Source organism: Phasianus colchicus, chromosome 13 (genome assembly GCF_987193195.1).
Source record: "Phasianus colchicus chromosome 13, bPhaCol1.hap1.1, whole genome shotgun sequence".
NCBI classification, from domain to species: domain Eukaryota; kingdom Metazoa; phylum Chordata; class Aves; order Galliformes; family Phasianidae; genus Phasianus; species Phasianus colchicus.
Genome location: NC_143448.1, coordinates 678,494 through 816,117, shown reverse-complemented (window position 1 = coordinate 816,117; position 137,624 = coordinate 678,494). Strand labels below are relative to the sequence as shown.

Below are 137,624 nucleotides of genomic sequence, written 5' to 3'. Positions count from 1 at the left end.
CTGTAGATGTCTTGAAGATTCGAGGAATCTTGCTAGGTCTGCCTGCGCTGTAATGAGCCCCACAGCGCATTGGGTGTCGTGTCCATGAACTTCAAGTTCTGAGGGGAGGCTGATGGAACCACACGAGAAAGTGAACTCAGAAGGAAATGTTGTAGTTGTCTTGAGTATTAACTGGTCCCCAGCAGTACCAACAAAATCTCCTCATGGACTTGTTAGAGCAGATAGTTGGAGGCCATGATTGCAGTTAAGAGGGAAGCACTGGGCAGGTATGCGATGCTGAATAAACTCCTTGGTTTGTTTGATGAAGCAGAAAGGCCAAGCCCTGGCCTGCAGACCCAGGGAAAGGAGATCCATCCCTTACACGTGTCCCAGAGTTCTCCCATTTTCAGTGGGATGTGGGGTATGCAGTGTTTTGTCAAGGAGAATGATATGACATCTGCTGGTGTTTCTGCAGGGCTGCATAAAGGCAAAGAGGTCTCAGTGTAGCGAGGACGGCATGCCTCCACGCAGACACAACTGCCACAACCAAGGGGACAAAGACCTCAGTTCTCCTTCCACCTTCCAGCCCTGCCAGCTCCCTCAGCCATCCCCACCTTGGGCTGTCCTACACTGCCACACGCCTGCAGGCTCCAGGCGCCCACTTCCCAGCCTTGCTCTCATGCCAGCAGATCTGTATCTCCTCAAAGCCTTTTTCCTTCTTTTCTCCCAAGTAACTACGTGCCTCAGATGTTGAAGGCTCTTCCAGCCCTACTGGATATTCCTGGATCTTCAAAGGACTCCAGGGTAGTTGAAATATCATTGTTTTCCAGCCTTGGCTTTCTGTGTGCATCAGTCTCAGTTGTCATTACGTTGCACTACACAGGTGTTTCAAGTGTGAGAAAGGCCTGTTGCGTGCAAGAAATCACTGGTGATTAAACTTCAAACTTGGAAAGTTTGAGGCCCAAAAGAAGCAACATCACATCACCTTAATACCTCATCTGCTTGGTGCTAACTCTCACACAGATGAGCAATTGATGGCTTCAGGAACTTCAGTAGCCTTTTCAGAGATAACAGTAACATCAAATCATTGAGGTTGCAAGAGATTTTTGGAGTCTGTAGATCAAGCACACGCTCCTGCCAGGGAGAACAGTGAGTTCCCACCAACTTCTTAAGGACCTGTCCAATTGTGATCTGAAAATGTTTTCTTGGGACTTTTTTTAAGATATCAAGATTGCTGGGAATCTCTGAGGAAACCAAGAGTGCCTTTTGTTTCCAGGTACTGACAGAGGCAGGATTTATAGAATCATATAATCGTTAAGGTTGGAAAAGACCACTAAGATCGTCTAGTCCATCCGTCAGTCCGCCCCTACCATGTCCATTGACCTCAGTGTCACATCTCCAGTCCTTGATCTCTTCCAGGGATGGTGACTCCACCACCAACCCGGGCAGCTGTGCCACTGCCTCACTGCTCTTCCGGAGAAGAAATGTTTCTTAATACCCAACCTGAATCTCCCCTGGTGCAACTTAACGCCATTACCTGTTATCCTATCACTGTTACCTGGGAGCAGAGGCCAGCTCCCACCTCACCACAACCTCCTTTCACAGACTGTAGAGAACGATGTGGTCTCTCCTGAACTCCACCAGACTGAACCATCCCAGTTCCTTCAGCCACCACCCATAAGATTCTCCACAGTTTAGTAGTCCTTCTCTGGACAACTAAGTTCTTGCTGGACTTTTGCCTTTTGAATTTTCTCTCTGCGTATCCTAGCAACATCCTTGTACTCTCCTTGAGTTGCCTGGCCCTTTTTCCAAAGTTGGTAAGCTCACTTTTTTCCTGGAGTCTCAGCAAAACTCCCTTGTTCAACCAATCAGTCTCCTTTCCTGTCATCTTATGGCACACAGGGATAAGCTGTTCCTTACCTTTAAGACTTCCTTCTTGAGGAGGAACCAACCTCTCTGGACCCCTCCACCATTCAGGACTGAATCCCAGGGCACCCTCCCTACCGGTCTCCTGAACAGGTCAAAGTCTGCTCTTAGGAAGTCCAAGGTAGCAGTTTTGCTGACCCCCCCTCCTGAGCTCACCAAGAATAGAGAACTCCACCATTTCATAGCTGCTCTTCCTTAGACAGTTTCCAATCACCACGTTTCCTTTTCTATTTGTGAACATCAGATCTAGTGAGGCGCTTCCCCTGGTAGGCTCTCTTACCAGCTGTGTCACCTTCCATGCACTCCAGGAACCCCCAAGACTGTTTACTCTCTGCTGTATGATATTTCCAGCAACTTCTGGTAAGTTGAAGTCTCTCACAGGAACAAGGGCTAGCAATTGCGTGACTCTGGCCAGCTGCTTGTAGAACACTTCATCTGCCTCTTCATCCTGGTTGGGCAGTCTATAACAGACTTCCACCAAAACGTTCACCTTGTTGGCCCTCCCCTGATCATTATCCGTAAGGGATATCATTCCCAGCCCCAAACTCCATGACATCGAAATACCCCCTGACATAAAGAGCCATGCCATCACCCTTTCTTCCTCACCTATCTCTTCTGAAGAGCTTGTAGCCATCCACTGCAGCTCTCCAGTGGTGGGACTGATCCCGCCACGCTGCAGTGATGGTGACTGTGTCACAGTTCTCCTGTCCCATCACATCTTCCAGCGCCTCCCGCCTGCTGCCTGTGCTGCCTGCATTGATGTAGATGCTCTTCAGTCAGGCTATTGGTCTCCCTAACTCTGGCATGCTCCCCTAGGCTCATATCTAGCAAATCTGTCTTTGTCTCCTTTCTCCTTCCCCTTCAAACTTAGTTTAAAACCCTCTCAGTGAGTCCTGCCAACTGCAGGGCTAGAATCCCTTTTCCTCTTTGACATAGGAAAACTGAAGCTTTTCTGGTCCTTCGACTGTTGCCCTCTAGATCTCATCTACGTAGGCACCAATGATAGAGACAAACTGGGGAAGTGCTGAGCACTATTATGTGATCCTGGAGGCAGTGATCAAGGGCACGGGTGACTCAGGTTGTCATCTTTTTTTCCTGTGCTTGTGAGGAGGACTGGGTCAACAAGCAGTTGCACAGCTGGTACCACCAAAAAAGTTTTAATTTCAATTTCCTCAAGACACTCTCTGAGGATCAGCCACTGCTTGGAAGAGAAAAAATATTCCCCAAATTATCCCAAAGTACGACAAAGTAGAGTCATATTATCTTTACTGTCAGACCAGAGAGCCTGTTAACACTAATACTGGAATGTGGGAAGAGAGAGGGGAATAAGAAAGAATGACATGAGGATGGGGTAGGCAAGCAAACATTTATACACACAAGAGGAACACTGCAATCCACAAAGCAGCACTGTGCAAGTCAATCCAAGTCTTTGCACACTGTTGTGGAATTGCTCGTGGGAGAGGAGTATGGTGAAAGCTCTCATACTCTCTCAGGGACATCAGCACTGTTGGGCATTTCTCTTACATGCCTGTACACTCATGCAGATAGCAGGGGGAGCAAACAGCAGGAAATGGAAACCTATATGCAGTTCGTGAGATTGTGATCTCGTAGAAATAAAGGGCACAGGGAGATAGCTCACAGAGCTGCAATGCTGTGATGGATGCATGAATAGAAGCTCCCCAGGAAGAAGAAAACCGTCTTGGGAGCTCCTGAAAGGCAACAGTGAAGCACAAATTGTCAAGAAAATGGGGAGACTGATGATAACTTCCCAAGCATGCAGAGATAGGTTTGGGATAGCCAAAGCCCATTTTGAATTTAGTTAGCCAAGAGACCTGAAAGGAAAATAAAAGGCTTCTACAAGTACATAAAAAGCAAAAGATTAGGGAAAATGGAATCCCACTGGTAGGCAGATTGGGAGCCCTGGTGACAAAGCATACGAGATACAAATTGAGAGATACATATACATTGCCTTCCTCACCTCTGTATTCATTCAAATACAGAAAGTTCTGTATTCGGTGGTGCCTCCAACAGTGAACCCCCCTCATCTACAGCATAAGGAACCAGAGCTCACGCATGCATTGAGGAAAATGGCGCCACAGTTTTTAGCAGCACTGAACTTATGAGTCATCTCTCTCTACAAATAACTCACAGTCTGTTCTATGACCTCTGCTTTACGTTCCTTCCTGCACATCATTTAGTTATATGCGGGAATTTATTTATTTATCTTCATTACTTATTTATCTACATTAGTAGTCATTTTTTGCTCTTATTTTTGTTTTTAGTAGTTATCAAGCTTCTACACAAATGTTTGGATTCCTTCTACTGAGATATTACCCTGCTTGGCTTCTCTTGGAGACCAAATAAAATGTGGGCCAGAGCTGACTCTCTCCCAGTCTCTGCGTCCTGTCTCTGTATCTGCAGGCAAATGAATGTCTGCAGTCACCATGGAGGCAGCGGGCATGCAGCAGGGCACAGGGAAGGGAAGCTGGAGGGGCATTCCTGCCATCCTTGGGCATCCTGGACACATCTGGTGCCTTTGGAAGCGCTCCATTGTCATTGCAAGCATTTTGCAGACCCACGCACTTCCACAGAGGGGGTTTAGCAACACTCATTCCTATCTGTCTGGGTCTGCTTCCCCCCCTGATGAGTGCGGCCAGCACAGAGCTGCCCAGCAATGGCTGAACGTGGGGACTGACGGGAGCTGATGTGGGTATGACGTTTCCCTGCAGAGGCAATCACGACCAAGAGGGCTCTTGGCCTTGCTGCTTTGCTCAGCCTCTGTCTTGAGCACATATCCTTCAGACAGTGTCCCACCCTGTGTGCTGGCCATTACACCAAAAACAACTCTTGAACAAGCTATGCGTGCTGAGGGACAGCTGGAGCACCACATTCTGGTTGTGACAACGAGCAGAATGAGAGAATGAGGCTGCAGCCTCAATGAGCCCACAGCAGGAGGGATCAGGCAGGGGAGATCCAAACCCTGCAGATCACTCCATGCCAACGGGGCTCTGGAGTAGGGTGTCTCAGGGCAGAGATCCAGCCCAGCTTCCTGTTGCATGAACAAAAAGGAGAAATTTCCCAAGGAAACCACCACCATCACTGAAACTCATGCTAGGGGTTCCCAGCAGCAAGCTCTCACCTTGGTCTGCTGTGGGCTGATGGCTGCAATGGCACTGCTCCAAGCTGCAGCCAGGCTCAGTGCCTGCACGGGGGAATGGGCAGCCTGGCCTGGTCCCTCTCCCAGCCCTGAGCCATCAGAGCCTGGAGCAGGGCTGTCTGCAAGCATGGGGCTGGGTAGGGGCTGGCTGGTGTGGGAGCCTGCTGGGCAGGCAGCTGCCTTCAGTTTTACAGCTTTTTTCACATGCTGTTATATGGTATGGACTATCTCTTAGGCCAAGTTAGGTCAGATGTCCTGGTTCTGTGCCCTTCCAGCTCCTTGAGCCCCTCAAGTCTCTTGCTCATTAGCAGGACAGTATGAGAAGCTAAGAAACAGAAATATCCTTGGCTCAGTACCGCACTGCTCAGCAACTACTAAAACATCACTGTATTGACAACGCTGTTTTTCTCCTAAAATCAAAACATAGCATCACGCCAGACATTTTGAAGGAAAACAACTCTGTTCCAGTTGAAACTTAGACAGTATCCACCTCTTATTCCATATCATTTACATCACCTCAGGCCCCACAATTTCCCATACATCCTAACAAATTACCATCACCTATCTTCTTCATGTATACACACAGATATCATTCCTGTGGCCTACAGGCCATCCCTGTAAATTGCCCATGGAGTTAATTTAGCCCGTGACTCTGGGCTCCATTTGCAATAACAGTCCTACAGAGCAGTAGGAATGATTCGGCGTGAATCGAGATACAAGCCACTTACGAAGACAGGAATGAAGAAAAGTAAGAAAATAGCAACGATAACTGCAGATAAATGTGAGATACACAGATACGCACTACGCACTGACCGAGGCCTGGCTAATTCCCCAGGCAGAGGTATGGACTAACGCTGGTTCCGCCCCATGTTGAGGCAGTGGCTCTTTCCCCACTGAGCAGCCTGGCCCAGCCCCAGGTTAGCACCTATTGCTCAGCTACAACCACAGCATCAGGGTGCTATTAATTGTGTCTCAACCGGAGCCAGGAAAAGGGAGCCCAGCATTGAAACTCTCTTCTTCTGGCTTCCCAATGGGCTGTATGCCAGGCTCCCCACTGAAGGCCTCCAGCAACTTTCCGAGCCCAGAGCTCTTGCCTCCTGGAGAGGGAACTGAAGGTCATTTTGGAGGAGCTGAAGGCTGGGTTGATGGTGGGTGATCACAGTGGATCTGTTTGATAGTTGTTCCCGTGGCCATGAGGCTGGCGGAACCCCATTCCTGGCTCTTCCCCTGATCAGGGGAAGCATGGCACACTGTGTAAACTGCCGGGGGTTTGACAGAGCTGCCGCTCCGGAGCTGTGATCTCATCCCATGGCAGACCAGCAGCTTTTCTCTTCTCAGACCTGTTGCCCTTCAACAGATCCCAGAAGGTGACAGTGCGTCAGTGTGTTGTGGGGAGCATTGCCAGCCTGAGCAAGGCTCTTGTCCCCACTCCTCTGGTGGAAGTAAGCAGCCAGGTGGGCAGGCAACCTCTAACCCCCACCCCTTGACTTTTCCTGATGTCCCAGAATAGCTCTGGGCTCCTTGCAAGAGGAGGACTCGTGGGACCTGTCACCTCCCAAAGCGCCCTACCCTAGTGGACAACCAGGTCTGGTTCATGCTGGGACACCTCCGTGCTGCATCCTGTGCTGGAGCTGTGTGGCAGAGTAGCCATAAGGGCGGCCCGTGAGCATGGGAAGAGCCCAGGGGCCTGGGAATGCAAAGTGGTCAGCAGTGGGTACCTGTGGGAAGGCCACAACTTCTGTGTAGCTGAGGCTTCTCAGCAATCTGAGCACATCTCCTCATTCTTCCCCCAGCCAGGGCTCTGCAAACCAAAGCAGCTATCTACCATGCTGTGATGTTCCATGAAACAAGTGTAGCTCTCAGCCAGAGACGGAAGCACTAGGAGATAGGTGCCACAGCTGTGCTCCTGGAGGAGGGCCTAGTGGGGCAAGCAGTGCCTCCCTGCAGGGCCTCGAACCCCTGGCAATGCTGTGACTGGTCCTGGGGCCCTTGCCCTGAGCCTTGCAGGAGGGGAATTCAGCATGCTGCTGGATATCCTGCTGACCGGGACATCCTCACGTTGTAGTGCTGGGTGTGTTTCAGCTGCTGGGCTGCGTCGGTGTTGAGGAGCACACTGATGGCAGCATCCTGGGCCTCCTCCAGTCACACCTGAGGAGTCAGCCCTCAGTGCTGCGTGGGTTACTGCTCACAAGCCTGGCCAAACTGTCTCAAAACCCAAGATGGTGAGCATGGGACAGGGAGGCAGAGGGATGGCTAAGCGTGCCTGCAGCCCCAGGCAGTGGTGCCTTCAGAGCCTCAGAGCTGTCATCCTGCTTAGAGTGGGAGGAGGTGCCTCAGCACAGGGCCAGGCTAACATAAGTGGTGGCTTTGGGAGCCCAAGGCAGCAGCCCTCCATCCCAAGGGGCCCCAGTGCGCTCACTGCCAGCCTGGAGACAGGTGTCTGCTCTAGGCTCCACCTGTTTTAAGCAAAGCTGTTCTGCCAGAGCGGTGCCTGGGGTTTCTGACAAAGAACTGCTGTGTTTCACATAGGCAGTAACTTTGCAGGACCTACTACCAGTGGTTACACAGCCACTGCAAGATGCCGACAGCAACAGCAGTATGGCAGGGAGAAGACGAGACCCTGGGCAGCAAGCTACAACGCCTGGTGGACCCAGGGCAGTAAAGGCAGAGCGGTGAGCGATTTCATGGCCACCTGGAGCATTTGCTGCCAGTCCCTTCCAGCTGTATCCTCTGCAGAAGGGGACAGTCAGCTCTCTGCCCTGCTGCCACCCCACTGTTGATTCAGGCAAAGATACTGTTGGTCTTCCAGGCTGCAAGCGCACACTGTTGTCTCATGTCAACTTTTTCATCCACTAGAACCCCCGAGTCCTTCTCTGCAAGGGCTGTTCTCAATGAATTTTTCTCCCAGTCTGTATGTGTATCTGGGATTGCCCGGACCCAAGTGCAACACCTTGTACTTGGTCTTGTTCGACCTCTTTAGGAAGACCCGGGCCCACTCTTCAGGCTTGTCTAGATCCCTTTGGATGGCATCTCTTCTGTTGTATCAGCAGCATCACTCAGCTGAGAGTCCACTCAATCTCACTGTCTAGGTCACTGATAAAGGTCTCAAAGTGCACTAGTCCCAAGATGGAACCCTGGAGGACACCATTCATCACTGGCCTCAACATGAACATACAACAGTTGATCACAACCCTCTGGCACTGACTATTCAACCCATTTGTTATCCACTGAAGAGTCAACTCATCAACTCCCTCAAGGGGGACTTCAGGGGCATAGGGACAGTGTCCAAATACATATTTTCTCCCACAAAGGCCTGTTTTCTCCCAAAGATGGGATATATTCCCCCAGAAATACCTGCTTATTCTTAAAAATATGGCCTTTTCCCCCAAAATACCAGCTTTCTCACAAACACGTCATTTTCCAACCAAGTATGCTACTATCTCCCCGAAACAGCACTTTTCTGAGAAATACCTGACATTTTCACTCAAAAATACTACTTGACACTCCTCCATAGGTCATTTTCTCCCATATTTACCATGTTTTCTCCCCAGGAGACCACTTGGCTCACCAAAAATACCACAGTTTCTCTCCAAGACAAGACATTCTTTCCCACCCTTTCCCACATTTTTTCCCTCAGCTATGTCATTTGCTCTCAGAAACACCACTTTTCCCTTGGAAATTTCACCTTCTCTTCCAAAAAGAGGATTTTTTCTCCCGGAAATACCACTTTTCCCTTGGAAATTTCACCTTCTCTTCCGAAGGGCCCAGTGCCCTTCATTCTGCACGAGTTTGCCCTCCACCAGGTTGGAAGCCTGCTTATATCTTCTTCAGCTTGCTGGGACCTAAGACGGGGCCGTGTATCTGCCCATGCCACAGCACAGTACAAGGCATCGATCCGCCTCTCCAGCTGCTGGGTATCTCTCAGCCTGGCAACTCCTTCTCACAGCCTGGTCAGAAGAGAGGAGAAGGCTCCGGGGAGTTCAGTAATTCTGTTGCTCTGGATCTTAGTGGCTGCAGCACTCACTTCTTCACTTTGGGCACTCGGGCAGGCTGACCTCAGAGCTCGATGAAGACCGTGGGGCACGTTTTGCTGCCTTCACCTGGCCCACGTCCGGTGCTCGGCCTTTGGTTCCTGTTTGCCCCTGAGGTTGGCTGGATGCTTCTCAGGCCAAAGGCACCCCTTGTTGCTGCGCAACATCGACCTCCGGCGAGGGGACAGTCGGACGGAACGAACGACCAGCGTTCCTTCGCCGAAAGCCAATTTATTGCTGCGTAACAAGCACTTATATACCGTGACACGCGACCGCCCACGAACGCACCCAGGAAACCCATGAACCAATCCCCACTCCCCTTGTACCACCCTCAACCCTGCCTATTACCCCAACACCCCTGATTCCCATACTTTTCCTATATAAAATGGCCGCTGGCAAGCCAGCCCGTACAAGGCCAGCATCCACATGGCAGCGCAATCGCCCTGCTGACTTAGGCTCTGGCTTGCTCTCTTGAATCCCCTGTTCCCTTATGGCCCTAGTTGGAGGGGCGGGTGGCCTCCGTTTCTCTCCAGCTGCGCTCCTCTCCTTTTCCCTTTCCCCTCCCCCTGAGGAAAGGTCGCTGAGATAGCCCCCCTTCCATGTGCATATGGGGCCGATTTCAGAGCCACAGCCCAACTGTGGATCCCTTCATCCTCACTCCTATGGAAGAGCACTGGGAACAAACAAGCACTTCACCATCTCTTGCGAGGCATTTGTTGTAGTTTTCCTCTATCTATATCCTCCTGCTTTTTCAAACAACAGTGCAGGTTTTGGAGCAATTTGCTCACATGCAGACTCCAAGGGTGGCTTCAGGTCAGGACACCGAGGGAGGGCAGCCTCTTCTCTCCCCCCTCTCTACTCCCTTTCTGCAACATGTTCAGCTGCTCTGCAGCATGTTCACGTGTTTCTGCAGCATGTTCAGCTGCAGCGTTCTGCTCCTCAGCTATGCCGGTGCCGCCCAAAAAGGCTTCTCTTCCTACCAGGGATCTAAAGGAGCAATGAGCTGCAAAGAAACACTCCCCTCTTGGGCCCAGCGCAGTCTCACACTTAGCTGTCCTCCAGTGGCATCAGAAGAGAGATGTCGTTTGTGGGTAGCTCAGGCAGACTGCGCTCAGAGCTTGATGCTGATTGCATTTCTACATTGTCCTCGGAGTCTGGGCTTCACAAGCACCAAACAGCTTGCCTTTGGCAGTCTTCAGCACTCTGCCATCACACAGGACTTCCTCCACTCCTCGACCTTCTCCTCTGAAGCTCATGTTTTCTATGCACAGTGGCCTGCCTGTGACCCGCAAGGGTATTTAGCTCTCAGCTGAAGGGCTTGCTGTTATAAAAGCATCACAAAGACCTTTTTTTGGTCGGTGAACAAACACTACGAACTGAGCAACTGTGTTGTCAGTTACTTCTCTATCTGTAGTTAGATTAACTTTATTATTTACTAAGTTGGTATATAGCTTTATCCCAGTGATTCATCAGCTCTTAGCTGAAAAATTTGGACCTTTTAATGTGTTGTTGTTGTTGTTTGTTTTACTACTGGGGGAAGAACCCCTTGAGAGCAGCCCTGCAGAGGAGGACTTGGGGGTCCTGGTGGATGGACAAGAAGCTGGACATGAGCCAGCAGTGTGCGCCTGCAGCCCGGAAGGCCAACTGCGTTCTGGGCTGCATGAAAAAAGGGGTGGCCAGCAGGGAGCGGGAGGTGATTGTCCCCCTCTACTCGGCTCTTGCGAGGCCCCATCTGCAGCGCTGCGTCCAGGACTGGGGCCCCGGTACAGGAAGGACGTGGAGCTCTTGGAGCGGGTCCACAGGAGGGCACTGAGATGGTCAGAGGGCTCTCCTATGCAGAAAGGAATAGGAGCTCCTGTCCGATGAGGAAAGGCTGAGGGAACTGGGCTTGTTTCCCTTGGAGAGGAGAAGGCTCTGGGCAGACCTCACTGTGGCCTTCCAGTAGTTGAAGGGAGCGTATAAACAGGAGGGGGAACGGCTGTTTACATGGGTTGACAGTGACAGGACATCTTAACTAAAACAGGGGAGATTTAGGTTGGATATTAGGAGGAAGCTTTTCACTCAGGGGATGGTGACACACAGGAACAGGTTGCCCAAGGAGGTTGTGGATGCCCCATCCCAGGAGGCATTCAAGGCCAGGCTGGATGTGGCTCTGGGCAGCCTGGTCTGCTGGTTGGCAACCCTGCCCACGGCAGAGTGTTTGAAACTGGACTCTCTTGAAGGTCCTTTTCAATCCAGGCCGTTCTACATGTTTGCCCTGAATTTGTCTGGACCACCTGCTTCCTCACCCCTTGTCCTTCTGTGGCCAAGCATTGTGAAATGATGCTTACAAGCTGAACACGTGCCCTCTCCCTCAGGAGCAGGCAAAAAGAGGTACATTCATTACTGGTCACTGGGACAGAGTTGCCTTTTTTCTTCACTGTGCTTGGTATGTTGGTATGTTCTGGCTCTAGGCACCCGTGACCTCCTCCAGTGGAAATATTTGGGATCCAGAATGACTTTGATTATGGGAAAGTTCTACGAGTGGAAATGTACTTCCTATTTACTGTCATTTCTCTTATTTATTGCTTTGTTTCTTGAATTTATTAAATTTTTGGTGCTTACTCTGTCGTACCTCTGCCTGCAGTTATTCGTGCAAAGGGACACAGAGGGTGTTTAACACAGCCCACCTGCACTGCCCGTGCCTGCCCCGTGAAGTGCTGTGGGGACTGACCCCAGGCAGGGCAGAGATGGGTGGAGGGGGAATTGCCCCAAGTCGCTGTGGCCAGAGGAGACTCCGGAAGCAGCAGGAAGGGCAGTTCCCCTGGCGAGGGGAAGCAGGGACAGCTGGGCCTGCTGTGCAGACAGACACGTAGACAGGTAGATAGATGCCTTGCATGTAATTACTCTTCTGATGACACACTTTCCTGGTCCTTGGCGTTTGGTCTTAGGACAGGGACTCGGCCAAGCCTATATGTCTAGAGCAGGATTTTCTGTCCATGGCATCTCGTTCCCAGGATGGGCTCCATCATGCACTCCTAGGAAATGTGCATGCTAGGACATTGCACAAAGGCCCCTGAAAATAAAGGCAGCCTGCCAGGCTTGGACTGCTCCCTGTTGCCAGCACTGCCTCTACCACCTCAGGTAACACCTGCAGGCAAGAGTCTCCTGGACTCTTGACTGCAGCCTGAGTGCACAGACAGCCTCCCATCTCTGTGTGCTGCTGCGAAAAAGGACACGCATGAGCAGGGCACAAAGGGGATGACTGTGTGGGGGCGCAAAGCTTAGAGCAAAAAGCCCCATTCCATACCCACGTGGATTTTGAGCAGTTCTTACCTGCGTTGCAGCTTGTTTGCTCCCGTGACACCTCTCCACGTCTTCAGCATCCTCTTGCCCAAGAACTCTGCATCACTGCCAAGGCAGCCAGGACTCCTGTAAGGAGGATTACTATCATAAGGATGCTTATTTTTGCCCCCAATAAATGGCACCAGCCTAAACACAAGAAAGGGCTTGGGATTTAGGGCCGTGGTTGTCTGCACCATGTTGTCTCTTCCTAGAGGAGCTACTGCCTTCAAGAAGGGGAGGTGGGGGGCAACACAGGAGCTCTTCTTGCTCTAGGAGAAATTTCTCAGAGAAAGGTCAGGAACTTTGACAGCTTTGTCCCTCTTTCACACTTTAAGAGCCATTGCCGAGGGCCACTCAGCTTTCCTTGTGTTTTCTTCATCTCTAAAAGGATGGAAAGGCTACGGCTGTCCTTAAATATCTTGAGCCCAAAGCACTGTCTAGCACAGTTTTGCTGCCCTCTCCGCCCCAAATGAAATTTCTATCACTGGCACATCCAAAGAGGAACAGCAATGGGCAACCCCAGATGTCTCATCACAGTGTGGTTAAACACACTCAATGTACACTGATTTTTTCTTCACGGATACTGCCTGCTTGGCCCATCCATGCACTATTTACAATCCCCACGTTACAAGGCTCTTGAAATATCTGGAGTTTACTTGCACAAGAGCACACTTAAGGCTCTCTGAGCCATGACTGCAGTCCGCTCTTCTCTGTTCTTAGCCAAAGCCATACACAGCAGGGAAGGAAAGCAGGCCTGGGCCTTGGCTTGCCGTGGGTTTGTTTACAAAGGTGGCTTTGGTGGGGGCTGTCAATCACAATGGGATTTGCTTTAGTGGGGTTTCCCATTATGGGGTTTGCTTACAAGGCTAGTTTGGCAGGATCTTCTATGTCATTGTCTTTACGTGGGAGGATATTTAGTAGGGTTTACTAGGGAGCTTGACTGGGTAGGATCTCCCACGGTGGCATTTGTTCACAGTGGTTGCTTTACTGTGGTAACCAAGAGGATGTTTTTGTGGGGGTTGGCTTTGGAAGGGTGGCCTTTATAGTCGTCTATGCCAGTTATTTTGGTGAGGTCTTCTATCACGAGGTTTGTTTACAAGGGTTGCTTTGGTAGCTTCTCCCACGTTGGCACGCTTTGTTTCGATACGTTCCCCACGGTGACATGTCTTCTTTTGATAGGGTTGTCTGTACTGGTGGGCTCTCTCTGCTTACCTCTTGCCTGTATTGGCAAGTTTCCTCTGCTTACCAGCTTATTTTGGGAGGGTCTTCCTGTGCACCATGGTGGCATGGGATGCAGTGCTGCTGGAGCTGTTGGATGGCCCGGAGGTGCTGCAGCAGTGCTGCCTCCTCTTCACCCAGCAGCTGCACAAGGTGATGCGAGGATGTGGCGTGGTGACACATCACCCTATATGGGGGCACATCAGGGAGAGAAATCAGAGTGGCACGTCCTCACCACAGGGACACGCCATGGGAACGCATCGCCCAGCACGAGGACACATCAGCCACCACGGGGCTGTATCGTGGGGACGTGGGGATGTGGAATCAACCACGGAGACACATCATGAATACCACCATCAGCCATGGGGGACGTAACGAGGGGACACACAACCTACCCCAAGCTCGTATCACCTGCCCTGGCACTGGTCAGGAGGGCTGGTGCAGCCCCAATGCCCTCAGGCAATGGCAACCCAAGGGGACACATGTCCCTGGAGGACGATTGCCTGCAACCCTGGCCCCTTGATACTCAAAGCACCCCTACGCTTCTGGAGGTGGTGTCAGCCACCAAAATCCTGCGTGGTCATTGCTATTCACTGCTGTCTCATACAAACAGAGCAGCAAGTGCCTGGCTCCCTGCATCGCGTGGCAGCTACACAGACGGCTGACCCAAGTGAGAATGGTATTGCTATTGCACTGCAGCCATTTCCACAGCTGCCACTGAAACTGCTGCTCTTCCTACCATTTTGAATGATTTCAGGAGCTTGAAAGATAGCAGGGACCCTCTCAGCAGCGTGAGCGAGGCCAAGCCAGCCCCACTTATCGTATTGCTCGTATGTGTCGATTGCTGATGCGACAGACTAGATTGCTTGCCATGCCAGCGGGAATGGACATAAGAAACAAAAGGAACGTTTTATGTCTCAACTTCTTACAGAGACGTCAGTAATTTCTGTCTTCTGTCAGCGTCCTCTCTAAAGAGATCAGACGCAGAAGTGACGGTAGGGAATCCTATCTGCACACGGTCATGGACAGCCTCATCCAAATATGAGTGGAAAGAAACCAAACCAAACCAACAAAAGTCTCTGACAATGCTTGGGAAAATAAGATCACGCTGAGTCAAATAAGTGTTTCCAGACCACCTTACAAAACTTAACGTGTACAAGCCTATGGGGCTTGACAACATGCATCCCAGGGTTCTGACAGGACCAGCTGCTGTGGTTGCCAAGCCGCTCTCCATCATATTTGCAGAACCACGATGTCAGGTGAAGTCCACCTGGAAAAAAGGAAACACTGCACCCATTTTTTAAGAAGGGGAACTACCGGGCAGCGATCCTCATGTCTACACCTGGGAAAATTGTGGAGCAGATCCTCCTGGAAGAGATGTTAAGACATGAGCAAGATGAGGCGATCCAAGACAACCAGCATGGTTTCACCAAGGTCAGATTGTGCCTGACAAATCTAGTGGCCTTCTGTGATGGAGTGATGGCATCAGCGGACAAAGGAAGGGCAACTGACGTAACCTACCTGGACTTCTGATACGGTCCCACACCACATCCTTATCTCCAAATTGCAGATACGGATCTACGGCTGGACTATTCAGCGGGTAAGGAATTAGTTGGGTGGTCATAGCCAGAAAGCTGTGGTCAGTGGCTCTTTGTGCAGGTAGAGGCCAGTGATAAGTGGTGTCCCCCAGGCTTCCGTCTTGGGACCAGTGCTCTTCAACAACTTTGTCAATAACCCAGCGAGACTGAGCACACCCTCAGCAAGTTTGCTGACGACACCAAGCTGAGTGCTGCAGTTGATAACGCAGGAGGGAGGGAATGCCGTTCAGAGAGACTTGGGGAGGCTTGAATAGTGGGCTCAAAGGAACCTACTGAGGTTTAACAAGGAAAAGTGCAGGCTTATGCTGTTGCGCTTGTGTCAGGGCAATTCCACAAAGATGCTCAGAGGGCTGGGAGCACTTCTACCACAAAGTCAGGCAGCGGGAGCTGGGGGTGTTCAGCCTGGAGAAGATAAGGCTCTGGGGAGACCTCATTACAGCCTTCCAATATGTAAAGGGAGCTTATAAAGCAGGAGGGAGATCAACATTTTACGTGGTCTGATAGTGAGAGGAAAAGCGGGAAGTTTTAAACAAAAAGAGGGGAGATGTAGGTTAGAGGTTAGGAAAAAATTCTTTACTCGGAGGGAGGGCAATGAGGCACTGGCACAGGCTGCCCAGAGAAGCTGGGGTTGACCCGTCCCTGAAAGTGCTCCAGGCCAGGCCCTGATGAGGCCCTGGGCATCCTGATCTGGGGGGGGCAACCCATCCACAGTAAGAGGGGCTGTAAGGTCCCTCTCCCAGCCCAAGCCCTTCCGGAATTCCATGGCTCTACAACCCTGGGGATCGCAGCTGATGACTTAGGATGATTCCAAGACTTCAGGGGCATTGGCGAGGTGTGGGGCTATGGGACAGTGGGGGCTAGGAGCTAGGTGCCAACTCCCCATCCGGTCAGCAGGGGGAGGGGAGGGATAAGGACACACACCGCTTGTCCCACAGAGCCACGAAGGCATTTATTACACCACATCCTGCCAGTGCTGTTCCCCCTGGGGGACAGTCGGGACACAGCCTGGGCACTGGTGGCCTCGTGGCACACCAATGCCTGAGTCTGGTCCCTCCGAGGCGAGCTTCTGGTGGCCCCTGGGGGGCTCACATGTGGGTGCCCAAGGTGCTGATGTAGGCCTGGAGTGCTTGAAGCCGGGCATCGATTTCAGACAGTGTGGCTGAGGGCTCTGTGCCCAGGTTCTCTGTGGAGGGAGGAAGGAAAAATGGGTGAAAAAAAGAAATAAGAACAAAATGGGGCCAGGAGGTGGCATAAGAGCAGGATGAGGGGCTCACCTTTCCCCTGCTGTTTGTGGCCCCTATCCAGGTGAGATGCCTGTAGGGGAAGGCACACAACCCAGGTGATGGCACACAACCCAGTTTCCCTCTCCTGGTGTCACTGTCACTCCCTGCTGTCACCACTGCCCCCCGGAGCCACTCACCACACTAGTGCTGTTGCAGGACGAAGCACTCAGTGGACTCCGGGTGCTAGGAGCCCCCAAACCCCTGCTTTATGGGAAAGAAGTGGTTAAGAAAGCAGGGATGCAAGGAGACCACGGTAGCTGGGAGGGGACTGCAGTGCTTAGAGGAAATGCCATCACTGACCTGCGGCGCTGGGGACATATGTCAGCCTCGCTGCCCGAGCTCAGTGCTGAGCGCTGGCTCTGGAAACTTTCAGCTGGAGGGAAACAGGGTTTGATGGAAGGTTTGAGGGCAGACGCCAGACCTAACAGGTGCCCCCAGACCTGCTGGGCATCACTCAGATGTACTAAGCACCCCAGGCCCACTGGGTGTCCCTCAAACCCAAAGTGCACTCCACCTACCCGAAGAGCTGCGCCTGCACCTCCTCCTACAGCTGTCACCACTTGACTCTGTCCCACGTGGCAGCTTCTGCCTGCACCCAGGGAATCATTTGCTGCAGGGAGCAGAGGTGCCTTCCCCTAGCCCTCCAAAAAAACTGTCGGTGAGTGAGGGCGCTGTGGCACGGCTTGACTCTGTCCCACGTGGCAGCTTCTGCCTGCACCCAGGGAATCATTTGCTGCAGGGAGCAGAGGTGCCTTCCCCTAGCCCTCCAAAAAAACTGTCGGTGAGTGAGGGCGCTGTGGCACGGCTGTGGCACGGCTGACCTTCGGAGCTCAGCCTCCTGCCGCCGTTGCTCACGGGCTCTCACAAAGGCTGTGGGGTTGAAGCGCGGTGGCCGTGAACCTAGGGGAAATGGAAGGGGAGGGAGAACACTGGGAAGGGGTCCCAGGAAGGTCCCCACGTCCCCATGTCCCTCACCTGCAGGAGATGGGGACCGTGGTGGCAGGCGGCCTTGGCTGCTACTGCGGCTGTCCCGGGAGTTAGAGCGGTGGCGATACCGTGGGGGGCCTGGTGCTGTGGCTGATGTGCTGTGCCTGTGGGAAGGACGGATGTGGTGAGGTGGAGATGAGGGACATGACATTGCTGTTCCCAGTCCTGTTCCCAGTGCTGTCGCCACCTTACCCTTTCCTGCACACTGCCAACTCAGCCGTCAGCATATTCACATGTGCCCGCAGCATCTTTTCAGCCGCCTTCACCTCTGCCAGCTGGAGAAGGAGCCATAAGAGAGCTGTGACAGTGCAGCGGCACGCTCATGTCCCCAGCCTCATCCTGCGCACCTCCTTGGTCATCCGCTGCTGCTCCTGCTGATGCCAGGCCTTGTCCCGCAGCCGTTCGTCCTCCAGCCTCCACGCTTCCTGCTGTGCCCGCCGCAGCCTGCGCAATGCACAGCGTGCTGTCCCTTTGTTGCACTGATAATGCCACAGAAGGGACACACGAGGCAATTGCACTCACTCGTCCCGCAGGTGTGCCAGCTCGTCCTGCTGCTCCTGCACCAGGCGTCGCAGTGTAGCCACGTCTGCCTCACCGAAGTAGGGCAACGGCAGTGGGTAGTGGATCCTGGGGAACAGAGACACCGCAGTGTCAGTGCCACCACGTCCCCAGCCCCAGGCTTTCCCCCAGCCTTGCTGTCCCCACATCACTCTCCCCAGTGTTGCAGTGCACCCCCACTGGCATCTCCAGCCCCTCTGTGTCCCCCCATCAACGTCCCTGATCCCATGCCTCCTCCTCGTTTGGTGCCCCCAGCCCCATGCTGACGCCCAGCCCCTCACTGTCCCCACGCAGCGTTCTCGGCCCCTCGGTGCCCGTGCTGGGTGGCCCCCTCTCAGTGCCCCCACCTTTTGCCATCCCTGCACGCTGCCCCCTGTCACCTGTCAAATTCAACGCAGTAGACGAGGATGAGGTACCGCTTGCTACTGAGTGGCGAGGTTGAGGGGGGGACACGTGTTGCCACCCCTGCCTTACAGCACCGCAGGGCCTCCAGGTCACTGTAGGTGAGCAGCTCCAGGCTGACAGCCTCACTGCTCTGTGGAGTGGGACAGGACGATTGGGATCCCCAGATGTCCCCTCCAGCTCCCAAAACCAGCACGGCTCACCTTCATCAGTGCTGCTTCGAGCATGCTGCAGAAGATCCCAAACTGCTTGAAGTTGCCCGTTTTGCGCGTCAGGTCCTCGACAGCTGTGGACAGGGGAGATTGTCAAGGGCTGGCAGTCTCAGGGACCCACTCTGGAGAACCATGGGCAGCTCACAGGCAGCATCAAAACGGCCCCGCCAGCGCTTGGTGCTGCAGCACTCCTCCACCTCCACCTCCAGCACAGCTTGGCTCACACTCAGCTGGATGCTGTGCTCCTTGCCACGGAAGAAGCAGTTGGCCTGCAGGCACCGTGGCTCCTCCATGGTTGCCAGAGAGCCGCCTGTGGCAAAGGGCGGCTTGGGATTGGTGGGTCCTAAGGGATGGGAAAAGGGGGATACCGGCAGATTAGGGAGACACTGGAGACGGGGGGGGGGGGGGGGGAGGGGATTGGAGAGAAGTGACTAGGGGATGGAGGGGAGCCTAAAGGGTTTGGGTGAGGGGGTCAAGAATTTGTGGAGGAAGCATCTGAGAAAGCGGAGGAAATGAAGGCGCGAGATGAGAACGCTATGGGATGGAAGGATGTCTGCAAAAGGGGGGACATAGGAGAGGGGAAAGGGGGCCCTAGGGGATGAGAAATGGGAGAGCCTGGGGGACATAGGAGAGGGCTTACAGGACGGTGGGGGGAGGGCTGCAGGGTGTTAAGGGGGGCAGGATTTTGAGGAGGGGCGTCGGGGAAAAGAGGGGACGTCGCTGGGAAAAGAGAGAGCCCGAGGGGGCCGGGGGGACTGGAAAACGGGCGGGCTGGCGGCAGGGCGAGGGGCTGAGCTTTGAGGAAAGGCAATGTAGGAAAAGGGAGGGTACGGCACCGGGAGTGCACGGGAAACGAGGGGTCTTCAGAGGTTTGGGGGGGGGGGCTGGGATTCGAAGGGAGACGCCTGACGAAAGGGACCGGGAACGGAAAACAGCGGGGCTGCAGGAGGGGATGAAGAAGGGGCACGACCTGGAGGTGGGTCTGGAGGAGGGCCTGCGTGCCGTTACCACGACCGGGACTTCGGGTGCCCCCGCGGGCCGCGAGGCTCCCGGGACGCCGCGGAGCCCGGGCTGGGAGCGCCAAGGCCCCTCCGCGTCCCGCAGCGAAACCGGGCCGCGCCGCCGCGCCGCCGCTCCGCCCCCCCAGCGATCCGATTGGCGGGCCCTGCCCCGCCCAGCACGCCGATTGGCTCCCACGGCCGGCCGGTTGCCCGCGCTTCCCCCCGCCTCTTCCTCCGGGCGCTTTCGAGCGAGTGCTGTCGCCTCCGGCCCCTCCCCTCCTTGCAGTCATTGGCTGTGACGACTGCCACTCAAGCCCCGGAAGGAGGAACGGTTGCCCCACTCCAGCTCTGCGCATGCTCGGGCCGGCAGGCGGTGCCCGCACCGCCGCTTCCGGTAGGCGGTGCTACGGTCGCGTGACGTCACCGCATGCGACGCGCGCTGGGAGCGGTGCGACCGTGACGTCAGTGGGGGCGGCTCGGGCCGGGGAAACGCGGGTCCTTGCGGGGCTGGGCGAGAGCCTGGGGCCGTCGTAGAGACACGGAGGGTCTCGTGGGGCTGGACCGGGGCGTTGTGAGGAGGACGCGGGGCGTCCTCCCGGGTCGTTTGGGAGCCCCCCGGAGCTGGGAACGGCGGCCTCGGGGGGCACGGGCCCGTTTTGCGGAGCGTCCCCGTGAGACTCGGGGAAGGGGCCGGCAGCGGTACATGGCTACAGGTCCCCGTGCCCGAAGGCGCCGCACCGCCACGGCCCCGTCCTCCCCTCGGAGGCGTCGGAGCGAGCCGGAGCCAGCAGAAGGGCACGGCCGGGACGACCTGCCGGGGCCGAAGGCGCCCGGGGAAGCGCCGGAGACCGAGGAGGAGGGAAGATGAGGCCTGGGTGCCGCTGCCGGGGTGCCCCGGTGGTGCCCCGCGCTGCTGCAGCGGCGGCTGGGGGCGGGAGGGAGGCGGCTGTGGGGTAGAGGAGGAGTGACTGGGACACGATTGCAGGGGCGGCCGCGCAGCTGCTGGAGGGCGTGGCTGAGTCCCTGGGCTGAGCCCAGGCTGGACACGGGGAAGGGAATAAGAGAAACAACGCGAAGTGGAACTCGTGGATTGAGATAAAAGCTAAGAGAAGGAAGAAAAAAGGGAAATAGTAGTAGTGTTGGTAATAATACAATGCGCGTTTACAAAACAAGAGAAAAGCAAGCAATCGCTTACCACCTTCCAACCGATGCCCACCCAGTCGCCAGACAGCGGCTGTCCCACACCCAACCCGCTCTCCTCACTGTCTAAAGTTTTTTTCACGTGGATCCATGTTGTAAAGTTTATTCAGGAAGCGTGGTTAAGGCAGAAAGGTTGAAAACCGGTGGCTCGGGACTGGCTCAGAACAACGCAACGGTTTTGTCAGTTCCAACAGTTTGTTTCATCAAGTCCCCATCCCTGCAGGAAGGATAAACATGGAATTTGGCCACGAGACTCCACCCTGCTCCACACTCTGTGTTTTCTTAGAGTCAGCATACCAGGCTCCCCTGGTGTTTGCTGACAGCTAAGGTCGCAGGTCATGTTGCGTAGGGGACTATCGTGGAACAGATTATCCAGCGCGTTCCCCCTGGGGGCTTCACCTTCTGGAACATAGGCAGTTCTGCAGGAACACGAGGAAAAAACTCCTTTGCTCTGAGGGTGACGAGGAACTGGAACAGGCTGCCGAGAGAGGGGGTGGAATTTCCTTCTCTGGAGATACTCAGGACCTGCCTGGATGCCTGCCAGCACGGCCGCTGTAGGGAACCTGCTTTATCAGGGACCTGAGGATCTCTAGAGGTCCCTTCCGATCCATACAATTCCATCATTCTCTCAAGAGCTAGACATTTCAATAAGTCACTTCCAGTAATTATTCCACGCTCTTTCACTGCGCTCCTGCCCTGCTGCCCTGCACTGATCGCTGCTCCTGCCTGATAAAGCAGTGAAACAGCCTTTGCTGCACTTTTGCCAACTGACACAGCAGTGACGTGGCAGTGCTCCTGCCCTCAGAGTCACCACAGTGATACGGATGTTGTTGTGATCCTGTCACTGGTGACAGAGCAGTGACGCGGCCTGCACTGCAGTTTTGACAGTGGTGCAGTCACTGCTGCAGTCGTGGCCTCTGTGACACCGCAGTGATACGGCCACTGTGCTCCTGACAGCTGTGACACCAGCAGTGACACCACCGCCTCTACTGTGCTCCTGCCCAACGTGACGCCACAGTGGCACGGGCACCACTGCAATGCTCGCTGCCACATCCACGTGGCAGGGCTGCCCATGGTGACAATGGAGTAAGACTGCCGCTACTGTACTCCTGTACCCATGACACCACAGTGGCACACTGCCACTGTGCTTTTGCCCACTGCGGCACCGCAGTGACGGGGACTGTGCTGTGATCCTGCGACTTGTGAAACGCTAATCCTAATGCCTCCCCATGAGAGAACAAACTACCGTAAAGAGTATGTCTTGGAGACCTTTGCAGCTACATAAGGGAGGGCATTCAAATCAGAACCGAATGATAGTTCTACTAATTGCACAGGGGAATTCCGTATCTGTGGAATTTGCAGGTACCTAAGTGGAGGCAGTGGTTCCACAAAACAAAAAGAACCCCAATGGTATAAGTAAATGTGCTTTAGCATGGGTTATGTAAATCGTATCGTTACATGACAATTTTGTATTCTCCATATTCACCTTTGATTCAGCACAATTAACAAAACTTCCACCTATGAGACATCTGCTACTCAAAAAGCCTAAGTCTCTGAGGTTAAATGTTCAGATACAGTTCCCACGTCACATAAATTTAGGGCTGTGGCACTGATGTCAAAATGTCTTAATGTAGTATAGATTTGTAAAAGGAGAACGGTGTAGGCACTTCTAGAAAATGTGTTATCACATGTACATCATCAACTGCACATACCCAGGTGTTCAAGTAGGCTGGCAGATGTTCCGCCAATTCAATTGCCAGTGCTACGGATTTAAAGATAACCAGCCCTCACCATACACTGCCAAAGGTCATTTTGTTATAATCTACGTTTAAAAAAGATATTTAAAATTAAAAAACAGCAACACAGTCATTACAAACACCTTGAGGACACGCTCGCTCAGCAGTCTTCCTTCCGTTGCTTATACGTTTCCTTGTTTCAGAGGGATGAGACCAGATTTAATGAGAAGAACACCAGAAGTGCGGACTCTCCCCTTCGTCATTCCTCCTGTGCCCCTTCCCCTGCACACCTCAGACATGACATGACAGGTGCTCTGCATCCAGGGGCCTTGGCCCGTGTGCCATGGCCACAGTGTTTCCATGTCCAGACAGCAGAGCAACACGGAATCACAGAATGCCTCGGGTTAGAAGAGATCTCGTTCAGTTCCAAGCCCTTGCCGTGGGCTGGTTGCCCCCCACCAGCTCGGTCTGGCCAGGGCTCCATCCGTGGCCATGAGCAGCACCAAGATGGAACACCCACCCTGCCTTCTGAGCAAGAATTTCTTCCTGAAGTCTAAGCAGACTCTCCCCTCTTTCAGTTTACGGCCACTCCCCCTGGTCCCATCGCTATCTGCCTGTCTCCTTTGCCTGTCCCTTCTGCCCAAGGTACCTAAAGAACCCTTCTTGTGATTTTCCACATCCCTGGCCAAGTTCAGTTTCATCTCTGCCTTGGCTTTCCTGCCTTGGCTTTCCTGATCCCATCTCCGAAGGTCTGGGCTGCACCCCTGTATTCATCCCTCCATCCATAGCCTGTACATTTCCTTCTTATCCCTCAGTTTGATCAGCAGGTCCTGCCCACCCGTCCCAGTTTCCTGTTTCCTCTGCTTGACTTCTTACATGTGGGGACAGAGAACTCTTTTGCTCTCAGGCATCCTTAATGAGCTGCCTGCTCTGTTCCATCCCTGTGCCCCTATGACAGCTTCCTAGGGTATTCCATCAAGTAATTCCTTAAACAGATGGGAGCTTGCTCTAGAACTTTGCTCTGGAACATCTGGATGTTCTGTGCTGTGCCACATGGGTGTGAGGACTGCAGAAAGCACTTTGCTTGAGGGACTTTTCGGATTTTCAGCCTCTTTCGTTCCACCCTACAAGCCTGGTAATCATTCTTCCAGTGCCTGCAGAGTTCTGCCTGTGGAGAGGGAAGATGGCGGATGTGTGGAGCCCACACCATGCCCAGCAGAGCCCCTTGCCTGGGCAGCGAGAAGCATGGTGCAGGGGGACAGGGCATGACCGGGGGGGGGGGCCCTGCAGCCCCTCTGAGACACGGGCTTGGGTCACAAGGGGGACCCTGTCCCTGCCCTGTCCCACAGCTCCCAGCACACGCTTCCCCAAGAGGTGGTAGTGAGCACAGGCACGGGCTGCTGCTCTCGCCAGCGCTCTTCTCTCTGCAGCTGCTCTGCAGTGAGGAGGTGAAGGCAAAGGCAGGCAGTGCGATAGTGCTGGGGCTGTTTGCCCCAGGAGGAGCAGAGGAGGAGTGCAGGAGCTCGGCGGTAAGCAGATTTGGATGCTTTCCTCCACATGAGTTTGGCACAGTTTCAGGGCTCCCGCTCACTCTCTGGCTGCCAGGTCAAAGCCTTGGCCTGTCTGGCCAGACCCTGCGCTGGACTTAATGTTCAGAGGTGCAGGAGACCTCCTGTGCAGCCCCTTTGTTCACACCGAAGGCCCAGCCCAGCAGCCCACCTTCAGATGCTCTGGGAAGAAGTGGGAGCCCGGGGCAGCTTTTCCATGGTGCTTGTGGCTGGGCGTGCCCAGCTGATCCCAGAAAGCCAGAGCTCAGAGGCGAGCTCCACAAGGCCCTGGGCAGCCCTGTGCTCTCTGCCGCTTCTTGTAACCACTGCGGCTTTCTTATTTGCAGTTTCCTGCCCAACCACGAGACGCCAGAATATCGCTTGGCTGAAACAGCTTCGCAGCAAGGTGCCGTACTACCATGTGGACGTGGTGTAGAGAAGTGGGAGTGTGTTACTGCAGCTCTGAATCCACATTTGCAGTGCCAGAGATCCTGCAAAGGGACTGACGTGTCCCAGATCACCGCTTCTCAGAGAGGCACCTGAGGAAGCAATATGTTCTGCTGAGGGATGGGCAGGACCATGTGAAAGGGAGGGCTGGGAACGGGTGGCAGTGGAGAGGGCTGCGGTGCTCCTAGGAAGCCTGGCTGCGAGGATGGGGAGGCAGGCCAGACAGCAGCAGCAAGTCCATGCGCAGCTGGCATGGCTGTCTTGTGGGAAGTTTCTCAGAGATGCAGCTGTGTGAAGAGCTTTCTTGTTTTGTGCTTCCAGAGGTTCGTGAGCGCCTGCTCTCCTACATCCATTTTCCTCCCATCCAGACGAGAGGCCGTAGTCTGGTGGCAGAAAAGAGGACTTCAGCGAGGGCTGTAAGGTGAGGGTCTTTGGGGACTGACAGCGTGATGCCCTGCGCTCCCATTTGCCTGTAAGGAGCCCTTGCCTGGGCCCGGGCAGCACACTGAGCTCCGTCCGGGTGTGCTGTGGCCTGGCAGAGGAGCCCGGCTCTTGGTTCTCTCTTCTTCCTTGTCACTTGAGGCTCACGACTAGCTGAGAGAGAACTGTGACACAGAACTGCCTTGTGCTGCCTGCACGGGGCTGTTCCTGGCGAGCCCCAGCTGGAGAACAGGCTCCTGCTGTTCTCCAGCCGGCTCCCTGTGCTGTTGGCAGTGTGCAGCTGCCTGCTGGGAGGAGACGTCCAGAGCAAAGCATGGAAGCAAAAGTGAGGGAGCAAGACAAAGTCAGGCTCCCTGCTCTGCAGGGCCAGCTGGGAACAGCACTGGTACGTGCTCCACGTGGACGTAAATGACGATAAGCGATGGGTTGAGAAATACAGTGCTACAGAGAGGGAGTCCTAGGCGAGCCCCCCAAACAAGTTCACCCCCTCTCTGCTTTGGCTCTTCCTTTCCTTACGGTGAGGGACTCCCCCTGCTCCCACGGCACTTTGCTTTCACGCTCCTGCCCGTGGGCTGGGGAGGGGAAGGTGTCCACAGATGCCAAGGGGCAGGGGATGGGCCGTGCTTTGTGGGGGGCACCGAGGGGCCTCCTCCCGTGCTGCACACAGTCTTGGCCTGCGCTGCTCACCATGGAGCTTGACTTGGGCCCTCCCAACCTGAGCCCCATCGACGGGAGGGCGCTGCTGGCCAAGGCAACGTGGGCTCTCGTCTGCTTCTACTTCCCATGCAGGAAAAGCAATGGGCTGCAGTGCGCCGAGCAAACCCGGGGCCTGAGACATCACTATGCTTCCTACCGGTGAGAAACACTGGGCAGGAGAGGGCCAAAGCTGAGCCGGGAAGAGAGAAAATCTGGAAGAAGGTGGATGAGGAGGAGGCTTTTTGGCACCCTCCTCGAGCAGAGGAGGAGTGGACACTTCTTCCTCCGCTGGAGACTACAGAGCCCAAGGAAGTGTGCAGCACCTCTCAGGAAGGCTTGGCAGAGGTGAGCGGTAGAGACTGACTAGCTGTGGGGCTGGGGAGCAGACGCTTCCTCCTCTGATCTCCCTGACACGGGCACGCCCTGGCAGAGCCCCTGACACCAGTGCCTTCGGTGTGGGCCTGAAGCTCATTCCACCATGATGAGTTGCTGGGGCCCAAAGGCAGCATGAGTGCAGGGGCTGGGGGAGGGCAGGCTCTGGGCAGGCAGCATCTTGGAAAGGGTGCAAGTGAGAGTTTGTCTCTGCTGCTGCAGTGTCCGGTCACTGCGGGCGAAACAGGTCCTGGCCAACCTGAAGACATACACAACGTGCCGCGAGGAGTGGAGGAAGAAGGTGGAGCAAAACGGGCTCCGGCCCACCGGTGCCAAGGAGCTCCTCAGGTGCAAATACTAGCGGTGCTGGGAGGGACTGCCTTTCCCTGACAGCCTGGTGCTGTGGAGAGCAGCGCACTCCTGAGGCTGTGCCCTTAAGCGAGAGCTGCCTTCCAGCCCAGGAGATGTCAGCAGGCAGATCTGTGGGCGGAGGGACTGGGTTCTGCTGGGTCTTGGCTCTCTTTTTCTACCCCAGAAAGACCGTCCTTCCCCTGGTAGAGCACGGACACCCAGGCATCTTGCCTGGAGGGCCCCTACTTGGCTGGCCCCAGCCCCAGGCCAGTGAGCCGCCCATGCGTCATGGCAGTGGAGCTGGGCCCTTGGCCTGGGGGTGTCTCAGAGAGTACAGCAATTCTTTGGGTCCAGACCCTGCTGGAGGTGGGCGGGATGTCTCTCCCCTCTTCTCTGTAGGCCCAGCTGAACAGCTTTTGCTTCCCTCTGACAGTGCTGGGAAGAAGATGGAGCTCCGAGAGACCAGAGAAAAGCACAAGGCCTTTGTGACAGAGCACAGCAAATTGGCACATTACAGCCAAGTCATACTACGCCCACCCATGCCGCAGAAATGACCAACTGCCATTGGAAATCCAGGAAGAAATCTCTCTAACTCCAGTGTGATGTTAGAAAGTGGCATTCCTTTATTCCTCACGATACACACCGGGCGACATGATTTGAATTTTGCCACTGACATCCCAGATGGAATAGCTAACGTTACAAACAACATGATGTTCAAAGAGACCTCACTGTGGCCTGCCGGTACTTGAGGGGAGCGTATAAACAGGAGGGGGAACGGCTGTTTACCCACGCTAGCTTAACCCGGTAATTTTCCACTGTTCTCAAGGCTCTGAAGCTTCGTATGCAGAGCAAGCAGTTCACAGTCAAGGTGGGCAGAAATGGTTACGATTCCCTGACAGTTGTAAAGTGTAGTTTCTTTCTCCCGTGTATTCTGGAGATGTCCTCGGTTCTCAGCATGTCTTCTCATGCTCCTTATTTTGCTCCGCAGCTTCTGCTCTGACTGGTCTTTTGTCTGTCCCCACACTCCCAGGAAGGTGATGCTCCTTTCGCTGGCAGCCACAGGGTGAGGGCAAAGCACTGGCCCTGCTCTCCTGCTCCACAGGAACCAGGTGTGCTCCTGCTGCAAGCCCTGTGGGGGTTTTGATGTTCTCTGGTCTTCTGCTCTGCCCACCGGGTTCTATCCTTCCCTAGCATGGCGGTGGGAGGGCCATCGGCACTTGGTGGCGGCACAGAGTTGCTTTCGGACCCCTCCTGCTCCAGCCTGCACGCCCACGGCCCCATCCGTGGGGGTCCCTGGCTCAAGACCGGCTCACTGCCCCTGAGCCAGGACGCGGCAGGAGCTGCCCACGCTTATTGCCGTAGTGGGATCTTCGCTGGTACTCTCAAATGCTCCTTTTCCCACACCTCCCTCCTCTCCTGGAGCTCTCGGTCATACTCCATCCTCCGGATGTAGCCTGGAGGAGTGAGGCAGAGGGATTCCTGGAAAGCAAGAGGGAGGCTTATTCAGCAGCAGGTAAAGGCGTGGACCTGCCTCCGAAGCACCTGTGCAGAGGGGACGGCATCAGGACTGCAGATAGGGCAGAGGGATTTGGGAAGTCCTCTGGGAGGTGCCACGGTCAAAGCAGGGCTCACTGTGCTTCCCGGTTAACTGCTGGGAAACTCTTGTTTTCCTTGCTTTTTACAAATGCCTTACCAGGTAATTTCTGCTGTATCTTAAGCTCTCCTTTTTCTCTGTTTTGGCAACCTCCCGCTCCCATGCAGCACGTGCTCTCCTCTGTTACACAAGGGGGAAAAGAACACAAAGAGTGTGTTTAGGAAAGTAACAAAAGGAAAGCATTTTGGCTTGAGGTGTCACCAGAGGACTGCTGCTGCCCACCACTGTGCAGCACTGCACGCTCAGCCTTCTCGTCTCTGACAAGCACATAGCGTCGAGGGCTGCATCTTTCTGGCCCTGAAGCCAGAGGAGCAAGCTTCTTTCTCTTGTGTTTATGGAAAAATGCATGTGTGCCCTGCACAGCCCCGTGACCACACCACTGCTGGTGGGGCCAAGATCCCCCTACCTGGCTCAGGGCTGCCATCCTGGCCTGCCAGTCCTGCAGCTCTGCCCGCTCAGCCCTTTCTTTCTTTTCCTTCTCCTCCAGCATGGCTGCCCGCAGGCGACGCTGCTCTTGCTGTAAACACAGGTAGCAGACCTCCTGGGGACACAGGCACGCAGTGCACGGAGTTAGTTTAATATCAAGGCTTGAGGAGCTCCCGTGCTGCGTCCCAAGCCCTCCCGACTGCAGCATCCTGCTGCTAACACCATTAAAGTGAAGCCGTGGGGCACCAGCAAGGAGCCTCTTCCTTCCCACGGATGCCCCACGTTCTTTATCGTCTAAGGATTCTGCTGGCAGGAGACTGATTTGTGTTGGTGATGAGGGACCAGAGGGAGACACTGCGCAGCAATTCACTGCAGTGCGGCGGTGACAAGAGAACTTCGGACCTGTCCTACTCGCTGATGGCCTTTGCAAGCAGGAATTTCAGTTTTCTCCCTGCGCTGGCGCACCGTTCTCCTCTTGCCCTCCTTTGAAGAGCTCCTCTCAATTGCTGGTAGCACACTGAAAACACGAAGCAGGCAGAGCTGGCACTCTAGCAAACACACCTGCATCTGCACTGCAGGCACAGGCTGGCAAGCCAGGCACTCGCCTTGACGCCAGCAGGCAGCAGTGCAGCAGTGCCGTGCGGTACTGTGGGGCTTTCTGGAGCTGGCAGTGCCACCAGCCCCCAGCCCATGGGCCCGGGGCATCCCGGCCTGCTGCTGCCTTCCCACCGCTCACCTCTTTGGGCGCGGGGCTCCCAGTGGCTCTCCTTGGGCGACATCGGCGGGCAGCTCCAGCAGCGTCACCGGCGGCAGCCTCCGCTGGGCGTGCTTGCGGCTCCCTGCAGGAAAGAGATGGGAAGGGCTCTGAGCTTCCAACTGCAGCTATGCCTTGGGCAGCTCGGGCTGGGAGCACTCTGTGCTGTCGGGATGCTCTCTCAGCAGCAGTCCTGATAGATTTGCAGTCCTGTTCCTAGGCGGCCTGAGGCAAACCCTTTGTCTCGTCCAGCTCTGGCTGCACAGAGCAGCCCTCTCCTCTGTGTATCCTCAGTATCCTGCATGGGTCCTCAGGCCCTGCCCTGTACCTTCGAGTGCCAGAGAGTATCCGTTTTCCTAGGACAACCCGTGGGAAGCAGGAGCTGCCGGGCAGTGCTGCAGCAGGCAGCACCCCCCTGCCTGGCCCTGGGGTCATCAACTCTTGCAGGCACTGCATAGGGACGCTGTCAGCGGCCATTGCGTCACAGGGGTTTGGCCACCAGCTCCCAGCTGAATGGGGTCTGAGCACCTCCGCCGGGAGTCTCTGACAATCTCCCCAACACGTTATGCCTCATCGGATGAGGACAAGTGGAATCTCTAGGACACACCAACTGCCTTCTGCAACCCGCGGGGCAGAGGTGGGCCTTCGGATGAGGGTGCACAGTCATTCGTCCATTCTCTCTTCAACACAACCCACTCTGCCTCCAGCACAGCGGGGCCCAGCAAGGTGCACCCAGGAACGGAGTGCAGTGGGGACTCGGCAGACCTATTGCAGCCTGGCCACGGTGCTGTCCCGGGGGCCTCTTCCACAGCCAGCCCTGGGGACGGAGCCTCTGGGGCACACTCAGCCATGTGGGAAACACGTCTCCATTCCAGCCTCCCCTCGCCTGGCACCTGTGGTAGTGAGGGTCTGGCGCCCGGAAGATACCGCGTTGTACGGGAAGACAGGGTCCCCCTCCCGATAGCCAGTAGCGTTCAGTGCCCAGGTTATATAAGGCTGTTTTTCCCGCCAATAAACGCCATTTGCCGTCCACCACATTGGTGTCAGTGAGCCGATGGACCGAGCGACCTGGGATTGGTCGCCGTGCCGTTCCCGAACCAGGTCGCCACGCCTACGATAGGCAACAGGCACCAAAGGTGCAGGGAAGCCTGGGCCAGGCCTTACCTGCTGCCCTGCCGTCTCCCTCACCCTCCTCTGCTTGACCTTCTTCCCCATGGATTTTTTGGAGCAGCTTGGTTGACCCCTGAGTGCCGGATGGTGCTTGGGAAAACTCTGACCTGGAACCAAGGTGAACACAGGGATGGAGCTGACACGGAGCCTCCCCAAGCCCCATCACATGCAGCAGCAAAACCCCCACCCGAGGCACGTGGCCTTGGGGCTCTGAAGAGTTGGCAGTGCCACCAACCCTCATCCTGCTGCTTCTGCCCCCCACCTTGCTGCTGCCCTCCCACCGCTCACCTCTTTGGATGCGGGGCGCCGGGTGCTGGCTCTCCTCGGGTGGCTTTGGTGGGCAGCGCTGGCAATGTCACCGGAGGCAGCCTCCGCTGGGCCGTGGGGTGCTCGCGGCTCCCTGCAGGAAGGACACGGGGAGGGCTCTGAGCTTCCAACCTCAGCCATAACTCGGGCAGCTCGGGATGGGAGCACTCTGTGCTGTCGGGGTGCTCTCTGCAGCAGCAGTCCCCGATAGACTTGTGGTCCTGTTGCTAGGAGGCCTTTGGTCCTGTGGCAGTGCTCAAGGGAAGGAGCACTCGGCAAGGGATGCTTGGGGATGGGGCGGAGCGGGGAAGTGTCCTCCAAGCTCTGCAGCTAGGAGGCACAGGTGTTCCTCGGGCAGCCTTGGCCTCTGTCCTCTGGTAGTGCGGAAACCTGCTGGCCCATGTGGGGACTCATCCATTGCTTTACCTTCTTTCTCCTGCTCCTTAGACACGTCTTCCCCGACTCCCCCTTCTTCAGCCTCAAACCTGGACTTCAGGCCTGCTAACAGCTGGCTGAAGATACCACTGGACAGAAAATGAAAGGAAGTGAGGCTGACGGCAGTCTCTCACCCAGACCTGCTGTACACCTGCACTCTGGCTGGGAAACACCATCTGATGGCGTCCCCACAGAGCCCATGCAGACAGCGCACCAGCACAGAGTCTAACTGCCACAAGGACAAGGTCATGCCTTGCCCGCGTCCACCCGCCCACGAGCCTCACTTGTCCATAGGCGTCCTTATGTGCTTTTGATTCCCTTTTCTAGCCCTGTCCCCTTTCTGGTGGCGTGGTGGCTGTCTCTTTTGCTGGTGCAGGTACTTATCCTGGTAGCTCCGTGCACCTGTGGAAGGAGACACATAGAGCATCTCTGTGTGCATACAGACGCGGGAGGTGCAGACTTGCCTAGCCCCAGCTTAGGACGTGGGCAGTCTTTACCTTCCTTCCCGTCGGCTTCCTTGTCAGAGGAAAGCTCTCTGGCTTTTAATTCAGGGTGTGGCTTAATTTTAAACCTAGAAGAAGGAAGAAGACGCGTGCTGGAAAAAAGGGTACCACTTCCCTTTGCATCCAGAGACAGAGCCCCGCAGGGTGCCCTTACAGCCACCAAGTCCCTCATCTCCCCAGTTCTCCACGAGGAAAGACTTAGATGATGTTTCCTCTAAAACAGTGGATGCTTGGGAAGCTGCCTTTTGCAATGCTATTTCCTGTCCCTCAGCCAACACAGGGAACGAGGAGGCAAGACTCTGTAGGACAGGGTGCCAGAATTCCTCTCCAGGTCCAACCCATGTCGGCAACGGAGCGCAGCCCCTCCTGCACATGGCTCCAAGTGAGGGTGTCCAGAGCGTAGAAGAGCGCTCTCACGGAGGTGACACGGAGCCCTTTCTCTATGGGACCTGGCCTTGGGAGCAGGCAGTCTGCCAGCGTGGCCCTGCCAAACGGCAGCTGAGAAGCCAAGGACTACGCAAGCCCATGTACTCACACTGGAAGCACACGGATGCCCCCGGGACGCACGTGGAAAGCAGCCGGTTCCTCGCCTGATAGCACACAAACCTCTGTCTGCGGGTTCTGCAAAGAGGACAGAGTCGTGAAGGTGAGGCTGGGAAAGGATCCCCTGTCCCACAGGGTAGCAAGCCTGCCCAGTGCACGGCACGGCTGGCCCGAGAAAAGAGAGGACCTTGGAAAAAGAGCCGCAAGACGGTAGACTTACAGCGAGCAGGCACTTCAGCGCAGCTCCTGTCTGATCAATGGCAAGGAGAAACTCCTCACGGTATCTCATTGTGAGGATCCGATTCCGGCTCATAAGAACCCCAATGCCCTTGAAAACAAGGTCATAGTCCTCTCCCAGCCCTGCGCCCCAGCTGAAGAGGACCACGATGTCATTCACACACTCCTTCACCAGCTTCTCTGGCAAGGATGTCTTCAGGGACAGCTGGGAATAGTCCAGGGGGACGACTTCGAGATCATCTAGGAAAGAGGAAGAGTCAGGCAGGCAGCAACACAGCAGGCTGAAACAGGCCCTGAGGAGCCAGTGCTGCACTCCGGGCCAAACCCACAGCACTCTGAAGCCTGCGGGGTCAGGTGCGAAGCACCTGCCTGGAGCTGGAGGGAGCTTTGGAGCTGGCAAGAATGCTGCTGTGTTCCTGCACAAGCTCTGGTGCCGACTGCACATGGAGTACCAGTTTCCTGGCAGTTTGGGTCAAAACCAAAAGCAGCTCCAAAGCATTTCCCTCCGCATGCACTTGTCCTAAACAGGACCATAGGGAGCCCACAGCAAGACAGGTCAGAGGGGAGGGAGGGATACACTGCACGCAGTGCTGCTGTAAAGCCAGCACCCCCAGGCAGACACCCTTTGCACATCTAATACGCAAAGGGTGTGCACCCGGTGAGATGTTCTCCTGGAGAGCAACCGTCAGCTTTCTCGGTCACTCCTCCACAGCAAATTCACAGGCTGGCACCGCTGCAAGGGCCAGCAAAGCCTGTGCCAAGGCCTTACCAGGAATGTCGCTGTTGGTGTAGATGAGCCCCTGGGCCTGTGCCACTCGTTGCGACAGGTGGAACCTGGGGACGATCATGGGCCTGGTCCCCTCGCAGATGCGCTTTCTCAGGATGTAGAAAGTGCCAAGGACGTCTACGGCCACAGCCTGGAGCCAGCAGAGAGCAGAGGAACACAGATGTAGGTTTGGATGGACAAATGTGCTCCGTCTGCTCTGGAGGTGCAGAGGAGAAGGAGGGGGCTCTTCCGAAAGCTTTGGGTCAGGGCCCCCGACGAGAAGGCCGTGATTCTTTCTCCTCTTTCCCTCATAACACAGAAGGAAAGGAAAAGCCAAACAAACACCTTGGAGCTATGCACGGACTTCAGGGTAGGGCGCTGAGCAACCGCAGAAGCCCTGAGAAGTGCCCCAGACTTTCTGCTGGCTTCTGCCTTCCAGCAGGGAGGGATGGTAGTGGCCAGGAAGGCCTGAAGCCTCTTCCGGACAAATTCCCCACTGGCACCAGCTGCTGAAGCAGCTCCGTCACACCTCACTGACCCTCCAGGGGTTTCATCAAAGGGAACGGATGGGGTCACTCGATGGCATCATGGCTGCAGGGACTGCTGACAGCACACAGATACCGGGAGGAAGGGGAGGGACATCCCACCTTTTTGAGGGCAAACTGCTGAATCATGTACTCAGATGTACTGTCCCAAATGCTCATGACCTCTGAAAAGCAACAGAGAGACGTGTCAGACCTGAGCCCGCCACCCGCCTCCGTGAACACCACCCTGAGACAGCATAGCTCGGTGGAAAGGGAGGGCCTGGGTCTCCAGTGCAGGGCACTTCAGGTCTCTGGAGACGCAGTGGAGGTACCAGTGCTACCAGCAGGACTCCTTCCTGTTCTTGGCCTTCTGCTCCCTTCCCCTTCAGGTCTCCAGGGCCTCCCCCTTTCCCAGGGACTTCCTCCCACTGCTCCCCCTCAGACACTTGGGGCCCCCACGATTTTTCCCCAGCCCATAATTCTGAGATCGGGTGTCCTGCACTGGCAGCAGGACTCCCAAAGCCATACCATCCAGGCTGAGCACTCGCAGCGCTGGCAGCTTGACAAAAGGAAACTGCATCGCTATATACGGGCTTCCCATTTGGAAACTCCTCTGTACTCTTCAACCTCTTCCTCCTCCTCCTCCACACTACTGTGCAGCACACAGAGGAACAGGGCAGTGTGCCACAGCAGCCGTCATTGTGATGTAAGGTGTCCCGCCGTGACATCACCAACCCAAAGGAATCCAAGCAGCCACGCCTAGTTACCCACTGATAGAGAGCAGACACCCTTTTCTGTGCCACCTTTCTTGAAGAATGGTGAATGAATGGTGCCCCCCGTGGGCCTGAATCCACACTAGGACGTGGGCGAGGAGCTCGTTGGGGTGGGTGGAGCATTTATTGGCACAGTCGAGGTAGTAGGCATGGCTTCTTGACCTGCTTCACCCCCAGGAGCTGTGCCTGGTGATCCCAGGGGCACGGCGGCTGAACAGGGGCCGGGCAGAGGTGGGGGCCCTGGTGAATGCGTGCCGGGCAGCTGGCGTCACTGATCTGCTGGTACTGCATGAGACCCGCGGACGGCCTGGTGAGATGGGGTGGAGACTTGGAAAAGGGGGGGCCCACAGGAGGTGCCCTGTGCTGGGGGAAAACGTGGTGTTGAGGGGCCTGTGTTGGGCTGGGAAAGGGTGAGGCTAATGGGAGGGGGAGGCTAGTGCATGAGGGGTGGGACTAACCGGAAAAGCGTTGGCTAACATGAAGGGGTGGAGCTGTGGGGAGGTGTGCAGGACTAAAGGGAATGGGCACGCTGATGGAATGTGGCCTCTCACTGATACCACTGTCCCCAGATGGGCTGGTTCTGTGCCACCTGCCCCATGGCCCTACAGCCCACTTCACGCTGAGCGGGGCTGTGCTGAGGCATGAAGTGGGGGGTCTTGGAGGTGCTCCCCTAGGAGCACCGCACATCTTGTTGCACCGACTGGACAGCGCACTGGGACGTCGGGTAAGGGGACGCAGAGGCATTGCAGGACACAAGGGGAGCAGGGAGGGGACATGGGTATGTGGAGATGTGGGGTGTGGGGTTGATGGGGGTACCGGGGAAGTGATGGGCACAGGGACACTGGGACTTCGGAGGACACGGAGATATGGGGTTTCACGAGGACATAGAGGGATGTGGGGATGTGGAGGGATACATGGCGTAGGGGATGTGGGGATGTTGGGAGACATATGAGAACATGGAGGGACATTGGGATGTTGGGGGACTTGGGATGTGAGGGACGTGGGGGACATGGAGGGACTAAGAAACCTGGAGGATATGGGAACTTCGGAGAATATGGGGAGCACTGGGGGAATGTGGGAACGTGGAGGGATGTGGGGATGTAGTGGAGCATGGTGACACGGGAACAAAGGGAGGGATGATGAGGGACGTGGAGACTGGGACAGTGGGGAAACTGGGAGGAACGTGGGCAGCACATTGTGGTAAGTGTCCTTGTGCCTGTTCATCAGCTGGGGACCATCCTCAAGCACCTGTTCCCTGTCCCCCGGCCGCAGACCCGCCGCGTGGTGGCTTTTGCCAACGAAGACGACGTCATTCTTGTCCGGTGGGAATGCAGGGTGACCTGGGTGGGACGGGCACTGGGAAGGATGTCACATGTACTTTGGGAGGCAGTGGGGATATTGTGGAGGCACGGGGGATGTGGATGGGGTTAAAGAACCTTGGGAACTTTTAGGAAACAGTGGTGTCCTTGCAGGAACCATGTTTACCGGCGCCAGGGAAAGACAGTGGAGCTAGAGGAGGTGGGACCCCGCTTCCAGCTACGCCGTGAGTGTTCCCAAGTGTCCCCGTGGCCTTCCCAGACCCCTCAGCATCTTCTATCCCTTTCCCCGAGCCCTAGTGCTTGACACCCTCTGTTTATGTCTGTGCCTTTTGTTAACCCTCATTTCCCTCCACGTGTTCCCACATCTGCAATGTGTCTCTAGGGTGTCCCCAACATGTTTCCTGTCCCCTTGTGTCCCTGCGTTCCCCGTGCCTGTTATCTTCTCACGTATCCACAGCATTTCCCCACAGCCCAGTGTTCTCTCATTTCCCAGTATGTCCTCCATGTGTAGGTCTCCAACGTTTCTCCCATGTCCCCAGCATCCTCCTATGTTCCTGGTTGTGTCCCCGCATGTCACGTGTACCCCACATGCTCCTATCTCCAACATTTCCCCCATGTCCTCATTGTCCCCAGTGTTCCCCCTTGTCCCTGTTTGTCCCAGCATGTCTCCACGTCCCCATATCGCTAATGAAGACATTCTCCATGTCTTCATTAACTTTCCACATCCCAAATATGTTCCTGTCAACTGTCTTTGTGTCCCCAACATGGCTCTGTGTCCCCCAAATCCCCATGTCCCCCATATCCCTGTGTCCTTTAATGTGGCCGTATTCCCATATTTCCCATGTAACCCCATGTCACTGTTGTGTTCCTGTTTCCCCATCTCCCATCTCTCTGTCCCTCATAACTCCATGTCCCCATGTTTTCCATGTACCTTCATGTCCCCAGTATGTTCCCCTCGTGTTCCCCATGTCCCTCGTGTGTCCTCGTGCCCCAACCTGTCTTACCATTTTCCTGTGTTTCCCACATCTCCATCACATGTCCCCATGCCGCAACAGGTTCCCATTATGTTCCCCGTGTTTCCACCATGTCCTTATATCCCCAACGTGTCCCTTGCATTCCCATGTCACTGGTGTGTTCCCATTATGTCCACCATGTCCATAGTGTGTCCTTGTGTCCTCAACCTGTCCCTGTGTCCTCCAGATCGCTGCATCCCCTTGTCTCCCGTGTATCGGTGCGTCACCATCGCGTCCCCCATGTCCCCCCCCATGTCTCCGTTGTGTCCCCGTGTCCCCGTCGTGTCCACCTCTTCCTCATCTTCCCAATGTATCTCCATTTCCCCACCATGTCTTTATGCCCCTGTTGCATCCTATGGGTCCCCATCATGTCTCCAATGTGTCCCGTTTCCCTGCAGCCTACCTGATCCGCCTGGGGACCCTGGAGCAAGGGGATGCTGCTGATGTGGAATGGCGTTGGCACCCCTACACTGCCACTGCCCCCAAGCGCCACCTGCTGAGTGCCACCTAGTGCTGTTGCCTCCCGTCGCCCGCACCACTGGCATCCTGCTGGCTCAGATGACGTTTTCAATAATATGTTTTTTCCCACTTTTTCCACACTAAAATCAAATTTTTCACTTGTGGGTCTTCAGTGTCGTCCTGTAGGGGTAGAGGGGCGCTGCCTTATAAGTTTAGAGATGCAGCTCTTACAGGACATGTTGGATGAATTCTGCAGGGGACAGAGGTGCCACATAGGGTGGGGCAGTTGTATTGGCTCTATAGAGTCCCTGGGGTGTAACTCCATAGGAACAGCAGGGACCCCTGTGGGTCTGTAGACCCTCCAGGCTCTTTGCAGCTTCTTCTAAAAGAAATTCACAGGCGCTGCCTGTGAATGCCAGGGCAATTGCAGTTCCCCTCTGGATGCTGCCCATTTATGTGGAGATTTTCTGGAATTGCTGACAGAAGATTTCTGCTTCTCCTTCATCCAGAGGTTGATAATAGCCAAGGCAGTGCAGCCCTTACCGAATTCTCCACTCATCCTCATTCCTGAAAGCTACTTATCTGTTCTTCAGAAACTTTTGTTTTCTCAGAGACCAGCTCTGTACATATGAGCTGCACATTCTCACAGGGCATCCTTGTTCCTTCCTCATTCTCCTGCCACTGTGTCTAGCAGAGCCCGTATCCCTTTTGCAGTCCCCATTGCAGTACCCCAGGTGAGCGAGCTGTCCCACCCCCTTCTATTATTTCCAAAGCATCCCAGCAGTGTCAACACACGGGGCTGTGGGTGCTGTGTTGCCATACTCAGAGATGTGCGAAGACGACTCTTCCTTCAGTGCCCCCCATCTCCAGGATATGACAGTGTTTCTCTGGGGCATCCTGCTGGGCTGCAAGCTACCCACCAGACAAATACACCTTTCCTGTAGGATCTTTGGGCTATCGAGGAGTTCCATGGAGAAGGCGTCCTACTGATAGGCCTGTAGAAATGAATCTGCATGTGGACAGCTGCAAGGAGCTGTCTGTGTGTCTGCCTAGAACAGGAGAGTTGAGATCTTTTAAGTATTCTGAGAAAAGCTGAGGAATTTCTTGTTCTGTGCTTTGGAATGGGATTTGCCTGCTCTCAGCAATATCTGATTTGTTTCTCAGGTAATGTCTTCTTGTAAAGACTCTTCAGCTCAAAGAAGTGTAAGAGCCAGGCAGCTGAGAGCAGAGCTGACAGATGCACCAGGTCTGTTTACTCTGCACTAAGGTAGAGTCCCTTTACCTATCCAGAACAACAAAAATCCATGACTACTGGAGGAGGGTTTTGAGAAAGAGAAAGACAATAATCCTAGTCCTTCTGAAAACCAGTCTTCATTTTGAACAAATCAAACAGGACACAGTTCGTGTAGCAGCGCTTTGGTCAGTCTGGACAGGACAAGATGAAAAAACATGCTATAGACTGCCTCCTAGAGGACTGGGAGCCTCAGGCAGAAAGCGCCAGGGGAGACGCAAGGTCAACCCTGAGGGGGGGGAGGGGCTTTGGAGTTGAGGATATGGGGATCTGAGGCTTGCTATACTCCAACTCTTGGCAGCATATGAAGCAGTCCAGGCAGCTCTGGAGGTGGTTGGTACTGAAGCACAGCCCCTTTTGGCACGTGACTGCCTGAGCTGGGCTGGATGTTCAGAGGGAGAGTTCCTTCCCCACGTCATGCAGCTGGTGCTATGTGGAACTCATGGCTCGCGCTGACCACGCAGCTGGGGGTGGTTACAGCAGAGGAAGCACAAAAATTGTCAGTGCAGTGGCAAGCCCATCTGGGCTGCTGCGTTGTGGCGGGATGTCGCTGCCCAGGTAGAGAATGCGATTCATCACATAAATGCCCTGGTGTCCCAGAGTTGTGCAACTGAAGAGCATCAAAACAACCAGCAGGTGGATTGGGCTGCTAGGATTGAAGTGGCTCAGATAGATCTTGACAGGCAACTTCAGGGTGAGCTATCTCTACCTCGGTTGGCCTATGTCATCTCAGGCCATCGGGGAAGGGATGTTGCACATAGGTGGGATCGAGAGGTGGGCTTGGCTCCTTGAGTGCGCAGCTGGTCTTTGGGTCCCCTTGGGTGCCCTGCCCAGGCCCTGGGCTGTTCCCCACTTGGCAGCCCCAACCCTGTGTCTCTGGAGCTTGCTGTCCTCCAGCCAGCCCCCCCTGAGCTTGGCGAGCAAAGCATGCACAGACATTTACCCACACAAATGAGCACACTTGTGTGCCAAACTCCCAGGTCTTTATTTAGTTTTATAAGAAGTTTATATTTAGAGTTTAATAAGAAGGCAGGGCAGAGCACAACGATCAGGCAGAGGGCCCGTCCTCTCTGCTGCAGGGGTTGTGACACCGAAGGACATCCCGTGTTTGCTACCTGCCCCAGGGCACTCAGGGTCCTTCAGGGTCCTTCGAGAGCCTCCCAGCCACGTCTCCCTGGCTTGCTTCTGCCTCTCTCCTGTCCCAGCTCTCACACTGCTGGGGAATATTCCAGATGGTACCACAGTAACAGTGCTGGGCAGGGAGTTTGGGGGCTCTCTGCTCTAAGCAAGGCAGAAAACTGGAGTTGTGGGTCTGAGAATTACCTGAAAAATATATGAAGATTGCTTACCACCTGAGGCGACTGAACATTGGTACTGAAATGTTAGCGTTTTCCCATTAGCATTTTTTTTTTCTTCGTGTTTATAAATACCAGAGAAAAAAATATTTATTTCCCCTTGGACTTGACAGTTCTCTGTCTCTTATGCAGTGCACTTTGTCTCTGCAGCCCTGCAGGTGTTCCCACCTGGCCTGATTCAACAGTCCATGCTGGAAGTCACCTTTCCAGCAACTCTCTGTATGTGCACACTTCCCGTTATTCTCCAGATTTCTCTTCCACATACTCTTTGGTCACTCACCAATCCAGCTGCTTCTTGGAACTGTAGGGATTTTAAGCTTGCTCATTTAAAGTGCTCTTTCTCATTGTCCCTATGGCCATAATTATATTTCTATTTATGATTTGCTGTCTCTCTGTGTCAAATGTTCCTTGTACAGTTATACCTTATGGAAGGTGAAACTCAATGGAGGCTGCTTGGATTTGGTTGACAGTTGAGGACTGTGTTTTCTTGCTCTCATACTTGTTATCAGTTTTACCTATAACAAAGCAACAACAACAATCAAAACCAATGCTTGCGTGCAGCCATTTCTCCAAGGAAGCAGGTGGAAGGTTGTGCAGAGGAGCTGGAACACCCAGACTTTGGTGGAAAAGTCTGCTGTATGGAAAAGTGAAGGAAGTGGCTGAGGAGGAAAGTGGTGGGGAAGGGGAGGTGAGGAGCAAGGCTGGCTGCAACATCTTGTCCAGACCTCCTTAGGAGGCAGCCTGGAAGACTGTAAGATGCAGACAGCTTCCATCACCTCTTTGGTTAGAAACATAATGAAAAATACATTTAAATATGAAAAATTCATTTTTGTAAAAACCTCCATGAGACATAATTAACTGTAGATGTCTTGAAGATTCGAGGAATCTTGCTAGGTCTGCCTGCGCTGTAATGAGCCCCACAGCGCATTGGGTGTCGTGTCCATGAACTTCAAGTTCTGAGGGGAGGCTGATGGAACCACACGAGAAAGTGAACTCAGAAGGAAATGTTGTAGTTGTCTTGAGTATTAACTGGTCCCCAGCAGTACCAACAAAATCTCCTCATGGACTTGTTAGAGCAGATAGTTGGAGGCCATGATTGCAGTTAAGAGGGAAGCACTGGGCAGGTATGCGATGCTGAATAAACTCCTTGGTTTGTTTGATGAAGCAGAAAGGCCAAGCCCTGGCCTGCAGACCCAGGGAAAGGAGATCCATCCCTTACACGTGTCCCAGAGTTCTCCCATTTTCAGTGGGATGTGGGGTATGCAGTGTTTTGTCAAGGAGAATGATATGACATCTGCTGGTGTTTCTGCAGGGCTGCATAAAGGCAAAGAGGTCTCAGTGTAGCGAGGACGGCATGCCTCCACGCAGACACAACTGCCACAACCAAGGGGACAAAGACCTCAGTTCTCCTTCCACCTTCCAGCCCTGCCAGCTCCCTCAGCCATCCCCACCTTGGGCTGTCCTACACTGCCACACGCCTGCAGGCTCCAGGCGCCCACTTCCCAGCCTTGCTCTCATGCCAGCAGATCTGTATCTCCTCAAAGCCTTTTTCCTTCTTTTCTCCCAAGTAACTACGTGCCTCAGATGTTGAAGGCTCTTCCAGCCCTACTGGATATTCCTGGATCTTCAAAGGACTCCAGGGTAGTTGAAATATCATTGTTTTCCAGCCTTGGCTTTCTGTGTGCATCAGTCTCAGTTGTCATTACGTTGCACTACACAGGTGTTTCAAGTGTGAGAAAGGCCTGTTGCGTGCAAGAAATCACTGGTGATTAAACTTCAAACTTGGAAAGTTTGAGGCCCAAAAGAAGCAACATCACATCACCTTAATACCTCATCTGCTTGGTGCTAACTCTCACACAGATGAGCAATTGATGGCTTCAGGAACTTCAGTAGCCTTTTCAGAGATAACAGTAACATCAAATCATTGAGGTTGCAAGAGATTTTTGGAGTCTGTAGATCAAGCACACGCTCCTGCCAGGGAGAACAGTGAGTTCCCACCAACTTCTTAAGGACCTGTCCAATTGTGATCTGAAAATGTTTTCTTGGGACTTTTTTTAAGATATCAAGATTGCTGGGAATCTCTGAGGAAACCAAGAGTGCCTTTTGTTTCCAGGTACTGACAGAGGCAGGATTTATAGAATCATATAATCGTTAAGGTTGGAAAAGACCACTAAGATCGTCTAGTCCATCCGTCAGTCCGCCCCTACCATGTCCATTGACCTCAGTGTCACATCTCCAGTCCTTGATCTCTTCCAGGGATGGTGACTCCACCACCAACCCGGGCAGCTGTGCCACTGCCTCACTGCTCTTCCGGAGAAGAAATGTTTCTTAATACCCAACCTGAATCTCCCCTGGTGCAACTTAACGCCATTACCTGTTATCCTATCACTGTTACCTGGGAGCAGAGGCCAGCTCCCACCTCACCACAACCTCCTTTCACAGACTGTAGAGAACGATGTGGTCTCTCCTGAACTCCACCAGACTGAACCATCCCAGTTCCTTCAGCCACCACCCATAAGATTCTCCACAGTTTAGTAGTCCTTCTCTGGACAACTAAGTTCTTGCTGGACTTTTGCCTTTTGAATTTTCTCTCTGCGTATCCTAGCAACATCCTTGTACTCTCCTTGAGTTGCCTGGCCCTTTTTCCAAAGTTGGTAAGCTCACTTTTTTCCTGGAGTCTCAGCAAAACTCCCTTGTTCAACCAATCAGTCTCCTTTCCTGTCATCTTATGGCACACAGGGATAAGCTGTTCCTTACCTTTAAGACTTCCTTCTTGAGGAGGAACCAACCTCTCTGGACCCCTCCACCATTCAGGACTGAATCCCAGGGCACCCTCCCTACCGGTCTCCTGAACAGGTCAAAGTCTGCTCTTAGGAAGTCCAAGGTAGCAGTTTTGCTGACCCCCCCTCCTGAGCTCACCAAGAATAGAGAACTCCACCATTTCATAGCTGCTCTTCCTTAGACAGTTTCCAATCACCACGTTTCCTTTTCTATTTGTGAACATCAGATCTAGTGAGGCGCTTCCCCTGGTAGGCTCTCTTACCAGCTGTGTCACCTTCCATGCACTCCAGGAACCCCCAAGACTGTTTACTCTCTGCTGTATGATATTTCCAGCAACTTCTGGTAAGTTGAAGTCTCTCACAGGAACAAGGGCTAGCAATTGCGTGACTCTGGCCAGCTGCTTGTAGAACACTTCATCTGCCTCTTCATCCTGGTTGGGCAGTCTATAACAGACTTCCACCAAAACGTTCACCTTGTTGGCCCTCCCCTGATCATTATCCGTAAGGGATATCATTCCCAGCCCCAAACTCCATGACATCGAAATACCCCCTGACATAAAGAGCCATGCCATCACCCTTTCTTCCTCACCTATCTCTTCTGAAGAGCTTGTAGCCATCCACTGCAGCTCTCCAGTGGTGGGACTGATCCCGCCACGCTGCAGTGATGGTGACTGTGTCACAGTTCTCCTGTCCCATCACATCTTCCAGCGCCTCCCGCCTGCTGCCTGTGCTGCCTGCATTGATGTAGATGCTCTTCAGTCAGGCTATTGGTCTCCCTAACTCTGGCATGCTCCCCTAGGCTCATATCTAGCAAATCTGTCTTTGTCTCCTTTCTCCTTCCCCTTCAAACTTAGTTTAAAACCCTCTCAGTGAGTCCTGCCAACTGCAGGGCTAGAATCCCTTTTCCTCTTTGACATAGGAAAACTGAAGCTTTTCTGGTCCTTCGACTGTTGCCCTCTAGATCTCATCTACGTAGGCACCAATGATAGAGACAAACTGGGGAAGTGCTGAGCACTATTATGTGATCCTGGAGGCAGTGATCAAGGGCACGGGTGACTCAGGTTGTCATCTTTTTTTCCTGTGCTTGTGAGGAGGACTGGGTCAACAAGCAGTTGCACAGCTGGTACCACCAAAAAAGTTTTAATTTCAATTTCCTCAAGACACTCTCTGAGGATCAGCCACTGCTTGGAAGAGAAAAAATATTCCCCAAATTATCCCAAAGTACGACAAAGTAGAGTCATATTATCTTTACTGTCAGACCAGAGAGCCTGTTAACACTAATACTGGAATGTGGGAAGAGAGAGGGGAATAAGAAAGAATGACATGAGGATGGGGTAGGCAAGCAAACATTTATACACACAAGAGGAACACTGCAATCCACAAAGCAGCACTGTGCAAGTCAATCCAAGTCTTTGCACACTGTTGTGGAATTGCTCGTGGGAGAGGAGTATGGTGAAAGCTCTCATACTCTCTCAGGGACATCAGCACTGTTGGGCATTTCTCTTACATGCCTGTACACTCATGCAGATAGCAGGGGGAACAAACAGCAGGAAATGGAAACCTATATGCAGTTCGTGAGATTGTGATCTCGTAGAAATAAAGGGCACAGGGAGATAGCTCACAGAGCTGCAATGCTGTGATGGATGCATGAATAGAAGCTCCCCAGGAAGAAGAAAACCGTCTTGGGAGCTCCTGAAAGGCAACAGTGAAGCACAAATTGTCAAGAAAATGGGGAGACTGATGATAACTTCCCAAGCATGCAGAGATAGGTTTGGGATAGCCAAAGCCCATTTTGAATTTAGTTAGCCAAGAGACCTGAAAGGAAAATAAAAGGCTTCTACAAGTACATAAAAAGCAAAAGATTAGGGAAAATGGAATCCCACTGGTAGGCAGATTGGGAGCCCTGGTGACAAAGCATACGAGATACAAATTGAGAGATACATATACATTGCCTTCCTCACCTCTGTATTCATTCAAATACAGAAAGTTCTGTATTCGGTGGTGCCTCCAACAGTGAACCCCCCTCATCTACAGCATAAGGAACCAGAGCTCACGCATGCATTGAGGAAAATGGCGCCACAGTTTTTAGCAGCACTGAACTTATGAGTCATCTCTCTCTACAAATAACTCACAGTCTGTTCTATGACCTCTGCTTTACGTTCCTTCCTGCACATCATTTAGTTATATGCGGGAATTTATTTATTTATCTTCATTACTTATTTATCTACATTAGTAGTCATTTTTTGCTCTTATTTTTGTTTTTAGTAGTTATCAAGCTTCTACACAAATGTTTGGATTCCTTCTACTGAGATATTACCCTGCTTGGCTTCTCTTGGAGACCAAATAAAATGTGGGCCAGAGCTGACTCTCTCCCAGTCTCTGCGTCCTGTCTCTGTATCTGCAGGCAAATGAATGTCTGCAGTCACCATGGAGGCAGCGGGCATGCAGCAGGGCACAGGGAAGGGAAGCTGGAGGGGCATTCCTGCCATCCTTGGGCATCCTGGACACATCTGGTGCCTTTGGAAGCGCTCCATTGTCATTGCAAGCATTTTGCAGACCCACGCACTTCCACAGAGGGGGTTTAGCAACACTCATTCCTATCTGTCTGGGTCTGCTTCCCCCCCTGATGAGTGCGGCCAGCACAGAGCTGCCCAGCAATGGCTGAACGTGGGGACTGACGGGAGCTGATGTGGGTATGACGTTTCCCTGCAGAGGCAATCACGACCAAGAGGGCTCTTGGCCTTGCTGCTTTGCTCAGCCTCTGTCTTGAGCACATATCCTTCAGACAGTGTCCCACCCTGTGTGCTGGCCATTACACCAAAAACAACTCTTGAACAAGCTATGCGTGCTGAGGGACAGCTGGAGCACCACATTCTGGTTGTGACAACGAGCAGAATGAGAGAATGAGGCTGCAGCCTCAATGAGCCCACAGCAGGAGGGATCAGGCAGGGGAGATCCAAACCCTGCAGATCACTCCATGCCAACGGGGCTCTGGAGTAGGGTGTCTCAGGGCAGAGATCCAGCCCAGCTTCCTGTTGCATGAACAAAAAGGAGAAATTTCCCAAGGAAACCACCACCATCACTGAAACTCATGCTAGGGGTTCCCAGCAGCAAGCTCTCACCTTGGTCTGCTGTGGGCTGATGGCTGCAATGGCACTGCTCCAAGCTGCAGCCAGGCTCAGTGCCTGCACGGGGGAATGGGCAGCCTGGCCTGGTCCCTCTCCCAGCCCTGAGCCATCAGAGCCTGGAGCAGGGCTGTCTGCAAGCATGGGGCTGGGTAGGGGCTGGCTGGTGTGGGAGCCTGCTGGGCAGGCAGCTGCCTTCAGTTTTACAGCTTTTTTCACATGCTGTTATATGGTATGGACTATCTCTTAGGCCAGGTTAGGTCAGATGTCCTGGTTCTGTGCCCTTCCAGCTCCTTGAGCCCCTCAAGTCTCTTGCTCATTAGCAGGACAGTATGAGAAGCTAAGAAACAGAAATATCCTTGGCTCAGTACCGCACTGCTCAGCAACTACTAAAACATCACTGTATTGACAACGCTGTTTTTCTCCTAAAATCAAAACATAGCATCACGCCAGACATTTTGAAGGAAAACAACTCTGTTCCAGTTGAAACTTAGACAGTATCCACCTCTTATTCCATATCATTTACATCACCTCAGGCCCCACAATTTCCCATACATCCTAACAAATTACCATCACCTATCTTCTTCATGTATACACACAGATATCATTCCTGTGGCCTACAGGCCATCCCTGTAAATTGCCCATGGAGTTAATTTAGCCCGTGACTCTGGGCTCCATTTGCAATAACAGTCCTACAGAGCAGTAGGAATGATTCGGCGTGAATCGAGATACAAGCCACTTACGAAGACAGGAATGAAGAAAAGTAAGAAAATAGCAACGATAACTGCAGATAAATGTGAGATACACAGATACGCACTACGCACTGACCGAGGCCTGGCTAATTCCCCAGGCAGAGGTATGGACTAACGCTGGTTCCGCCCCATGTTGAGGCAGTGGCTCTTTCCCCACTGAGCAGCCTGGCCCAGCCCCAGGTTAGCACCTATTGCTCAGCTACAACCACAGCATCAGGGTGCTATTAATTGTGTCTCAACCGGAGCCAGGAAAAGGGAGCCCAGCATTGAAACTCTCTTCTTCTGGCTTCCCAATGGGCTGTATGCCAGGCTCCCCACTGAAGGCCTCCAGCAACTTTCCGAGCCCAGAGCTCTTGCCTCCTGGAGAGGGAACTGAAGGTCATTTTGGAGGAGCTGAAGGCTGGGTTGATGGTGGGTGATCACAGTGGATCTGTTTGATAGTTGTTCCCGTGGCCATGAGGCTGGCGGAACCCCATTCCTGGCTCTTCCCCTGATCAGGGGAAGCATGGCACACTGTGTAAACTGCCGGGGGTTTGACAGAGCTGCCGCTCCGGAGCTGTGATCTCATCCCATGGCAGACCAGCAGCTTTTCTCTTCTCAGACCTGTTGCCCTTCAACAGATCCCAGAAGGTGACAGTGCGTCAGTGTGTTGTGGGGAGCATTGCCAGCCTGAGCAAGGCTCTTGTCCCCACTCCTCTGGTGGAAGTAAGCAGCCAGGTGGGCAGGCAACCTCTAACCCCCACCCCTTGACTTTTCCTGATGTCCCAGAATAGCTCTGGGCTCCTTGCAAGAGGAGGACTCGTGGGACCTGTCACCTCCCAAAGCGCCCTACCCTAGTGGACAACCAGGTCTGGTTCATGCTGGGACACCTCCGTGCTGCATCCTGTGCTGGAGCTGTGTGGCAGAGTAGCCATAAGGGCGGCCCGTGAGCATGGGAAGAGCCCAGGGGCCTGGGAATGCAAAGTGGTCAGCAGTGGGTACCTGTGGGAAGGCCACAACTTCTGTGTAGCTGAGGCTTCTCAGCAATCTGAGCACATCTCCTCATTCTTCCCCCAGCCAGGGCTCTGCAAACCAAAGCAGCTATCTACCATGCTGTGATGTTCCATGAAACAAGTGTAGCTCTCAGCCAGAGACGGAAGCACTAGGAGATAGGTGCCACAGCTGTGCTCCTGGAGGAGGGCCTAGTGGGGCAAGCAGTGCCTCCCTGCAGGGCCTCGAACCCCTGGCAATGCTGTGACTGGTCCTGGGGCCCTTGCCCTGAGCCTTGCAGGAGGGGAATTCAGCATGCTGCTGGATATCCTGCTGACCGGGACATCCTCACGTTGTAGTGCTGGGTGTGTTTCAGCTGCTGGGCTGCGTCGGTGTTGAGGAGCACACTGATGGCAGCATCCTGGGCCTCCTCCAGTCACACCTGAGGAGTCAGCCCTCAGTGCTGCGTGGGTTACTGCTCACAAGCCTGGCCAAACTGTCTCAAAACCCAAGATGGTGAGCATGGGACAGGGAGGCAGAGGGATGGCTAAGCGTGCCTGCAGCCCCAGGCAGTGGTGCCTTCAGAGCCTCAGAGCTGTCATCCTGCTTAGAGTGGGAGGAGGTACCTCAGCACAGGGCCAGGCTAACATAAGTGGTGGCTTTGGGAGCCCAAGGCAGCAGCCCTCCATCCCAAGGGGCCCCAGTGCGCTCACTGCCAGCCTGGAGACAGGTGTCTGCTCTAGGCTCCACCTGTTTTAAGCAAAGCTGTTCTGCCAGAGCGGTGCCTGGGGTTTCTGACAAAGAACTGCTGTGTTTCACATAGGCAGTAACTTTGCAGGACCTACTACCAGTGGTTACACAGCCACTGCAAGATGCCGACAGCAACAGCAGTATGGCAGGGAGAAGACGAGACCCTGGGCAGCAAGCTACAACGCCTGGTGGACCCAGGGCAGTAAAGGCAGAGCGGTGAGCGATTTCATGGCCACCTGGAGCATTTGCTGCCAGTCCCTTCCAGCTGTATCCTCTGCAGAAGGGGACAGTCAGCTCTCTGCCCTGCTGCCACCCCACTGTTGATTCAGGCAAAGATACTGTTGGTCTTCCAGGCTGCAAGCGCACACTGTTGTCTCATGTCAACTTTTTCATCCACTAGAACCCCCGAGTCCTTCTCTGCAAGGGCTGTTCTCAATGAATTTTTCTCCCAGTCTGTATGTGTATCTGGGATTGCCCGGACCCAAGTGCAACACCTTGTACTTGGTCTTGTTCGACCTCTTTAGGAAGACCCGGGCCCACTCTTCAGGCTTGTCTAGATCCCTTTGGATGGCATCTCTTCTGTTGTATCAGCAGCATCACTCAGCTGAGAGTCCACTCAATCTCACTGTCTAGGTCACTGATAAAGGTCTCAAAGTGCACTAGTCCCAAGATGGAACCCTGGAGGACACCATTCATCACTGGCCTCAACATGAACATACAACAGTTGATCACAACCCTCTGGCACTGACTATTCAACCCATTTGTTATCCACTGAAGAGTCAACTCATCAACTCCCTCAAGGGGGACTTCAGGGGCATAGGGACAGTGTCCAAATACATATTTTCTCCCACAAAGGCCTGTTTTCTCCCAAAGATGGGATATATTCCCCCAGAAATACCTGCTTATTCTTAAAAATATGGCCTTTTCCCCCAAAATACCAGCTTTCTCACAAACACGTCATTTTCCAACCAAGTATGCTACTATCTCCCCGAAACAGCACTTTTCTGAGAAATACCTGACATTTTCACTCAAAAATACTACTTGACACTCCTCCATAGGTCATTTTCTCCCATATTTACCATGTTTTCTCCCCAGGAGACCACTTGGCTCACCAAAAATACCACAGTTTCTCTCCAAGACAAGACATTCTTTCCCACCCTTTCCCACATTTTTTCCCTCAGCTATGTCATTTGCTCTCAGAAACACCACTTTTCCCTTGGAAATTTCACCTTCTCTTCCAAAAAGAGGATTTTTTCTCCCGGAAATACCACTTTTCCCTTGGAAATTTCACCTTCTCTTCCGAAGGGCCCAGTGCCCTTCATTCTGCACGAGTTTGCCCTCCACCAGGTTGGAAGCCTGCTTATATCTTCTTCAGCTTGCTGGGACCTAAGACGGGGCCGTGTATCTGCCCATGCCACAGCACAGTACAAGGCATCGATCCGCCTCTCCAGCTGCTGGGTATCTCTCAGCCTGGCAACTCCTTCTCACAGCCTGGTCAGAAGAGAGGAGAAGGCTCCGGGGAGTTCAGTAATTCTGTTGCTCTGGATCTTAGTGGCTGCAGCACTCACTTCTTCACTTTGGGCACTCGGGCAGGCTGACCTCAGAGCTCGATGAAGACCGTGGGGCACGTTTTGCTGCCTTCACCTGGCCCACGTCCGGTGCTCGGCCTTTGGTTCCTGTTTGCCCCTGAGGTTGGCTGGATGCTTCTCAGGCCAAAGGCACCCCTTGTTGCTGCGCAACATCGACCTCCGGCGAGGGGACAGTCGGACGGAACGAACGACCAGCGTTCCTTCGCCGAAAGCCAATTTATTGCTGCGTAACAAGCACTTATATACCGTGACACGCGACCGCCCACGAACGCACCCAGGAAACCCATGAACCAATCCCCACTCCCCTTGTACCACCCTCAACCCTGCCTATTACCCCAACACCCCTGATTCCCATACTTTTCCTATATAAAATGGCCGCTGGCAAGCCAGCCCGTACAAGGCCAGCATCCACATGGCAGCGCAATCGCCCTGCTGACTTAGGCTCTGGCTTGCTCTCTTGAATCCCCTGTTCCCTTATGGCCCTAGTTGGAGGGGCGGGTGGCCTCCGTTTCTCTCCAGCTGCGCTCCTCTCCTTTTCCCTTTCCCCTCCCCCTGAGGAAAGGTCGCTGAGATAGCCCCCCTTCCATGTGCATATGGGGCCGATTTCAGAGCCACAGCCCAACTGTGGATCCCTTCATCCTCACTCCTATGGAAGAGCACTGGGAACAAACAAGCACTTCACCATCTCTTGCGAGGCATTTGTTGTAGTTTTCCTCTATCTATATCCTCCTGCTTTTTCAAACAACAGTGCAGGTTTTGGAGCAATTTGCTCACATGCAGACTCCAAGGGTGGCTTCAGGTCAGGACACCGAGGGAGGGCAGCCTCTTCTCTCCCCCCTCTCTACTCCCTTTCTGCAACATGTTCAGCTGCTCTGCAGCATGTTCACGTGTTTCTGCAGCATGTTCAGCTGCAGCGTTCTGCTCCTCAGCTATGCCGGTGCCGCCCAAAAAGGCTTCTCTTCCTACCAGGGATCTAAAGGAGCAATGAGCTGCAAAGAAACACTCCCCTCTTGGGCCCAGCGCAGTCTCACACTTAGCTGTCCTCCAGTGGCATCAGAAGAGAGATGTCGTTTGTGGGTAGCTCAGGCAGACTGCGCTCAGAGCTTGATGCTGATTGCATTTCTACATTGTCCTCGGAGTCTGGGCTTCACAAGCACCAAACAGCTTGCCTTTGGCAGTCTTCAGCACTCTGCCATCACACAGGACTTCCTCCACTCCTCGACCTTCTCCTCTGAAGCTCATGTTTTCTATGCACAGTGGCCTGCCTGTGACCCGCAAGGGTATTTAGCTCTCAGCTGAAGGGCTTGCTGTTATAAAAGCATCACAAAGACCTTTTTTTGGTCGGTGAACAAACACTACGAACTGAGCAACTGTGTTGTCAGTTACTTCTCTATCTGTAGTTAGATTAACTTTATTATTTACTAAGTTGGTATATAGCTTTATCCCAGTGATTCATCAGCTCTTAGCTGAAAAATTTGGACCTTTTAATGTGTTGTTGTTGTTGTTTGTTTTACTACTGGGGGAAGAACCCCTTGAGAGCAGCCCTGCAGAGGAGGACTTGGGGGTCCTGGTGGATGGACAAGAAGCTGGACATGAGCCAGCAGTGTGCGCCTGCAGCCCGGAAGGCCAACTGCGTTCTGGGCTGCATGAAAAAAGGGGTGGCCAGCAGGGAGCGGGAGGTGATTGTCCCCCTCTACTCGGCTCTTGCGAGGCCCCATCTGCAGCGCTGCGTCCAGGACTGGGGCCCCGGTACAGGAAGGACGTGGAGCTCTTGGAGCGGGTCCACAGGAGGGCACTGAGATGGTCAGAGGGCTCTCCTATGCAGAAAGGAATAGGAGCTCCTGTCCGATGAGGAAAGGCTGAGGGAACTGGGCTTGTTTCCCTTGGAGAGGAGAAGGCTCTGGGCAGACCTCACTGTGGCCTTCCAGTAGTTGAAGGGAGCGTATAAACAGGAGGGGGAACGGCTGTTTACATGGGTTGACAGTGACAGGACATCTTAACTAAAACAGGGGAGATTTAGGTTGGATATTAGGAGGAAGCTTTTCACTCAGGGGATGGTGACACACAGGAACAGGTTGCCCAAGGAGGTTGTGGATGCCCCATCCCAGGAGGCATTCAAGGCCAGGCTGGATGTGGCTCTGGGCAGCCTGGTCTGCTGGTTGGCAACCCTGCCCACGGCAGAGTGTTTGAAACTGGACTCTCTTGAAGGTCCTTTTCAATCCAGGCCGTTCTACATGTTTGCCCTGAATTTGTCTGGACCACCTGCTTCCTCACCCCTTGTCCTTCTGTGGCCAAGCATTGTGAAATGATGCTTACAAGCTGAACACGTGCCCTCTCCCTCAGGAGCAGGCAAAAAGAGGTACATTCATTACTGGTCACTGGGACAGAGTTGCCTTTTTTCTTCACTGTGCTTGGTATGTTGGTATGTTCTGGCTCTAGGCACCCGTGACCTCCTCCAGTGGAAATATTTGGGATCCAGAATGACTTTGATTATGGGAAAGTTCTACGAGTGGAAATGTACTTCCTATTTACTGTCATTTCTCTTATTTATTGCTTTGTTTCTTGAATTTATTAAATTTTTGGTGCTTACTCTGTCGTACCTCTGCCTGCAGTTATTCGTGCAAAGGGACACAGAGGGTGTTTAACACAGCCCACCTGCACTGCCCGTGCCTGCCCCGTGAAGTGCTGTGGGGACTGACCCCAGGCAGGGCAGAGATGGGTGGAGGGGGAATTGCCCCAAGTCGCTGTGGCCAGAGGAGACTCCGGAAGCAGCAGGAAGGGCAGTTCCCCTGGCGAGGGGAAGCAGGGACAGCTGGGCCTGCTGTGCAGACAGACACGTAGACAGGTAGATAGATGCCTTGCATGTAATTACTCTTCTGATGACACACTTTCCTGGTCCTTGGCGTTTGGTCTTAGGACAGGGACTCGGCCAAGCCTATATGTCTAGAGCAGGATTTTCTGTCCATGGCATCTCGTTCCCAGGATGGGCTCCATCATGCACTCCTAGGAAATGTGCATGCTAGGACATTGCACAAAGGCCCCTGAAAATAAAGGCAGCCTGCCAGGCTTGGACTGCTCCCTGTTGCCAGCACTGCCTCTACCACCTCAGGTAACACCTGCAGGCAAGAGTCTCCTGGACTCTTGACTGCAGCCTGAGTGCACAGACAGCCTCCCATCTCTGTGTGCTGCTGCGAAAAAGGACACGCATGAGCAGGGCACAAAGGGGATGACTGTGTGGGGGCGCAAAGCTTAGAGCAAAAAGCCCCATTCCATACCCACGTGGATTTTGAGCAGTTCTTACCTGCGTTGCAGCTTGTTTGCTCCCGTGACACCTCTCCACGTCTTCAGCATCCTCTTGCCCAAGAACTCTGCATCACTGCCAAGGCAGCCAGGACTCCTGTAAGGAGGATTACTATCATAAGGATGCTTATTTTTGCCCCCAATAAATGGCACCAGCCTAAACACAAGAAAGGGCTTGGGATTTAGGGCCGTGGTTGTCTGCACCATGTTGTCTCTTCCTAGAGGAGCTACTGCCTTCAAGAAGGGGAGGTGGGGGGCAACACAGGAGCTCTTCTTGCTCTAGGAGAAATTTCTCAGAGAAAGGTCAGGAACTTTGACAGCTTTGTCCCTCTTTCACACTTTAAGAGCCATTGCCGAGGGCCACTCAGCTTTCCTTGTGTTTTCTTCATCTCTAAAAGGATGGAAAGGCTACGGCTGTCCTTAAATATCTTGAGCCCAAAGCACTGTCTAGCACAGTTTTGCTGCCCTCTCCGCCCCAAATGAAATTTCTATCACTGGCACATCCAAAGAGGAACAGCAATGGGCAACCCCAGATGTCTCATCACAGTGTGGTTAAACACACTCAATGTACACTGATTTTTTCTTCACGGATACTGCCTGCTTGGCCCATCCATGCACTATTTACAATCCCCACGTTACAAGGCTCTTGAAATATCTGGAGTTTACTTGCACAAGAGCACACTTAAGGCTCTCTGAGCCATGACTGCAGTCCGCTCTTCTCTGTTCTTAGCCAAAGCCATACACAGCAGGGAAGGAAAGCAGGCCTGGGCCTTGGCTTGCCGTGGGTTTGTTTACAAAGGTGGCTTTGGTGGGGGCTGTCAATCACAATGGGATTTGCTTTAGTGGGGTTTCCCATTATGGGGTTTGCTTACAAGGCTAGTTTGGCAGGATCTTCTATGTCATTGTCTTTACGTGGGAGGATATTTAGTAGGGTTTACTAGGGAGCTTGACTGGGTAGGATCTCCCACGGTGGCATTTGTTCACAGTGGTTGCTTTACTGTGGTAACCAAGAGGATGTTTTTGTGGGGGTTGGCTTTGGAAGGGTGGCCTTTATAGTCGTCTATGCCAGTTATTTTGGTGAGGTCTTCTATCACGAGGTTTGTTTACAAGGGTTGCTTTGGTAGCTTCTCCCACGTTGGCACGCTTTGTTTCGATACGTTCCCCACGGTGACATGTCTTCTTTTGATAGGGTTGTCTGTACTGGTGGGCTCTCTCTGCTTACCTCTTGCCTGTATTGGCAAGTTTCCTCTGCTTACCAGCTTATTTTGGGAGGGTCTTCCTGTGCACCATGGTGGCATGGGATGCAGTGCTGCTGGAGCTGTTGGATGGCCCGGAGGTGCTGCAGCAGTGCTGCCTCCTCTTCACCCAGCAGCTGCACAAGGTGATGCGAGGATGTGGCGTGGTGACACATCACCCTATATGGGGGCACATCAGGGAGAGAAATCAGAGTGGCACGTCCTCACCACAGGGACACGCCATGGGAACGCATCGCCCAGCACGAGGACACATCAGCCACCACGGGGCTGTATCGTGGGGACGTGGGGATGTGGAATCAACCACGGAGACACATCATGAATACCACCATCAGCCATGGGGGACGTAACGAGGGGACACACAACCTACCCCAAGCTCGTATCACCTGCCCTGGCACTGGTCAGGAGGGCTGGTGCAGCCCCAATGCCCTCAGGCAATGGCAACCCAAGGGGACACATGTCCCTGGAGGACGATTGCCTGCAACCCTGGCCCCTTGATACTCAAAGCACCCCTACGCTTCTGGAGGTGGTGTCAGCCACCAAAATCCTGCGTGGTCATTGCTATTCACTGCTGTCTCATACAAACAGAGCAGCAAGTGCCTGGCTCCCTGCATCGCGTGGCAGCTACACAAACGGCTGACCCAAGTGAGAATGGTATTGCTATTGCACTGCAGCCATTTCCACAGCTGCCACTGAAACTGCTGCTCTTCCTACCATTTTGAATGATTTCAGGAGCTTGAAAGATAGCAGGGACCCTCTCAGCAGCGTGAGCGAGGCCAAGCCAGCCCCACTTATCGTATTGCTCGTATGTGTCGATTGCTGATGCGACAGACTAGATTGCTTGCCATGCCAGCGGGAATGGACATAAGAAACAAAAGGAACGTTTTATGTCTCAACTTCTTACAGAGACGTCAGTAATTTCTGTCTTCTGTCAGCGTCCTCTCTAAAGAGATCAGACGCAGAAGTGACGGTAGGGAATCCTATCTGCACACGGTCATGGACAGCCTCATCCAAATATGAGTGGAAAGAAACCAAACCAAACCAACAAAAGTCTCTGACAATGCTTGGGAAAATAAGATCACGCTGAGTCAAATAAGTGTTTCCAGACCACCTTACAAAACTTAACGTGTACAAGCCTATGGGGCTTGACAACATGCATCCCAGGGTTCTGACAGGACCAGCTGCTGTGGTTGCCAAGCCGCTCTCCATCATATTTGCAGAACCACGATGTCAGGTGAAGTCCACCTGGAAAAAAGGAAACACTGCACCCATTTTTTAAGAAGGGGAACTACCGGGCAGCGATCCTCATGTCTACACCTGGGAAAATTGTGGAGCAGATCCTCTTGGAAGAGATGTTAAGACATGAGCAAGATGAGGCGATCCAAGACAACCAGCATGGTTTCACCAAGGTCAGATTGTGCCTGACAAATCTAGTGGCCTTCTGTGATGGAGTGATGGCATCAGCGGACAAAGGAAGGGCAACTGACGTAACCTACCTGGACTTCTGATACGGTCCCACACCACATCCTTATCTCCAAATTGCAGATACGGATCTACGGCTGGACTATTCAGCGGGTAAGGAATTAGTTGGGTGGTCATAGCCAGAAAGCTGTGGTCAGTGGCTCTTTGTGCAGGTAGAGGCCAGTGATAAGTGGTGTCCCCCAGGCTTCCGTCTTGGGACCAGTGCTCTTCAACAACTTTGTCAATAACCCAGCGAGACTGAGCACACCCTCAGCAAGTTTGCTGACGACACCAAGCTGAGTGCTGCAGTTGATAACGCAGGAGGGAGGGAATGCCGTTCAGAGAGACTTGGGGAGGCTTGAATAGTGGGCTCAAAGGAACCTACTGAGGTTTAACAAGGAAAAGTGCAGGCTTATGCTGTTGCGCTTGTGTCAGGGCAATTCCACAAAGATGCTCAGAGGGCTGGGAGCACTTCTACCACAAAGTCAGGCAGCGGGAGCTGGGGGTGTTCAGCCTGGAGAAGATAAGGCTCTGGGGAGACCTCATTACAGCCTTCCAATATGTAAAGGGAGCTTATAAAGCAGGAGGGAGATCAACATTTTACGTGGTCTGATAGTGAGAGGAAAAGCGGGAAGTTTTAAACAAAAAGAGGGGAGATGTAGGTTAGAGGTTAGGAAAAAATTCTTTACTCGGAGGGAGGGCAATGAGGCACTGGCACAGGCTGCCCAGAGAAGCTGGGGTTGACCCGTCCCTGAAAGCGCTCCAGGCCAGGCCCTGATGAGGCCCTGGGCATCCTGATCTGGGGGGGGCAACCCATCCACAGTAAGAGGGGCTGTAAGGTCCCTCTCCCAGCCCAAGCCCTTCCGGAATTCCATGGCTCTACAACCCTGGGGATCGCAGCTGATGACTTAGGATGATTCCAAGACTTCAGGGGCATTGGCGAGGTGTGGGGCTATGGGACAGTGGGGGCTAGGAGCTAGGTGCCAACTCCCCATCCGGTCAGCAGGGGGAGGGGAGGGATAAGGACACACACCGCTTGTCCCACAGAGCCACGAAGGCATTTATTACACCACATCCTGCCAGTGCTGTTCCCCCTGGGGGACAGTCGGGACACAGCCTGGGCACTGGTGGCCTCGTGGCACACCAATGCCTGAGTCTGGTCCCTCCGAGGCGAGCTTCTGGTGGCCCCTGGGGGGCTCACATGTGGGTGCCCAAGGTGCTGATGTAGGCCTGGAGTGCTTGAAGCCGGGCATCGATTTCAGACAGTGTGGCTGAGGGCTCTGTGCCCAGGTTCTCTGTGGAGGGAGGAAGGAAAAATGGGTGAAAAAAAGAAATAAGAACAAAATGGGGCCAGGAGGTGGCATAAGAGCAGGATGAGGGGCTCACCTTTCCCCTGCTGTTTGTGGCCCCTATCCAGGTGAGATGCCTGTAGGGGAAGGCACACAACCCAGGTGATGGCACACAACCCAGTTTCCCTCTCCTGGTGTCACTGTCACTCCCTGCTGTCACCACTGCCCCCCGGAGCCACTCACCACACTAGTGCTGTTGCAGGACGAAGCACTCAGTGGACTCCGGGTGCTAGGAGCCCCCAAACCCCTGCTTTATGGGAAAGAAGTGGTTAAGAAAGCAGGGATGCAAGGAGACCACGGTAGCTGGGAGGGGACTGCAGTGCTTAGAGGAAATGCCATCACTGACCTGCGGCGCTGGGGACATATGTCAGCCTCGCTGCCCGAGCTCAGTGCTGAGCGCTGGCTCTGGAAACTTTCAGCTGGAGGGAAACAGGGTTTGATGGAAGGTTTGAGGGCAGACGCCAGACCTAACAGGTGCCCCCAGACCTGCTGGGCATCACTCAGATGTACTAAGCACCCCAGGCCCACTGGGTGTCCCTCAAACCCAAAGTGCACTCCACCTACCCGAAGAGCTGCGCCTGCACCTCCTCCTACAGCTGTCACCACTTGACTCTGTCCCACGTGGCAGCTTCTGCCTGCACCCAGGGAATCATTTGCTGCAGGGAGCAGAGGTGCCTTCCCCTAGCCCTCCAAAAAAACTGTCGGTGAGTGAGGGCGCTGTGGCACGGCTTGACTCTGTCCCACGTGGCAGCTTCTGCCTGCACCCAGGGAATCATTTGCTGCAGGGAGCAGAGGTGCCTTCCCCTAGCCCTCCAAAAAAACTGTCGGTGAGTGAGGGCGCTGTGGCACGGCTGTGGCACGGCTGACCTTCGGAGCTCAGCCTCCTGCCGCCGTTGCTCACGGGCTCTCACAAAGGCTGTGGGGTTGAAGCGCAGTGGCCGTGAACCTAGGGGAAATGGAAGGGGAGGGAGAACACTGGGAAGGGGTCCCAGGAAGGTCCCCACGTCCCCATGTCCCTCACCTGCAGGAGATGGGGACCGTGGTGGCAGGCGGCCTTGGCTGCTACTGCGGCTGTCCCGGGAGTTAGAGCGGTGGCGATACCGTGGGGGGCCTGGTGCTGTGGCTGATGTGCTGTGCCTGTGGGAAGGACGGATGTGGTGAGGTGGAGATGAGGGACATGACATTGCTGTTCCCAGTCCTGTTCCCAGTGCTGTCGCCACCTTACCCTTTCCTGCACACTGCCAACTCAGCCGTCAGCATATTCACATGTGCCCGCAGCATCTTTTCAGCCGCCTTCACCTCTGCCAGCTGGAGAAGGAGCCATAAGAGAGCTGTGACAGTGCAGCGGCACGCTCATGTCCCCAGCCTCATCCTGCGCACCTCCTTGGTCATCCGCTGCTGCTCCTGCTGATGCCAGGCCTTGTCCCGCAGCCGTTCGTCCTCCAGCCTCCACGCTTCCTGCTGTGCCCGCCGCAGCCTGCGCAATGCACAGCGTGCTGTCCCTTTGTTGCACTGATAATGCCACAGAAGGGACACACGAGGCAATTGCACTCACTCGTCCCGCAGGTGTGCCAGCTCGTCCTGCTGCTCCTGCACCAGGCGTCGCAGTGTAGCCACGTCTGCCTCACCGAAGTAGGGCAACGGCAGTGGGTAGTGGATCCTGGGGAACAGAGACACCGCAGTGTCAGTGCCACCACGTCCCCAGCCCCAGGCTTTCCCCCAGCCTTGCTGTCCCCACATCACTCTCCCCAGTGTTGCAGTGCACCCCCACTGGCATCTCCAGCCCCTCTGTGTCCCCCCAACAACGTCCCTGATCCCATGCCTCCTCCTCGTTTGGTGCCCCCAGCCCCATGCTGACGCCCAGCCCCTCACTGTCCCCACGCAGCGTTCTCGGCCCCTCGGTGCCCGTGCTGGGTGGCCCCCTCTCAGTGCCCCCACCTTTTGCCATCCCTGCACGCTGCCCCCTGTCACCTGTCAAATTCAACGCAGTAGACGAGGATGAGGTACCGCTTGCTACTGAGTGGCGAGGTTGAGGGGGGGACACGTGTTGCCACCCCTGCCTTACAGCACCGCAGGGCCTCCAGGTCACTGTAGGTGAGCAGCTCCAGGCTGACAGCCTCACTGCTCTGTGGAGTGGGACAGGACGATTGGGATCCCCAGATGTCCCCTCCAGCTCCCAAAACCAGCACGGCTCACCTTCATCAGTGCTGCTTCGAGCATGCTGCAGAAGATCCCAAACTGCTTGAAGTTGCCCGTTTTGCGCGTCAGGTCCTCGACAGCTGTGGACAGGGGAGATTGTCAAGGGCTGGCAGTCTCAGGGACCCACTCTGGAGAACCATGGGCAGCTCACAGGCAGCATCAAAACGGCCCCGCCAGCGCTTGGTGCTGCAGCACTCCTCCACCTCCACCTCCAGCACAGCTTGGCTCACACTCAGCTGGATGCTGTGCTCCTTGCCACGGAAGAAGCAGTTGGCCTGCAGGCACCGTGGCTCCTCCATGGTTGCCAGAGAGCCGCCTGTGGCAAAGGGCGGCTTGGGATTGGTGGGTCCTAAGGGATGGGAAAAGGGGGATACCGGCAGATTAGGGAGACACTGGAGACGGGGGGGGGGGGGAGGGGATTGGAGAGAAGTGACTAGGGGATGGAGGGGAGCCTAAAGGGTTTGGGTGAGGGGGTCAAGAATTTGTGGAGGAAGCATCTGAGAAAGCGGAGGAAATGAAGGCGCGAGATGAGAACGCTATGGGATGGAAGGATGTCTGCAAAAGGGGGGACATAGGAGAGGGGAAAGGGGGCCCTAGGGGATGAGAAATGGGAGAGCCTGGGGGACATAGGAGAGGGCTTACAGGACGGTGGGGGGAGGGCTGCAGGGTGTTAAGGGGGGCAGGATTTTGAGGAGGGGCGTCGGGGAAAAGAGGGGACGTCGCTGGGAAAAGAGAGAGCCCGAGGGGGCCGGGGGGACTGGAAAACGGGCGGGCTGGCGGCAGGGCGAGGGGCTGAGCTTTGAGGAAAGGCAATGTAGGAAAAGGGAGGGTACGGCACCGGGAGTGCACGGGAAACGAGGGGTCTTCAGAGGTTTGGGGGGGGGGGCTGGGATTCGAAGGGAGACGCCTGACGAAAGGGACCGGGAACGGAAAACAGCGGGGCTGCAGGAGGGGATGAAGAAGGGGCACGACCTGGAGGTGGGTCTGGAGGAGGGCCTGCGTGCCGTTACCACGACCGGGACTTCGGGTGCCCCCGCGGGCCGCGAGGCTCCCGGGACGCCGCGGAGCCCGGGCTGGGAGCGCCAAGGCCCCTCCGCGTCCCGCAGCGAAACCGGGCCGCGCCGCCGCGCCGCCGCTCCGCCCCCCCAGCGATCCGATTGGCGGGCCCTGCCCCGCCCAGCACGCCGATTGGCTCCCACGGCCGGCCGGTTGCCCGCGCTTCCCCCCGCCTCTTCCTCCGGGCGCTTTCGAGCGAGTGCTGTCGCCTCCGGCCCCTCCCCTCCTTGCAGTCATTGGCTGTGACGACTGCCACTCAAGCCCCGGAAGGAGGAACGGTTGCCCCACTCCAGCTCTGCGCATGCTCGGGCCGGCAGGCGGTGCCCGCACCGCCGCTTCCGGTAGGCGGTGCTACGGTCGCGTGACGTCACCGCATGCGACGCGCGCTGGGAGCGGTGCGACCGTGACGTCAGTGGGGGCGGCTCGGGCCGGGGAAACGCGGGTCCTTGCGGGGCTGGGCGAGAGCCTGGGGCCGTCGTAGAGACACGGAGGGTCTCGTGGGGCTGGACCGGGGCGTTGTGAGGAGGACGCGGGGCGTCCTCCCGGGTCGTTTGGGAGCCCCCCGGAGCTGGGAACGGCGGCCTCGGGGGGCACGGGCCCGTTTTGCGGAGCGTCCCCGTGAGACTCGGGGAAGGGGCCGGCAGCGGTACATGGCTACAGGTCCCCGTGCCCGAAGGCGCCGCACCGCCACGGCCCCGTCCTCCCCTCGGAGGCGTCGGAGCGAGCCGGAGCCAGCAGAAGGGCACGGCCGGGACGACCTGCCGGGGCCGAAGGCGCCCGGGGAAGCGCCGGAGACCGAGGAGGAGGGAAGATGAGGCCTGGGTGCCGCTGCCGGGGTGCCCCGGTGGTGCCCCGCGCTGCTGCAGCGGCGGCTGGGGGCGGGAGGGAGGCGGCTGTGGGGTAGAGGAGGAGTGACTGGGACACGATTGCAGGGGCGGCCGCGCAGCTGCTGGAGGGCGTGGCTGAGTCCCTGGGCTGAGCCCAGGCTGGACACGGGGAAGGGAATAAGAGAAACAACGCGAAGTGGAACTCGTGGATTGAGATAAAAGCTAAGAGAAGGAAGAAAAAAGGGAAATAGTAGTAGTGTTGGTAATAATACAATGCGCGTTTACAAAACAAGAGAAAAGCAAGCAATCGCTTACCACCTTCCAACCGATGCCCACCCAGTCGCCAGACAGCGGCTGTCCCACACCCAACCCGCTCTCCTCACTGTCTAAAGTTTTTTTCACGTGGATCCATGTTGTAAAGTTTATTCAGGAAGCGTGGTTAAGGCAGAAAGGTTGAAAACCGGTGGCTCGGGACTGGCTCAGAACAACGCAACGGTTTTGTCAGTTCCAACAGTTTGTTTCATCAAGTCCCCATCCCTGCAGGAAGGATAAACATGGAATTTGGCCACGAGACTCCACCCTGCTCCACACTCTGTGTTTTCTTAGAGTCAGCATACCAGGCTCCCCTGGTGTTTGCTGACAGCTAAGGTCGCAGGTCATGTTGCGTAGGGGACTATCGTGGAACAGATTATCCAGCGCGTTCCCCCTGGGGGCTTCACCTTCTGGAACATAGGCAGTTCTGCAGGAACACGAGGAAAAAACTCCTTTGCTCTGAGGGTGACGAGGAACTGGAACAGGCTGCCGAGAGAGGGGGTGGAATTTCCTTCTCTGGAGATACTCAGGACCTGCCTGGATGCCTGCCAGCACGGCCGCTGTAGGGAACCTGCTTTATCAGGGACCTGAGGATCTCTAGAGGTCCCTTCCGATCCATACAATTCCATCATTCTCTCAAGAGCTAGACATTTCAATAAGTCACTTCCAGTAATTATTCCACGCTCTTTCACTGCGCTCCTGCCCTGCTGCCCTGCACTGATCGCTGCTCCTGCCTGATAAAGCAGTGAAACAGCCTTTGCTGCACTTTTGCCAACTGACACAGCAGTGACGTGGCAGTGCTCCTGCCCTCAGAGTCACCACAGTGATACGGATGTTGTTGTGATCCTGTCACTGGTGACAGAGCAGTGACGCGGCCTGCACTGCAGTTTTGACAGTGGTGCAGTCACTGCTGCAGTCGTGGCCTCTGTGACACCGCAGTGATACGGCCACTGTGCTCCTGACAGCTGTGACACCAGCAGTGACACCACCGCCTCTACTGTGCTCCTGCCCAACGTGACGCCACAGTGGCACGGGCACCACTGCAATGCTCGCTGCCACATCCACGTGGCAGGGCTGCCCATGGTGACAATGGAGTAAGACTGCCGCTACTGTACTCCTGTACCCATGACACCACAGTGGCACACTGCCACTGTGCTTTTGCCCACTGCGGCACCGCAGTGACGGGGACTGTGCTGTGATCCTGCGACTTGTGAAACGCTAATCCTAATGCCTCCCCATGAGAGAACAAACTACCGTAAAGAGTATGTCTTGGAGACCTTTGCAGCTACATAAGGGAGGACATTCAAATCAGAACCGAATGATAGTTCTACTAATTGCACAGGGGAATTCCGTATCTGTGGAATTTGCAGGTACCTAAGTGGAGGCAGTGGTTCCACAAAACAAAAAGAACCCCAATGGTATAAGTAAATGTGCTTTAGCATGGGTTATGTAAATCGTATCGTTACATGACAATTTTGTATTCTCCATATTCACCTTTGATTCAGCACAATTAACAAAACTTCCACCTATGAGACATCTGCTACTCAAAAAGCCTAAGTCTCTGAGGTTAAATGTTCAGATACAGTTCCCACGTCACATAAATTTAGGGCTGTGGCACTGATGTCAAAATGTCTTAATGTAGTATAGATTTGTAAAAGGAGAACGGTGTAGGCACTTCTAGAAAATGTGTTATCACATGTACATCATCAACTGCACATACCCAGGTGTTCAAGTAGGCTGGCAGATGTTCCGCCAATTCAATTGCCAGTGCTACGGATTTAAAGATAACCAGCCCTCACCATACACTGCCAAAGGTCATTTTGTTATAATCTACGTTTAAAAAAGATATTTAAAATTAAAAAACAGCAACACAGTCATTACAAACACCTTGAGGACACGCTCGCTCAGCAGTCTTCCTTCCGTTGCTTATACGTTTCCTTGTTTCAGAGGGATGAGACCAGATTTAATGAGAAGAACACCAGAAGTGCGGACTCTCCCCTTCGTCATTCCTCCTGTGCCCCTTCCCCTGCACACCTCAGACATGACATGACAGGTGCTCTGCATCCAGGGGCCTTGGCCCGTGTGCCATGGCCACAGTGTTTCCATGTCCAGACAGCAGAGCAACACGGAATCACAGAATGCCTCGGGTTAGAAGAGATCTCGTTCAGTTCCAAGCCCTTGCCGTGGGCTGGTTGCCCCCCACCAGCTCGGTCTGGCCAGGGCTCCATCCGTGGCCATGAGCAGCACCAAGATGGAACACCCACCCTGCCTTCTGAGCAAGAATTTCTTCCTGAAGTCTAAGCAGACTCTCCCCTCTTTCAGTTTACGGCCACTCCCCCTGGTCCCATCGCTATCTGCCTGTCTCCTTTGCCTGTCCCTTCTGCCCAAGGTACCTAAAGAACCCTTCTTGTGATTTTCCACATCCCTGGCCAAGTTCAGTTTCATCTCTGCCTTGGCTTTCCTGCCTTGGCTTTCCTGATCCCATCTCCGAAGGTCTGGGCTGCACCCCTGTATTCATCCCTCCATCCATAGCCTGTACATTTCCTTCTTATCCCTCAGTTTGATCAGCAGGTCCTGCCCACCCGTCCCAGTTTCCTGTTTCCTCTGCTTGACTTCTTACATGTGGGGACAGAGAACTCTTTTGCTCTCAGGCATCCTTAATGAGCTGCCTGCTCTGTTCCATCCCTGTGCCCCTATGACAGCTTCCTAGGGTATTCCATCAAGTAATTCCTTAAACAGATGGGAGCTTGCTCTAGAACTTTGCTCTGGAACATCTGGATGTTCTGTGCTGTGCCACATGGGTGTGAGGACTGCAGAAAGCACTTTGCTTGAGGGACTTTTCGGATTTTCAGCCTCTTTCGTTCCACCCTACAAGCCTGGTAATCATTCTTCCAGTGCCTGCAGAGTTCTGCCTGTGGAGAGGGAAGATGGCGGATGTGTGGAGCCCACACCATGCCCAGCAGAGCCCCTTGCCTGGGCAGCGAGAAGCATGGTGCAGGGGGACAGGGCATGACCGGGGGGGGGGGCCCTGCAGCCCCTCTGAGACACGGGCTTGGGTCACAAGGGGGACCCTGTCCCTGCCCTGTCCCACAGCTCCCAGCACACGCTTCCCCAAGAGGTGGTAGTGAGCACAGGCACGGGCTGCTGCTCTCGCCAGCGCTCTTCTCTCTGCAGCTGCTCTGCAGTGAGGAGGTGAAGGCAAAGGCAGGCAGTGCGATAGTGCTGGGGCTGTTTGCCCCAGGAGGAGCAGAGGAGGAGTGCAGGAGCTCGGCGGTAAGCAGATTTGGATGCTTTCCTCCACATGAGTTTGGCACAGTTTCAGGGCTCCCGCTCACTCTCTGGCTGCCAGGTCAAAGCCTTGGCCTGTCTGGCCAGACCCTGCGCTGGACTTAATGTTCAGAGGTGCAGGAGACCTCCTGTGCAGCCCCTTTGTTCACACCGAAGGCCCAGCCCAGCAGCCCACCTTCAGATGCTCTGGGAAGAAGTGGGAGCCCGGGGCAGCTTTTCCATGGTGCTTGTGGCTGGGCGTGCCCAGCTGATCCCAGAAAGCCAGAGCTCAGAGGCGAGCTCCACAAGGCCCTGGGCAGCCCTGTGCTCTCTGCCGCTTCTTGTAACCACTGCGGCTTTCTTATTTGCAGTTTCCTGCCCAACCACGAGACGCCAGAATATCGCTTGGCTGAAACAGCTTCGCAGCAAGGTGCCGTACTACCATGTGGACGTGGTGTAGAGAAGTGGGAGTGTGTTACTGCAGCTCTGAATCCACATTTGCAGTGCCAGAGATCCTGCAAAGGGACTGACGTGTCCCAGATCACCGCTTCTCAGAGAGGCACCTGAGGAAGCAATATGTTCTGCTGAGGGATGGGCAGGACCATGTGAAAGGGAGGGCTGGGAACGGGTGGCAGTGGAGAGGGCTGCGGTGTTCCTAGGAAGCCTGGCTGCGAGGATGGGGAGGCAGGCCAGACAGCAGCAGCAAGTCCATGCGCAGCTGGCATGGCTGTCTTGTGGGAAGTTTCTCAGAGATGCAGCTGTGTGAAGAGCTTTCTTGTTTTGTGCTTCCAGAGGTTCGTGAGCGCCTGCTCTCCTACATCCATTTTCCTCCCATCCAGACGAGAGGCCGTAGTCTGGTGGCAGAAAAGAGGACTTCAGCGAGGGCTGTAAGGTGAGGGTCTTTGGGGACTGACAGCGTGATGCCCTGCGCTCCCATTTGCCTGTAAGGAGCCCTTGCCTGGGCCCAGGCAGCACACTGAGCTCCGTCCGGGTGTGCTGTGGCCTGGCAGAGGAGCCCGGCTCTTGGTTCTCTCTTCTTCCTTGTCACTTGAGGCTCACGACTAGCTGAGAGAGAACTGTGACACAGAACTGCCTTGTGCTGCCTGCACGGGGCTGTTCCTGGCGAGCCCCAGCTGGAGAACAGGCTCCTGCTGTTCTCCAGCCGGCTCCCTGTGCTGTTGGCAGTGTGCAGCTGCCTGCTGGGAGGAGACGTCCAGAGCAAAGCATGGAAGCAAAAGTGAGGGAGCAAGACAAAGTCAGGCTCCCTGCTCTGCAGGGCCAGCTGGGAACAGCACTGGTACGTGCTCCACGTGGACGTAAATGACGATAAGCGATGGGTTGAGAAATACAGTGCTACAGAGAGGGAGTCCTAGGCGAGCCCCCCAAACAAGTTCACCCCCTCTCTGCTTTGGCTCTTCCTTTCCTTACGGTGAGGGACTCCCCCTGCTCCCACGGCACTTTGCTTTCACGCTCCTGCCCGTGGGCTGGGGAGGGGAAGGTGTCCACAGATGCCAAGGGGCAGGGGATGGGCCGTGCTTTGTGGGGGGCACCGAGGGGCCTCCTCCCGTGCTGCACACAGTCTTGGCCTGCGCTGCTCACCATGGAGCTTGACTTGGGCCCTCCCAACCTGAGCCCCATCGACGGGAGGGCGCTGCTGGCCAAGGCAACGTGGGCTCTCGTCTGCTTCTACTTCCCATGCAGGAAAAGCAATGGGCTGCAGTGCGCCGAGCAAACCCGGGGCCTGAGACATCACTATGCTTCCTACCGGTGAGAAACACTGGGCAGGAGAGGGCCAAAGCTGAGCCGGGAAGAGAGAAAATCTGGAAGAAGGTGGATGAGGAGGAGGCTTTTTGGCACCCTCCTCGAGCAGAGGAGGAGTGGACACTTCTTCCTCCGCTGGAGACTACAGAGCCCAAGGAAGTGTGCAGCACCTCTCAGGAAGGCTTGGCAGAGGTGAGCGGTAGAGACTGACTAGCTGTGGGGCTGGGGAGCAGACGCTTCCTCCTCTGATCTCCCTGACACGGGCACGCCCTGGCAGAGCCCCTGACACCAGTGCCTTCGGTGTGGGCCTGAAGCTCATTCCACCATGATGAGTTGCTGGGGCCCAAAGGCAGCATGAGTGCAGGGGCTGGGGGAGGGCAGGCTCTGGGCAGGCAGCATCTTGGAAAGGGTGCAAGTGAGAGTTTGTCTCTGCTGCTGCAGTGTCCGGTCACTGCGGGCGAAACAGGTCCTGGCCAACCTGAAGACATACACAACGTGCCGCGAGGAGTGGAGGAAGAAGGTGGAGCAAAACGGGCTCCGGCCCACCGGTGCCAAGGAGCTCCTCAGGTGCAAATACTAGCGGTGCTGGGAGGGACTGCCTTTCCCTGACAGCCTGGTGCTGTGGAGAGCAGCGCACTCCTGAGGCTGTGCCCTTAAGCGAGAGCTGCCTTCCAGCCCAGGAGATGTCAGCAGGCAGATCTGTGGGCGGAGGGACTGGGTTCTGCTGGGTCTTGGCTCTCTTTTTCTACCCCAGAAAGACCGTCCTTCCCCTGGTAGAGCACGGACACCCAGGCATCTTGCCTGGAGGGCCCCTACTTGGCTGGCCCCAGCCCCAGGCCAGTGAGCCGCCCATGCGTCATGGCAGTGGAGCTGGGCCCTTGGCCTGGGGGTGTCTCAGAGAGTACAGCAATTCTTTGGGTCCAGACCCTGCTGGAGGTGGGCGGGATGTCTCTCCCCTCTTCTCTGTAGGCCCAGCTGAACAGCTTTTGCTTCCCTCTGACAGTGCTGGGAAGAAGATGGAGCTCCGAGAGACCAGAGAAAAGCACAAGGCCTTTGTGACAGAGCACAGCAAATTGGCACATTACAGCCAAGTCATACTACGCCCACCCATGCCGCAGAAATGACCAACTGCCATTGGAAATCCAGGAAGAAATCTCTCTAACTCCAGTGTGATGTTAGAAAGTGGCATTCCTTTATTCCTCACGATACACACCGGGCGACATGATTTGAATTTTGCCACTGACATCCCAGATGGAATAGCTAACGTTACAAACAACATGATGTTCAAAGAGACCTCACTGTGGCCTGCCGGTACTTGAGGGGAGCGTATAAACAGGAGGGGGAACGGCTGTTTACCCACGCTAGCTTAACCCGGTAATTTTCCACTGTTCTCAAGGCTCTGAAGCTTCGTATGCAGAGCAAGCAGTTCACAGTCAAGGTGGGCAGAAATGGTTACGATTCCCTGACAGTTGTAAAGTGTAGTTTCTTTCTCCCGTGTATTCTGGAGATGTCCTCGGTTCTCAGCATGTCTTCTCATGCTCCTTATTTTGCTCCGCAGCTTCTGCTCTGACTGGTCTTTTGTCTGTCCCCACACTCCCAGGAAGGTGATGCTCCTTTGGCTGGCAGCCACAGGGTGAGGGCAAAGCACTGGCCCTGCTCTCCTGCTCCACAGGAACCAGGTGTGCTCCTGCTGCAAGCCCTGTGGGGGTTTTGATGTTCTCTGGTCTTCTGCTCTGCCCACCGGGTTCTATCCTTCCCTAGCATGGCGGTGGGAGGGCCATCGGCACTTGGTGGCGGCACAGAGTTGCTTTCGGACCCCTCCTGCTCCAGCCTGCACGCCCACGGCCCCATCCGTGGGGGTCCCTGGCTCAAGACCGGCTCACTGCCCCTGAGCCAGGACGCGGCAGGAGCTGCCCACGCTTATTGCCGTAGTGGGATCTTCGCTGGTACTCTCAAATGCTCCTTTTCCCACACCTCCCTCCTCTCCTGGAGCTCTCGGTCATACTCCATCCTCCGGATGTAGCCTGGAGGAGTGAGGCAGAGGGATTCCTGGAAAGCAAGAGGGAGGCTTATTCAGCAGCAGGTAAAGGCGTGGACCTGCCTCCGAAGCACCTGTGCAGAGGGGACGGCATCAGGACTGCAGATAGGGCAGAGGGATTTGGGAAGTCCTCTGGGAGGTGCCACGGTCAAAGCAGGGCTCACTGTGCTTCCCGGTTAACTGCTGGGAAACTCTTGTTTTCCTTGCTTTTTACAAATGCCTTACCAGGTAATTTCTGCTGTATCTTAAGCTCTCCTTTTTCTCTGTTTTGGCAACCTCCCGCTCCCATGCAGCACGTGCTCTCCTCTGTTACACAAGGGGGAAAAGAACACAAAGAGTGTGTTTAGGAAAGTAACAAAAGGAAAGCATTTTGGCTTGAGGTGTCACCAGAGGACTGCTGCTGCCCACCACTGTGCAGCACTGCACGCTCAGCCTTCTCGTCTCTGACAAGCACATAGCGTCGAGGGCTGCATCTTTCTGGCCCTGAAGCCAGAGGAGCAAGCTTCTTTCTCTTGTGTTTATGGAAAAATGCATGTGTGCCCTGCACAGCCCCGTGACCACACCACTGCTGGTGGGGCCAAGATCCCCCTACCTGGCTCAGGGCTGCCATCCTGGCCTGCCAGTCCTGCAGCTCTGCCCGCTCAGCCCTTTCTTTCTTTTCCTTCTCCTCCAGCATGGCTGCCCGCAGGCGACGCTGCTCTTGCTGTAAACACAGGTAGCAGACCTCCTGGGGACACAGGCACGCAGTGCACGGAGTTAGTTTAATATCAAGGCTTGAGGAGCTCCCGTGCTGCGTCCCAAGCCCTCCCGACTGCAGCATCCTGCTGCTAACACCATTAAAGTGAAGCCGTGGGGCACCAGCAAGGAGCCTCTTCCTTCCCACGGATGCCCCACGTTCTTTATCGTCTAAGGATTCTGCTGGCAGGAGACTGATTTGTGTTGGTGATGAGGGACCAGAGGGAGACACTGCGCAGCAATTCACTGCAGTGCGGCGGTGACAAGAGAACTTCGGACCTGTCCTACTCGCTGATGGCCTTTGCAAGCAGGAATTTCAGTTTTCTCCCTGCGCTGGCGCACCGTTCTCCTCTTGCCCTCCTTTGAAGAGCTCCTCTCAATTGCTGGTAGCACACTGAAAACACGAAGCAGGCAGAGCTGGCACTCCAGCAAACACACCTGCATCTGCACTGCAGGCACAGGCTGGCAAGCCAGGCACTCGCCTTGACGCCAGCAGGCAGCAGTGCAGCAGTGCCGTGCGGTACTGTGGGGCTTTCTGGAGCTGGCAGTGCCACCAGCCCCCAGCCCATGGGCCCGGGGCATCCCGGCCTGCTGCTGCCTTCCCACCGCTCACCTCTTTGGGCGCGGGGCTCCCAGTGGCTCTCCTTGGGCGACATCGGCGGGCAGCTCCAGCAGCGTCACCGGGGGCAGCCTCCGCTGGGCGTGCTTGCGGCTCCCTGCAGGAAAGAGATGGGAAGGGCTCTGAGCTTCCAACTGCAGCTATGCCTTGGGCAGCTCGGGCTGGGAGCACTCTGTGCTGTCGGGATGCTCTCTCAGCAGCAGTCCTGATAGATTTGCAGTCCTGTTCCTAGGCGGCCTGAGGCAAACCCTTTGTCTCGTCCAGCTCTGGCTGCACAGAGCAGCCCTCTCCTCTGTGTGTCCTCAGTATCCTGCATGGGTCCTCAGGCCCTGCCCTGTACCTTCGAGTGCCAGAGAGTATCCGTTTTCCTAGGACAACCCGTGGGAAGCAGGAGCTGCCGGGCAGTGCTGCAGCAGGCAGCATCCCCCTGCCTGGCCCTGGGGTCATCAACTCTTGCAGGCACTGCATAGGGACGCTGTCAGCGGCCATTGCGTCACAGGGGTTTGGCCACCAGCTCCCAGCTGAATGGGGTCTGAGCACCTCCGCCGGGAGTCTCTGACAATCTCCCCAACACGTTATGCCTCATCGGATGAGGACAAGTGGAATCTCTAGGACACACCAACTGCCTTCTGCAACCCGCGGGGCAGAGGTGGGCCTTCGGATGAGGGTGCACAGTCATTCGTCCATTCTCTCTTCAACACAACCCACTCTGCCTCCAGCACAGCGGGGCCCAGCAAGGTGCACCCAGGAACGGAGTGCAGTGGGGACTCGGCAGACCTATTGCAGCCTGGCCACGGTGCTGTCCCGGGGGCCTCTTCCACAGCCAGCCCTGGGGACGGAGCCTCTGGGGCACACTCAGCCATGTGGGAAACACGTCTCCATTCCAGCCTCCCCTCGCCTGGCACCTGTGGTAGTGAGGGTCTGGCGCCCGGAAGATACCGCGTTGTACGGGAAGACAGGGTCCCCCTCCCGATAGCCAGTAGCGTTCAGTGCCCAGGTTATATAAGGCTGTTTTTCCCGCCAATAAACGCCATTTGCCGTCCACCACATTGGTGTCAGTGAGCCGATGGACCGAGCGACCTGGGATTGGTCGCCGTGCCGTTCCCGAACCAGGTCGCCACGCCTACGATAGGCAACAGGCACCAAAGGTGCAGGGAAGCCTGGGCCAGGCCTTACCTGCTGCCCTGCCGTCTCCCTCACCCTCCTCTGCTTGACCTTCTTCCCCATGGATTTTTTGGAGCAGCTTGGTTGACCCCTGAGTGCCGGATGGTGCTTGGGAAAACTCTGACCTGGAACCAAGGTGAACACAGGGATGGAGCTGACACGGAGCCTCCCCAAGCCCCATCACATGCAGCAGCAAAACCCCCACCCGAGGCACGCGGCCTTGGGGCTCTGAAGAGTTGGCAGTGCCACCAACCCTCATCCTGCTGCTTCTGCCCCCCACCTTGCTGCTGCCCTCCCACCGCTCACCTCTTTGGATGCGGGGCGCCGGGTGCTGGCTCTCCTCGGGTGGCTTTGGTGGGCAGTGCTGGCAATGTCACCGGAGGCAGCCTCCGCTGGGTCGTGGGGTGCTCGCGGCTCCCTGCAGGAAGGACACGGGGAGGGCTCTGAGCTTCCAACCTCAGCCATAACTCGGGCAGCTCGGGATGGGAGCACTCTGTGCTGTCGGGGTGCTCTCTGCAGCAGCAGTCCCCGATAGACTTGTGGTCCTGTTGCTAGGAGGCCTTTGGTCCTGTGGCAGTGCTCAAGGGAAGGAGCACTCGGCAAGGGATGCTTGGGGATGGGGCGGAGCGGGGAAGTGTCCTCCAAGCTCTGCAGCTAGGAGGCACAGGTGTTCCTCGGGCAGCCTTGGCCTCTGTCCTCTGGTAGTGCGGAAACCTGCTGGCCCATGTGGGGACTCATCCATTGCTTTACCTTCTTTCTCCTGCTCCTTAGACACGTCTTCCCCGACTCCCCCTTCTTCAGCCTCAAACCTGGACTTCAGGCCTGCTAACAGCTGGCTGAAGATACCACTGGACAGAAAATGAAAGGAAGTGAGGCTGACGGCAGTCTCTCACCCAGACCTGCTGTACACCTGCACTCTGGCTGGGAAACACCATCTGATGGCGTCCCCACAGAGCCCATGCAGACAGCGCACCAGCACAGAGTCTAACTGCCACAAGGACAAGGTCATGCCTTGCCCGCGTCCACCCGCCCACGAGCCTCACTTGTCCATAGGCGTCCTTATGTGCTTTTGATTCCCTTTTCTAGCCCTGTCCCCTTTCTGGTGGCGTGGTGGCTGTCTCTTTTGCTGGTGCAGGTACTTATCCTGGTAGCTCCGTGCACCTGTGGAAGGAGACACATAGAGCATCTCTGTGTGCATACAGACGCGGGAGGTGCAGACTTGCCTAGCCCCAGCTTAGGACGTGGGCAGTCTTTACCTTCCTTCCCGTCGGCTTCCTTGTCAGAGGAAAGCTCTCTGGCTTTTAATTCAGGGTGTGGCTTAATTTTAAACCTAGAAGAAGGAAGAAGACGCGTGCTGGAAAAAAGGGTACCACTTCCCTTTGCATCCAGAGACAGAGCCCCGCAGGGTGCCCTTACAGCCACCAAGTCCCTCATCTCCCCAGTTCTCCACGAGGAAAGACTTAGATGATGTTTCCTCTAAAACAGTGGATGCTTGGGAAGCTGCCTTTTGCAATGCTATTTCCTGTCCCTCAGCCAACACAGGGAACGAGGAGGCAAGACTCTGTAGGACAGGGTGCCAGAATTCCTCTCCAGGTCCAACCCATGTCGGCAACGGAGCGCAGCCCCTCCTGCACATGGCTCCAAGTGAGGGTGTCCAGAGCGTAGAAGAGCGCTCTCACGGAGGTGACACGGAGCCCTTTCTCTATGGGACCTGGCCTTGGGAGCAGGCAGTCTGCCAGCGTGGCCCTGCCAAACGGCAGCTGAGAAGCCAAGGACTACGCAAGCCCATGTACTCACACTGGAAGCACACGGATGCCCCCGGGACGCACGTGGAAAGCAGCCGGTTCCTCGCCTGATAGCACACAAACCTCTGTCTGCGGGTTCTGCAAAGAGGACAGAGTCGTGAAGGTGAGGCTGGGAAAGGATCCCCTGTCCCACAGGGTAGCAAGCCTGCCCAGTGCACGGCACGGCTGGCCCGAGAAAAGAGAGGACCTTGGAAAAAGAGCCGCAAGACGGTAGACTTACAGCGAGCAGGCACTTCAGCGCAGCTCCTGTCTGATCAATGGCAAGGAGAAACTCCTCACGGTATCTCATTGTGAGGATCCGATTCCGGCTCATAAGAACCCCAATGCCCTTGAAAACAAGGTCATAGTCCTCTCCCAGCCCTGCGCCCCAGCTGAAGAGGACCACGATGTCATTCACACACTCCTTCACCAGCTTCTCTGGCAAGGATGTCTTCAGGGACAGCTGGGAATAGTCCAGGGGGACGACTTCGAGATCATCTAGGAAAGAGGAAGAGTCAGGCAGGCAGCAACACAGCAGGCTGAAACAGGCCCTGAGGAGCCAGTGCTGCACTCCGGGCCAAACCCACAGCACTCTGAAGCCTGCGGGGTCAGGTGCGAAGCACCTGCCTGGAGCTGGAGGGAGCTTTGGAGCTGGCAAGAATGCTGCTGTGTTCCTGCACAAGCTCTGGTGCCGACTGCACATGGAGTACCAGTTTCCTGGCAGTTTGGGTCAAAACCAAAAGCAGCTCCAAAGCATTTCCCTCCGCATGCACTTGTCCTAAACAGGACCATAGGGAGCCCACAGCAAGACAGGTCAGAGGGGAGGGAGGGATACACTGCACGCAGTGCTGCTGTAAAGCCAGCACCCCCAGGCAGACACCCTTTGCACATCTAATACGCAAAGGGTGTGCACCCGGTGAGATGTTCTCCTGGAGAGCAACCGTCAGCTTTCTCGGTCACTCCTCCACAGCAAATTCACAGGCTGGCACCGCTGCAAGGGCCAGCAAAGCCTGTGCCAAGGCCTTACCAGGAATGTCGCTGTTGGTGTAGATGAGCCCCTGGGCCTGTGCCACTCGTTGCGACAGGTGGAACCTGGGGACGATCATGGGCCTGGTCCCCTCGCAGATGCGCTTTCTCAGGATGTAGAAAGTGCCAAGGACGTCTACGGCCACAGCCTGGAGCCAGCAGAGAGCAGAGGAACACAGATGTAGGTTTGGATGGACAAATGTGCTCCGTCTGCTCTGGAGGTGCAGAGGAGAAGGAGGGGGCTCTTCCGAAAGCTTTGGGTCAGGGCCCCCGACGAGAAGGCCGTGATTCTTTCTCCTCTTTCCCTCATAACACAGAAGGAAAGGAAAAGCCAAACAAACACCTTGGAGCTATGCACGGACTTCAGGGTAGGGCGCTGAGCAACCGCAGAAGCCCTGAGAAGTGCCCCAGACTTTCTGCTGGCTTCTGCCTTCCAGCAGGGAGGGATGGTAGTGGCCAGGAAGGCCTGAAGCCTCTTCCGGACAAATTCCCCACTGGCACCAGCTGCTGAAGCAGCTCCGTCACACCTCACTGACCCTCCAGGGGTTTCATCAAAGGGAACGGATGGGGTCACTCGATGGCATCATGGCTGCAGGGACTGCTGACAGCACACAGATACCGGGAGGAAGGGGAGGGACATCCCACCTTTTTGAGGGCAAACTGCTGAATCATGTACTCAGATGTACTGTCCCAAATGCTCATGACCTCTGAAAAGCAACAGAGAGACGTGTCAGACCTGAGCCCGCCACCCGCCTCCGTGAACACCACCCTGAGACAGCATAGCTCGGTGGAAAGGGAGGGCCTGGGTCTCCAGTGCAGGGCACTTCAGGTCTCTGGAGACGCAGTGGAGGTACCAGTGCTACCAGCAGGACTCCTTCCTGTTCTTGGCCTTCTGCTCCCTTCCCCTTCAGGTCTCCAGGGCCTCCCCCTTTCCCAGGGACTTCCTCCCACTGCTCCCCCTCAGACACTTGGGGCCCCCACGATTTTTCCCCAGCCCATAATTCTGAGATCGGGTGTCCTGCACTGGCAGCAGGACTCCCAAAGCCATACCATCCAGGCTGAGCACTCGCAGCGCTGGCAGCTTGACAAAAGGAAACTGCATCGCTATATACGGGCTTCCCATTTGGAAACTCCTCTGTACTCTTCAACCTCTTCCTCCTCCTCCTCCACACTACTGTGCAGCACACAGAGGAACAGGGCAGTGTGCCACAGCAGCCGTCATTGTGATGTAAGGTGTCCCGCCGTGACATCACCAACCCAAAGGAATCCAAGCAGCCACGCCTAGTTACCCACTGATAGAGAGCAGACACCCTTTTCTGTGCCACCTTTCTTGAAGAGCAGGCCCTGATTCTTGGTCACGATGATATGGATTCTGGTTTTGACTACGACAGCGAGACTCGCACAGAGCCTCCAATTAACCGATACCCTTCACCTTTATTCAGGGTCACTGCTCGTGATGAGCGTTCTGAGGAGGAAGGTTAATTTACTGAATCCAACTAAATCAAACAAAACGATAGAGAGAAGAGTATCCAAAATGCCAGGCAAATCACGATAGTACGAGGGAAAGCACTATGCTTTTGTCAGCAGCGAGCTGAGATGGCTGAACCGAGGCCAGAGGGAGAGAGCCAGATGCACAGGTCTTGTTCGGAGCTCCGCCCCACTGCCTCTGCCTGCCTGCTCCTCTGTGGATGCTGCCCCTTCCCTCCCATCAGGATACTCCAAGAGTCCACAAAAGGCAGTGAATGGAACCAGAACATTAACTCGTTAACTCCCACTGGTCTGCATGATGTTCTGATGTGGATACTGACAACAAAAAATCACAAAACCACAACAGCCCAGCACAGCAGGGTGTTTGAAACTGGACACTCTTGAAGGTCCTTTTCAACCCAGGCCGTTCTGCATGTTTGCCCTGAATTTGTCTGCAGAATCACAGAATCATAATCACAGAATCGTAGGGGTTGGAAGGGACCTCCAGAGATCATCGAGTCCAACCCCCCTGCCAAAGCAGGATCCCTACACCAGGTCACACAGGTAGGCGTCCAGGCGGGTCTTGAATATCTCCAGAGAAGGAGACTCCACCACCTCCCTGGGCAGCCTGTTCCAGTGCTCCGTCACCCTCACCGTAAAGAAGTTCTTGCGCACATTGGTGCGGAACTTCCTATGCTCCAGCTTCTGGCCATTTCCCCTTGTCCTGTCTCCGCACACTGCTGAAAACAGTCTGGCCTCGCCACTTTGCCCCCCACACCTTAGATATTTATAGACCTGGATCAGGTCCCCTCTCAGTCTTCTCTTCTCAAGGCTAAACAGACCCAGATCACTTAGCCTTTCTTCATAGGGGAGATGCTCCAGGCCCTTCACCATCTTTGTGGCTCTCCGCTGGACTCTTTCCAAGAGATCCCTGTCTTTTTTGTACTGAGGAGCCCAGAACTGGACACAGTACTCCAGATGAGGCCTTACCAGGGCAGAGTAGAGGGGGAGGATCACCTCCCTCGCCCTGCTGGCCACGCTCTTTTTAATGCACCCCAGCATGCCATTGGCCTTTTTGGCCACAAGTGCACACTGCTGGCTCATGGCCGACCTGTCATCCACCAGGACACCCAGGTCCCTCTCCGAAGAGCTCCTCTCCAGCATGTCATCCCCCAACCTGTAGCGGTGCATGCAATTATTCCTCCCTAGGTGCAAGACTCTACACTTGCTTTTGTTAAACCTCATCTGGTTTCTTACTGCCCAGCTCTCCAGCCTGTCCAGGTCTCGCTGAATGGCAGCACAGCCTTCGGGCGTGTCAGCCAATCCTCCCAACTTCGTATCATCAGCAAACTTGCTGAGGGTGGCCACTATCCCCTCATCAAGGTCATTGATGAAGATGTTGAACAGGACTGGACCCAGCACCGACCCCTGGGGAACACCGCTGGTTACAGGTCTCCAACCAGACTCTGCACCGCCAATGACAACCCTCTGTGCTCTGCCAGTCAGCCAGTTCTCAACCCACCTCACTGTCCACTCATCTATCCCGCACTTCCTCAGCTTCGTTATAAGGATGTCGTGGGAGACAGTGTCAAATGCCTTGCTGAAATCAAGGTAGACCACATCCACTGCTCTCCCCCCATCCACCCAGCCAGTGACAACATCATAGAAGGCTACCAGGTTGGTCAAGCACGACCTCCCCCTGGTGAACCCGTGCTGACTACTCCTGATAACCTCCTTCCAGTTGTCTGGAGATGGCATCCAGCACAATCTGTTCCATCACCTTTCCAGGGACAGAGGTGAGGCTGACTGGCCTGTAATTACCTGGATCTTCCTTCTTGCCCTTTTTGAAGACCGGAGTGACATTGGCTATCCTCCAGTCTTCAGGCACCTCCCCCATTCTCCAAGACCTCTCAAAGATGATAGAGAGCGGTTCAGCAATCACCTCTGCCAGCTCCCTCAGCACCCGTGGATGCACCCCATTGGGTCCCATGGATTTATGAACATTGGTGTTGCCTAGGTGCTCTCGGACCGCCTCTTCCCTGACTAAAGGGAAGTCTTCCATTCCCCAGACCTTCTCACTAACCACCAGGGCCTGGGATTCCCGAGGGGGAGCTTTTTCACTGAAGACAGAAGCAAAGAAGGCGTTCAGTATCTCCACCTTCTCAGCATCCCCCGTTACCAGAACACCCCCCTCACTTAGTAGGGGGCCTACATTCTCCCTAGTCTTCCTTTTACTGTTAACATACTTAAAAAAGCCTTTTTTATTATCCTTTACCACCTTTGCTAGATTCAATTCCAGGCGGGCTTTAGCCTTCCTCGTCGCATCCCTGCAGGCCCTGACAACATTTCTATATTCTTCCCGAGTGGTCAGACCCTTTTTCCACATTTCATGGACCTTCTTTTTCCCTTTGAGTTTGCGCATGAGCTCCTTGCTCATCCACACAGGTCTCCTGCCACCCTTTGCTGATTTCTTGCTCACAGGGACGCACCGATCCTGGGCTTGGAAGAAGAGCTGTTTAAATGCCAACCAGCTCTCACAGGCCCACTTACCTTCTAACACCCTAGCCCACGGGATAGCTCCAAGTAGGTCCCGGAAGAGATCAAAGTTGGCTCTCCTAAAGTCCAGGGTAGCAATCCTACTTTTTGCTTTGCTCCTTCCACTCAAAATCTTGAACTCCACCATCTCGTGGTCACTACAACCCAAGCTACCCCCAACTTTTACTTCCTTAACAAACCCGTCCTTATTTGTGAGAATAAGGTCCAGTAACACCCCTCCCCTCGTCGGTTTCTCCACGATCTGCATCAGAAAGTTGTCTTCGACACATTGCAGGAACCGTCTGGACCGCGCGTGCCTGGCCATGTTGCTTTTCCAGCAAATATCTGGATAATTGAAGTCCCCCATAAGCACTAGCGCCTGGGATTGCGACGCTACTTTCAGTTGCTTGTGGAAGGCCTCGTCAACCTCCTCCTCCTGATCAGGGGGCCTGTAGTACACACCCACAACGGTGTCACCCATACCAGCCTGCCCCTTGATTCTCACCCACAAGCTCTCCACTGCTACATCACCCTCCCCCAGGTGGAGTTCAATACATTCTAGCTGCTCTCTCACATAAAGAGCAACTCCACCACCCCGCCTCGCCAGCCGATCTTTCCTAAAAAGCACATAGCCCTCCATGACAACATTCCAGTCATGCGAGCTGTCTCGCCACGTCTCCGTGATTGCAATGAGATCATGGCCTTGCGACCGCACACAGATCTCCAACTCTTCCTGTTTATTTCCCATGCTGCGTGCATTAGTGTATAGACACTTTAGGGAAGCAGCACCCCCCTGCCTCTTTCCATCCCTTTGAACTCCACCCTTTTCACCCATCGAACTCCGTTTTGAGCCACGAACTACCCGCTCAACCCCAGTGGCCCTCATTCTGTCCCCTTCCCCCTTCATACCTAGTTTAAACACCTTTCAATGAGCCCTGCCAGTTCCTGGGCTAGGATCCTCTTACCCCTTGGAGACAGGCTACTTCCATCTGCAGCCATCATGCCAGGCGCAGAGTAAATTGCCCCGTGGTCAAAAAAAACGAAGTTCCTGTGCTTGCACCAACTTCTTAGCCATTTATTTATGAGGCGGGTATTTTGGATGCTCTTGGTATCCTTCCCTGCCACTGAAGGTAGGGAAGAAAAAACCACCTGCACACCCGTTCCTTCAACTACCCGCCCCAGTCCCCTGAAGTCTTCCTTGATAGACCTCAGGCTTCTCTCAGCGACTTCATCGCTGCCAGCCTGAACTATCAATAATGGGTAATAATCAGAAGGGCCAATCAGACCAGGAAGTTTCCTAGCAATGTCCCTGACCCTTGCCCCAGGGAGGCAGCACACCTCCCTACGGGTAGGGTCAGGCCAACATATAGGGCCTTCCGTTCCTCTCAGCAGGGAGTCACCTATGACAACCACCCTTCTGTCCTTCCGGGTGGAGGCAGTCTTGAGGCGTGGGGTCGACCGCTTCGCCCGAGGCAACCTCACAGGTGGACCTCCCTCCACCCCCTCACTCACCTCTCCCTCGAGATCCAGGGCCTCAAACCTATTTTGCAGAGGCACCTGGGGAGCCGAGGATGGTCGGGATGGAGGACGCCCACTTCGCCGAGCCGGTATCCTTTTCCACTCCTCCTCCTCCCTTAGATTGCCTTGCTCAGCTCTCAAATTGCCTTGCACTGCAGCAGGAACACAGTCTACCTGCCGGTTCCCCTCTACTACCTGTTTGCAAGGCGGCAGGGGGTGACACGCTCCACGCGGAGCCTCAGCTGTGTGCCAAGATCTCGGGGCTGATAGGGACTGGCACCACCAATCAATCTCCCTATCACATTCCTTTATGGTCCTCAGCCTCTCCACCTCCTCCTTCAGGTTGACCACAAGGCAAAGTAAGTCCTTTAGCTGGTCACATCTTACACAAGTGCTGCCTCCATCGCCTGGCACTGCAAGGGCCAGGCTCTGGCACTCATCACAGCCAGTGACCTGCACACTAGCATGTTGTTTTGGGACCTCAGTCTGCGTCTCTGCATTCTTCTTGGCAGTCTTTCTTTTACATGTGCAGGGGGCCTCTGTCTGGGTCCCCACATTATTTTTAGAGGCAGCAGCCTTCTGCCGGGGTGGAGCCATGGAGAACCAGAAGACTAATTAGCACAACTAGAATAGCCTTAACAGGGCGTGACCGATCAGCCCTACCCTGCTGCTGATAGTGCTGGCTCTGCCCTCGCACCCTTACCAGGTCGTTAATGGGTGACCCCGCAACTGCCACTTACCTCACAGTGATAACGCCTCTCCTCTCCGTCCTGGTGGGACGCGTCGCTGCCCTCCCGGAGGTTTTTTCTAGGCGTTGCCCTGGCAACGCCCCCACTGCGTCAGCCGCTCTCGCGAGAGCTGCCGGGCTTCTCTGTTGTCTCGGGAACCCCCGGAAGAGGGAACCGATCGAGATCCACGTGTTCTTCGCGATCAGCCGCTGCGGCTCTGTCTGAAACAGCTCCGAAGCGGCGATCCTCGGCGGTCTGGACCACCCGCTTCCTCACCTCTTGTCCTTCTGTGGCCAAGCATTGTGAAATGATGCTTACAAGCTGAACACGTGCCCTCTCCCTCAGGAGCAGGCAAAAAGAGGTACATTCATTACTGGTCACTGGGACAGAGTTGCCTTTTTTCTTCACCGTGCTTGGTATGTTGGTATGTTCTGGCTCTAGGCACCCGTGACCTCCTCCAGTGGAAATATTTGGGATCCAGAATGACTTTGATTATGGGAAAGTTCTACGAGTGGAAATGTACTTCCTATTTACTGTCATTTCTCTTATTTATTGCTTTGTTTCTTGAATTTATTAAATTTTTGGTGCTTACTCTGCCGTACCTCTGCCTGCAGTTATTCGTGCAAAGGGACACAGAGGGTGTTTAACACAGCCCACCTGCACTGCCCGTGCCTGCCCCGTGAAGTGCTGTGGGGACTGACCCCAGGCAGGGCAGAGATGGGTGGAGGGGGAATCGCCCCAAGTCACTGTGGCCAGAGGAGACTCCGGAAGCAGCAGGAAGGGCAGTTCCCCTGGCGAGGGGAAGCAGGGACAGCTGGGCCTGCTGTGCAGACAGACACGTAGACAGGTAGATAGATGCTTTGCATGTAATTACTCTTCTGATGACACACTTTCCTGGTCCTTGGCGTTTGGTATTAGGACAAGGGACTCAGTCAAGACCATATCGATCTGGGTATCTCTCGGCCTGGCAACTCCTCACAACCTGGTCAGTTTCTCAGAAAGTTCATCAAGCTGGGTTCACCTGCACCCATGACCCGCCCCACCTTCCTCAGTCCCTTGGATGACTTCCAGGTTCTGGAGCTCCCCACAGCCAAATGTCCAGGCAGTTCTTTTGCTTCTTGGGAGGTCCATCAGATCCCCTTATCTTCCTTGTTCCTGACTCCCCTGTGTAGGCAGCATGTTTCCAGTTGCATTGCATTCCATGACAGTCTTTGAGACAGAAGGAGTTTTGGTACAGCGCCTCACAGAAATATGATCCTAGAAACCGTAGAATGGCTTGGGTTGGAAGGGACCCCAAGGACCATCGAGTTCCAACCCCCGTGCCACAGGTAGGGCCACCAACTTCCAGATCTGGTACTAGACCGGGTTGCTCCATCCAACTTGGCCTTGAACAGCTTCAGGGATGGGATATCCGTGGTCTCTCTGGGCAGCCTGTTCCAGCAGCTCAGCACTCTCTCTGTGAAGAACTTCCTCCTGACATCTAAACCTTCCCTCCTTGAGCTTAAAACCATCACCCTTGTCCTATCACTATCTACCCTTGTAAAAAGGTTGTTCCCTTTCTGCTTAAAATCCTCTTTTAAATACTGGAAGGCTGCAATGAGGTCACCCCACAGCCTTCTCCAGGCTGAACAAGCCCAGCTCCCTCAGCCTGTCTTCATAGGGGAAGTGCTCCAGACCCATGATCGTCTTGACTTTGTGGCCCTCCCCTGGACCCTCTCCAACAGCTCCACATCCCTCCTGCATAGGAGGCCCCAGACCCGGGCTCCAGGTGGCACCTCATGAGGGCAGAGTAGAGAGAAACAATCACCTCCCTGTCCCTGCTGGCCACCCCTCTTCTGATGGAGCCTAGAATGCCATTGGCCCTCCGAGCTGGAAGAGCACACTGCTGGCTCACGGTCAGTTTTTCACCCACCAGGACCCTCAGGTCCTTCTCTGCAGGGCTGCTCTCAAAGAGTTCTTCTCCCAGACTGTATACGTATCTGGGTGTCAGCAGTTTACGGGCTGGTTCGGCCCAGTTCTGTGACTAGTGGGGCGGAGGGATCCGCAGATCCGCGGCTCCGGAAAAAGGGAACAGGGGACACCAAAATAATTAGAAACAGTGGCAACGATCTGAGGAGAAACAAACTAATTTACTAAATATATTATCAAAATGCAAGATAACACACTATAATACAATATAATTAAATTTGAAGCTAATAAATCAAATATAATGAGAGAGAGAATGTCCGAAAGGTGGATAGGCCTCACCACAACGCTGAGGTGAGATGCGCAGTCCAGTTGAGCAGCAAGGAGAAAAGGGAGGAGAGCCGACGAAGAGCAGGCTAAGAAGAGCGCATCAGGTGACCTTGCCAGGAGTTGTATCTCGAGACTCTCTGTGACCGCAAAGTCCCCTGGGAAATGTAGTTCTTCTTCTCTTCCAGGCAGGTACCCAGAGCTAGAGCATTAACAGTTAAACTCCCAGTGCCCCACATGATGTTATGATGTGGAATACTGAAAACCAAAAATCACAAAACCATGACACTGGGGTTACTTTGGCCCGAATGCAAAACCTTGCCCTTTGCTATGTTGAACCCCATTAGGTTCACGTGGGCCCACCTTTAGAGTTTGTTGAGGTCCCTCTGGACAGCTTCACTTCCTTCTAAAGTGTCAATTGCACCACTCAACTTGGTGTCATCAGCAGACTTGTTGAGGGTGCACTTGAGCCCATCACTGATATCACTGATGAAGATGCTGAAGACCAGCAGTCCCAAGGCAGACCACCGGGGGACACCGCTCATCACCTGCCTCCAGCTGGATACAGTACCGTTCAACACAACCCTCTGTCTCCGGCCTTCCAACCAATTCCTTATCCACTGAATAGTCCACCCCTCAGATCCGTATCTCTCCAATTTGGAGATAAGGATGTGGTGGGGGACTATGTCAAAGGCTTCACACAAGTCCAGGTAGATGACATCGGCCACCTTCCCTTTGTCCACCAATGTCGTCACTCCATCACAGAAGGCCACCAGACTGGACAGGCAGGACCTTCCCTTGGTAAAGCCATGCTGGCTGTCTTGGATCACCTGCTCATCCCTCACATGCCTGAACATCTCTTCTAGGAAGATCCATTCCATGACCTTCCCAGGCACAGAAGTAAGGCTCAACACCTGTAGTTCCCCCGGTCTTCCTTCCTCCCTTTCTTGTAAATGGAAGTGACGTTTCCTTTTTTTCCAGTTCCCAGGGACTTTGCCTGACAGCCATGACTCTTCAAATAAGATGGAGAGCAGCTCAGCAACCACATCAGCCAGATCCTTTAGGACCCTGGGATGCATGTCATCCAGCCCCATAGACTTGTATACGTGAAGTCTCACGAGGCAGTCTCGGACTTGCTCTGTCTTGCCGTTGACTGTGTGGTGTTTGAAATCCCCCATCGGGACAAGTGCCTGTGGGCGCGATGCCTTCTACAGCTGAAGGAAGAAGACCTTGTCAGCAGACTGCACTTGATCAGATGGCCTGTAGTAGACCCCTACCATCAGGTGCCCTTTATGAGTCTGATCCCTAATTCTAACCCACAGGCCCTCGACTTTCTCCTCACTGTTTGTCAGAGGGAGCTCCTCACAGTCTGCTCAGTCTTTAACACTGATGGTAACTCCCTCACCCTTCTACCTAGCCTGTCCTTTCTAAAAAGGTGATGCCCCTCTACACTGGTGATCCAGTTATGGGAGTCATCCCACCATGTTTCCGTGATAGCAACCAGATCATCATTTTCCAAGCACATCACAGTTTCCAACTCCTGCTTATTTCCCACGCTGCATGCATTGGTGTAAAGGCACTTCAGCTGGGCTTTCTGACACACTGATTTTCTAGAGGGGCCCTCCCTCAAACCTCCACAAGAAATCTGAATTTTTCTCCCACTGATTCCTAGAGGGACGTGAGAAAGTTTTGCATGGGGGGTTGATGACATTACCTCCTCTGAGGAGTTCCCACAAGATTATACAGGACGGTTCTGAGGTTTTTCCCTGCTGTCTCCTGGCATAACAGCAACCCCAAGCCTTTCTCTGTCCCGCCACACTTGACTCTCTTCCCACACTGGATCTAGTATAAATCCCCAGACTACTCACTCTACTCTAGCGAGCCTCGTTGCATCCCGTTCCCCCTTGCTACCTAGTTTAAAGCCCTCTCAATGAGCCCCGCTAGCTCTTGGGCTGGGATCCATTTCCCTCTCAGAAACAAGTGACGCCCATCTGCAGCCATTAGATCAGGTGCTGAGTCAGTCACCCCGCAGTCAGAAAACCCAAAGTTCCTGTGGCAGCACAGCCTCTCAGCCACTTATCCACCACCTGGGTTTTCCATAGCCCGCTCCACATCCCTCGCCGCCCCAGAAGGGATAGAAGAAGGTAGCAGTTGTACTCCCGCTCCCTCAACCAACCACCCTAACGCCCCCAAATTGTTTCTGATGGTTTGCAGGCTTCTCTGAGTGACTTCTTTGCTGGTGGTTCTGGCCGGTACGGCTCCAAAGCAGCTAACCTCAGCCATCAGTTTCATCACTCTATTAAAGCCAGATTCTTTTCAGCACGTACAAATTTTTGGAATGTTTGTATCATTTTTGACAGCTTAAGAATAAGACAATAAGACAACAAGACAAATAAGACAATAAGACAACTTAAGAATTTAAGAACATTTTCAGTGCATTTATGTAGTACCTCCTTAATCTCAGCTGCTCTAAAATAACCAACAGGTGTCAAGCAGGGGTCTTCAAGCCACTCAGCAAATCCAGCTTTTTCTTCCTAGCATTGAGAAGTTTACCTTCACGAAGGAGTAGAGAGGTTTTCCACACTTGAATTCTCTTCCAAAATTCTGCATACCTATTTCAGGGCTTTCCCCCTGTCACATCCTGTGTAACATTCAGGGTCTCAGTGCACAGGGTGAACTCCCCCAGCAGCCTGGTAGCATTCACACGCTGCCATGCAGGCAAGCTGTATGGTTACCACCAGCTGTAGGGAACACCAGGGGAAGCCTAAAGATCCCTGCTACCAACGGAACAGAAAAAGTGAGAGAGACTTATAGCTTTTGTTTCCCCAGGAAGTTTCCTCCTGTAGAGTGCAGTCAGGCACTTCATTCCTGGGGAATCCCTAGTCCAACCCAGCAGAAAGGGAACCACCTGGGCAGCTGGTCGCCCCGAGGCACAAGCATAACAACTGCTGTGACTGAGGCTCCATACGGTCTATCTTATTCATTCTATCCAGGCATCTGTGACCCTATATCCTGTTTTTGCCTGTTTGCTCTAGGTCTCAAATTACCTTGCTAATTACCATGTTGGGGTCATTGGGTGGGTCCCATGGGGTTATCTGGTGCATCAGAGTGGGTGATGCAATCGTTGATAGATTCCTTGGGCAAATATTCCCTAAAACCATTATTCTGAACTTCCTCTCAGGTCTCTTCATGAAATGTCTGTCACTTGCCCAAGTGTTCTATGTACCAGGTCACCTACTTCATTTACAGTAATTATCAGGGGGTTACACGGTAGTTTCTCACATTCTGCTGGGGGACTCCCTTTATGGATAGTGACCTTTTTCTGTAATTCCATTTCATTTGGTGTGAAGAGGGACCTGTACTCACCCCTTAACCTGCTGTGGGTGTTTGCAACCCCCTGCCACCGAGTGGTCCAAATAAAACCATTGCAGGTCAGGCAGGGTGATGCTGCCCACCACTCCTACAATTCAATGCACACGTACTTGTTCCCACCATGTAATTGCCTCTGACTGAGCAGATTCCCACACTGCAAAACTTCGCAAGCTGTTTGTAGGGAACTCTGGGTTTAGGGTCTCAGTTACACCAGGCCCCTTCCTCCCCTTATCAAACCTCCACTTGTTTCTGTGAAGACTGTAATGATCAAAATCACAGTTGTCCAACCTGATGGCTGTTTCATCTTCTTCCAAGAGCTGGAAGGAAAACACAGTTGTGTTGGACTGTACTTCCTTGGGGCTTCAAAAAAAAAAGCCAGGAAATATTTGGGAATTAACTTGCTAAGGAAATTGAGGGATGGCAGCACAAATATCTGGAAGCTACACTGCTGCATCATGTAGATGTATTCATGCATTCACAGTGCTAGTCACTTGAGAATTATAGAATGGCCCAGGTTGGAAGGGACCTCAAGGATCATGAAACTCCAACCCCTGTGCCATAGGCAGGGCCACCAACATCCACATTTCATACCAGCCCAGGCTGCCCAGGACCCCATCCAACCTGGCCTTGAATACCTCCAGCGATGGATGGGGCATCCACAGCCTCTCTGGGCAGCTGTCCCAGCACCTCACCACTCTCTCTCTGAAGAACTTCCCCTGATATCCAGCCTAAATCTTCCCTCCTTCAACTTCAAACCATTTCCCCTTGTCCTGCTGTTATCCACCCTTTCAAAGAGTTGACTCCCCTCCTGTTTGCAGGCTCCCTTTAGGTCCTGGAAGGCTGCAATGAGGTCACTCCGCAGCCTTCTCCAGGAGTCCCCTATCTATGAAACTTTGGGAAATGATAAAACGATCTGAAGATGTGGACATTTGGCATGGGCCCTTTAGTTGTGTTTGTACTAGCTGGGTGTTTCAAGCTTTCTTTGCACCTGGAACTACTGCTTTTTGAGAGTAGGATATTATTCTATAACCTTACACAACCAGTGGAAAGCCTTGCAAATGCCACAAGACGAGGTCTTTTAATGGTTTATAAGCAACTGCAGGTCAGTAGTGAAGCACTCTTAGAGGCAAGGTTAGTTCTAGACCTTTTATTAGCCATAGAAGGGGGATTATGTGGGTATCTTACATTAGGTAAGGAAAACTGCGTCCATATTCCTAACGTAACACAAGATCTCAAGAAGTGTGGCTGATATAGCCCACAGAAGTAGGGAGCCGAGAGAACCAGCAGAAAACAGGTGGAGAAGTAAGATTCTTCAAGAAATAGGAGGCTGGTCTTTGACAGGGTGGTTAGCTAGCCTTTGAGAGTGCGGTCATTACTGCGGTAGTGATAGCCATTATGGCTACGATATTGGGCTGTATGAAAAATGCACGGATATGGATGCTCTTTGTTCATAATCTGGTGCCTCTTAAAGACTGCAGAGATTATGAAGATTACGGAAGCCTAAAATAAGAGATCTGAAACTTCCAAAGGGTAGACGCTGGTGTTCCCTCAGCCTCCCCACACAGGCAGGCTGCATTAGGTGCCCAGCCCCATCTTCACAGCTCTTTCTGGAGCCTCTACAGTTCCCGCGCCTGTCATGGTTTTATGTTTTTTATGGATTTTCAGTATTCCACGTGAAAACATCATGTACTGGAATTAAAGTGTTAATGCTCTAATTCTACGTACCTATCCCTATACATTACGGAAGTCATGGGATCTGACCCTTCCGGGGGGGGCGGTCTCTTACTGCCTGGCAGTGAGTGCTGGAGGGTGCTTTCCTAGCTGTTCCAAGCTTTTCAGGTTTGACTCGGTCTCAGGAACTCTCTCTCATATCTTATTTGATTTATTAGTCTCAATTTCAATTAGATTGTATTATATTGTGTTATCTTGCATTCTGATATCATAGTTAGTAAAATAAGTTTACTTCCATAGATTGTTGCCGATGTTTTTTTCCCCCCTTCCTTCCTTCCCATTTTGTGGGGCCAGGCGGGGGTTGGGGAGGACAGGGGCCTACTGCCTCCTGTCACGGGCATAAATTGATCTAGTTAACCCCGTGACAGCGCCTTTTCCCGCAAACAAACTAGGGAGGTTGTTCTGCCTCCCTGGAGCCTGGCTCAGGGACATCACCAGAAAACCTCCTGCCCTCGTTCTCCCCTCTGATTATTATCCTCTACAGATAGTTAAGGCCAGCAGCGATGAAGCTGCTGAGAGAAGCCTGGAAGGACTGTCAGAAAGGACTCTCGGGAACTGGGGTGGTTAGTGGATGGAACGATATCCTCTATCTCTTCAGTGGCCAGGAGGGATACTGAGAAGAGCAGGAAAGCACATCTGAATAACACAAAGCTGAGAGGCTGGTGCCACTATGGTATTTCGTTTTTCTGAACATGGGGCAGTTTGCTCAGAACCTGGCCTGATGGCTACAGATGGCTTCCATCTGTCGCAAAGGCGGAAACAGATCCCAGACCAGGAGCTGGTAGGACTCGTTGAGAGCCATCTCTTTATGACACTTACTCCCAGACTTTTGGCATTTTCTCACAGAAATACCATTTCTATCCAAAATAGATGGCATTTTCCTTCAGAAACACCAGTTTTCTCACAAATACGTGGCATTTTCTATCAGAAATACCATTTCAATCCCCAAAAGATGGCATTTTCTCCCAGAAACACCAGCTTTCTCACAGATAGATGACCTTTTCCCCCCAAATAAGACATTTTCTCCCAGAAATACCAGGTTTCTTACAAATACCTTCCATTTCCTCCCTATTATATTACATTACACTCATTACAGAGGACATTTTCTCCCATCAATACGGCATTTTATCCCAGATATACCATTTTTATCCCAAATACAGGACATTTTCTCCCGGAAATGCCAGTTTTTCTCACAAAGACGGGGCATTTTCGTCCAGGAACACTATTCTAGTCCTCTCAATAGAATATCTTCCCCAAAATTCAATGACATTTTCTCCCAGATATACCAGTTTTCTCCTACCTATGTGATCAATTGTCCTGGAAATACCAGTTTTTTCCCTACAAATATGGCATTTTCTCCCAGAAATACCAGCTTTCTCGCAAATATATGATCTTTTCCACCCAAAATAAGACATTTTCTCCAAGAAACAGTTTTCTCACCGATATATGAACGTTTCCCCCCAAAAGAAGACATTTTCTCCCAGAAATACCAGTTCTCTTAGAAATACCTCCGATTTCCTCCCAAAAATACTACTCCACACTCCCCAGTACGATACTTACTCCCATAAATATGGCATTTCATCACAGAAATGCCAGTTTCTGACCCAAATACATGACTTTTTCTCTCCAAAACAAGACATTTTGTCCCAGAAATATCAGTACTCTTAGAAATGCATCCCATTTCATCCCAAGAATACTACTTTACACTCCTCAATATCACACTTACTTCCATCAAAACGGCATTTTCTCTCAGATAGACCAGTTTTCTCCCAAATACATGACATTTTCTCCCACAAAGACCCGTTTTCTATCAAAGATGTGACATATTCCCCTGAAAATTCCAGCCTATTTCTAAAAATATGGCATTTTTTTTTCCAAAATACCAGCTTTCTCACAAACACATGTCATTTTCCAACCAAGTATGCTATTATCTCCCAGAAACAGCAGTTTTCTGAGAAATACCTTATGTTTTCTCTCAAAAATACTACTTTACACTCCTCAATAGGACATGTTCTCCCATATATACCCCATTTTCTCCCCAGTGGACCAGATTTCACACCAAAAATATGACAGTTGCTCTCTAATAGAAGACATTCTTTCCCAGAATTTCCCAGTTTTCTCCCTCAAGTATGTCATTTTCTCCCAGAAATACCACATGTCAGTTGGAAATTTCACCTTTTATTCCAAACATATGACATTTTCTCCCAGAAATACTTATTTTCTTAGAACTACTACACGTTTCCTTCCAAAAATCCTAGATGACAAGACCAAATATGACACTTGCAACCCAGAACAGGACATTTTCTCCAGAAATACCATTTTTCTCCCAAACGGAGGAGATTTTCTCCAATTGGGTGACATTTTTGGTAAGAAATACCAGTTTTCTTCCTGAAATAGGACATTTTCTTCCCTAATAAGGATATTTTCTCCCAGAAATACCAGTACTCTTAGGAATACTTCCCATTTCCTCCCTAATATATTACATTACGCTCTTCAAGAGGACATTTTGTCCCATCAATACGGCATTTTATCCCAGATATACCATTTTTATCCCAAATACAGGACATTTTCTCCCGGAAATGCCAGTTTTCTCACAAAGACAGGACATTTTCATCCAGGAACAGTATTCTAGTCCCCTCAATAGGATATCTTCCCCAAAATTCAATGACATTTTCTCCCAGATATATCAGTTTTCTTCTACCTATGTGATTGATTGTCTCGGAAATACCAGATTTTTTGAAGGAAACTATAGTATTATGGGTAGAAAAGTGGTATTTCTCGTAGAAAATGTCATATATGTGGGGGGAATGCTGGTATTTCTGGGCGGAAATATGATATTTCTGGACAAAAATGTCGCATTTAGGATTGAAATGTGGTATTTCTGGGAGAAAATGAAATATACAAGAGAATAGTGGTACTTCGGGGAGAATATATCCTATTTTTGTCTGAAAATGTCATATTGCACAGTTTAACGTAGTATTTTTTGGAGAAAACGTAAGTTATTCTGAAGAAAACTGCTATTTCTGGGAGATTGTAACATCTTTTTTTGGAAAACATCACATATTGGAGAGAATGCTAGCATTTCTGGGAGAGAATACCATACATTTTTGAAAAAACAGGGAGTAGTGAGAGGAAAGGTCCTAGTGTTTTGGGTGAAAACAACATCTGGAGGGGATGAGAAAGGTGCTTCTGGAAGAAAAAGTCATGTATCTGTGAGAAAACTGGTATTTCTGGGAGAAAATGTCATCTATTAGGCAGAAAAATGGTCTTTCTGTGATACAAGGCCATCTTCTTGATCGTAAGTATCATCTTGAGGAGTATGAAGTAGTACTTGTGGTAGAAAATGTCATCTATTTGGAAGAATGGTGATATTTGTGGGAGAAAATATCGTATTTTTGTTGGAAAAAGTCACCTTTGGCATTGTCATGTAGAATTTTGTGGATGAACCATGAAGTATATCTAAGCAAAGCTGTATTTCTGGTAGAAAACATCATCTGTCTGGGGAGAAAGCTGGTTTTTCAGGGAGAAATCTCCTTCTCTGGGGAGGAAATGTCCTATTTTGGATGGAAAAGTAGTACTTGTGGGAGCAAATGTCATGTATTTGGGAGAATGACATGGTATTTCTGGGAGAAAATATCATTTGCTTGGGAAAAAGCTGGCATTTCTGGGAGAAAATGTCATATTTTTGGAGAAAATGTCATCTTGAGGATTGTAATGTCATACTGTTTGGAGAAAACATGAGGTATTTCTAAGAAAAGTGGTACTCGCAGGAGGCAGTCTCATCTTTTGGGGGAGGGAGGGAGGGAGAGGTCATCTATTTGTGAGAAAGCCAGTGTTTCTGGGAGAAAATGTCCTAGATTGAAGAGATAATTGGTATTTCTGGCAGAAAATGTCAGACATTTGGGAGTAAAATGGTATTTTGGTCATTGTATGTCGTATATTTGGGAGAAAAATGGTATTTGTGTGATAAAAAGCCCTATGATTGGGCATAAGTGTCATATTGCGGAGTGCGAAGTAGTATACTTGGGTGAAAATAAAGGGGATTGCCAAGAAAAGCGGTATTTCTGGGAGACAATGTCATATTTTTGGAGTGAAAAGGTCATCTATTTGTGAGAAAGCTGGTATTTCTGGTAGGAAATGTCACAATGTGGGAAAAAAAATGGGTATAGCTGAGAGAAAAAGTCATAGATTTGGGAGAAAGCTGGTATTTCTGGAAGAAAATGCGACAATGTGTGGAAAAAAAATGGGTATAGCTGAGAGAAAATGTCATAGATTTGGGAGAAAGTTGGTATTTGTGGGAGAAAACATCCTATTTCCGGTAGAAAATGTCATCTATTTGAGAGAACGGTGGTATTTCTGGGAGAAAATATCATATGTTTGGGAAAAAGCTGGTATTTCTGGGAGAAAATGTCCTAGGTTGAAGAGACAACTGGTATTTCTGGCAGAAAATGTCACACATTTGTGAGAAAAATGGTCTTTCTGTTATAAAAAGCCATACTGTTAGGAGTGTGAAGTAGTATAATTGGGAGGAAATTTGAAGTCTTTCTAAGGAAGCTGGTATTTCTGGGTGAAAACATCATATTTCTGGGGGAAAATGTCATCTATTTTAGAGAACGCTGGTATGTCTGGAAGGAAATATATTTTTGGAGGAAACAGGCCCAGAAGAAGAGAGTAGCTTGTCCCTGTGTTCACATAGTAACGTTTTCCTTTCTTACCTGACTGTTACCTCCCCGGTGGTGCCTACAGCTGTGTGATGTGCTCTGCAGGAAGTGCTGATGTTTTGCATTTAACCTTGTCTTTATTCTTTTTTTAAATCTTAGAGGCAACCTTAATTTCTACAGTCCTGAGCTTTGTGCCACAAGAGCTCTCCAGTTTCTACCTGTGATGTGAGACTGTATTGTGTCTACTTTATGTCAGGCTCTTCTCTTTTCACTTTAAGGTAGGAAAATTAATTCTGGGCCAGGAGAAGAAATGTGACAATCTTCCCTGCACTGCTCAGTTTGCCTGAGATGCCAAATGCTCCTCATTTTTCTTGTACCCTTCAAATTCCAAGTCCATTTTTTCCCAAAAGCAAAAGAATTCAGAAGTAACCACCTACAGTTAAGTTAGCGATTTCAGTATTTATTTCTGACTGTGGGCAATTACTTCAGTTCAGAAGTCACACTTAATTTACGGTGTCTGTTTTAATTCTGACAAATGTTGCAGTTGCAGCTGGCTTCTGCATTTGTGCTAATCCCACGTTTCCTTTCTCTGTCTTGCAGGTCAGGTGGCGCTAGAAGTGGACAGCATCTCAGTGTGAATGAAGGTCAATGTAGGAACAGCTGCTGATGGGAGGAAGGAAGTGCAGGCTACTGGACTCTGAAGCATCTCCCAGTACGGTACCAGAGGAGGCAGTAGTGGTGTTGGGGGGGCAGTTGCAGAAGATCCCCAGCTGGAAGCCACAAACCCTGCAGAAAGTTGCAAGAGACTCAGAGCGTGTGTGGATGCCAAGGAGGCCCAGTGTTTGAGCAGTGCCTGGCCATGGAGTGCTGTCCAGTCCAGGTGCTTAAAGCCACAGCCCAGTTAGAGAGGCTGACACACGTCCCGGGGCCTAAGATGCTGCCAGAGAAGCCAGGACTGGCCCTGGGGCCTAAAAACAGCCAGAGGGACTGGCACTGGCCACGGGACCTGAAGCCACAGCCTGAGTGGCCAGCACCGACCCTGGTGATTAAAGCCACAGCCAGAGAGGCTGGCATCAGTCCTGGAGCATAAAGCCGCAGCCAGAGAGGTCTGCACTCGCCCTGAGCCTAAACCTGAAGCCACAACACCAGCTTTGGGCTTAAAGCCACAGCCTGAGAGGCTGGTGCTGGCCCTGAGGTCTGAAGCTCCAGCCAGAGAGCCCAGCACCAGCCCTGGGCCATAATGCCACAGTTACAGCCACAGAGGCTGGCACCAGACCCAGGGCTTAAAGCCACATCTACAGCCAGACGGGCTGGCAACAACCATGGAGCCTAAAGCCAAATCCTGAAAGGTCGGCACCAGCCCCTAAGCCTGAAGCACAGCCAGAGAAGCTGGAACCAGGCCAAGGGCCTAAAGACAAAGCCACAGCTGGAGAGGCCTGCACTGGCCCCAGGTCCTAAAGCCATAGCCACAGCCAGAGAGGCTGGCACCACTGCTGTGGCCTAAAGCCGAAGCCGGAGAAGCCAGCACTGTCCCCAGGACTTTAATCCACAGCCTGAAAGGCTGACACCGGCTCCAGGGCCTAAAGCCATGGCACAAGAGGGCAGCACCAGCTTCGGGTCTAAACCACAGCCACAAAGGCCTACGCCGGCCCCGGGGCCTGAAGGTGCAGCCACAGCCCGAGAGAGGAAGCAGAGTGCAGACTTCATAGAGTGCAAGTTGTGCCTCACTGCTCCATGGATTGCTTGGTGTGTCATACCCAGCAGGCGTTTCAGCAAACCGCGCTGAAGTCACGGCAGAGAGCCAGGTGCTCAGCTGGGGACATGGACGGTCAGCACACTTGTGGGGAAAAGCGGACCTGGGGGCACTTGCTGACAAAAGCCATGGCAGTCAGACACAAGCTGGAGCTAGTGATGGGCAGTTCTTGCAGCCAGCAGATTTCCAAGCATTGTCCCCCTCAAGAGATGACATTGCATGGCAGAAGAAAGGTGGGAAAATGCTTCTTCCTCATGATTTTTCACTTGTTGATACTTTCTGTAGGGTTCCTGTCCAAAAGGAGAACTCGGGAATCTAGGCAGCTGAAGATTGCAGTTGCAGTGCTGTAGGCGATGTCATGTAAGCATCCATTTGGACTGCAGGAAGGGGCAGTGAGAAGTGAACTGTCAGTTTGTGTTCGGGCTGTCCAGGTAGCATCTTTCTGTTTTCTGGGGGGACATGGGCTTACTGGACAATACTTCCGCTGCCTGCTGGTGTCTGTGAAATCAATACATGATCTGTTGTAGGGACAAAACCTGTGCATCTGTGGAATGGTGCGGGGCAAGGAGGGAAATGGAAAGCCTCCGCAGGGAAGAAACTCTTGTGAGCTGTGGTGTGGGTACCTGCCTCTAAACAGGGCTGCATGCAGGGCTGTGGTGTGATGGAGGAGAGAGGAAAGGATGCTGCAATTCTGAGCTGACTGCAGAAGTGGCACAAGGCTTTAGCAGCAGAAAGGCAAATTGACAAAACTGCTCTTGAAGACCAGAAGTTTGTGGTTGGCAGTGCTCAAATCTTCCTCCAAAGAGAGGCTCTTCATGTCTTTCTTGTCTCTTTTCTGCCAGAAGCTGATACAAGTGGCCTTCCTCTGAAGTGCAGCCATGTGAAAAGCCAGGGGAGGAGCACAGAGAGTGGCACAGCACCCAAGAGAAGTACAGACACACAACAGGCATCTGGGTTTGGTGCACTGTCTTTCTAGTTAGGCTTTCTGCCTGTTCTTTCCTGGGACTGTTCTCATTGCGTGTTGCTTGGCGACTTAATCCCTGGGATTTACAGTTACCTTTCCTGTCCTGATTTGTAATGGGAACCCAACGTTCACCCGAGATCCCTTACTGTGAACATGGTACGGGAGAGCTGGCATTGACCCTTTGGGATTTTCTTGCTTTTCCCAGCAGTAGCAACCAGCTCAGATGTGCCGGAGGACATCACGGACATCCAGGGTTTGCTCTCTTGGATCAGTGGTGAATTTGGAGGCTGCAGAGCTGCAGGTGGATGTTTGCACAGAGTGGGTGTGGGAAGGCTATCATCACCATTTTGGGGGATGTTCTTGCATTTTCAGATGTGGCAAGAGCTGTTGAGGTCCCCCATGAGAACCCCAGCAGCCCTGCTCCAGGATGCTTCATCGTTGAGTTCCCTGACAACCCCAGGGACAGCAGAGAGCTCAGCACACAGGCTGCCTCCGGGTCACCCACCGACCCTTTCTGGGGGCTTCCACCATCCCCTGGGTTCCTGCCTGAGCTGCAGTGTGGGTTGTCGCAGCTGTGCCCTGTCATGCCACCTGTGAGTGCCCGGCTCAGTCCACAACTAACCACCTTGGCTGTCACCACACCTCCCTCAGCCCAAAGCGCACAGCCCACTGAGGAGGTGCAGCAAAGGGAGCCCCAGGTGGTTCAGGCTCACTCGCCTCCGTCACCAGGCTCTGTCCCCAGCCGGGTGGCAGAAAAGAAGAACAGGAGCAGCACCAAGCGGGCCAAGCGCCCTGAGCCTGCTGGCATGCCCCAGAAAGGGGAGAGCTCCCAGCAGGAGCAGCCCACCAGCTGCACTCCAGCCAAGAAAAGGAAGCTGCCGCCATGCAGGGAAAGAATGGAGAGAAAAGGCCGCAAACACCCGTGCCAAGCAGAGCTGTCTGGGGCCAGCACAGGAGCCAGCAGCAGCGGGCAAGCGGGCACTGCCAGCGAGCTGCGCATGCACTTGTTTAAATCCATCCAGGCCGTGCACCTGCTGGGGCAGAGGGTGACTGTGGTGGGGCCGGTGCGCCAGCCACCCTCTGTGTGGCCCCAATCCTCACCCAGTGCTGGCCCTGCTGCCCTCCAGCCCCAACACAGCAGCACAGACAAGGCAGTGCTAGCATCTCCAGGCAGCACGGTGCAAGAGGAGGGCACTGCCAAGAAGACAGCGCTGAGCTGCCTGTGCCCGTCCCTGCAGAGGAGCTCACTGCTGCAGAGGGACCCACCACCACCACCACCACCACCACCACCAGTGCTGCACCAGCAGCAGCCTCAGCCGCGACGCCCCGTGGACTTTGTGCCCTGCGAGGGGCCATGGGCAGGCAGCGGTGCAGCACCCATAGTGATGGAGGAGTCGCTGCCCATCACAGCCGAGCAGCGGCCCGAGCGGGAGCGCATGAAGAAACTGGCCCAGGAGGAGCAGCAGCGGGCGGCCCAGCAGATGAAGATCGGCCCCGTGCAGTTCCTGGTGTAGCAGGAGATAGACATGGCCATAGCCAACCAGTACGGTTACCCGTAACCCTCCGTACCTCGCTGGCCCCGCAGCACCAGGCAGCAGCGGCAGCGTTCCAGGGGTACCACCAGCGGCCCCATCCCTCTCCTCCAGAACTGAGCCATCCTCCAAAGTCATCATTGCAGCGGGGTGGGACGTTGTCTGGGCAATCAACTGTTGTGGGATGGGAATTTTAGGATTATTGTCATTACTGTTACTCCTTGTTTTCTATGATACGTTATTAAAAGCTTTGTGTTCCCTTTGCCACACCTCTGCCTGCAGTCATTTGTGCCGTGTCACAGCCCCCCAGTTCCCCACACCCACCTCTGCGGCAGGATGGGACACCACAGATGGCCATGTCCCTCAGCTACCACCACCAGCCCCAGCCCTCCTCTCTCCCTGCAGTCCTTTGTGCAGCGGGATGCAGAGGGCGTTTCATACAGCTCTCCATGGTACATGCCCAGTGCCATGAATTGCCGTGGGGATGGGCAGCAGGCACAGGCAGATGGAGGGGAATCATCCTGGCTCACTGTGTCCAGAAGAGACTCCAGAAGGGGCAGTTCCCATGGAGGGGTGAAGCAGGGACAGCTGGGCCTGCTGTGCAGATAGGCATAAAGATACCTCCCATGCCATGGCTCTTCTGCCCCCACATTGTTTGGGTCCTGCCAGTTTTGTCTTCAAGACAGGGACCCAACCAACTCTGCACACACAGAGCAGGATTTTCCAGCTGGTGGCTGGTCACGAGTGCTGCCCCCCAGGGCTCGGTACTGGGGCCGCTCCTATTGAACACCTTTGTCAATAAACTTGATGAGAGGACTGAGTGCACCCTCAGTGCGTTCATAGATGGCACCAGCTTGGGAGAGAGCACTGATCTGCTGGAGGGAAAGGCACTGCAGAGGGACCTGGATAGGCCGGATCGATTGTATGGTTGGGTTGTGGCTGGATTTGATATTCTTGAAGCTCTTTTCCAACCTGAGTGATTCTATGGTTCTATGATCCCGTATCCATTCCAAGTCCATCCCATATCCAGAGACCATCCCATATATATCCCAATTCCTGATATCCCATCTCATATCCATATCTCCACACCCCACATCCCAATCCCCCTACCTAATTGAAAATCTCATTCCCAATTCCTCATCCCAAACCCATCACCCACCTGTCAGTCTCAATCCCTCATCCCAATCGCAATCCCACATCCCCAGTCCCAATTCTGATCCCAATCCCACCCCCTACGGCAATAGAGAGCACCCCGAAGCCCCTCCCCCACAACTGCTCCACCCCGCCCCCAGCCTCTTATTGGTTAGGGGCACTTCTGGTCCGTTCGTGCCTCTCATTGGTCAGCGGCAGTTCTGGCCCGCCTCCGGTCTCTGATTGGTCAGTAGCAGCGCCTCCTGCTCCAACTGGTTGAGAAGGCGACGACAGAGAGAAGAGTGGAACTGTACTCTGCACGTGCAGAGGTGAGTCCTTGGTGAGCACAGACACGGCTCTTGTTCTCAGGGCCTCTGTCTGACAGACATGAAAGATATTGCAGAATCCCAAGGGAAGCAGTGTAATAGGAAAACACCCTGCTGTGTGTTTGAGGAAATCACGCTGTCAGTGAGAGCTGCCTAGGGGAGCTTGGATGCCTTCCTCCAGCTTCAGAAAGACACCTGTTAATGGCTGGAGGGTTTTGCTGTGATAAAGAAGCTTGCCATGTTGGGCACTGCAACCTTTGGAACCTCGTTCCCCCAGCAGAACATGAATCTTACCATAGGCAGCGTGTTATGGAAAGGAATGTCAGTGACCTGAATGGCAGGAATGTGCTGTGCCGCATGGTGCCATTCTGGAAGCTTACTGATCAGACTTTCTTAAGGAGATCTGCCTAGATTGTTTCTGTCCTATCTCTAAACTTGCCTTGTTTCTTTCCAGTCCTCTGCAATGAACAGCCTTGTGGAGATGATGCAGAAGCTGCAGCTGAAGGACGGAGAGGAAGACCATCAGAAGGCAGTGGCTGCAGTGCGCGGCGTTCCAAGTGCTGCCCAACTTGGGCAGCGTTCCAAGTGCCACCCAGCTTGGCACTCCACGTTTGGTTGTAGTCAATAAAAAACAGTTACAATTAGAGACTGACAAAGAGCGCACGGCCTGATTTGTCCAGTGGCATTCCATGAGCTGATGCACGACTACTGGTCCAGAGTAGAAACTATGCAGCTTTGGACCACCAAGCTGCCATTCTGGTGCTGTTCTTGTTGGAGGCAGTGCTCCAAGTGCTCCTGGTGTTGCTAACTCCTGACATTGCCCAGGGAGGACCTGGCCACTTCACTCTGCTCCACCCCCTGTTCGACACACGTGTGCAGCCCACCAGCCTTCCACCGTGCAAACGCACCATCCCATCTTGCCCACTTCAGCCACATTACCTTCATCCTCCTTCCCCCACCAGTTCCCATTCCTGCTTCCCCTTCCTGTGCTGCATCCCTCCCCCCCTCCATTGCTTTGGCCCCAAAAGCCTGCCATTCCTCACAGCCCTCCAATTTGCACAAGGCTTTGCATCACTTCCTTTGTGCACAAGCCCCCCTTGCTATGCTCCTTGCTGCACCCCGCTTCTGCAGCACTATTTAGTGATTCCCCCCCCTACTAAAAGTACAGGCAGCTCAGAAATCCAGGTTTTTTTTTATTAGGGTTTTTAATTAAAACATAACCGTGCAGCCAGTGCTGTGAATCTTTATCACTGGACTGTGAGCTACTCCTGGCAGTGAATTCTCTCTCTGTACCATTGGTTTTGTAGCAATTACTGTTATGTTTGCCTTGATATCCCTCTGGGTTCTCTGTACATGTCCCTTTCTGAAACCTTACTTCTCATTGGGAAACTCCCTCACAACCTTTCCTCTTTGCTTTCGTGCATGGAACATCTGTATTTTATCCTCCTTTGCATGAACTTTATTACAACCTTTGGGCTGTAATACCTCTGACAATGAAAACACAACTTACATTTTAATGTGACGCTGCTGTGCTTTGTACCAAATCAGTGCTCCTTTGGTCTCTTAGTTAGGGTAGGGTGAAGGGGAGCAGCATGAAGCTGAGTGCAGGAAATCTGAGGGTGGGAGAGCAGTTCCAAACACAGTTGGTGCATCTCTCTGCAGTTTTGCCTTCCTGGGAGGAACCCAGAGCTTCCCGGTTTGTTTCTGCTCCTGTAGCATTTGTACTGCAGTGCGAGCATAAGGTTCTGCTGCCTTATTCTTCTTCTGGAAGATCCCCTGCAGCCACGAACATCTGATACAGGCACCTGTCCTTTTTTTTCTTTCTTCTTTTTTTTTTTTTAAATCAGGACACATTATTCCTGTTGTGTTCTCCATGCATTGCTTAACAAAGTCACCATCAGAAAATGGTTTTGATTTTCCTGCAGTCTGATTTGCTACCATGTAACTAGCTTCTATAACAGAGTCCATCTGATTTTTGAAATTATTTTGTTGAGGTTAAAGACATTTTAGTCTTTATAGTTCCACTGTTTTGTCTTTATGAAGCATTTCTTGACATGCATCAAATTTGGCAGCCTGGAGAACAGACTGGGGCCTTTGGTATCTTGAGGGGAGTCCAAGAAAGAAGGGGAAAGAGTCTTTAGACTGGACATAAGGAAGAAGTCTGTTACAACAAGGGTGGCACTGGAACAGAGACACTGAGGGAACCTGGGGATTTCTGGAGCCCTGAGCATTGGGCGTCAGGACCTGGGGATGGATGGGATGGAGGGCACCATCCCTGCCTTGTTCCGGGGGGACCATTGCCACCCCCAGACCTTCCCTCATGCTTTGGACAGCTGTGCAGAGGAGGAAGGTCGCGAGGTGTCCGAGGGATGGCCCAGGGTCACTGTGCAGATGGGACAGGGGCTGTGGCTGCTGCCCCAAGGGGACCCACATCCTGACCTGGGCTGCTGCCAGCCCTTCTCCTGCCCCAAATCCTGGGGCACAAACCCTGCAGGGACAAGGCTTTTCCTTGGTCTGTGACAGCTTCTGACATCCTCTGCTGACCAATGGGGTCCTCTGAAAACCAGTGAAGACCTTGATCTCTGGCATCCTCCAATGAGTAATAAAGCCCTCAGCAAAGCCATGCTCTGTGTGTCTGTGTCCTTGTCCCCATGCTCAGCAGGGACCACTCGTGTCTGTCCCTGCCTGGCAGAGGCCACCTCTAAGTGCTGGGAGGGGTCCCCAGCTCCATGCCCTGCACCTCACGTCATGCACCCGTGGGCCTCTCCATCCCCTCTGTGCTGCCTGCTCCAAAATCCTAAAGGACGGATCTCCCCATGCTGCCAATTGCCCCAGTACCCTCCCTTTGCTCTCTCCCACTTCCTCCTTCCTGTTCCTCCCAAACCCTTCATCCTTTGTTCCTCCTTCTCTATGGCCACGATGTTCCCAAGTCACTCTCCTTTTTATCCCTTCCCTTTCTCAGACTATTGCCCCTCACTTGGATCTGCTTCAGCCCTCTTCTTTCAGTCCCAGTTCCCCTCCATCATTACCCTACATGGAGTCCTCACATCCCCTCCCTTAGACACCTCAAATCTCCTCTCTGATGACCGATGACACTCTCTGTTGATTAGCGAAGCCCTCTGAGGGTCAGTGAAGATCTCTGATGATCAGTGGAGTCCTCTGACAGCCAACAAAGCCTTCTGATGACCACTGACACTCTCTGATGGCAAACTGAGCCTCCGATGATCAGCGGACTGCTGCTTCACATGCAGGAAAGGGAAGGGAAGGAAAGGGTGAGAAAGAAGATGTTGACATCATTTGGTAGGTAGCGTGGTTTGCTCATCATAGGATAAAGATTTGTCCGGATTAATCAAGCACAGAATTCAGAGAGAAGTGTGACTGCATCACACCTGTGTGTGCGTGCAGCCTGGTGCCTGGGACTGGCTGTCTGATTCTAAGTCCTCCTCCAAGAGGCTTGGCTGCTCCTCAGCGATGCTGACCTGCTCCTCATGGAGGTGCTGCTGTCCAGGCACTCGGACGACCCTGCTTGGGGTAGGCTGCACTGGAAAGACACTGGGTCACAATCTAGGCTGTTGACTGATGTCTGCTGGGCTCAGGTCAGCATCTTCAGCAGAGCCAGGAGAAACGAGGGCAGGAACGTGGATGAGCTCCTTATCCCCATCACTGTTGTCCTGTGGAAGGCTGTCATCAGAACTGCAGCGATTCATGCTTCCTGAGAGCTCGGCACTGAAGGAAGCACACAGTGCACCACTACTGGGCCTGGGTCTTCTGGATCAAAACCACTTAGATTCACCTAGGAAAGAGCAGATACACAGGGGTGAGTGTCAAACTTCCACTGCCCAACAAGGCAATGGCTTGGTGGTGTCTTTCAAGCAGGCTTCAAGCAGTATGCAAGATGCTCACCATACAGAGTTAGCAATAGCTGTTAATTAAGTGTGCTTAAACTCTTTTTAAAGCTGCTATCAGGCCCAATTTAGTCTGAAACTAAGCTGTTTGCAAAAGCAAAACTAGTTTATGCGTGCTGTGGTTCTGAGTCTTTCTCAGAAATCATTTTCCTTCCAAGGCTGCCTTTTTCACCTTAGAAGAAAAAGGGGGAGATGGCAAGGAATGAAAGGCAGGGTGAGGTCAGCTGTTACAAAATCCTTTGCAGGAAAACAAAGACCTGAAAAGCATTGCCCTGATACTGCTGCCTGACACAGATGGATAAGCTGCTTCATTAAATCCAGCTTTTACTGTGGAGGTGGCAGGCATCTGTGCTGCTGTTTGTCTGCAGTCAGGAATGTCATGCTGCCTTGTTTTAAACACCCATTTATTCTTTCACAAGAGAGTATCAACTTCTGATACTCGTTCTGGAAACTGGGGAAGAGTAACCTGCAGAATGCTGAGTGCTGCAGAGGACAGGTTGGAAGACAGCTGCTCTGCACGCCCATCGTGCCACAGCAGCTCCCTGCTGGATGTGCCTGGGATAACTGGTTGGCTCCTGACAGCAATCCCCTCACAATGGAGATGAAAGCAGCACTTGCACAGCTTGTTTTACGAGCACTAAACAAGCACAGCTAAAATGCTTGGGGAGACTGTCTTAAAGCACAGTCACAGAATGAGTTTGTTATACTGAAGACTAAAAGCATCAGGGAGAAGATGGGATAAAACTCCCCACTGGCCCACACTTCAGGATCTGTGGTATGTTCTTCTGCAAAAATGCACAGTTGCTGTTTTTAAATTTGGAAAAATACAGTAAAACATACATGGAAAGGGTTGAGAAGTCAGAGCCTCCGTAGCTACAGAAAGATGTTGGATGCCTTCTTTCTGTGGGCATCTTTGTGGAAAAGTGACTTTAGGTAGCTTAAATGTCTGTCTTCTGACACAAAAGCAAAATGGAGCCAGGAATATATTCTTACTTCCATAATAGCAGTGTCAGAAGGAAACATTCTGAGACTTCTTATAGGGGTGCCCATTTGCTGTCTCCCAAAAACTACTTGGAGGAAAGGCACGAGAGGGGTGTGCTCTGCCAGCTCCAGGTCTTGAGTTAACACGAGACCCATTCAGGAAAGACAGGGGTGAACTGAAGATGTTATGCCCAGGCATAGAAGGAGGTACAAGCACACTGAAAGCATGAACTCTATGCTGCTGAAAAACAGCTTTTTGAAAGCTGGCTTTGCATCCTTACCTGCCAGGGCTATGACTTCCATTTCTGAGGGCTCCTGGGATTGTGCTGCAATTTGCATTTGGCCACACAAGAATGGATTTCCCAGGCTGACACAGACCTTAGAAACTCAGTCTCCTTCAAACAGCTGAGGATGTTTCCATTCTTATAGCTCAGCCCTGAAGTCTTGCTGGTTAACTTCCTCTAAACTATGCAAAGCAAGATGCAGTGCAGGTGAGCAAACGCTCCACAGTTGTACAGCACAGCATCTAAGGGACAGCTTGCAGGTGTAACTGCTTCCTGAGGAACTGTACAGACATAAAAGGCATTCCAAAGCACCTCTTCCTCTTATATTAACACATCGTTGGCCTCATCTCACTGCCATGTTTAATTTCTAGAGCCAACAGGTCTGTCCAGCAGCTCTGCTTAGAGGAGAACCAAAATCTGTTTCAGACACGTGTCCTGAAATCTGGAAAATCCCGATGTTTCCAGGGGCAGGCAGTACAGGCAAGGATAGATGTCAGATGGCTTTATACACCTCATAGCTGCCTGCCTAACCAGGAAGGAACAGCACCGTTGTGTGGCTAAACTGAGCCCATCGGCCAAATATATGTTAGTTCAGTCCCCAGAGTCCAAAGTGAGTGGAAATTCGCTACAACACTTCAGGCACTATTAGGGTAACTTAGTTTCAGCAAGTTTTGCGTTTCTAATAATGGAAAAAAAAACCCTCCCAAACAATTATGATAGGTGCTGGAAAAGAAACTCCTCTTCACCTTTCAGATGGAAAGTCAATGACTGTGTGCAATTTCTCCTGTAAAAGCATGGGGCCTTCTTCCACTTCAATGTCTCTGCTGTCTGACACAACGGGAGAGCTGCTGCGGCCTTGTGTCCGTGCCTGTGCCTCTTCCAGTGTGACCAGCTTTGTGGAAGGAGAAGAAACCCAAAGGGACTTGGGCCACAATTAAGAGCTGCGTCCTGTAAAGGAAAACCACAGGTAAGAGGGAGGATCAGCAAGCAGCAGCACAGCCATCACAGTTCTGGGGAGGTGCTGTATTTTTCTAAGTCTTGGCTACCCCAGCCACTGGAAGATGATGTCAAAACAACCATTTTGTCAGAGGGATGTTTATGGACAAGGACATACCATAATTGAGAGCAGCTTAATGTATTTAAGCAAGCAAACAAAACTCCTAACTAGTGGGGACAGGTCAGTCAGAAACCTTCACTGCCACACTTGAATCAAGCTTCGTCTGCATGCAAAATATTGTCATGATAGTGACAGTTTTCTTCTTATGAGGTCTGGGTTTGTTCAATCTGAGCATCCAGCAACAGGAAATGCTGGGCACAACTGCAGCTGCTACAACCCAGTGTGCAGGTGGACACAGAGAACTGAATCTGGCTGTGTCTTGCTCTCGGCCTGCTTACAGCCTGTGCTTGTTTTTGGAAACAAACTTTTAAACTTCTACCAAAGTAGGTGACGGTGCCAGCTGCTATGATCTCTAAAGCCTCTCAGTGCAGAGCAGCGCAGGTGAGAACGAGGAATCTGGTCTAAGAGCTGTCCCTGTGTGCCACTGCCTACAGATCAAGTATTTATATGGCCATTCTCATGCGGTAAGAGGTGTGGGAGGGAAGTGTATCATCCCCTCACATCAACATCCTGGTTGGATCCATTCCTACTACTTATCCCTTTAACATCACAGCTCCTGGGAAATGTGTGCACAGCCTCATGTGTTTGTCAACTGTACCTGAGCACTCAGGCTTTGGGCCAAACAGGTACACAGACATCCATCTGTCATCCAACTAGACTAACTTGGGATGGCTTAAAGCAGGCTGGGGAATGCTGTCCCCTCTTGAAAGCTGGTGCAGGTTGAGATGCTGTGCTCAGAGGGGCTGCCTTGCCAGAGCAGTATTCCCAAGCTTAGCTGATTCTCTGTGACATTCCCTGACCCTTCTGCCTGTGGGGAAGCAGACAGTGTGAACGTCTGAATCACTAAACAGCTATAGCCAAGGTGATATGCTCCATTCTAAAGCCTGGATCATTGTTTGGCCCGGGTGCTTTGCATGTTGGTCTACCCCTGGCAGAGCTCAGCCTGCTGTGGGCTGTTCCTATTCAGCCAAGCTAAGCCCTGCATCCTGCTGACAGAAAAATTGCCTTCCAGTAGGAAGGAACAAAAGCTGCACTTACAGCAACTGTGCTATCCAAAAAAGAGCAATGATTATATAAAATGGGAAGCAGCAAATATTCTGGAAAAGCAGCTATCTCTACTCCACCAGTGGCAATAACTGCAGTGACTGCAAATTTCATTGGAAGGTTGGTGTATCAAAGCAGATGGAACAAACTTAGTGCACATTGTGGAATAATAATTGCTTGTGCTCTTCACATTTACTCATCTAACATGCAGAGGCAACTTTCTTCCTGGTGCAACTCTGTTTGTCTCCTCTAAAACAGGTACACTCACTGTCTTAGCAGTTACTCAAGGAAAGCTGCAGCTTCCAGAGCTGGGCACAAACACGTTGCAGTTAATTCCTCATCCCAAAGCCACAAATCAGCAGTGCAGACAGAGAACTAGGCAACAGCTGCAGGGCCCGTGCAGTCTTTGCCAAGCAGCTGGACAGCCCTGCTGATTAACCTATAGAGACTGTGCAGAAGAAACAACCAGGAAAGCCGCTGTCAGAATACTTCACATAAAGAGCAAGACTTATGTTACTTAGTGTCAACATTAATGAATACCAAGAGCTTTTCTTAAGTCTGCTAATTGCTATTTATCTTCTAAGATGCTTGTAAGGACCAATAAATCATGCAGACTGGAAGGAGCAGTCCTTGAGAGCAGCCCTGCGGAGAAGGACCTGGGGGTCTTGATAGATGAAAAACTTAATATGAGCCAGCAGTGTGCCCTTGTAGCTTGGAAGGCAAATGGTATCCTGGGCTCTATTAAAAGAGGGGTGGCCAGCAGGGACAGGGAGGTGATTGTTCCCCTCTACTCTGCTCTTGTGAGGCCCCATCTGGAATACTGCGTCCAAGTGTGGAGCCCCCAGTACAGAAAAGACAGGGAGCTGTTGGAGAGGATCCAGAGGAGAGCCACGAAGATGATCAGGGGACTGGAGCACCTCCCCTGCGAAGACAGGCTGAGGGAGCTGGGCTTGTTCAGCCTGGAGAAAAGAAGGCTGTGGGGTGATGTGAATCACTCCAACTTACATTTCTGTAAAGCTCATTTAACTCTCCCTTCACAAAGCTTGTAGGCCATAAAGGGATGTCTCCAGCTAATATTTCATGATCCATATGCAATCGCTCTTGCCTATCGTTTCTAGTAATAAAGAAACTTTATGTCACCATTGAAGAAAAATAGAGCATTACTATCTGTACTGTTCTAATTGATGAAGCTGACCATTGAGCAAACCTCTCACCTTTGTAAGGCAATAACTGCACTCAGACTGCAAATTTCTCACCTTTGTTTGTTTTAGGCTAACATGCTAATTCTCTTGAATGACACTGTTGTGAACTGGTTATGCCTGTTTTCTGGCTGCTTGATACCCACTCGTTCCACATTACACCCCTCTAACAAAAAAGCAAGCATTATATTTAGTACAAATAAATAAGTATTAAATCTATGGCAGGATTTTAATACAGCAGATAACAAAATTTATGCCATCGTGACATGATTTTTGGTAGCCAGAAGTTTGTGCTCTGACCTCTGTTATATGGTGCACTGAAAGTGCTCAATGGCTCAGTGTTCATAAGGAGACCAGTGGTGCCCCCCAGGGGCCTGTACCACGACCAATACTTTTCCGTATCTTCATCCATCAGATGAACAGTGAGATTGAGTGCACCCTCAGCAAGTTTGCAGATGACAGCAAGCTGTGCTGTTTGGTCAACACACCCAAGGGACAGGATGCCATCCAGAGGGGCCCAGACCGAGCAGTGGGCCCAGGAGAACCACAAGAGGCTGAAAAAAAGCCAAGTGCAAGGTCTTGCACCTGGGTCACAGCAACCCTCACTATCAATACAAACTCCAGCCTTAGATCTATTGTTCTCCTAACAGACTACAGATGCTTTGCCAGCCTTGCTCAGTGCATCTTCAGCCACAAAACCTCCCTGCTCCCACACTAGAATATCTTCTGGATAAACTACATCCTTAAGCCTTCCTCTGAATAGGATAAAGTCATTCCCCCTTCTCCCCCCGTGGCAAGCAGTCCCAGTGGAGTCCTAACTACCTGTCAAATACCCAGTTGCCCCAACATTCTGCTGCGCCTGTCTTTTCACCTCGTAATTTTGCTTTTCTGCAGCCACAATTCAGGCTTTCACTCCAGAAAACCTGTGCGGTTCACCTGCATTTTCCATCCATTTGCAATCCTTTGAGTTATCTCACTCAAACAACTTTCACCAACTATAAACTGACTCCAAAGGAATTGCTGGGTGCTGCACCTGGAACAAAGCAATGCCAGATGCAGGCACAGACCCATACAGATCATCTATTGTAAACTGGATATAAGGAAAAAGTTGTTTCCTATAAGGGTGGTGAGGCGTGCAACAGGTTGCCCAGAGATGTAGTGGATGTTGGAGACATTCAAGGTCAAAAGTCAGGCTGGATGGCACTCTGGAACATCTGATCGAGCTGTAGGTGCCCCGTTCGTGGCAGGTTTTGTGCATCTATCCTAACAAATGTTACATCTTCTTTAATATATTCTACTCATAGAACCGTTTGAGTTGGAAAGGACCCTTAAAGGTCATCTAGTCCAACTCCCCTGCAATGGCTTTGCTCCAGGTGCAGATCCCTGAATTTCATCTGTTGAATTTCATGCTGTTGACAACTGCCCAGTGCATTAAGATACACTCCCAGTTTAGTATCACCAATAATTTCCTCATAAAAACACTGAACTGTGAATAGCAGCTTTACTTCCCAAGTTTTGTTTGATAGAATGACCTGTTTTGTGAGTCCACCTGCCCACAGCCTGAGACAGTCTGATTTTAGACACATCCATTTCTTCCATCAGGACACATTCCACCTGATGAGTTTTGCATACATCGCTTAACAAACTCGGCATTGGGAAATGGTTTTAACTTCCGTGCAATCAGATGTGCCATAAGCTACATAAGTAGCTTTTACAAGCGAGTCCATTTGAGTTTTAACTTTTTAAAATACTTTGTTGAGGTGACAGACGCTCTTTCAGATCCACTACTTCGTCATTAGAAAACATCCCTTGTTATGCATCAAATTTGGAAGTGTGTTTCTGCATCTCTTCAAATTGTAAGACTGACACAATTTCCTAGCAAACAAAGTACAGCACCATATTATTTGTGAGCACTGCCCTGTGTGCTCCCACGCCTGGGCTGCTCAGTGGGGCAGAGCTGCTGCTGTGATGTGGCAGCAGGGGATGTGGGCTGCAGTGCAAGCTGAGCTGGGCCACGTGCAGCCCGCAGCGTGGACGTGCCTGCTTTACTGCAAGGGCAGGGTTGGCTCTTCCAAGCATATTCTGCTAGCTGTCTGCAAGCTGCCACCCATGCAGGACACACTCAGAGCTCTCATGCAGTGACAGAAATAGATTCAGAGATGGAAGATACCCAAAGATTAAAGAGCTTCCCTTATACAAAGGAGCACCACACTTCTTGCACACAAACGATACCCTGGCACATTTCCTTTCATCCTCTCCCTAAATCATACCTTCTCCACCCTTCCCCAGAGAGCTAAAATCATTACATTAGTAAGAGAAGTGCTTTTGGAGGCACTCCTTTTATAAAATTATATTCCCAAAAACCCATCTACTACCACTGGGAAGACATGACTGACACTGCAAACTCAAGGGTCCAGAAGTGAAGCCACAATTAAGTTCTCCTGTGTAAACTGCATTTGCTCCCTCCTCACTCCTTCTTGTCACGGTGTGCTTATAAGGCCTGACATAACCTTCAGCTGCCTGACCAACACATTTCTCCTTGTACCCTGGAGCAGCACTCTGCTAACCCACCACATTTTTTACATCGAGACTGGCAAGGCTGACTTTTTCATCAAAAGAAAGAAATCTGCACACAGAAGATATTCACAAGTGGCCACAAGGCACTCTCTCACTTGTAGGACATGGCTAGGCCTTGGCTGACTCCCAAGACACAAGCCAATCTCTTTGGAACAGCATTAATGCACACTCCTTCCAACAAGGATCCACAAGGGAGTAAGAGTCTAAAATACTCCTGCACTCGCAAGAAGGTTTTGGTAAAACTCCAAAGTCTTCTCCCAAGCTCCGACAGGTTCTTCCCTTATTGAAGGGGAACCAAACTGTATCATGAAGAAAACACAGTTCCTGTTCACTAGCAAATGACAACAACTCAAATCCTACCTGCATTTAAGGACCCCTATCTCTCTCCTATTCTTCTTTCCTTCTTCACACAGCTTTACGTATTTCTGTCTCCCTAAATGGGTCACAGGTGTAACACATCTGTCCTCCTGGCTAATTTCCTTTCCACTCTCAGCTCAGCGAGATAGCATAAAACTCCTCTGCAACCAAGTCATGCTGAATACAGTCATCTGTGAAGCAAGAAACTTACCTAGTAAATAAATACAGAGCAGCGGTGCATTAAGTGTTTGCCTATGACGAGAAATCACAGAACAAAAGAGCTGTTCATGTCTTCCCCACAATTACAGCAGCAAAGCCAATTATCCCACCTCAGCTGCAGATGAGAGCACACGTTCATCCAGTTCCATGAACAAAGCTCACTACAGCTGCACAAAGCTATAAACACCCCAACAGAAGGGCTCATTCCTCCTCCCAGATCACAGTGCATGAACACAGGCTCAACCCACAAAGAACAGAGCACAAGCATCTCTTTATGGAAGCAACCCAAAAGACAACAGGGATAAGTACTTTTCATCACTGTTTTGTTTAGATCCCCCAGCTGGCAAAGCTTTGAAGTGTGTCTTACACTTAGCTTCCATGGCCCAGCTGTACATCAGAGGTGGAGAGCTTCAAACTCCATTTTAAGCTTATACTGAAAATAAGCTGCTCTTGATAGCACTATCAGAATTCAAACGAGTTGCCTTTTTTGTGCCAAACAAAGCCACTGCCCCTCAGCAGATCTCCTGACACAATGCTATGCCTCAGAAAGTCTCTGATCCCTTCTCTTTGGTCTGATCTGTAAAATGAGAGCAATTAAGTCATATGGAAGCACTCCACAATGCCACTGTTTAATTTTTTAATAGATATATACGCAGCCTTGCAAGCCTGTAATGGAAACCTCCTAGGCTATGGTTATAAGCCTGTTCTGTTAATAATATTTCTTTCCTTCTGGTAACAAACTCATTTGCCAAACCCTCGCAGTGAAAGGAAAATCCCAAGGCAGATACTTACCTCTGAGTAAACAGTAATTCCTCCACTTATGACATAAGCCAGTATTAAAAATGGTGAGGGAAGTAAGCCTGTCAAAGACCTCTAGGAGCTTTCCTTGAAGTAATCATAGATATAATGGATGCTGTGAGCAATGCAAATACCCATATTAAAGCAGTTGGCAAGGATAAAGCCAACGTTTCCGTGCCAACAGGTCAAGAAAAAAGGGATGCACAGGAACATCAACTGGACAAGGCTAGCATAACAAAGTTGTATCTAGGAAGAATAAACAATAGAAACAACACATACAGTTGCACTATTTAGTTACTAAATGCATTTTCAAAAGGTAAAAATCCATTAGCTTTCTAAAATGCAGCAGTGACAACTACTCTCATCACAGATGGAAAGGTTGAGAACAAAGCTAAGAAAAGAAATCACCACAAGAATGAAAACTCTGCTGAGCAAACTAAACCAAGAACTACATTTAAACGAAGGAAATTCTATCCTACTGTTCATCTGTGTATTCATCTCAGAAAACACAATAACAATAATTAGCAATATCAAAAACTGAGGATTTTTTCCCTACTCTGTTAGGTATTGAAGAAAAATAATTTTCAATAAGATGACACTTGGTTCCTGCTCCAAACAGTGGCTTTGAAGAGAATTCATACTTGAAAAGGGGGATGAAAGCAGCCCTTGCATGTCTAAAAAGAATTTCTTTCTTTCTGTCAAAAGCAGATCTCATTTAATTGATGACCAAAAAAAAAAAAAAAAAGTCTAAATAATTTGGAATGGCCTTATAATGGACAACTGCTACAGAAGTGAAACAAGTCTGATGGCAGCCATCAGGCTGCAGTGCCAGTACACCAGAACAGAGAACCAAGAAAACATCCAGGCTGGGAGAGATCTCAGGAAGTCATCCAATCCAATGCTCTCCTCAAGGCAGATAAACCACTGAACTCATGTGCCTCACTCAGATCATTCCAAATGTGATCTACAGAAACTGCATCTGAAAAGTTCTAACAACTGCAGATTTTAATGAATTTTAAATAGCAGTCCACCTTAAAAACTGAAGCTTCAATTCAAATACACGTACAGCAAATAAGACTCCACATTGAAATTACTTTCCCAGTTAGCTGTCTACCAAAAGCTAATAACCTTTCCAATTCACATCTTTATTACCCAAAGGTTTAAACAGTTACTAAAGCTTCTACACTGAGGTCTGTACACCAGCATCTAAATCAGCAGCTTGGGTTTCAAGGGGCAGGAACACAGTCCTTAAAATGGCTGCAAAAAGAAACAGGCTTTTCAGTAACAGAAATACATTTCCCAGCAAATATTCAAGCAGAATAATTGTTCCCCATTCGCATGCTTAACACCATGCGTATCATTTACAGATAATAAAGAAACACACAGGGGATACTCCTCACCTGTCTACCTCTTATTTGCACATCAAAGTAAATGTGAAACGTTCTGTTACTCCATTGACAGCAAGAAAGAGGACATAGAAAGAGCAGCACTGGAGAAGATCTGGACCCAAAACAAAACAAAGATTACAAGGATGAAGAGATCATTATTTCTTTTACAAAATCACACTGTTTTTATACTCCACAATAAAAGCTATAACATTATCACTGATGATAATGGCAACTTTTATGTTCCTTTGAGAAGCTTCTGGTCTAGACATCTTGACAAGAACACAAGTAGAAAAAACAAGGCAAAGTGAAACCAAAACCAAAATACAAGAGAGTAGCAGCTATTAACGTAACAGAGAAGATCTCCACCACCAAAGTGATGATTGTATTAAATGGGTTTCTCTGCCGTACTGCAAACCAATTCTTTCACATTACAGATATTTGTGAGAAAGGATCCAACAGACACTGTAATGTGCTCAAAGCAATCAAATACACATCTCAAATACAAAAGTAAGAAAAAACAACAGAGCTGCTCAGCATATTCAAAACCAGATATTTAAAAAGTAACTTTAACATTCTACACTCAGCCTTTGAAATCATTTTCCGTCCTTCCAGCTCAACATGGCTACATATGTGCAAATGCTGTTACAAAAGGATCAAGGTCTGCATCTGGACAAGGTGATATCTTCATGTAAAAAAAAAACACTCACAAAGAACAACCAGCAGGATGTGACAACTATCTAGCATGAAGAAGATGCACTTCTGAAGAGCTGCTTGTACACACACATCAAGTCCACCGGTGACAGCTTTTCCTGAAACACATTATCTGAACAGTCCCCTGCTTTCTGATTTAATTTTATCCTGTGTAATCCACCCAAGGTAATCTTATGCACCATTAATTGTTGATGAGGGTAACATGAAACTGATGAGCCCCAACCAGCACCAAACCTACTCGAGTCAGCAGGCAGAGGTGAAACAGAGAGCACTTCACTGCAATGCATTTGCTATAACGTAGTCCTGCATGGCCACAAGCAAGCATGCTGGTACACATGACACAAGTCACAAAAAGCCAATTGCTTTATCCTTCCTTCCTTGTAAACCTCCTAATATCTTTAACACTACTGGTAAGCAACATTCCAACCTTGGCAATCATCCCTACAGGCAACTTTGGGAGCTACAGTGCTGCCACAGCTGGAATATTTGAGGTGTAAGCATCTACAGGGGGACAAAGGAATTAAATTATTTTGCCAGAAAAAGGCCATGTGACAACATAGCAGAATGCAGTTCAAAACGCACACTAGGACTTGGGACTTAAAGTTTCTTTTAACCTGAGCTGATTTTTCTCAGACAGAAAGCTGACTGAGCCAAGAACTCAGCATAGAGCTGAGAAACTAAAACTGCAGCTCAAACTTTTTACCTGTTCCAGAACTGAGCATCGAACCTCCATAAATATCCAGAGCCAGCTGAGAAAAGGCATATCCAAAAACAGCAGTGGTAAGGCCAATCAGAAGCACCAGCTTCAACAGCATCTGCAGCCATAGCAACATCATCCTGGGGAGAAAACAAAAACAAGAGAACAACACCCAGCAGTCAATTACATGAACCAGAATCAGCACAGCTGTTGTTTTCACCAAGAAAAACTATTCCATGGGGAAAACATCCACTGGCACCATGCAAGGCAGCATCAAAATTATTCTTTGCTATTGAAACACCTGCTTCTGATCTTTACATTCTTCTCTCTTTGCAATACTTGAGCAAAAAAGATACAAAAACTTTCTTCAATAGGCAAAAAGCTGAACCTGGCCACCAGCGAACCCAGATTGTTCACGGTATCATACACACCTTTACAAACAAAAGACGCTGACAAGATGTTACTTTTTTTCTGGCACAAGACCAGGACTAACAGCAGCACAAATTCCTATTTCACATTTCTGATGAACAAAGAGAAAACCAGTGGAACTTAATGCAACATCAGAGCAAATCTAGCAACAGCCCCAAACACCCCCAGAAAGCCCCTTCACTTCTTACTACAAAGGAAGATAAAAGATGCAGATGAAAGAGATTCTGTAACATCTGCAGAGCGCAAGCATTTTTACACTTGTGTGTCTTATAAAGTGTTATAGCAAACTTCCACTCACTTTGGACTCTGGGGACTCAACTAACCTACAACTGCCTGATGGGCTCAGTTTAGCCACACAGTGGCTTCCTTTCCTGTTAGGCAGGTCACGAGATGTATAAAGCCATTTGATGTCTATGCTTGCCAGTACTATCCGCACCTGCAAACATCAGGGTTTTCCAGATTTCAGGACCACGTGCCTGAAATAAATTCTGGTTCTCCTCTAAGCAGAGCTGTTGGACTGACTTGCTGTTTGCTAAGACTGGGAAGAGGCAGGGCTGCTGCAGCCCCAGCCCAACCTGACAGGGGTCTCTGAAGGGACGGGCTGCTGGCTTTGTCCCGGGCACTGCAGTGCTCTGTGACCAGAAATTACCACCAGGAGCTGTTCTACTGACTGTGCCCACACCTTGCTGGCATATGTGGCTGAGAAGCCCCTGCACATGGCCAGCCAGAAGCTGCTGCCCTTCTGACCACCTCACTCAGTAACTGCTTTCTGCTTGGCTGCACATGCTGGAAGCTATTACTCAACAAATAATATAAATATAAGAAATAAACACTAAACAGGGCTTATTATCACAAGGTAGCCAGACAAGAGGCGTGAGAAAATGCATAAGCATTGGGCATGTAAGTTGTGTCTGTTTCCTTGGAGGCAGAAACATTCACGTTCTCCTAGTTTACTTGGGTGCAGTTTTACTTAAGATCCTCTCAAGACCTTCTGAGACTGTTTGAGCCTTGAAGGGCATGCACAGTCGAGCCATGAGTATTTCTGTACTCGGAGAGCTGCCACATTTCAGTGGGAAGGTTACTGCCACCCCTCTTCAGCTGAGAGAGCCCAGAGCTTTGTATTTGGGCCGTGGCATTCCCTGGCCCACTGTCAGACCCTACAGGTCACTCAGGGAAAAGGAGGCCCCACATGTGCTGGAAGCTCTCCTCACCTGTGTCTGATCACACTTGTGCCTGCAGGCCCTGCTGGTGAATCAGCAGAAGAGAACCATGTCTACGAGCCTGAAGGGGATGCTGGAGGTAAGTCACCAAGCTTCATTTCCTTGGTATTGGATCATATTTGGCTGGGATGGTTCAGCAAGGGTTCTGCTTTTTACCGGCCAGCGGGTTCTTCTCCTTGAGAAGCGTGGATGGTCGTTGTTTTTTGGGTGCTCCGTGCTGTCAGCGTTGTGTTGCCTTCGTCCCTGTATCTCTGAGGTCTCCCAGCAAGAAAATTTCACGGGGCTGAATGTTCTTCCATGAGGTCCCTGAGCACTGTTCCGCATGGCCTGGAGAAAGTATTTGGAAAGCTGTGGAATACCAGCCAGCAGGTCACGTGGCTGCTCTGCAGCTTTGCAACTTTCCCCCGTCGTTAGCTGAGCCCCTTCCTTCACTACAGCTCACTAAGGAAGAGAGAGATGGGCACATGCAATTGGGAATGTTTCTCCTCTGTCCTTGCTTACAGCTGTGTCTCCAGGCAGTGGCTTACCAAAGCCTAGATTTAATGCAGTTCATGCAATTGAGTTTAGAGCTGGGGTGAGCTCCAGGAGGGCGTTCCTCTGGGCAGTTCCACACGGGGTTAGTTATGTATGACGGTGGTGCCCCTGCAGGCACCCAGGAACTGTTTTCGAGGTGTGGAAGGGAAAGAATAGTGTCGTGAAGGAATCCCTGGCTTTAATTGCATCCTGTGTCATTCTGCCTGGAAGGATGTTTAATGGGAGTTGCTCTGTCCTGCGTTTGTTTGCAGATGTGACTGGAGCAGGTGATCCAGGATCCGTTCTGAGCTCTGGGATCAAAACTCTGGTGGATGGCATGGGTAAGTCATGGCTTTGTAATTCCTGCGAGAGCTTTCATTGCCCATTTCAGTGCCATTTCATGGCACGATTCCCCCTAATGCTCTCCTCTTCAGTGATGCTGTAGTGTATGAGTGAAACTTTTTGTGGGTCTTTGGTTGCAGAAGTGCTCCCGTGGATGTCTTTGCCTGGTCATTCGTTTCCTCCCGTGCTGGAGCCCAGCTGGAATCCCAGCGGTGAGTAGTTTGTCTTTACTGGCTCCGCTGACTCACCACTGGTCTCCAAAACTTCGTGCACATGATATTTGACTTCATGCATTCTGTACAGGTCTGGAAAGAGGAAAGGATGAACCCAAATGAGGAAGAAACTCCCAGGCTCCTCCCAGCTTCAGGGAACACGTGCAGTTGGAGATGTAATGCTACAAACAACAGTGTTCCTGCTAACACAGATAACGCAGATTACGCAGGAAGAATACAGTACCAAACAAATGAAGAGAAGGAACTGTAATGCATCACATACTATACCTTCTACTTCCAATTTTTTGAAACAGAAATAAGATACGCAGCAAAACACAATTGTAAAGTTTTGATCCAAAGGAAAATATTATTTAAATGCACGACCCTCAAATAAGTTGCTCTGGTTTTGGTTGTTGGTTTTTTGGTGTGGGTTTTTTTTTTAAACACCCGTTAATCCATCATTCTCTGAAATGCACCTCAAAGTCCACATGCCACTGAAATCCTCCCATGTTTTCATGTTATATTCAAATGGTTTCTAACATTTTCAATATTTTCAGAAACAGACAAAAAGGAGGAACTACAAAAATTCTGTCGCTGTCCCACAACATCACCACATTCACCCTGATCACCAAAATTGATCACATTCAGAAAAGTCATCGCATATCGCTTACCTGGAAGTTCAAAATACAGAAGTCAGGACAAACCCTTACATCTTCCCCAGCGCGTGCTCAGGCACTGCTAACAGGAAGCATTCGAGAGACACGTCTAACAGGACAGTGCAGTTCTGATGCTCCATAAACCTTCAGTAACTGCATCTGGGCTGGCAGCACCTGCTGGTGCCACTCTCTGAACACCATCCCCTCCCAGCCTTCCCAGGCTCCGTGTCCATTTGGTGACCAGCATTCACTTGCCTTTCCCCAACATGCCCACACATCCAGTCTCACCCTCTGTCAAAATCTGCTTCAGGAAGGATTCTTTGAAGAAGCTTCAAGTCAGCTGCGCTTCCTTCCAGTTAAGGAAAAATCACTCAAAGTCACTCTCATCTGGCCGACTTTCTCCCTTGCAGAAAATTACTGTTGCTGCAGACAGACAAAGGAACTGTGTAAGCTTTCTACAGAATAAATCACTCACAGTAATGAGAGAGGGAGGAAAAATTGTTTAATAGACCAATATAACTCTCACCCTCACAGTAAAATAGATCTTCCAGTGCTCTTCAAAGTGTTCCTGCAAGTCTCACAAGCCAAACTGCCTTTCTATTCTCAATCTCTCAATCTCTTCCTCAGAACGCCTTCTTTCTCACTGTGCCTTTTCATTTCCTTCTTTGCCCCATTTCCTTTTCAGAGGACATCAGAGGTCTGTAGTATCTGTATCATGCATCACCACGTTTTGTTTGAGGAAAAGTTGAAGTACCAGCACCGTAAGATGGCTGTGAATTCTCTCCTGCCTTCTACCTGCTACCAGCTCACTCCCTTTAACACTATAAGCGTTCCATCTCCAATTAATGGGTGGTGCAAAGCTACTGAAAGACAAGACAGCCAACGAGGCCCAGAAACAGAGAGCTCCGGGTTCATCGTGGTTTGCTGACAAGGATTTGAACACACCACCTGTAATCAGAATTTTATGCAACCATGTTTCCTAACTAGCCTTACTTAATAACCTCAAAATCACTCATTTAACTCCATCACCTCTAAATAGCCTGCAAAAGTTCTCTCATTAAAGACTTCAGAATGAACTCTGTGACCCACCTTATCTTCCATCAAGTTAGGTAACAGAGCTTTCATTCCTGTAATTGGAAAGCACTTCTTCGTTGCTTTCAAGAACTTTGCAAAATAAACCGCAAAGCACATTACCAGAACACTGGTATATAAAAGCTGAAATGACAGGGAAGGAAAGAATCAAAAAATAAAATAAAATAGTAAAACAAAACCAACTTAGAAATGTAGAATCACGTGCTAGCTTTGCCAATTCAGTGAAAACTGAAGGCAGTAAGTATTCTTACTCCTGTCAAATTTTAATCAGGCTGAAGGCATTACTGTAACTCCCCTCCCCCCACACAGAATGCTGTTGATTTAAATTTCTTTTAATCAGCAGATCAGCATCACAGTCCTTTGCCAACTTGTTCTCACCTTCTATTCAGTACTTTTAGAAAGATTATGTTGAGTCCAACTTAAAAACAACTATTCGGTCAAAAAACAGTTGACACACTTCAAAAACACACAAAAAAGCACATACAGCATCACAACCTTATTTGCAAAACTTGCTTTTCTGTGTACAACAGAGGTGCTCTCCTGTACCTCCATTAAACCGACTGGGCTCAAAATGCCAAGTCAGTAACAACTATCACCAAAATTCTTAACATTTAAATCCCACCCTTAAAGGAACATTCTCTCACCTCCCCCGTGGTATTAGCAGGCTAAACGTCAAAGGCAGTAGCAAGTAACTCTTCAGAACAAGAATTTATGTTGAGAAAGAATACAGGAAACTTAGTTGAGCCAAGGAAAAAATGTAAAGGCTCCACTGCAGATAAAGGATGACTAGAATAACCGTCAGAATGCATTTTGACACTACTGAAAGGCTTTCAGCAATTACCTTCAAGAAAGAGAAAATAGAGAATGTTCCTTTTTGCCAACTTAACCACCTACAGGAACACAAAGCACTTCAGTTCCACACACACAGCCCACAAAGAAATACAAGGCATTCAAAGTCAGCGTGACCACCACAGTTCTCCTGCTGCATTGGCCACCTTAGACTGCAGTCTCTCTGCACATCCTCACATCTGATGGTGCACAATTCTCCCATCACACTGCCCCAGTCCCTTGTGTGGGACACACACGGGAATACATTTTGCTTGACACAGTCGTGATCCCTGCTGTTGCACTTCACAACCTCGTACTGACAGTGGAAAGCAGAACTGTGGAAGCCATCTGTGCCTTCCTCTGATTAACATTCATGATTACGTACTTAATGATCATTAAGGCGATAACTTCGAAATAAATTAAGTTCCTTTCTTAAACAGGAGCAAATTGAGTATTACAAATATGTTACAACAAAGTCATGCAGCATTAAGCAGTCCATAATTCTATTCGTTTTTTAAAATACTCCTGAACTCTGTGAACATATACAGAGCCCGTTCAGGAATCTGTTCTTTACATCATTTTTTTTTCAACAAGAAAAGCTTTTTCTCTCTCTCACACACACCCCTGTGCACATAGCTTCCTTGCTAACCTTAAGTCTTACAAAGAAGTGAGCCTGGGCTGAAACCCAGAACGGTTCTCCTAGAAGCTCAACAACTGCAGAAAGGCCAAATGCCACAACAGCAGCCCAATGATAATGAGGAACCACAGACAGAACTTCTAGGAAGTGCAGCCAGATGAAGGCCAAGAAAACAGACCAAAAAAACACCAAGAAGGACTCTAAAAAGGCAACTAACAACAGACAGGTTTTCTCCGGCAGAAAAAAGAACAGAAAAAACAGGATAAAATCTGATTAAAATTTCACATGCTGGTATACTTTCCTTATTTTTGAAGAGATCTGATGAATTCATTTCTATTGCAACTCCAAGCTTTGGTGTAAAACCTGTAACTACAAGTTGCCACGTGCAGCCACAGGCTTTGATGCCGAGTGCTGTGCCGACCTTCCAGCAATGACAGCGCAGTCAGCAGAAGAAAATGCCCGCAGCCCAGCCGTGCTGGCTGCCAGCAGCGCTGCAGCGCGATGCCCCTTCCAGCAGCGGCCGCTGCCAGCAAAGCCGAGCAAGGCACGCGGTGCAGACACGCGCTGCCTTCTGCTGATGCTGCTTCAGGACCTGCAGCCTCTGCCGGAGCGCGGCAGGTTTCACAGCACTGCAGCAGGGCGAATCTGACCCCCCGCTCTCAGATCCCTGAGCTGCTTGACGTTCAACTCGCAGCACGTGCTTCACATCGCTCAGGCAACACGGTTTGCATTTTAAATCGCGCTGTTCTAGGAGGAAAATTGGAAACGGAAACGTCTTCCTCAAGCGAGCCCTCGGACAAGAACGAGCAGTTAAAGAACAGCCGAGGAGCTCTCACGTCAGCCACAGCACGTTGATGGACGCAGCCCAGCTCCGCTCCGCGCCGCCGCTCAAGCGGGCCCTGCGGAGCGCCTCCCTGGCCGGGAAGACGGCCGTGGAATAGAGCAGAGTCAGCCCGGAGGAGACGGGAGGGGAAGCGCACAAGCGGTCCCTCGCTCGCCGCCTCTGCAGGCGCCCGTCGTTAACCCGTCCTGCCACGCGAGGCCGCCCGACGCGCGGAACCGAACGCGGCCACGCGAGGCGGCTCATCGCCGGCTCCCGCAGCCACAAGGCAGAACGGCGATCGCTTCACGCCGACGACGCCGAGGAGCTCCCTGGAGAGGCGGCGCAGCGTCAGGGCGTTCAGCCCGAAGGCGGCCGCCCGGAACAGCACCTGCGGAGGAAGCAGGGCGGGAAGCGCCGCCGGACGGCCGGGCCGGCTGCCACGGGCGCCGCCGAGGAGGGCGAGCAGCGGGAGGGGACGGGGGAGCTGGGGCGGCCCGCACCTGCAGCTGGGCGCTAGAGGAGCCAGATGGGCGGTCTGGCGCGGCGGGGGGCACCGGGCGGCACGGCGTTACCGGCCGGAACGGCACCGTCGGGTCGCGATGCTGTCAGGCGGGGCGGGGATGCTCACTATGCCCGCCCTGCCCCGCCCCGCCCCACTTGCTGCAAAGGCCGTCGCTCTGCTTCCCTCGGCGCTTCTACGGCCCTTGTGTCCGACAGCGGCCGCTGGAAGCGCGTTCGGAGCAAAAGCAAACGGTGCGGCCGGCAGACGTGATCCGTCCCTCGTGACGGAAGGCGAGCGGCAGTGCCGGTCGGTCTGGGGGTAGAGAACGATAAAAGCAGACTTTATTCAGTGGCAGTGTCTCCTGCAGAGACAGTGTGACATCTTTTATGCCCTATTACCCGTTGCTGATCTTTCTCTCGCCTGGTTCCTCATTGCCTGAGTGCTTCAGGTTCACAAATCTTCCCAGTGCTCAACTAAACACATGGAAACCAGCTACACATAAATTGTTGCTGGCTAAACATGTATTGGTAATTATTTACCTTCCGACATGTGCACATTCAGCACTCGGCCATTATTTCTGGACATCTCGTTCTCGGATAGGGATAAGTTTGGAAGAAGGACAGAGGGGAGTATCCTGATGCCCGCCTGCTGCATCCCAGCCTGCCCACAGAGTGAGACAATCCGGCCTTGTGTGGAGGCCCTGGCTGCCTTGATGGTTGTTAAATCTGTTTTTCTTTTGCTGAGGGTCTCTTGTCCAAACAGAACAGCCTTACAACACGCTTTCTAGTCTACAATACTATAGCCATACTATTCACAGCATTTAAAAACTAATTCTTCATTGCAAAACTGCAATAATCAAATAATTCAGCAACTGTATTTCTAAAATATGCTTCTAAAATATCTGGTGTTTCTACTTTTTCCTATCAGCTATTTCTCAGGACAAGTTACAAAATACAAACACATTGTGCTCTACTTCTTCAGCTCAGTTCCCCCTTTTCAATATCTAATGCAGAAACAACATTCCATTCCCACAATTCCCACAATTTGTCCCTCTTTTCTTCTCTATGCATGGTTGATTTCTGCAATTCTTTTCTATGGTACAGTTTCATAGACATCTTCCTCTTCTTCCCTTTCTTCATTCCCCATCTCCTCTAAAACCATCATTTTATCAGAATATGACGGTAGCTCCACTAGTGCTGTCTCGATCAATTGCTGTCCCAGTCCCCTTACATGGCAAGTGATGGCCATCAGGGCTCCTGCTACTACAACCAAAGAAGTCCTTTCTGTTTACCAAACCAAGACTCCATCCATCCAGGGATAGAAGTATTTATTCCTGTATTCTCTGCCAATTCATCGGCAAGGGTGGTAAGCCCTTACAGTGCCTTAGTTCTTGTGCCATGCAGAGCTGTGTTATTGGTCTTGCCTTGAAAGTCTCCAGGCATGGGGCATCCACCACAACAGCAGGCAGCCTGTTCCAGTGCCTCACCACGTTCACTGTAGCAGATTTTTTTTCCTTATATCTAACCTAAATCTACCCTCCCTGAGTTTCCCCAGGGAAGTGGTTGAATCACCATCCCTGGATGTGTTCAAAAGCCATTTGGATGTGGTGCTCAGGGACATGATTTAGCGGAGGGTTGTTAGTTAGGGTAGTATGGATAGGTCATGGTTGGACTCGATGGTCTTTGAGGTCTTTTCCAACCTGAGTGATTCTATGATTCTATGACTCTATGGCGATGAAGGAGCAACTGTGGGTACACGCTGGGCTGGAATCCATTTCCCCCTTTGAGACAGTTGGGACCCATCTGCAGCCATCAGGCCAGTGGCCAAGCAAACCAACCCATGGGCAAAGAAATCAAAATTATTGTGATTGCAGCAGCCTCTCAGCCACATATATATGAGATGGGTTTTCCTGCTCCTTTCAATATCCCTTCCAATCCCCTGCCACTGAAGGGATAGTGGAAAATACAAGCTGTACACCCACTCCCTCTACTAAGCACCGTGGGACCCTGAAGTCCTTCTTGGTAGTCCTCAGGCTTCTGTCAGCAACTCCATTGCTGCCGGCCTGAACTGTCCTTAATGGATAACAATCAGAGGGGCGAACCAGGCAAGGAAGTTTCCTAGAAATAACCCTGACCTGGGCGCCAGGGAGGCAGCACACCTCCCTGCTGTCCTTCTTGGCTGAGGCAGTCTTGAGCTGTGGAGTCAGCTGCCTCACCCTAGGAAACCTCATGGGTGGGCCTCCCACTGCATCCTCACGCACCTCTCCCTCACATCCCAGAGCCTCAAACCCATTACATAGGGGCACCGATGGAACCGAGGTAGGTCAGGATGGGGGTTGCCGTGATGCCCAGCTGGGACCTGCTTCCACTCCTTCTCTTCCCTTAGTGCATACCAAACCCATGTGTCATTTCTGTATTACGCAAGACACCACTCAGGGAAGGCACAGGGATTGCCAGAGCAGCAGTGCATCAGCAAGTCAAGGGGATGCAGGGAGCAGCACCTGGCTAAGTGGGGGATGCCAAAGCATTACCTTGGAAGCCTCGGGAACCAAGAGCAACGAGGGCTTGCAGCCATCTGTCCCCAGGGTAGGACTTGCCTTCTCACAGTGCAGCAGGGCAGGCTGTGGGCACTGCTGGGCCCAGATCCCAAGGAGAATGCAGCCACTTCAGGAAGCGGTGCCAGACATTCTCACGGACTGCAGTGGGTGCAGCAGAGCAGAGCGGGACAGTCCTTTCCTGGGCAGTGCTGGGCCTGATGCACCCCAGAGTACGGTTGGTCCTTTGAGCTATTGCGGCACACTGCTGGCTCACATGCGATTTGCCATTAACCAGAACCCCCAGAGCCCTTTCTGTGGGGCAGCTCTCCAGCCTCTCCTCCTGCAGTGTGTGCAGAGCCAGGGCTGTCCCACTTGCTCTTGTTAACTTCATGTTGTTGGTGACTGCCCAGCCCTCCAATTTGTTAACATCTTTCTGCAGCTCCTCCCAGCATAGTGTTGTTTGCAGATGTTACTGCAATGAGATTTAATCAAACCACACAGCAATCACACTTTCTAGTGTGTATAAATCTTGAGGAACACTGACAGGCATACCAGTATCACGCTACTGAAACAAATCCAAGGATCTTTTCTCCCCTGAGTTCTTACTTCCATCTCTCACTCTTGCATAACAGAGCTTGCAATGAAGATGTTGCTGCCCATCCCTTGTGACAGCATGCACTGATGTGGGACCACATGAAAACAAAGCACTTTGATATCCAAAACCCCTTGGGATGAGTAAAGAAGCTCAGCAGCTACTTGTGCGAGATGTAAATACTCATGGAGCCAAGGGGCTGTTGCAGGGGTATAAAGGGCTGTGAGCATGTACGATAAAGGTCTCTGTCCTGTACAAGCAACAGAGCCCATGCCTAAGTTGCCACAAGCTGTCCCGGTTCTGTGCCCTCCCAGCTCCTGGTGCCCCCTCAGCCCCTCCCCAGCAGGACACCACTATGAACTGAGAAGCTGAAATGCCTGCAGCTTCAGTGCAGCACTGCTCAGCAACAGCTAGAGACACTGCTGTGTTATCAACACTCTTTGTTTTTCTCCTAAAGCCAAAAGAGAGCACCAGATGCCAAAAAGGAAAACTCAACTCTGTCCCAGTGGAAACGGTGACACAGTTTAATTTTACTGGGGGGGATGCGGGGCTGAAGGGCCCTGAGAAGGACTCCCAGACCCCAGTGCTGCAGCTGGGGCAAATGCACACAGTGAAGTCGAGGGCTCCTTCCAGAACAAAACTGCCCCGATGGCTGTGGGACTGTGGGGCAAGCCCAGGGCAAGAGGGGGGGTTCTGGGTGGAGCCAGGCAGAATGGAGTGACATCACTGCCATCTTACAGTGGGACTCGTCCCCCTGAAGGCAGAGCTGGAACAGCAGGCGCATTTGCCACTGTTCCCTCTTGTGCTTCAAGATGGAGCAGAGACCTCCAAGTCAACCCTGAGAGGCATGGCCAGAGAGACCTAGGGCATCCTGCACCCCCGTGGCCCAGCAGGGGCCCTATGAGGTGTATGAGGTGCAGCCCCTGCAAGGGCCATTGGGCTCAGCTGAGGATCCTTCTGCCTCCATCGTGTCACCTCAGGAGGAGGATCCCTGAGCTGCATCCGCACCTGCTGCACGTGCAGCCCCAGGTAGCGGGCACTCTGTGCTTCCATGGCTGTCCCTGCCCAGCCATGCCCTGAGGGTGCCAAGGTCCCCTGATGCCGGCACTGTAACTCCCCTCCCTGTCTCAGGCACAGGCACAGAAGCTGAGCTTTCTGACCTGCATCTGCACCGCCTGCACAGCTGCCCTCAAGGACAGCGAGGCTCATGAGCACCTGTGTGCCTGCGCGTTGGAGGTGGCGCAGTGCACTGAGATAAGGGGAGCACCGGGAGCTGGGATGGGGTGCCTGGCTCCGCACACCAAGCAGGGCACACTGCAATGTCCCATCCCATCCTGCTGTGCCCACAGGTGCTGCTGCAGGAGGAGCCCACCGAGTGCCTGGATGTGGAGCTGCGGCAGCAGGCCATGAGCGCCATCGCCTCCATGAGGTACCGCCCCAGCCCAGCTTTGGCCAACGTGGTGGCACTGGTCCCGGCTGGGGGCCCTGAGCAGAGTATCACGCCTCTGCCCTCTCTCCCCTTGCAGCAGAGCATGGCTGCTTCCTGAGAAGAAGAATGGTCTCCCTGCACACCTGCATCAGCACTGTCCTCCATCTCCCTCGCCACGAAGATGACACAGACCGGGATGCTGCATCCTGCATGGAGGTGAGCACGAGCTGAGCCCTGGGAACGCTTCCTGGGCACCACCATCTGGGCTGCCCCTCTGCTGCCAGCAGGATGCAGCAGGGATGGCTGCCCTGACCCCTGTCCTCCTTGCAGACCATGGAAGCCCTGCACCGCCTGCTGCAGGGGCTGGTGGGCAGCCCTGGCACCACTGTCCTCATGGAGCTGCAGAACATCTTGGAGGTCTGGCTGTGGCAAGGCTGGGATTTGCGGGGACAGTTCAAGGCTGTGAAGGAGGGTCCATGCAAGGTCCCCCCAGGGCCTGCTACAGGCAGATGGTGCTGGCCCAAGGCCGGCCCTTGTGGGGTCAGAGGGATGGGTGGGGAGCAGCGGGAGGGCAGAGGGGCTGCAGTAGGACAGGGACGCAAACACCCACCCCCACTGCAGCTGGGGAGTGAGCGGAAGGACGAGTGCCTCGTCCTGGGGGCCAACCGGCAGCTTTTCTCTCCACAGCTCCTGCTGCCCTTCACCATGTGCCAGCTGGTGGCTGTGGAGGAGAGGGCCGCAGCGTGCATTGGCAGGCTGCTCGCCTTCACCAACACCTGCTCCTTGCCAGAGGTAGGGCGCTCTGGTGTGCACAGCTCTGGGGACCATGTCCTTGCTCCCCAGCTGGAACCCACCTGTCTCACCTGTCTCCAGGCTTGCACAGAGCCTGGGCTGGGCCCTGCTGCCCCGCTCAGCCATGTGCCTCTGCTGCCTCTCTCCCCAGCTGTGCTCCTGCTTCATGGGAACCGCCATCTTCCAGCACAAGTGCCAGGAGAACCAATGCTTCCCTGTGCTGGGGAAGCTGGCCGGACACCTCATCCTGTGCTGCACCTCCACGGATGAGAGGACCAGAGATGAGGCGATGAAGGCTGTCTGTCAGCTTTTCACCTTCATCACCACCCCAAGTGAGAGCAGTTGCTTTGGGCTAGGTCCCTCAGACCTCCAGGTGCCCAGGCCCCTCACTCACATTGTGTGCGCACCTCTCCAGGACTGTCGCTGGAGAAGGAGCCCAAGGTACCACAGCTCTGGGAGAGCCAGCTAGCTTTGCTCCACCAGGAGGCTTCCCGTGAGAACAGAGCCACTAATATCTTCCAGGTACAAAGAGCAAACCCTGAGCCCACAGGAGAACCCAGGCCTGCAGTGTCAGAAAGAGTGCAGGCGCTTTCCCCGAGAAGCCCTGGTGCCCGTATGGCCCTCACACTCCATATCCTCGGCATCACCCAGCCCGGCCCCTGCTCCCAGCTCTCCTGAGGCCCCGACACGGCTGAGCAGCCATGCAGGGGATGAGTCATTCCTCCTCTCCTTCTTTCCACAGGTCCTTCTGAAATACCTCCTGTACCCTGAAAGGGTGAATGTCTTACTCATGACCATTGAGAATATGACAGCGCCGAGCCTCCACAGCACCGATCTGGCTGCCCACATGATAGATTTGCTCGCAGCAGAGGCTCACTTCCCTCCACAGCAGGTGGGAACCTGCTACTGCCACAGCTCCAGCCCTTGGGGCTCTGCTCCATCCCTGGCACTGGCACCGCGCTTGGCCAACAGGCAGCAGGGGGGATGGCAGCTGGGCCCTGCTCCGGTGCCATCCCATTCTCACGTATGTCCCCCTCCAGGTGCGAAAGATCATGAAGACCATCCACAACAGCCTGCCTTCCATCAAAGACAAGGCAGCTCTCAAAAGCCTGGGCAGGGCCCTGCTCGTGCTGACCAGCAAATTCCCGAAGGAGATGGTTAGCAGCCTGCTGGTCTGCTCCCCCACCTGCACCAGGTACGGAGCCCACAGCCCTCAGGGCTTCTCTCCCTTCCTTTCTCCACCCATGGCCGTCAGCCAGGCGAGAGCAGCCACGCTGACAGCCCTGGGGACCTGCAGGGTCACCGCCACCATGTGGAAGGAAATGCTCTCAGAGCTCCCAGCCATGGAGAAGATGCTGCAGAAGCTGCTCCAAGTGCTGATAAACCATTCTCAGCAGCACTCGTCACCATTCATCAAGGACTGGCCACGTGTCCTTGCCCTGGCCATGAGTTTCTCACTCACCCAGCTGAGCCTGAGTCCCCGCTCCCCTCCCCTGTCCACCCCCAAGCCTTCTCCCTGCCCTGACATCCATCCATACACCTGCCAGGAGCTCTCGGGGTCTCCCTCTCCCTCCCTTCCTCCATCCCTAGAGTTGTAGAGATGGGATAGAAACATGGGGAACGGGGCAAGAATCGTATCCGGGTGCTTTCTGCAGGCAGCAAGGACCCTACCTGAGATACTCCAGCTGCCTCTGGTCCTGAAGGAGGCCCAGGCCATCCTCCCAAAGCTCTTCCTGGCTCTCCTTCTGCAAGTGTCCTTCACCACAAGCTGACGCAGCAGGAGGTGGAGATCTTCTGGGAGGAGCACCAGCAGCACCAGCTCACTCCCATCAGGTGCCACATCCCCATCCCCCCGCTGCACCCAGGGCCCCGGTGCTGGGGTTCCCAATGTGACTCGCACCCTTCTCCACCTGCAGGTCCACGGTGCAGGCCTTGAAGGTGCTGCTCTGCAGCGTGGGCCTCCAGAGGCAGATGGAGGCCATCCAAGAGCAGGGTGGCTGGGACGCGCTCCTCAGCACCGTCACCCACCTCCAGGGCGTGCAGGTGGTGGCCAGGTGAGAACTCCTTCCTCGGGGTGCCAGGGGGTCCCCAGTTCTCAGATAAAATGCTGCCACAGCACCACGGCCTGTGACCCCTGCGGCATTGGCAAGAAGGCTGCACAGCCACAGCTGTGTCCCCCTGGCTCGGGGCTCATGGTGCTTTCTTATCCTTGCCAGGGCCATGAGGGAACTGCCCAATGCTCTGCGTGACCCCATCTTCCACCAGCTGGTTGAGCTGCTCAGCACCAGCTTCTACTCCTGGGAGATGGTGGACATGGTCTTCCTCATTGAGGTGAGCAACAGCTGCAGAAGCAGCCAACTTGAGGCTGCAAGGCCACTGCTGGCACGAGCCCTGCTGCCTCCCTCTGGGCCAGGCTTGGCTGTGCCCTGCTATCTTTCCCCAGGCAGATTGTTGGATCCAGCACTAAGAGCCGCATGTATTACAGATGCTGGAGTGAGTGGACCTCACCACAGAGCTGCACCACATCCTGAAACTCTTCACCACCTATCTGCAGAGCCAGAATGTGGGCATGCAGCAGCTGGTGCTCAGGGGCATTTTGCAGCTCAGCAAGAGGCAGGATACGGTGAGCAGGGGCGGCCGGGAATGCCACAGGTGCTGCAGGTTGGGCTGGGCCTGCCTGCCACAGGGCTGTAGCAGGACCACCTACAGCTCAGCACCTCTCCAGGCAGCGAGGAGCTGGTGCTCTCTGCCTATCCCATCACTGCCTGCTATCCTCGGGGCTGGCACTGGAGCTGTTTTGACCTCACTGTGCTTGCAGCTGTACCTAGAGGAAGGTATGTTTTTCCCATAGGCAAGACCAGTGATCATCTTCCTGCTGTGCATCATGGAGCAGCTGCAGGATGCAGACAGCGACATCCGTGCCATAGCCCTACCAATACTCAGCACCCTGCTGCAGCTCCTGAATGGGGCTAAGATCAGCTTCATGGCTCTGGAGCTGTCCGGTAAGCTTCCAGCACTCTTTAATGACGTAAGGATGGAAGGGAGCCCAGAACACGAGGGATGTGGGTTTGAGCCCAGCGTGCCCATGCCTGCTGCCCTGTGACAGCACACCAGGGAACTTCCTGGCTGGTTTGCAGTTCCAGGTGCTGCATGCCCCTGGGCAGACTTTCCGCAGGGCAGAGCTTGCACACTTTGGAGCAGTTCTGGGGCCATCCTCCAGGTATCAACTCTTTGAAAGGGTAGATAACAGGACAAGGGGAAATGGTTTTAAGTTGAGGGAAGGAAGACTTAGGTTAGGTGTCAGGGGGAAGTTCTTTGCAGAGAGAGAGCTGAGGTGCTGGAACAGGCTGCCCAGAGAGGTTGTGGATACCCCATCCCTGGAGGTGTTCAAGACCAGACTGGATGGAGCCCTGGGCAGCCTGGTCTACTATCAGATGTGGAAGTTGGTGGCCCTGCATGTGGCAAGGGGGTTGGAGATTCATGATCCTTGAGGTCCCTTCCAACCCTGGCCATTCTGTGATTCTGTGATCTGCCTGCAGCCTCTCAGCTCAGAGATTCTGCCCCCACTTCATTGATGGTGTTGGCCCTGCTTGCCACGGAGGTAGAGCTGCTGACACTGACGTCCTTCCTTCCTCCTCTGCAGGCGTCCAGCACTGTGCGGCAACTCTCCATCGACCTCTTCTTGGAAACGCTGAAGAATATTCAATATAATAATTCACCTAAAGATTACATAGCAATTATGTTTAAGAGTCATTATGTATAGAAAGATGGTAATGACTTATGTTCCTTCTACAATGACTCTCAGCTATTTAATATCACGATAATAACCATGACAAGAAATGGTACTTAGACAGTAAAACATATTGTTCCTATAATTGAAGCGTAAATATATATTTTTCATCCTTAGTCACTAAACTAACTACCATTAATAGGAAAGAGACAGTATATAAGTGTATACATATATGTTTATATATTTGTTTATATATTTACTTAGTGCACGAGAGAGACAGGAAAAGAGGAAGAGAGACAAAAATGTGGTAAGATAGGAAAAAAGTAACTGACAATATTGAAAATAAATATATGCATTTAAATAAGAAATATAAATCTAATTACTTTAAACCTGAATTCTCCACTGTTGCATTTCCTGAGATATGGATAAGCACTATTGACATGTTAAAAATACAACACCACTTTCATCTGGCTAGGAAAATGTATTAGCCCTTAATCCAATACATTTCTGTGATGCCACATTTAAGCAGTTTTCCTCTGAAGAACAATAAATCAGAATATCTCGAAGAAGGTGTTAAAAAATCTGGTGACAAAAGTGACCCCAATTCCAAATCTCAAAGGAAAATAAGTCACCACTGTCACGCTCCAATTTATAGGAGGGAGCTGAGGTTCTTTTAATATCTGTATACCCGGTGTGAGATTAAGAAACAACGGTTCATATGTTAGTCCAACCATATAAGTCTAATTAGGGAGACGGGGAAGGGAAGGAGTGCGATAGGAAAGCTAGGAAAAAGCAAGAATGCCGTGAAGCGGGGATAGTCACCACCAGGATCCAGCGGCGGTCCCGTTGCACGACGTTCCGAAGGTCCGAGGCAGAAGCAGCAGGGGGGGAGAGCAGCAGCGTGGAAGGCCTGGGGCAGCAACAGGTAGCAGGAAGAAGTCGCAGAGCCAGTCCAGGAGGAAGCAGCAGGATTCAGGTAGCAGGCCCAGGAGAGTCCGTCAGCATGCAGGAATTCCGTGGCGAGGAATCTGATGGCAGAAAACCTTCACTCCTCGTGGTTTTCGATTCCTCCTTTTATCCTACTTCTTCTCCTGCCTACGTGACATCCCTGGGCGTTTTTGCAGGAGTCCTGCGAGTACTTCCCGAGATGGCCATCTTCCTCGAGATAAGCCCACACAAAAGACCACTTCACAGCTATTAAGCTGCAGCTTATCTCTCTCTCGTTGCCCCCGGCCCAGTCCATCTGTCACCCTCGGACAAAAGATTTCGCAATCCTTGCCCAAGACTTGTCCATCAAACTTCTCCAGACAAAAGATCTTTCAACCTCTGACCAGGACTTGCTTGAACTTCTTCATCTGTGTCCTTCAGACAAAGGATTTCACAACCCTTGCCCAGGACTTGCCTGAACTTGTTCGTCTGTGTCCTCAGCAAGCTTTGAGACAATGATGATGCAAAATAATAATCTCTTACAACCACCCACAGTCTTATTACCTTATTAGACTTGGGTAGGCTTGTTCAGATATTTTTTGCCCTATACTTGTGTCTACTTGAAGAATTTTGTAAATTTTGGTCAGTGAACAAAATCTGTAAAAGAGATTCCTTTTTGAATTCCAAAATAATTCATTTAATTAATTACAAACAATTTTGAATTAGACTCAGACTCCAGAACTTCCCTATTTCCTCTTTTTTCTGGTGACGGAAGTGTAACTATATGTCATGGTTTTAGATTTTTGTTCTCAGTATTCCACATCATAACATCATGTAGTACATGTTAAAGCATTAATGCTCCTGTTCCATGCATAGTAGATACTTCGGGGTACCTGTTTTAGAAGAGAAGAAGAACTATATCCCCCAGAGGACTGCTCACTGTTCTGTTACCATTTCTGCTCAGTGGGAAAGATAAAAACCATTCGTAGATCTCTTGACTTCCCTTTTTTGATTTTCTGGCTCATCTCTGCTCCCAGCCATATCACCTCAGCTTAATTAGAGTAAGGCTTCTATTTTTCAGACACTCTCACTTTAGTTATTAGCTTCAATTCTAATTACGTTACATTATATTGCATTATAGTATGTTATCTTGCATTCTGATATCTTATTTAGTAAATTAGTTTGTTTCTCCTCAGATCATTGCCACTGTGCTGTTTTTAGACCCATCTCCCTACCTTTTCCCCTTTTCCTTTTCCCAGGGCTTGGATTCGCAGGTTCCCCTGTCTCATTAGTCTATTATCTATGTTAGTGTCTGAAAAGTGCTAGAATAGAAGTAGAATAGTGCATAGAGGTGCTCATTCACAAAAACTCAACAGTGATTTCATAACAGCTAATTTAGCTACTTTGATAAACATTACTGCCTTGAATTACTAAAAAATTCCTGCTAAGAGCAGGTGTCAGTGAATTTACATTGGACAGAATAGCAGTGTACTTTCCAGAGAAATGCTTGTGAATATATCTGAAATCAAGCCAACAATATTCATAGGAAATTTACCATTCATACACATATTTCAAAATTGCCAATGCCTTCTACATGATCAACTCTGCACACTTCTTACAAAACATTTCACTGGGATTAAAAATATAAAGGTTCTGTACTAATGATTGCTGGCAATCTTAGGTGAAATTTTTCTCACTTTTTTCACTTACATTAACTCCATTTCATCTGACATACTTTTTAGATCAAAACATTTTTAGAGTGAGGATCTTCACTTTCAGCATTCTTTTCTTAACATATTATGTGAGCCTTATGCTGCTGTATGGGCACTAATGCATATACTAATTCTGTATGACTAAAAAGCATTAGCCATGAATCTATCCTTTAAAAGCATCTATCTTTCAAAAACGTAAAATGTATCAAAGAGCCTCTCGCTGGGCTACCATATTCCACACATGTAGAGTATTTTGTTGTTGTTATTAATCACGGGCACCAAAATATCATTATGAAAATTTAAGCACATAAACAATATATTATCAACATACTGCTCTGATGACCAAGAAGGCCAATGAGTTCATTGAAAAGAGCATGGCCAGAAGGTCCAGGGAGGTGATCTTCCCCGTCTGCTCTGCTCTGGTCAGGCCTCACCTGGAGTACTCTATCCAGGTCTGGGCTTCCCAGTACAAAAAATGCAGGGATCTCCTGGAGATAGTCCAGCAGAGGACCACAAGTGACCTGGAGAGTCTCCCCTGTGAGGAAAGGCTAGGTAACCTGAATCTTTTCAGCCTTGAGAAAAGAAGACTGAGAGGGGATCTTATTAATGTCTATAAATATCTTAAGTGTGGGAGTCAAAGGGACATGGCCAACCTCTTTTCAGCAGTCCATGGGGACAGAACAAGGGGAAATGGCCATAAAGTTGAGCATAGGAAGTTCCGAACCAATAAGCGAAAGAACTTCTTCACAATGAGGGTTACAGAGTACTGGAACATGTTGCCCAGAGCTTTTCTTCAAAGGAGGGGAGTTACATTCAGCTAGATTGAGTCAAGGTTAGATATCATGGGGAAGACAGAGACCCCCATGCTTTCTGGGAACGCATCCTCATGGGGACAGTCTTTTTCTCCCAGCTGGAAGATGTCCATGCTGCAGCATGTGTCTGGTGCCGCTTGTGCTCCTGTCACTGAGCACCTGTGAGAAAAGCCAGGCTTCATGATCTTCCGCAATCCCAGTAAGCATCTGTAGGTAACACTCACTTTTTTTAATACTGATTGTAGGCAGTTCCCTCAGCCTTTGCTGCGACTGCTGGGTGCCCTGGACTCTCACCAGCCCTGGCTGAGCTCTTGCTCCATGTGGCAATGTCTTTTTCATACCAGGGACACCAGGTAGGGACTTAAGAATCCACATGCAGATTCTCAAGGTCCAAAAGAGGGGAAAAAATAGAGAGAGAAATATGTGTTGTTTTTGTTGTTTTTGTGAGTTCGTTTTCTTAAGTATTACTCATTTTTTATTTATTGAATCAATTGTTCAATATGCCTCATCTTGAAAAGATGACCTTCATGCTGAACTTCAGGCTGCTTCATGTCAGAACCAAAGTCATCTTCTCCACATGAGTAGCCACTTCTGTAACTTGTTTGACACATTCTCAGGGCCCCAGTCAGCTCAGGTCCTTCTGCTGGATTCCTTCTGTTGTCCTGGCACAGCAGCTCAGAGAATGCTGGTCTCTGCCTTCCCCTATTCCTGAGGACTTGGGGAAGAAGAAATGACAGATTTTGGCAAGGGAAAAGGATGGAGATGCGAAGGATGGTCTCACAGGAGCTTTTGTTGTCAAAAGAATTACCAGGAATGGCCATGTGAGCCTGCAAGGTGGTACTGGAGTTGGGACTCCGCCAGCTAGTGGTAAACTTATGGGATGGATAGTTTGGTGCCAAGACAGAGGTGGCCATCTGGGGAGAGGTGGACAGGACCCTGCCTGGCCACCAGAGCACACAGCTAGTTTGAGCTGAAGGGGAAATACTTTGTCCAGTAAAGATCCCAGTAAATCCTGGGAAAGCATCCTTCAGGAATAATATTGGAATATTTTTTGGAATTTGGAATACTTCTTTCTTTCCAGACTTTTTCTGATAATTTGAAAATTTTACAGCAATCTATATAAGTCGATAATTATTAAACTTGCTTTTAGCTTTTACATTATACAGTTTTTAATTTTTTACTTGTAAATTTACTTTCCCTCTTAAAAGCTCAAAACATATCCTGATTGTGTTTTATCAAAAAACAAATAAGTGAATAAAATATATAAACAGGTAATTTCTCTAAAATTAGAAATCTGTTACTCAATTTTCAGGCACATGAGAAGCTGGCTTATCTACAACGTATCTTTCAATTTTAATGGATGTTTGTGAGTCAAAGAATCAGTGGGATCATATCTAAGGTATGCTTCTGCATAATCTTCACACATTAACATTAAAAATAATCCTTATACATACCTAGGTGCAATTTTCCTTGATTTTTTTTTTTTTTTTTAAGAGAACAACAGTAGTTCACAGCTTGAAGCAAGCACAATATTAAAAATCATAAAATAAAATTACAATAGTTTTTCTTAACATTGTTTCTAATAAGTTGCATAACTCATCAGAAGATATAAAAATCTTCACGTGGAAGATACATTTATTCAGTATATTCTATCATTGCTGTTTCAAAGTGTATTAGTTACTGTAAGCTTTCAGGTATTATTTATTTTTTTCCCTCAAGATTTAGCTTTTTGACCTCAAACATTAGTGAAAGATGCAGTCAGGATTAGCAGGTTCTAAACTGTATTGACTCTCAGGGAAAAAAAAAGCACTGAAGTTTCTGTTCAGATTCTATCTGAAGAGACTGCTGATCAGTTCTTTATTAGAAAAATTTCCATTTTTAGTGAACTTTTGTCATAGGAAATACAGACAAAAACAATAGCTATTTAATAATATATTACAAACTACCAAAATAAAAACATCAGAAGAAAGCTAGAAATTACTTCATCAAAAGTTACTATAGGAAGTAGATTAGTTATCTGTTAATATATATTCTGCTGGTCCTATCGTCTGATTTCTTGACTGAACAAGCCTACACATGCACTGTGATGCTGAAAATGCTTATCACTATTTATAGACAAGATTATTCCTACCTTAATGGAGAAAAAAAAAAAAAAGCATGATAACATCTAGATAGGAAAATTCTTTTTATTAAAGGCCAAGAGGAAAGGAAAGCAAGAAGAACTCTTAAGAAGAAAGTGAAAAAGAAAGAAATCAAAAGGGAGAAAAGCTTGAAAAGGGAACGAGGGGGGGAAGAATGAAGTAAAGAATGCTGAAAGTAGGGACTGTTCAAACCTCACTAAAATTGGCTGTAGTGAAGGGGCAACAGGATCCCTTCTCTGATAATGGGGGAATAGAATTTATTTATTTTTTCCTAGAAGTTCATATTGTGTTGCACTGGTGATTAAAGGTGAGCATTGCTTACATATAATCATGGACTGGCCTGGGTTGGAAAGGACCATAGTGATCATCTAGTTTCAACCCTGCTGTCACGGGTAGGTTTGCCAACCAGCAGACCAGGTTGCCCAGAGCCACATTCAGCCTGGCCTTGAATGCCTCCAGGGATGGGGCATCCACAACCTCCTTGGGCAACCTGTTCAAGTGTGTTACCGCCATCTGAGTGAAAAGCTTCCTCCTAACCTCTAACCTAAATCTCCTCTGTTTCAGTTTAAGACCATTCCCCTTTGTTCTATCACTATACACCCATGTAAACAGTCTTTCCCCTCCTGTTTATAAGCTCCCTTCAAGTATTTGGAGGCCACAATGAGGTCTTTCTGGAGCTTTCTCTTCTCCAAGTTAAACAAGCCCAATTCCTTCAGCCTTTCTTTCTTTATACAAGAGGTGCTCTGGTCCTCTGATCTTAGCAGCCCTATCAGGACCTGTTCCAAGAGCTCTGTGTCTTTCTTGTGCTGAGGGCCCCAGGTGTGGATGCAGTACTCCAGATGGGGCCTCACAAGAGCTGAGTAGACGGGAACAATCACCTCCCTCTCCCTGCTAGACACTCCTCTTTTAATGCAGCCCAGAACATAGTTGGCCCTGTGGGCTGCAAATGTACACTGATGGTTCATGTCTAGCTTCTCATCTGCCAGTACCCCCAAGTCCTTCTCTGCAGGCTGCTCTCAAGGTGGTCTTCCTCCTGCCCTTATAAATACCTGGAGTTGTCCCAGCCTAAGTGCAACCTCATTAGATTCTCAGGGGCTGACTTCTCCAGCCTGTTCTGGTCCCTCTGGATGGTTTCCCTTCCCTCCAATGTATCAACTGCACTGCTCAGCTTCGTGTCACCTGCTAACTTGCTGAGGATGCATTTGATGCCATTGGCCAGACCATTGACAAAGATGTTGAAGAGCCCCGTTCCCAAGACTGACCCCTGTGGGACACCACTTGTGACCGGCCTTCACCCTGACACAGAACCACAGATCATGTCCAGCCAACCAGTTCTTAATCCATTGAAAAATCCATCTTGTAAAATATATAATATAGTTTATGTATGTAAGTAACAAAACATTTCAATTTTTAATTTTTAAAAAGGGGGCGGGGGGGTGGGGAACCATAAAACTAGTAAGATATTTGATTTCATTTCTGTGAAATCAATGCACAAGTCTGTTTTTATAGTAGTGGTTGCAATTCCTAGTAAGTTCTCAAGGTGTTAGTGAGAGACTTTTGATGAGAATTCATTCATTCTGTGCTTCATCCTTGATAACTGTTGTTCACAAATTTATGTACAATCAGAGAGCAATGACATGAATAAGATGGGGTGGTGAAGCAAGGAATGTTTGTCTCTGCTAAGAGAGGTCTTACAGAAGTCTGATGAAGAGACAGGATCAATGTTTGAGTTAAATATGTGATTGTAACTCTACACATTACATTAAAAATTTGCAGGTAATTTATTTATGGGAACTGAAAATAGGGTCATGAGTACACAAAAGAAAAAAAAAAAAAGAAAAGAAAAGAAAAGAAAAAAAGATTCTTTTCATCAGTCTTGAAATATAGTCTCAAATTCCTTTATCAAAACAGAAAGCATGGCTGCATGTTTTTCACTGTTTGCAGTACTGTTTTTGGCTAAAGTATCAAATAGTATAAAATTATTTGCCATAACCTGACTTACCTGTACACTGAGCTCCTGGTTTCAGTCACCATGATGTTAGTGGCAGATCTATGTGTGGTTGTTTCTAGGTGAGCACCTAGGGCCAGACCAGGCAGGTAGGTTAAGAAGACTAATCACCATGGTGGTGAGGGGCAGAGGCTGGGCCTCTTGACAGGCTGCGCCAGATTGCATGTTGTCCACAGTCCATGGGTTGGACATGCCTGGTCTAGCTGGAAAAATCCTGAAGGACAGAAACATAATGTGTTGGTGCGTATATCAGAAAACTCACTTTGCTTAATGGTGAAAGGATGTATGGACAGGCACTTAATAAACATAACTGCGAGCCTTGATCTCAACTGACTGTTGTTTAGTTAATGAATA

At 51.9% G+C, this 137,624-nt stretch overlaps 9 protein-coding genes and 1 pseudogene across 18 annotated transcripts; 5 read left to right on the top strand and 5 right to left on the bottom strand.

Moving 5' to 3' along the window:
* Positions 1–16,157: 16,157 nt before the first annotated feature.
* LOC149916095 (centrosomal protein CCDC61) lies at positions 16,158–19,785 on the bottom strand. 5 transcript variants are annotated; one of them, XM_090149662.1, is made up of 14 exons: positions 19,646–19,785; positions 18,821–19,018; positions 18,667–18,749; positions 18,442–18,596; positions 18,026–18,130; positions 17,851–17,947; positions 17,696–17,778; positions 17,492–17,607; positions 17,338–17,416; positions 17,035–17,105; positions 16,817–16,889; positions 16,654–16,720; positions 16,508–16,547; positions 16,158–16,416 (listed from the first exon to the last, which is right to left on the bottom strand). In XM_090149662.1, the coding sequence occupies exons 2-14, from the start codon at positions 18,966–18,968 to the stop codon at positions 16,319–16,321; spliced, it is 1,215 nt and encodes a 404-aa protein (XP_090005788.1). In that variant the 5' UTR covers positions 18,969–19,018; positions 19,646–19,785; the 3' UTR covers positions 16,158–16,318. The 5 variants fall into 5 exon arrangements, 4 of the variants coding, with proteins under 4 accessions (XP_090005788.1, XP_090005789.1, XP_090005790.1 ...); XM_090149663.1 differs by having other exon boundaries at positions 16,654–16,717; XM_090149664.1 differs by having other exon boundaries at positions 17,338–17,386.
* On the top strand, positions 19,201–27,142 carry LOC149916094 (uncharacterized). The gene is made up of 6 exons (XM_090149606.1): positions 19,201–19,226; positions 19,634–20,070; positions 24,928–25,027; positions 25,837–26,088; positions 26,338–26,463; positions 26,900–27,142. The coding sequence occupies exons 1-4, from the start codon at positions 19,201–19,203 to the stop codon at positions 25,904–25,906; spliced, it is 633 nt and encodes a 210-aa protein (XP_090005732.1). The 3' UTR covers positions 25,907–26,088; positions 26,338–26,463; positions 26,900–27,142.
* A 674-nt stretch (positions 27,143–27,816) lies between these two features.
* LOC149916093 (uncharacterized) lies at positions 27,817–34,499 on the bottom strand. The gene is made up of 15 exons (XM_090149655.1): positions 34,313–34,499; positions 33,908–33,969; positions 33,264–33,411; positions 32,478–32,734; positions 32,250–32,335; positions 31,709–31,782; positions 31,496–31,613; positions 31,203–31,300; positions 30,759–30,870; positions 30,465–30,577; positions 29,283–29,385; positions 28,949–29,063; positions 28,527–28,661; positions 28,160–28,240; positions 27,817–27,945 (listed from the first exon to the last, which is right to left on the bottom strand). Exons 1-15 carry the CDS (start codon positions 34,383–34,385, stop codon positions 27,817–27,819), a joined length of 1,704 nt encoding a protein of 567 aa, XP_090005781.1. The 5' UTR covers positions 34,386–34,499.
* An 84-nt stretch (positions 34,500–34,583) lies between these two features.
* Positions 34,584–37,506, top strand: LOC149916092 (U3 small nucleolar ribonucleoprotein IMP4-like). Its single transcript, XM_090149666.1, has 6 exons — positions 34,584–34,602; positions 34,735–34,867; positions 35,127–35,281; positions 35,785–35,879; positions 36,030–36,100; positions 37,288–37,506. Exons 1-6 carry the CDS (start codon positions 34,600–34,602, stop codon positions 37,398–37,400), a joined length of 570 nt encoding a protein of 189 aa, XP_090005792.1. The 5' UTR covers positions 34,584–34,599; the 3' UTR covers positions 37,401–37,506.
* Positions 37,507–57,009: 19,503 nt separating this feature from the next.
* LOC149916091 (centrosomal protein CCDC61-like) lies at positions 57,010–60,635 on the bottom strand. Of its 6 annotated transcripts, none has more exons than XM_090149650.1 (14): positions 60,494–60,633; positions 59,673–59,870; positions 59,519–59,601; positions 59,294–59,448; positions 58,878–58,982; positions 58,703–58,799; positions 58,548–58,630; positions 58,344–58,459; positions 58,190–58,268; positions 57,887–57,957; positions 57,669–57,741; positions 57,506–57,572; positions 57,360–57,399; positions 57,010–57,268 (listed from the first exon to the last, which is right to left on the bottom strand). In XM_090149650.1, the coding sequence occupies exons 2-14, from the start codon at positions 59,818–59,820 to the stop codon at positions 57,171–57,173; spliced, it is 1,215 nt and encodes a 404-aa protein (XP_090005776.1). In that variant the 5' UTR covers positions 59,821–59,870; positions 60,494–60,633; the 3' UTR covers positions 57,010–57,170. The 6 variants fall into 6 exon arrangements, 5 of the variants coding, with proteins under 5 accessions (XP_090005776.1, XP_090005777.1, XP_090005778.1 ...); XM_090149651.1 differs by having other exon boundaries at positions 57,506–57,569; XM_090149652.1 differs by having other exon boundaries at positions 58,190–58,238.
* LOC149916090 (uncharacterized) lies at positions 60,049–70,177 on the top strand. Its single transcript, XM_090149605.1, has 6 exons — positions 60,049–60,074; positions 60,482–60,918; positions 65,776–65,875; positions 66,685–66,936; positions 67,186–67,311; positions 67,748–70,177. The coding sequence occupies exons 1-4, from the start codon at positions 60,049–60,051 to the stop codon at positions 66,752–66,754; spliced, it is 633 nt and encodes a 210-aa protein (XP_090005731.1). The 3' UTR covers positions 66,755–66,936; positions 67,186–67,311; positions 67,748–70,177.
* Positions 68,665–76,123, bottom strand: LOC149916089 (uncharacterized). Its single transcript, XM_090149649.1, has 15 exons — positions 75,161–76,123; positions 74,756–74,817; positions 74,112–74,259; positions 73,326–73,582; positions 73,098–73,183; positions 72,557–72,630; positions 72,344–72,461; positions 72,051–72,148; positions 71,607–71,718; positions 71,313–71,425; positions 70,131–70,233; positions 69,797–69,911; positions 69,375–69,509; positions 69,008–69,088; positions 68,665–68,793 (listed from the first exon to the last, which is right to left on the bottom strand). The coding sequence occupies exons 1-15, from the start codon at positions 75,231–75,233 to the stop codon at positions 68,665–68,667; spliced, it is 1,704 nt and encodes a 567-aa protein (XP_090005775.1). The 5' UTR covers positions 75,234–76,123.
* Positions 76,124–101,617: 25,494 nt separating this feature from the next.
* On the bottom strand, positions 101,618–120,654 carry LOC116240236 (man(5)GlcNAc(2)-PP-dolichol translocation protein RFT1-like; annotated as a pseudogene).
* LOC149916088 (uncharacterized) lies at positions 114,648–116,868 on the top strand. The gene is made up of 5 exons (XM_090149590.1): positions 114,648–114,666; positions 114,781–115,065; positions 115,772–115,840; positions 115,982–116,053; positions 116,145–116,868. Exons 1-5 carry the CDS (start codon positions 114,648–114,650, stop codon positions 116,174–116,176), a joined length of 477 nt encoding a protein of 158 aa, XP_090005716.1. The 3' UTR covers positions 116,177–116,868.
* An 808-nt stretch (positions 120,655–121,462) lies between the features above and the next one.
* LOC149916087 (maestro heat-like repeat-containing protein family member 7) lies at positions 121,463–130,005 on the top strand. The gene is given in 12 exon segments (XM_090149648.1): positions 121,463–125,364; positions 125,479–125,940; positions 126,092–126,272; positions 126,356–126,462; positions 126,683–126,832; positions 126,981–127,135; positions 127,238–127,389; positions 127,600–127,704; positions 127,707–127,773; positions 127,857–127,994; positions 128,157–128,563; positions 128,792–130,005. Coding segments are annotated over 12 exon segments (2,136 nt in total). The 5' UTR covers positions 121,463–125,274; the 3' UTR covers positions 128,914–130,005.
* The last annotated feature ends 7,619 nt before the right edge of the window (positions 130,006–137,624 follow it).

Coding starts and splice junctions, on each gene's coding strand:
- LOC149916093 (XM_090149655.1), bottom strand. CDS start 34,385: ATGGGAAGCCCGTATATAGCGATGCAGTTTCCTTTTGTCAAGCTGCCA. Junction 33,412..33,907: donor AGCAGTTTGCCCTCAAAAAG/GTGGGATGTCCC, acceptor TGCTGGCTCCAG/GCTGTGGCCGTAGACGTCCT. Junction 29,386..30,464: donor GGGAGACGGCAGGGCAGCAG/GTAAGGCCTGGC, acceptor TCTTTCCTGCAG/GGAGCCGCAAGCACGCCCAG.
- LOC149916089 (XM_090149649.1), bottom strand. CDS start 75,233: ATGGGAAGCCCGTATATAGCGATGCAGTTTCCTTTTGTCAAGCTGCCA. Junction 73,184..73,325: donor CGCTGAAGTGCCTGCTCGCT/GTAAGTCTACCG, acceptor TCCTCTTTGCAG/AACCCGCAGACAGAGGTTTG. Junction 69,089..69,374: donor GGATGGCAGCCCTGAGCCAG/GTAGGGGGATCT, acceptor CTTGTGTAACAG/AGGAGAGCACGTGCTGCATG.
- LOC149916091 (XM_090149650.1), bottom strand. CDS start 59,820: ATGGAGGAGCCACGGTGCCTGCAGGCCAACTGCTTCTTCCGTGGCAAG. Junction 58,983..59,293: donor TACTGCGTTGAATTTGACAG/GTGACAGGGGGC, acceptor TCTGTTCCCCAG/GATCCACTACCCACTGCCGT. Junction 58,460..58,547: donor TTGGCAGTGTGCAGGAAAGG/GTAAGGTGGCGA, acceptor TCCTTCCCACAG/GCACAGCACATCAGCCACAG.
- LOC149916095 (XM_090149662.1), bottom strand. CDS start 18,968: ATGGAGGAGCCACGGTGCCTGCAGGCCAACTGCTTCTTCCGTGGCAAG. Junction 17,779..17,850: donor AGCAGCGGATGACCAAGGAG/GTGCGCAGGATG, acceptor CTCCTTCTCCAG/CTGGCAGAGGTGAAGGCGGC. Junction 16,890..17,034: donor GTGCAGGCGCAGCTCTTCGG/GTAGGTGGAGTG, acceptor GTTTCCCTCCAG/CTGAAAGTTTCCAGAGCCAG.
- LOC149916088 (XM_090149590.1), top strand. Junction 115,066..115,771: donor GCCTGAAGGGGATGCTGGAG/GTAAGTCACCAA, acceptor GTTTGTTTGCAG/ATGTGACTGGAGCAGGTGAT. Junction 115,841..115,981: donor AACTCTGGTGGATGGCATGG/GTAAGTCATGGC, acceptor CTTTGGTTGCAG/AAGTGCTCCCGTGGATGTCT.
- LOC149916094 (XM_090149606.1), top strand. CDS start 19,201: ATGAGAACGCTATGGGATGGAAGGAT. Junction 19,227..19,633: donor ACGCTATGGGATGGAAGGAT/GTCTGCAAAAGG, acceptor GAGGGGATGAAG/AAGGGGCACGACCTGGAGGT. Junction 25,028..25,836: donor ACTTCAGCGAGGGCTGTAAG/GTGAGGGTCTTT, acceptor CTTCCCATGCAG/GAAAAGCAATGGGCTGCAGT.
- LOC149916090 (XM_090149605.1), top strand. CDS start 60,049: ATGAGAACGCTATGGGATGGAAGGAT. Junction 60,919..65,775: donor TGCCCGCACCGCCGCTTCCG/GTAGGCGGTGCT, acceptor TTGTGCTTCCAG/AGGTTCGTGAGCGCCTGCTC. Junction 65,876..66,684: donor ACTTCAGCGAGGGCTGTAAG/GTGAGGGTCTTT, acceptor CTTCCCATGCAG/GAAAAGCAATGGGCTGCAGT.
- LOC149916092 (XM_090149666.1), top strand. Junction 34,868..35,126: donor TGAGACCCGCGGACGGCCTG/GTGAGATGGGGT, acceptor CACTGTCCCCAG/ATGGGCTGGTTCTGTGCCAC. Junction 35,880..36,029: donor GACGACGTCATTCTTGTCCG/GTGGGAATGCAG, acceptor GTGTCCTTGCAG/GAACCATGTTTACCGGCGCC.